General features: G+C 38.1%; 5 protein-coding genes across 11 annotated transcripts; 2 read left to right on the forward strand and 3 right to left on the reverse strand.

Moving 5' to 3' along the window:
- Positions 1 to 19724: 19724 nt before the first annotated feature.
- On the reverse strand, positions 19725 to 25417 carry LOC131944424 (uncharacterized). The gene is made up of 4 exons (XM_059305026.1): positions 25043 to 25417; positions 20911 to 21012; positions 20633 to 20692; positions 19725 to 19971 (listed from the first exon to the last, which is right to left on the reverse strand). Exons 1-4 carry the CDS (start codon positions 25361 to 25363, stop codon positions 19858 to 19860), a joined length of 597 nt encoding a protein of 198 aa, XP_059161009.1. The 5' UTR covers positions 25364 to 25417; the 3' UTR covers positions 19725 to 19857.
- Positions 25418 to 31475: 6058 nt separating this feature from the next.
- Positions 31476 to 39455, reverse strand: LOC131944411 (alpha-ketoglutarate-dependent dioxygenase alkB homolog 7, mitochondrial). 3 transcript variants are annotated; one of them, XM_059304999.1, is made up of 5 exons: positions 39401 to 39455; positions 36540 to 36938; positions 33369 to 33542; positions 32534 to 32658; positions 31476 to 32442 (listed from the first exon to the last, which is right to left on the reverse strand). In XM_059304999.1, the coding sequence occupies exons 2-5, from the start codon at positions 36918 to 36920 to the stop codon at positions 32247 to 32249; spliced, it is 876 nt and encodes a 291-aa protein (XP_059160982.1). In that variant the 5' UTR covers positions 36921 to 36938; positions 39401 to 39455; the 3' UTR covers positions 31476 to 32246. The 3 variants fall into 3 exon arrangements, with proteins under 3 accessions (XP_059160982.1, XP_059160981.1, XP_059160984.1); XM_059304998.1 differs by having other exon boundaries at positions 39303 to 39401; XM_059305001.1 differs by having other exon boundaries at positions 31481 to 32376; positions 39303 to 39401.
- Positions 39456 to 39614: 159 nt separating this feature from the next.
- Positions 39615 to 57702, forward strand: LOC131944417 (cilia- and flagella-associated protein 57). The gene is made up of 23 exons (XM_059305013.1): positions 39615 to 39711; positions 40346 to 40529; positions 40763 to 41079; positions 41344 to 41585; positions 41916 to 42072; positions 42624 to 42779; positions 43923 to 44062; positions 44148 to 44313; positions 47100 to 47209; positions 47415 to 47631; positions 48238 to 48411; positions 48730 to 48891; positions 48994 to 49149; positions 50646 to 50739; positions 51793 to 51983; positions 52362 to 52535; positions 53046 to 53204; positions 53473 to 53616; positions 54546 to 54662; positions 55140 to 55271; positions 56088 to 56231; positions 56771 to 56977; positions 57084 to 57702. The coding sequence occupies exons 2-23, from the start codon at positions 40373 to 40375 to the stop codon at positions 57186 to 57188; spliced, it is 3621 nt and encodes a 1206-aa protein (XP_059160996.1). The 5' UTR covers positions 39615 to 39711; positions 40346 to 40372; the 3' UTR covers positions 57189 to 57702.
- A 94-nt stretch (positions 57703 to 57796) lies between these two features.
- LOC131944418 (very-long-chain enoyl-CoA reductase) lies at positions 57797 to 75137 on the reverse strand. 3 transcript variants are annotated; one of them, XM_059305015.1, is made up of 12 exons: positions 75054 to 75137; positions 73270 to 73320; positions 70211 to 70262; positions 69736 to 69780; positions 68626 to 68729; positions 67717 to 67829; positions 67281 to 67386; positions 66500 to 66572; positions 64095 to 64138; positions 61700 to 61757; positions 59917 to 60051; positions 57797 to 58246 (listed from the first exon to the last, which is right to left on the reverse strand). In XM_059305015.1, the coding sequence occupies exons 1-12, from the start codon at positions 75057 to 75059 to the stop codon at positions 58119 to 58121; spliced, it is 915 nt and encodes a 304-aa protein (XP_059160998.1). In that variant the 5' UTR covers positions 75060 to 75137; the 3' UTR covers positions 57797 to 58118. The 3 variants fall into 3 exon arrangements, with proteins under 3 accessions (XP_059160998.1, XP_059160997.1, XP_059160999.1); XM_059305014.1 differs by lacking the exon at positions 75054 to 75137 and adding an exon at positions 73836 to 73889; XM_059305016.1 differs by lacking the exon at positions 75054 to 75137 and adding an exon at positions 73468 to 73599.
- Positions 75138 to 78681: 3544 nt separating this feature from the next.
- On the forward strand, positions 78682 to 121175 carry LOC131944419 (coiled-coil domain-containing protein 17). 3 transcript variants are annotated; one of them, XM_059305018.1, is made up of 13 exons: positions 78687 to 78741; positions 79274 to 79492; positions 80337 to 80599; positions 106130 to 106250; positions 106362 to 106509; positions 108079 to 108290; positions 108768 to 108893; positions 110951 to 111144; positions 111759 to 111799; positions 118157 to 118360; positions 118492 to 118714; positions 119058 to 119168; positions 121056 to 121175. In XM_059305018.1, exons 3-13 carry the CDS (start codon positions 80411 to 80413, stop codon positions 121158 to 121160), a joined length of 1674 nt encoding a protein of 557 aa, XP_059161001.1. In that variant the 5' UTR covers positions 78687 to 78741; positions 79274 to 79492; positions 80337 to 80410; the 3' UTR covers positions 121161 to 121175. The 3 variants fall into 3 exon arrangements, with proteins under 3 accessions (XP_059161002.1, XP_059161001.1, XP_059161000.1); XM_059305019.1 differs by lacking the exon at positions 79274 to 79492 and having other exon boundaries at positions 78682 to 78741; XM_059305017.1 differs by lacking the exons at positions 78687 to 78741; positions 79274 to 79492; positions 80337 to 80599 and adding exons at positions 104148 to 104913; positions 105154 to 105213.
- Positions 121176 to 140790: the final 19615 nt, after the last annotated feature.

The raw sequence follows: 140790 nt of genomic DNA on the forward strand, positions 1-140790 counted from the left end.
AATGAAATTTGTCACTTGATAGTTAACGTAAAATAATGAATAATTCTTTTGTACAAATTTATTTCAAACTGATCGAAAAACTAAATAAAACATTAATTTACGTATTAAATAACCGCTTATTTATAAAACACTTTTGTCAACAATTATATTTATTTTGGGCTTGTAGTCCAAATTAAAATATTTTTTTTAATCTAAAATTTATGAAATAAGTAGGCCTACAGCTAAATTGTATGCAATTAATTACATGATTATTGCTTTCATCGTTTGTTTGTTGTTTTAATGCAGAGGTTATCTTGCTTGAATATTTTGAGTCACTTTTGTTAGGAAAAGACATTTAGTTTAATTTTTTTTTAAAGTACCGCATAACACACAGTCGAAGTTTTATAATCTCAATTTTCTTTTTCTAACGGTCTTATACGCACAAAAAATACTTGGAAGATAATGCAAGAAGATGTATCTAAATTCGACACTATGTTAAATAGTTCATATTGTCAGTTATGTTTACTTTAAACAATATTGTTAATAATTATTATTATTACTATTGACAAGATTAACATTACAATTATTATAACATTATTTTTAAATACTAAGAGATAGAAAATCTTATAAGCCTTGAATCTATATATATATAATTCTCTTCTGGGAGCCGTTAGAAAATAAAATACTTAAAAAAAACTTTTTAAAAAACCACGTTTTTCTTGTGGACTAAAAAGTAGAAAATAACTATTTACATACATTTGATGACAAAAAACGTGGCAACGTTCACCATCAAATTTCCCGACCCATCTGCCCGACCCACGTTTTTTGTCATCAAATGTATGTAAATAGTTATTTTCTACTTTTTAGTCCACAAGAAAAACGTGGTTTTTTAAAAAGTTTTTTTTAAGTATTTTATTTTCTCCTTTTTAGTCCGTTGCTACACATTGTGACCTACTTAGGTCGAGTCAGGTTCTATTTTTATTTTGACATTGTATAATTCCTTATATGGAGTGATTGTGCAACAACCGGAAAATTTCCACTGACTTATTAAGGGGTCTAAGACATAGAAATTTTCCATTAAGATCTGATTGAATGATTCTGGTCAGATGACTACCCCATAGCTCAATGGCTAGGATCTCGGCGCGCCACGGCGGCGGCCGAGGTTCGAATACTCGGTGAGAAACTGAGTAGAGTCTATGGTGCCTAGTGGTCTAGTGGCTTAGAAACTCGGCTGGCTGCCGAGTAGTGTGGCATAGTGGTTAGGAACACCACTAGTGGCCTAGTGGTTAGAACCACGTAAAGTGTCACACCATAGGAAACACAACCAGCACGATAACAGTAGCTCAAGTGGCCTTGAGTGATCTGTGAGTCTCCATTTGAGACTTGTCGCAGGCAGTCTACAGGGCGATTTTACCTTGATCAGACCAGGCCGTCCATATTGTCCGGCTATAGACTCTGACCATTTGAACGTGAGAGAAATTAAGTCCTGTGTGTGCCTTGCTTTCTTAAGTTGATTTAGGCTTCTAGTATAATATTACTCGTCGCTGAGTTATTCCAGAAGCTATAGCAGTGTTGTGTGGCCTGTAGTTATTTAGACAGTGTAGAAATCTGTGATAGTGTTTTTCCTACATTTTGTAAGTTGTGTTTTGATATTTTATACATTAAATATTTTAACTAGTTCAACCTTGTGTTTTGCCACAACTGTGTTCGCTGATTAAAGTTGTATGTAGATTGGATGAGTGTTAATTACAATAGTATCACTAGTTTACCCTAGACATAGAATTCGAGCCCTAGTGTGCCGTTGTGTTAGTGTTCATCCACTTAGGCCGTAAGGCATTTGCATATGATCCCGAAAAAAGAATCCGGGGACGTTCACCGTCTATTTGGCTGATAGATAGGGGACGTTACAAAGTGGGGGCTCGCCGAGATTTAATCTGTCGTTCCAGTTGTTGGTCATATCAGTTAAATACTAAGGTTAGTTGGATTTAGTTGTTTTTATATCCAGTAGCGCAGTGTTCTTACAACGCGCGCGCAAGCATAGAGTTATCTAGGTCAACAGCCAGACGTGTCACGATAGGAGGTCAAGTACACGGCCCAACGCTCCGTGTTAATTTAGAGACTCTAGGCTTGTTTTGATTTTGAAAGTTAGCGTCATGGAATCTTTTTTGGCTAATCCCACGGTTGAAGATGTAGAGAAGTTGAGTAGAAAAGTTTTGGTTAGTGTTGTTAAGGAATTGAAATTGGATTATTCTGTTACGCAGAAGTCAGAGGTGTTGAGAGATAAAATTGTTGTTCATTTCATTAATGAAGGTGTATTTGATGAAAGTTTGTTGGCGGATGTATTACTCCGCGAGGAGAAATCTCTAGAAGAGAGAGAGCTTTTATTAAAAGAAAAGGAGTTAGAGGCTAAAATTGCTTTAGATAAGAGGAGGTTGGAATTAGAGTTTGGTCAAGTTAGTGATGTCACTTCTCCGGTAGATCCAAAAAAGTTGTCGGTAGGGCAAGTGATTGCCAAATTTGGGAAATTAGTTCCTAAATTTGATGAAACAGATTTGGTCGTTTTCTTTAACTCATTTGAGAGTTTAGCGAAGACATGTGAATGGCCCGAAACTTCCATTACTGCTTTATTGAGTTCGGTCCTTACTGGGAAAGCTGCAAAAACATACCAGGCACTCTCTCACGACGTTCAAAATAACTATAGTTTGGTCAAGACTGCCATTTTGAAGGCCTACGCACTGACGCCCGAGGCCTATCGGACAAAATTCCGAACACTCCGCAAGTCACCCACTCAATCATATGTGGAATTTCTCTTTGAAAAGGAGAAAATATTCTCAAGGTGGCTACACTCTGAGGAAGTTTCTGAGTTTGAGAAACTCAGGTCACTTATCCTAAGGGAAGAATTCCTATCGTCCCTGCCTGAAGAGATACGACTACACATACTGGATAACAAGATAACTGACATCCAGAAGGCTGCTGAGTCGGCTGACACATATATGTTGGTGCATAAGAAACCACCAGTGTCAGGAAACCGCCTCAACCCTGTGCTTCCCCTTTTTGGCAGCAATCCTCCTGTTGGCCAACACGTGAAGGCATTACAGTCCAGAGAGAAACCAAGATCAACTCTCAATCGTCGAGCAGTATGCCAGTTCTGCAAAAGGCCTGGTCATCTTGTCAAGGACTGTTACAAACGTCGTCAATATAACAGAGAGGTGGTGCGTACTTCTGCGCACTATGCTCTACCCCCTCAAGCAGCCAGTTCAACTATGAACTCTAGAATTCTAAAGGACTCTAACCCTAAGTGTCCGCAAGAAGGTAGTCAAGTCTCCACACATTATGTGCAGTCACATTTTGACTGTTCTCGCCACCATCCAGTTTCTTCCGAGTCTACCGATCTCGAGGGATCGAGAAAAGTTGACTTTTCATCTTTTATTGCCGAAGCCATCATTAGCAAACCAGGTGATCCGTTGTCTCAGCGGAATATCACCGTCCTAAGAGACACAGGAGCGTCACAATCACTCCTTTTGAAAAGTTCAATGGACATTACACCTGAGACGAACACCGGAAGGATTTCCATTATCCAGGGAGTGGGGACAAAATCTACTGTAGTCCCTCTACACAAGTTTGCCCTGAAACATCATCTCGTCGAAGGTGAGGTCATTTTAGGTGTGATAGATAGTATTCCTGTCCCAGGAGTACACCTACTTCTAGGGAATGACCTTGCGGGAAGCAAAGTATACCCCTGTACGGTTTCAGACCCTTTGTCAACAGTTCCAGATAATGATAATGAACTGTATCCTGCATGCGCGGTGACAAGAAGCCAAACCAAACAATTGGCTGACATAACGTCTGAACCACACCTACCATCATCGTCAAGAAATTCGACTCCCAAATTGGAGTCTATGCTTCCAGAAAACACAAGTCTGGGCTTACCCCTGAGGATATCTCAGGAAGACATCATTAAAGCTCAACAAGTCGACGCAGAACTCAAAGCAACGGTCGAAAAATCTCTATCATCTGACGATGGAGAATATTTCTCCGAGAACGGCCTCTTCTTTCGTCGCGCTATACCAGTGATTGCCTCACCAGCCGAACCATGGTTGGGTAGAAACCAGCTGTGGGTCCCTCCACCTTATCGGCATGAAATACTTAAGCTGGCACATGACCATCCAATGTCAGCGCACCCAGGAGTCACTAAAACGACGGCGAAGATCAAAGAACTGTTCTTTTGGCCCAGAATGAGAAAAGATGTGTCGCGTTACTGCAGAAGTTGCTCGAACTGTCAGTTGGCCGGAAAGCCAAACCAGACAATTCCTAGGGCCCCTTTGAGTCCGATTCATGTATTAGAAGAACCCTTTTCAAAAATCGTCATGGACTGTGTAGGTCCCTTGCCTAAAACCAAGGCGGGCAACGAGTACCTACTTACCTTTATGTGTTCAAGTACCCGTTTTCCCGAGGCGATTCCCTTACGGAACATTAAGGCAAAGACTGTAGTCAGAGCCATGACCCGGTTCTTCACTACCTTTGGATTACCTAGAATCGTGCAAACAGATCAAGGCAGCAACTTCACCAGTCACCATTTTCAGGAAGCACTAGCCAAGCTAGGCGTTACCCACATCACCAGCTCAGCCTACCACCCTCAGTCTCAAGGCGTACTTGAGAGGTTCCACCAAACCCTCAAAACCATGCTAAGAACGTTCGCTAACAGTAACACCCAATGGGATGAGACGGTTCCTTGGATTATTTTCGCCGCGAGGGACTGTGTCCAGGACTCTTTAGGCTACTCGCCTTTTCAACTTGTGTTTGGACATTCTGTCCGAGGTCCCCTGAAGCTGATCCACGAACAGTGGACAGGTACCAGCGATCATCCTGTGGAAAACTTTGACGATTTTCACGTTCGACTGAAAGCCGTGTGCGAAATGGCTCACAAGAACTTAAGAAAGGCCCAAGTGAGAATGAAAGGACTGTATGATAAGAGTTCTTGTAAACGAACATTCAATCCAGGCGACAAAGTTCTTGTGCTAGTGCCTAATCTGAACAATGCGTTATCCTTGAGATATTGTGGACCCTTTACTGTGCATTCAAAATTAAGTGATTTGAACTATGTTGTCAATACGCCCGACAGAAGAAAGAAACAGACAGTGTATCATGTTAACTCACTGAAAAAGTATTATGATAATTGTAACAATTTTCATTCCACAGCTAAAATTACTTTACCTGTATGTTCAAATGTTTCTGATGATGTGATACATGATAAATTGAAACCCCCAAAATTGGTAAATTCTTCCTTTTTAGATAATTTGAATGTCCACCTTATGCATTTGTCCACAGAGGAAAGCCATAGATTGTCTCAGTTATTTGAGACATTTCCCTCTATTTTTGGGGATGTCCCCAAAGAAGCGAAGGTTCCACCTCATGATGTAGACGTAGGTGACGCAAAACCCATTAAACAACACCCCTATAGAGTTAATCCGGAAAAAGCTGCTTTGATAAAAGATGAAATTGACTATATGCTCAAGAATGATATCATTGAGCCCAGTTTCAGCAACTGGAGTTCCCCATGTCTCCTAGTCCCGAAAGACGGTGGATCTTTCAGGTTTGTGACCGACTTTAGGAAGGTGAATGCGCTCACCAAAGCTGATTCCTATCCATTACCTCGGATAGAGGACGTTATTGATAAAGTTGGTCAGGCTAAGATAATTTCCAAAATTGATTTACTTTCAGGATACTGGCAAATCCCCTTATCTGACCGTGCAAAAGAAATATCTGCTTTTGTAACCCCTAATGGTTTTTATAGATACAAACGTATGCCCTTTGGTATGCGAAATGCTGGTCAAACTTTCCAGAGAGTCATTAACTCTGTCATTGCTGACATAGACCAATGTGAGGCCTACATAGATGATATAGTTGTATTTTCTAATACTTTTGAAGAACATATTGTTCAGTTGACTAACCTTTTTAGAAAATTGTCTGAAGTGAATTTTACTGTAAACTTACATAAAAGTGATTTCTGTAAAGCTTCAATTACCTATTTGGGTTACCAAGTGGGAACGAACCAAGTTCGGCCCATTGAAGCTAAAGTAGATGCTATTGTAAGGTTACCGCCTCCCAAAAATTGTAAAGAAATCAAAAGGTTCCTTGGGATGGCTGGTTACTATAGACGGTTCTGTCAAAACTTTTCAGCTATTGCTGAACCTCTTACTGCATTATTGAAAAAGGGTGTTGAGTTTAAATGGTCAAATAAATGTCAAGAAGCTTTTTTAACCATTAAGTCATTCCTATCTAATGCTCCTGTTATGGCTGCGCCAGATTTCAGCAAGCCCTTTAAACTTGCCATTGATGCTAGCAACTTAGCCATTGGCTCAGTCCTATTTCAAGAAGACAACATGGGAATTGACCATCCCATTGCCTTTTTTTCCAGGAAGTTAAATGAAAACCAAAAGAATTATTCTACTATTGAAAAAGAGGCTTTAGCTTTGGTTTTGTCATTACAACATTTTGAAGTCTATGTCTCTTCTTCAACCAATCCAGTCAGAGTGTTTTCTGACCATGATCCCCTGAAATTTACCTCTAAGTTAGGACAGACAAATCAAAGAATATTGAGGTGGTGCTTATATTTCCAAAATTTTAATCTGGAAATTTCACACATTAAGGGTAGTGATAATGTTGTGGCTGATTGTTTGTCAAGGATGTAAAATCTTATTGCACACATTAATCATGTGACATGTTTTGTGGTTCATTAAGACCACACACAAGTGTTGTGTTTTAACATGGAAATGGGTGGTATGATTTTTGATTTTTTACAAAATTCCAATTCTATTGAATATTTTGTTTATTTCCAGGTGAACCTTAATTAAAGGTGGTTTTTGATTCTATGTAATCTTTTATAATAATATGTCTCTTATAACTCAATTGATATTGTAGCTAGTCATTGAAATAAAGGTCTTACCCTGGCGGGTTTACCACTTTTAATATCCTCATGGAAAAATTGTAATACCCTTTTTTGAGGGATTTTGATGTATAATTACTTTTTGAAGGGTTACTTCCCTTTTACCAATTGTAAAAGTTGGAGTTACTTCCCTTTTATGTTCAGGGATATTTTCATCTGGTATTATGATTTTGATTGCCTACATTTGTAAAACATTTTTTTTATTTCATTGCCAGATTGGTTCCTTATGTATGTTTTTGTGGAACCTATCTGTCACTTCCAAAAAGGGAGGGGATGTGACCTACTTAGGTCGAGTCAGGTTCTATTTTTATTTTGACATTGTATAATTCCTTATATGGAGTGATTGTGCAACAACCGGAAAATTTCCACTGACTTATTAAGGGGTCTAAGACATAGAAATTTTCCATTAAGATCTGATTGAATGATTCTGGTCAGATGACTACCCCATAGCTCAATGGCTAGGATCTCGGCGCGCCACGGCGGCGGCCGAGGTTCGAATACTCGGTGAGAAACTGAGTAGAGTCTATGGTGCCTAGTGGTCTAGTGGCTTAGAAACTCGGCTGGCTGCCGAGTAGTGTGGCATAGTGGTTAGGAACACCACTAGTGGCCTAGTGGTTAGAACCACGTAAAGTGTCACACCATAGGAAACACAACCAGCACGATAACAGTAGCTCAAGTGGCCTTGAGTGATCTGTGAGTCTCCATTTGAGACTTGTCGCAGGCAGTCTACAGGGCGATTTTACCTTGATCAGACCAGGCCGTCCATATTGTCCGGCTATAGACTCTGACCATTTGAACGTGAGAGAAATTAAGTCCTGTGTGTGCCTTGCTTTCTTAAGTTGATTTAGGCTTCTAGTATAATATTACTCGTCGCTGAGTTATTCCAGAAGCTATAGCAGTGTTGTGTGGCCTGTAGTTATTTAGACAGTGTAGAAATCTGTGATAGTGTTTTTCCTACATTTTGTAAGTTGTGTTTTGATATTTTATACATTAAATATTTTAACTAGTTCAACCTTGTGTTTTGCCACAACTGTGTTCGCTGATTAAAGTTGTATGTAGATTGGATGAGTGTTAATTACAATAGTATCACTAGTTTACCCTAGACATAGAATTCGAGCCCTAGTGTGCCGTTGTGTTAGTGTTCATCCACTTAGGCCGTAAGGCATTTGCATATGATCCCGAAAAAAGAATCCGGGGACGTTCACCGTCTATTTGGCTGATAGATAGGGGACGTTACAACATGAAAAACGTGGTTTTTAAAAAAGTTTTTTATATAGTTTATTTTCTACTTTATCTAATGACTTGATTAAGTATGAATTGACTAAATGTTTATAAATACACGGACTAAAAAAATCTTGAGCAACCAGGATTCGAACCTGGGTTGTCGCGGCCACAACGCGAAGTACTAACCACTATACGATCACGGCCAGCGCGCTCACATCGATTGGAGCCGAAGTAACTGTGTCAATAAGCCTCCAGTCTTGTCGGTATCTTTAGAAATCATGTCCTCAATTCTATGGTCCTTTGGGCGTAATTAAATTAAGCTAATTACGGTCTCTAATTGCTAGTTTTTATGATTGCATCTGAAATTGTTAGGCGAAAGTAGCCTGCATGCCAAATTTCAGAACTATAGAACAATCAGAAGTGGGCTAATTTTCGATGTCAATTTTAACAACAAACACACAAACGCGAAGCGGAGTTAATAATAAATAAAATACTTAAAAAAAACTTTTTAAAAAACCACGTTTTTCTTGTGGACTAAAAAGTAGAAAATAAAATTTTCTTTTGTGCTTCCTCGAGCTGTGCAGGTTCTTGTGATGACTGACAAAAAACGTGGGTACGTTCACCATCAAATTTCCCGACCCATCTGCCCGACCCACGTTTTTTGTCAGTCATCACAAGAACCTGCACAGCTCGAGGAAGCACAAAAGAAAATTTTATTTTCTACTTTTTAGTCCACAAGAAAAACGTGGTTTTTTAAAAAGTTTTTTTTAAGTATTTTATTTTCTCCTTTTTAGTCCGTTGCTACACATGAAAAACGTGGTTTTTAAAAAAGTGTTTATAAATACACGGACTAAAAACTTGAGCGACCAGGATTCGAACCTGGGTTGTCGCGGCCACAACGCGAAGTACTAACCACTATACGATCACGGCCAGCGCGCTCACATCGATTGGGGCCGAAGTAACTGGGTCAATAGGCCTCCAGTCTTGTCGGTATCTTTAGAAATCATGTCCTCAATTTTATGGTCCTTGGGGCGTAATTAAATTAAGCTAATTACGGTCACTAATTGCTAGTTTTTATGATTGCATCTGAAATTGTTAGGCGAAAGTAGCATGCATGCCAAATTTCAGGTCTATAGAGCAATCAGAAGTGGGCTAATTTTCGATGTCAATTTTAACAACAAACATCCAAACAAACAAACAAACGCGAAGCTGAGTTAAGAAAAACGTGTTAAATACTTAAAAAAAAACTTTTTAAAAAACCACGTTTTTCTTGTGGACTAAAAAGTAGAAAATAACTATTTACATACATTTGATGACAAAAAACGTGGGTACGTTCACCATCAAACTTCCCGACCCATCTGCCCGACCCACGTTTTTTGTCATCAAATGTATGTAAATAGTTATTTTCTACTTTTTAGTCCACAAGAAAAACGTGGTTTTTTAAAAAGTTTTTTTTTAAGTATTTTATTTTCTCCTTTTTAGTCCGTTGCTACACATGAAAAACGTGGTTTTTAAAAAAGTGTTTATAAATACACGGACTAAAAAAATCTTGAGCGACCAGGATTCGAACCTGGGTTGTCGCGGCCACAACGCGAAGTACTAACCACTATACGATCACTACCACCCCCACCCCACCCCCACATTGTCTGGTGAGCTGTGGTCACACTAAATGTTTACAAAGCTAAATGTTTACAAATCGTAGAGCCGTAGAGCTGGGTTTCTATTAGGGGCAGATAATTTAGTTCGATTTTAAACTTACAGGAGGTAACTAAGAAATAACTAAGAGGAGGCTGCTTTCACGGGGGGGGGGGGGTGTAGGGTCGGGGTTAGGGTAAAGGGGGGGGGGGGTTAGTGTTTTAAAGCAAATATTTTCAGTGGCAGCATTGGTACTGTCGAATTCACAAATTATGAATTACTGAAAAGTAGAAAATAAAACAACTAAATAGCGGCGTATGATACGCTGCGGGTCGGCTCGTTGTAATAATTTCATGTTTGTTTCCCTTAGTTAGACCATAACTTTTACATATGCGGGATAACCCATACAGACTTGAAGGGATAAAACAATAAAAACATGATTATCTCTCTTAGACTAATGTCATAGAAATATTTATTTAATCCAGGGGTCTCCAAACTACGGCCCGCGGGCCGGCTGCGGCCCGCGAAGTCCTCTCATCCGGCCCGCGGAGATCTTTTTGTCCAAGGAAAAATCGTTTGTTGATGATGGCTGAGGAACTTTGCCCATAAAAATCAAAGACACGTCTGGAAGAAACTGGCCCCCGAACTGAAATTTGATAGTTAATGCGGCCCTCGGACTGAAAAGTTTGGAGACCCCTGATTTAATCTATAGAATTTTTTTTAAATAGATTTTCACGTAGAATGATTGTAGTTATTAATAGTTTTAATCGAATTACAAAAAAAAGATAAGTATACTCATAATTTATGCGCATAATTAATATAGACTAGTAAGTTATTTGGTTATCAAAATATAATCTATAATTATAAAAATCAAAGAATGTTTGTCTGCCCTTAATGCGTTACTACAAATTTCGCAGGATCGCCATAAAACTTTGAGAATACTTCTGGGGACGCTTCTGCGGAAAATAATTTGAACTTCAAACGGGCGGCGCCCTGCAGGGTTCGATTTGACACCCCGGGCTTTCCCGTGGGCGCTGTGGCGCCTACGTTTTTTTAAACAGTGCGATACACTATGGCACCAAATCGAATCAGGCGAGCCAGCTGACGCCACGGCGGTCGGATGACCTGCAAGACCACGGGCTCCTCGTAAACACTATGGCGCCTACATTCGTTTTGAGGAGCACCATACAATAGGGACACAGTGGCACGCAACATTCGATGATTAAATCAAACCAGGGGCCTTACACGGCGCCCCTGTGTAATGGATGGCTCCCAGAGCGCCCCACGACTTCTCGGACACCTGGGCGGTCGCCAAAGTGTGTTCTAACTCAGTATTACGGAGAATGATTAACAGGCACTCAAACTGAAAAAGTACTACTCTTTTATTTACTATTTGTTTTCAAACAGCACTTTCTAGAATGGTATAGTTTTCTTACATTTGAATGGATGGTAGGTCTATAATACAGGTTTGTACAGAAATGGTTTGTATGTATTGCAACATTACTATATTTTAATTAAAGCTTCTTCTACATTTTGTGATTTACTTCTTAAATATGATGACTGATATCAGTGTGGATCTTTGGGTATGTTGAAAATTATAATTTTAGCCAAGATATAGCCAGGATATAACACAGATTAAGTCGATGTATCGCCGAGTTGAAGACAAGGAATAGACAATATTGTGCTAGGATATATCACAGATTAAGTCGATGTATCGCCGAGTTGAAGACAAGGAATAGACAATATTGTGCCAGGATATATCCAAGATATAACCGAATTATAACCAATATTTGCCCAAGATTACCATCTAATATATAAAGTTCAATTCTGTTCGTGGCTTGCGGACGGATCCGTGGTAACAAAGAAATAGTTTTAAAAAACTCTACTTGATCGCCAAAGTGTAATATATCTAAAGTGCTCATTATCTAAATTAATGATTTTAGAAATTAATATTGAAGGTTTTCTAAAACAAGTCATTTTCCAAACTTATAGTGTTAATTAAACAAAAGTAAAAAAATATAACACCCTTCACAAAAATTCTAATTGTCTAAAAATTACTTACTTCCTTTAGTCCTTTAGCACTAATTACTTCCCTTGATAAATTGCAAAAACAATCACTTCCCTTTACAAAACATTACATGGGGGGGGGGGGGGGGATTCTTTTTGTTACTTTGTTTTCGTGTTGGGAAAAAAATTACATAATTAGCATGAATTGTTAAAGCGTAATGTGGTAGGTAAAACACGGATATTTTAAATACTGCCTTTTATGTATTTTATAACTAAGCAGCGTCCTCAAATATCAAAAAAGGGCTATAAAACTGGTTACTGGCTTGTCTAGTAGCCTTGATTCTTTTATTTCAACTAATATACTTCCATTAAATAAAAAGATTATATATACTAAAGCAATTTTTTTATATAAGATATTCCACGAAACAGCCCCCTCTTACTTATCAGATCTATTTTCTTTTAACATTAAATTAAATTGTCTTAATTTACCGTTCCCATATACAACTTTTTTTCCAAAAACATAGCTTCGCCTACTCTGGTTCTGAAAATATATTCAAATCTAAACTAAAACAACAATTATTTAATGACCTCTATAATTGAATCATTTAAACATTTCTCATTCATCTATTGTATTCTTATTTTATCTCATCTTGTATTATAACTATGTAATACACATGTGCAGTGAGGGTTGTGCTGTGTGAGGTAGCTGGGTGTGTGGGTTGTGTGAGGTAGCTGGGTGTGTGGGTTGTGTTGTGTGAGGTAGCTGGGTGTGTGGGTTGTGTTGTGTGAGGTAGCTGGGTGTGTGGGTGGGTTGTGTGAGGTTGCTGTGTGTGTGTGTTGTGTGAGGTAGCTGGGTGTGTGGGTTGTGTGAGGTAGCTGGGTGTGTGGGTTGTGTGAGGTAGCTGGGTGTGTGGGTTGTGTTGTGTGAGGTAGCTGGGTGTGTGGGTGGGTTGTGTGAGGTAGCTGGGTGTGTGGGTTGTGTGAGGTAGCTGGGTGTGTGGGTTGTGTTGTGTGAGGTAGCTGGGTGTGTGGGTGGGTTGTGTGAGGTAGCTGGGTGTGTGGGTTGTGTGAGGTAGCTGGGTGTGTGGGTTGTGTGAGGTAGCTGGGTGTGTGGGTTGTGTGAGGTAGCTGGGTGTGTGGGTTGTGCTGTGTGAGGTAGCTGGGTGTGTGGGTTGTGTGAGGTAGCTGGGTGTGTGGGTTGTGTGAGGTAGCTGGGTGTGTGGGTTGTGTTGTGTGAGGTAGCTGGGTGTGTGGGTGGGTTGTGTGAGGTAGCTGGGTGTGTGGGTTGTGTGAGGTAGCGGAGTGTGTGGGTTGTGAGGTTGCTGTGTGTGGAGTGTGTTGTGTGAGGTAGCTGGGTGGGTGGGTTGTGTGAGGTTGCTGGGTGTGTGGGTTGTGTGAAGTACCTGGGTGTGTGGGTTGTGTGAGGTAGCTGGGTGTGTGGGTTGTGTGAGGTAGCTGGGTGTGTGGGTTGTGTGAGGTAGCTGGGTGTGTGGGTTGTGTGAGGTAGCTGGGTGTGTGGGTTGTGTGAGGTAGCTGGGTGTGTGGGTTGTGTGAGGTAGCTGGGTGTGTGGGTTGTGTTGTGTGAGGTAGCTGGGTGTGTGGGTTGTGTTGTGTGAGGTAGCTGGGTGTGTGGGTTGTGTGAGGTAGCTGGGTGTGTGGGTTGTGTTGTGTGAGGTAGCTGGGTGTGTGGGTTGTGTTGTGTGAGGTAGCTGGGTGTGTGGGTGGGTTGTGTGAGGTTGCTGTGTGTGTGTGTTGTGTGAGGTAGCTGGGTGTGTGGGTTGTGTGAGGTAGCTGGGTGTGTGGGTTGTGTTGTGTGAGGTAGCTGGGTGTGTGGGTTGTGTGAGGTAGCTGGGTGTGTGGGTTGTGTTGTGTGAGGTAGCTGGGTGTGTGGGTTGTGTGAGGTAGCTGGGTGTGTGGGTTGTGTGAGGTAGCTGGGTGTGTGGGTTGTGTGAGGTAGCTGGGTGTGTGGGTTGTGTTGTGTGAGGTAGCTGGGTGTGTGGGTTGTGTTGTGTGAGGTAGCTGGGTGTGTGGGTTGTGTTGTGTGAGGTAGCTGGGTGTGTGGGTGGGTTGTGTGAGGTAGCTGGGTGTGTGGGTTGTGTGAGGTAGCGGAGTGTGTGGGTTGTGAGGTTGCTGTGTGTGGAGTGTGTTGTGTGAGGTAGCTGGGTGGGTGGGTGGGTTGTGTGAGGTAGCTGGGTGTGTGGGTTGTGTGAGGTTGCTGGGTGTGTGGGTTGTGTGAAGTACCTGGGTGTGTGGGTTGTGTGAGGTAGCTGGGTGTGTGGGTTGTGTGAGGTAGCTGGGTGTGTGGGTTGTGTGAGGTAGCTGGGTGTGTGGGTTGTGTGAGGTAGCTGGGTGTGTGGGTTGTGTGAGGTAGCTGGGTGTGTGGGTTGTGTGAGGTAGCTGGGTGTGTGGGTTGTGTTGTGTGAGGTAGCTGGGTGTGTGGGTTGTGTGAGGTTGCTGTGTGTGTGGGTTGTGTGAGGTAGCTGGGTGTGTGGGCTGTGTGAGGTTGCTGTGTGTGTGGGTTGTGCTGTGTGAGGTAGCTGGGTGTGTGGGTTGTGTGAGGTCGCTGTGTGTGTGGGTTGTGTGAGGTAGCTGGGTGTGTGGGCTGTGTGAGGTTGCTGTGTGTGTGGGTTGTGTGAGGTAGCTGGGTGTGTGGGTTGTGTGAGGTAGCTGGGTGTGTGGGTTGTGTGAGGTAGCTGGGTGTGTGGGTTGTGTGAGGTAGCTGGGTGTGTGGGTTGTGTGAGGTAGCTGGGTGTGTGGGTTGTGTGAGGTAGCTGGGTGTGTGGGTTGTGTGAGGTAGCTGGGTGTGTGGGTTGTGTGAGGTAGCTGGGTGTGTGGGTTGTGTGAGGTAGCTGGGTGTGTGGGTTGTGTGAGGTAGCTGGGTGTGTGGGTTGTGTGAGGTAGCTGGGTGTGGGTTGTGTGAGGTAGCTGGGTGTGTGGGTTGTGTGAGGTAGCTGGGTGTGTGGGTTGTGTGAGGTAGCTGGGTGTGTGGGTTGTGTGAGGTAGCTGGGTGTGTGGGTTGTGTTGTGTGAGGTAGCTGGGTGTGTGGGTTGTGTGAGGTAGCTGGGTGTGTGGGTTGTGTTGTGTGAGGTAGCTGGGTGTGTGGGTTGTGTTGTGTGAGGTAGCTGGGTGTGTGGGTGGGTTGTGTGAGGTAGCTGGGTGTGTGGGTGGGTTGTGTGAGGTAGCTGGGTGTGTGGGTTGTGTGAGGTAGCGGAGTGTGTGGGTTGTGAGGTTGCTGTGTGTGGAGTGTGTTGTGTGAGGTGGCTGGGTGTGTGGGTTGTGTGAGGTAGCTGGGTGGGTGGGTGGGTTGTGTGAGGTAGCTGGGTGTGTGGGTTGTGTGAGGTTGCTGGGTGTGTGGGTTGTGTGAGGTAGCTGGGTGTGTGGGTTGTGTGAGGTAGCTGGGTGTGTGGGTTGTGTGAGGTAGCTGGGTGTGTGGGTTGTGTGAGGTAGCTGGGTGTGTGGGTTGTGTGAGGTAGCTGGGTGTGTGGGTTGTGTGAGGTAGCTGGGTGTGTGGGTTGTGTGAGGTAGCTGGGTGTGTGGGTTGTGTTGTGTGAGGTAGCTGGGTGTGTGGGTTGTGTGAGGTTGCTGTGTGTGTGGGTTGTGTGAGGTAGCTGGGTGTGTGGGCTGTGTGAGGTTGCTGTGTGTGTGGGTTGTGCTGTGTGAGGTAGCTGGGTGTGTGGGTTGTGTGAGGTTGCTGTGTGTGTGGGTTGTGTGAGGTAGCTGGGTGTGTGGGTTGTGTGAGGTAGCTGGGTGTGTGGGCTGTGTGAGGTTGCTGTGTGTGTGGGTTGTGTGAGGTAGCTGGGTGTGTGGGTTGTGTGAGGTAGCTGGGTGTGTGGGTTGTGTGAGGTAGCTGGGTGTGTGGGCTGTGTGAGGTTGCTGTGTGTGTGGGTTGTGTGAGGTAGCTGGGTGTGTGGGTTGTGTGAGGTAGCTGGGTGTGTGGGTTGTGTGAGGTAGCTGGGTGTGTGGGCTGTGTGAGGTTGCTGTGTGTGTGGGTTGTGTGAGGTAGCTGGGTGTGTGGGTTGTGTGAGGTAGCTGGGTGTGTGGGTTGTGTGAGGTAGCTGGGTGTGTGGGTTGTGTGAGGTAGCTGGGTGTGTGGGTTGTGTGAGGTAGCTGGGTGTGTGAGGTAGCTGGGTGTGTGGGTTGTGTGAGGTAGCTGGGTGTGTGGGTTGTGTTGTGTGAGGTAGCTGGGTGTGTGGGTGGGTTGTGTGAGGTAGCTGGGTGTGTGGGTTGTGTGAGGTAGCGGAGTGTGTGGGTTGTGTGAGGTAGCTGGGTGTGTGGGTTGTGTGAGGTAGCTGGGTGTGTGGGTTGTGTGAAGTACCTGGGTGTGTGGGTTGTGTGAGGTAGCTGGGTGTGTGGGTTGTGTGAGGTAGCTGGGTGTGTGGGCTGTGTGAGGTAGCTGGGTGTGTGGGTTGTGAGGTTGCTGTGTGTGGAGTGTGTTGTGTGAGGTAGCTGGGTGGGTGGGTGGGTTGTGTGAGGTAGCTGGGTGGGTGGGTGGGTTGTGTGAGGTAGCTGGGTGGGTGGGTGGGTTGTGTGAGGTAGCTGGGTGTGTGGGTTGTGCTGTGTGAGGTAGCTGGGTGTGTGGGTTGTGTGAGGTAGCTGGGTGTGTGGGTTGTGTGAGGTAGCTGGGTGTGTGGGTTGTGTGAGGTAGCTGGGTGTGTGGGTTGTGTGAGGTAGCTGGGTGTGTGGGTTGTGTGAGGTAGCTGGGTGTGTGGGTTGTGTGAGGTAGCTGGGTGTGTGGGTTGTGTGAGGTAGCTGGGTGTGTGGGTTGTGTGAGGTAGCTGGGTGTGTGGGTTGTGTGAGGTAGCTGGGTGTGGGTTGTGTGAGGTAGCTGGGTGTGTGGGTTGTGTGAGGTAGCTGGGTGTGTGGGTTGTGTGAGGTAGCTGGGTGTGTGGGTTGTGTTGTGTGAGGTAGCTGGGTGTGTGGGTTGTGTGAGGTAGCTGGGTGTGTGGGTTGTGTGAGGTAGCTGGGTGTGTGGGTTGTGCTGTGTGAGGTGGCTGTGTGTGGAGTGTGGGTTGTGTGAGGTTGCTGTGTGTGGAGTGTGTTGTGTGAGGTAGCTGGGTGTGTGGGTTGTGTGAGGTAGCTGGGTGTGTGGGTTGTGCTGTGTGAGGTGGCTGTGTGTGGAGTGTGGGTTGTGTGAGGTAGCTGGTAGCACCATTTTTTCCTATCCTTCAAAAAGTACATTTCAGGGTTTCATACCATGGTGAAGTACGGGCATGGAATTTATTATATACAAATATTTATGTCTCTTCTTATGAAATGTGTACTTCTTCAACTGTTGCATTTGAAAAGTATTTCTAATAAAAACAATATGGGACTTGTATAGCAAGGCCTTAAAAGTGTTCAAGGACTCTCATATCATTGTATAGACAGTCTTGTGTATGTGGTGTATCAGCATCGTGCATTACAGGCCTTCATCTTACAGAATCACCAATCAATGTATGATGGCCAGAAGATTCTCACCATTTGATGGCCAAAAGATTCTCACCATTTGATGGCCAAAAGATTCTCACCATTTGATGGCCAAAAGATTCTCACCATTTGATGGCCAAAAGATTCTCACCATTTGATGGCCAAAAGATTCTCACCATTTGATGGCCAAAAGATTCTCACCATTTGATGGCCAAAAGATTCTCACCATTTGATGGCCAAAAGATTCTCACCATTTGATGGCCAAAAGATTCTCACCATTTGATGGCCAAAAGATTCTCACCATTTGATGGCCAAAAGATTCTCACCATTTGATGGCCAGAAGATTCTCACCATTTGATGGCCAAAAGATTCTCACCATTTGATGGCCAGAAGATTCTCACCATTTGATGGCCAAAAGATTCTCACCATTTGATGGCCCAAAGATTCTCACCATTTGATGGCCAAAAGATTCTCACCATTTGATGGCCAAAAGATTCTCACCATTTGATGGCCAGAAGATTCTCACCATTTGATGGCCAAAAGATTCTCACCATTTGATGGCCAAAAGATTCTCACCATTTGATGGCCCAAAGATTCTCACCATTTGATGGCCAAAAGATTCTCACCATTTGATGGCCAAAAGATTCTCACCATTTGATGGCCAAAAGATTCTCACCATTTGATGGCCAGAAGATTCTCACCATTTGATGGCCAAAAGATTCTCACCATTTGATGGCCCAAAGATTCTCACCATTTGATGGCCAAAAGATTCTCACCATTTGATGGCCAAAAGATTCTCACCATTTGATGGCCAGAAGATTCTCACCATTTGATGGCCAAAAGATTCTCACCATTTGATGGCCAAAAGATTCTCACCATTTGATGGCCCAAAGATTCTCACCATTTGATGGCCAAAAGATTCTCACCATTTGATGGCCCAAAGATTCTCACCATTTGATGGCCAAAAGATTCTCACCATTTGATGGCCAAAAGATTCTCACCATTTGATGGCCAAAAGATTCTCACCATTTGATGGCCAAAAGATTCTCACCATTTGATGGCCAGAAGATTCTCACCATTTGATGGCCAAAAGATTCTCACCATTTGATGGCCCAAAGATTCTCACCATTTGATGGCCAAAAGATTCTCACCATTTGATGGCCAAAAGATTCTCACCATTTGATGGCCAAAAGATTCTCACCATTTGATGGCCAGAAGATTCTCACCATTTGATGGCCAAAAGATTCTCACCATTTGATGGCCAAAAGATTCTCACCATTTGATGGCCAAAAGATTCTCACCATTTGATGGCCAGAAGATTCTCACCATTTGATGGCCCAAAGATTCTCACCATTTGATGGCCAAAAGATTCTCACCATTTGATGGCCAGAAGATTCTCACCATTTGATGGCCAAAAGATTCTCACCATTTGATGGCCAAAAGATTCTCACCATTTGATGGCCAAAAGATTCTCACCATTTGATGGCCCAAAGATTCTCACCATTTGATGGCCAAAAGATTCTCACCATTTGATGGCCAAAAGATTCTCACCATTTGATGGCCAAAAGATTCTCACCATTTGATGGCCAGAAGATTCTCACCATTTGATGGCCAAAAGATTCTCACCATTTGATGGCCAAAAGATTCTCACCATTTGATGGCCAGAAGATTCTCACCATTTGATGGCCAAAAGATTCTCACCATTTGATGGCCCAAAGATTCTCACCATTTGATGGCCAAAAGATTCTCACCATTTGATGGCCAGAAGATTCTCACCATTTGATGGCCAGAAGATTCTCACCATTTGATGGCCAAAAGATTCTCACCATTTGATGGCCAAAAGATTCTCACCATTTGACGGCCAAAAGATTCTCACCATTTGATGGCCAAAAGATTCTCACCATTTGATGGCCAGAAGATTCTCACCATTTGATGGCCAAAAGATTCTCACCATTTGATGGCCCAAAGATTCTCACCATTTGATGGCCAAAAGATTCTCACCATTTGATGGCCAAAAGATTCTCACCATTTGATGGCCAAAAGATTCTCACCATTTGATGGCCAAAAGATTCTCACCATTTGATGGCCCAAAGATTCTCACCATTTGATGGCCAAAAGATTCTCACCATTTGATGGCCAAAAGATTCTCACCATTTGATGGCCAGAAGATTCTCACCATTTGATGGCCAAAAGATTCTCACCATTTGATGGCCAAAAGATTCTCACCATTTGATGGCCAAAAGATTCTGTACACATCTTTTATTACCGATATACGGTTAACACAAAACATTTCTCACAAATACTCTCTATACAAAACATGTCACAACACAATAAATACTCTCTATACAAAACATGTCACAACACAAATACTCTCTATACAAAACATGTCACAACACAAATACTCTCTATACAAAACATGTCACAACACAAATACTCTCTATACAAAACATGTCACAACACAAATACTCTCTAAACAAAACATGTCACAACACAAATACTCTCTAAACAAAATCTTTCAACACAACTGTGGGACTTTCAAAGATTGTTTTATCAAAAGACAAATACAGCAAGACTTAAGTTACTCAAGGACAAGACTGAATTGGGTCAAATCTAAAATGTATTTGTCTGTGAGCACAGCAGAAGAAATCTAACTACAACATCTAATGACATGGGCGTGCTGAACTGGAGGTGTGCCCATACAATAACACTTTCCTGCTTTTAAAGCCTTGGTCAAAGAAATCCGTCTTGTCTTTATCAGGGACATTCTGGGCTTCCTGCAAACATACGGTCAAGCTAATCAATATTTTGACATGGTCAAGCTAATCAATATTTTGACATGGTCAAGCTAATCAATATTTTGACATGGTCAAGCTAATCAATATTTTGACATGGTCAAGCTAATCAATATTTTGACACGGTCAAGCTAATCAATATTTTGACATGGTCAAGCTAATCAATATTTTGACACGGTCAAGCTAATCAATATTTTGACACGGTCAAGCTAATCAATATTTTGACATGGTCAAGCTAATCAATATTTTGATTGTTAAAATATAATAATAGAAAAGGTTGTTATTATAACATTTTTTATTTTAAAATGTGTTAACTTTAAAAACGTTAGAATAGAAACCATATAGCTAAGACAAATTGTGCACACAATGTACACCCCCTGGCACAGAAAACTTTATGTAGGAAACTTTAATGAGTTCTCTACAAATTAAACTAAAGATCCAATTGAGTCCAATTGTAAGTGACATTGCACTGTCACCTAGTCCTGATCAATGTGCCAAGTTTCAAAGAAATCTGTCTGACAGGAGTGTTGGAAATTTTGGCAGCCAGTTTCAACCACTGACAACAGAACACGAAGAACAAATAAAGTGAGGCTTGTAAACAGCAATTAAGATTCCCATTTAGAAATTAATTGTTGCCACTTACAGCGCACAAAAGTGTAGGTTTGGCTTGATAGATATAAACTCCTCCATTTCTCGTCCAGTCCTAAAGGAAAAATATTTTCACCAAATTAATTGAGAGCATTTTTAATCAGATATTCAATTTTTTTTTCTTGTTCATTTCAACTGGATTATGTGTAACTAGTTTAAAACTGTACATCTGATCTTGCCATAATTTGAATGTACTACTCAAACAAAGAATGGAACCTATTAAAGAATGTATAACAAGATGTTTTAAAATATAAAAACAAAAGGTTGACTTACCATGCGATGATATTTCAAATGGTACCAGACAAAGTAGGAGGCACCAAAGAGCATCAGTAACTTGGGGACGGTAGTCCTCACTGCACTGGCAGTCTCAGTGCCCTAGAACAACAATCTTAAACTTATAAAGGTGACATTTTAGGAAATAGTTAGGCTATACATGAAAAGCTATAATATGAGCTTCAGCTGGAGAAAATTGCAATGTTAGGTCAGTTTGACAAACTTATTATTAACAATAAAATCAAAAGCTGATAAACCAAACAGGCTTCCTACTCTACCAATTTTCACAAGCAAGGTGGTCATTGATAACAATGGTTTGGTCATTGATAACAATGGTTTGTTCATTGATAACAATGGTTTGGTCATTGATAACAATGGTTTGTTCATTGATAACAATGGTTTGGTCATTGATAACAATGGTTTGTTCATTGATAACAATGGTTTGGTCAATTGATAACAATGGTTTGGTCAATTGATTACAATGCTTTGGTCAATATAACAATGGTTTGGTCATTGATAACAATGGTTTGGTCATTGATAACAATGGTTTGGTCATTGATAACAATGGTTTGGTCAATTGATAACAATGGTTTGGTCATTGATAACAATGGTTTGGTCAATTAATAACAATGGTTTGGTCATTGATAACAATGGTTTGGCTAACATTACAGGATCAGATATCATCCTACTTGACCCCTAAACATTCTTTTTAAAAGGGCAAAAAAACTTTTTTTATATAAATAAGATATCTGTAGATAAAAACAAAATTAAAAAATAATAGTTGCTGCAGTGGCAAAAGTTTTAACATTAGTCAAAAATGAGCCTAGTATATATAAAAATGTACATCATTTTTATTTATTTTTGTGAAAAAAATGTTTATTAATTTTTTTTTTACAAATACAGAGATATGGTAAAAAGGTGAACCAATGCATATTGAGAAGGTAGATATTCCTAGGAGAAATGTAATTTGGCACCTCGATAGATGGCTAATTGGCATGGAAAAACTGTTGGTCACTCTAAGCCCGCAAGGACTAAAAGGTGACCGCAAGGGAAATTCTCCTAGTATGAGCTATATATCTAATATACATTTTGCTCAACGACCCCCTAAGCCGCTCCGCGAGGTTGTGGACCAACCCCTGAAGGTAACAGAAAAACTTTCTGCCAGTCGGTTAAACCCAAGAAGGCCATTAGGTGAAAAAAGTAAACAAAAACTTCGACATTCGGGCTATGTAAAATGGAGGTAACTTTAAAAAGTAATTTTTTTCAATCAATTTTATACTATTTTTTTTAAAAAGACGAAATTTAGCATTAGTTTGAGTAAGAATTGCATTATACATTAAAGTATATATCCAAAAAAAATTTGTAGAAATGAACTTTGAAAATTAATGTAATATAATATTTGATTTAGACTATCAATGGAGCCTCGGTAGTTTTAATAACCTTGTGAGCAATAAATTTGCAACTATTTTACCAGCATGTGTTTTTTTAAAAACAAAATTATTTTCAAACTTAAGTACTCCACATAACACCTAATTAATTTACCATTCAAATTCTCAAAAGTTCTTTTGAAAACCTAAGCAAAGCTAGGCAGTATGCCTAGTCTATATATAAAAAAAGCAATGTGTTTGTCTGTCTGTATGTTTGTTTTTTATGCATTACTACATCTGCAGAATTGACCACACTAAAAAAAGTAAAAGCTAAGGTTTTACCCTCAACCAATCATCCAATTATTGTCTGCTAAATCTGTTCTCTAGGTCAAACGCAATCTAAAAATAGACACCAGGACTGGCCAATTTTTTCACCTTAGCAATTCAATGCTGACATCAAGTTGGTTATTTTAACACCAAAGGTAGGCACAGGTTTAAAAAAAATATATAGTATAGAATCTAGACTAGATTTAGTCCTAGTAAAGAAACAGTACAGCATTAGGTCAGATAATAGATCCAGCCAGATCAAACTGTTCTTTAGTCAAATAAGTGTTTTTACCTATATCTGGCATGCGTGGCACTAGATTTCTCTTATATTATTAGAAGCCCATGTGAACTTACAAAAAACAAAAATGACCAGAAATAGGCCTGATTTTGCTTGGATGGGGGGGGGGGGGGGAGAAAGAAGCGACATCACTGACGATCTCAAATCCAGATTATGACGTATGCTGAACTCACTGTGACCCAGCCGACCGTGGTGGGATTTAATGCCCACTGGCAAGATAACGTAAGCAAGCAACCATGAGAGCGACAATGTTTGGAAACTATTGAAACTTTAATGGATAAAAAAAAGATTCTAAAATAAAAATGTGACATTAGCAATATGAAAAAAATAAAATATTGTAAGACACTGATTTTCATGATTTGAACTCATAACGCAAGGGCTATCATTATGAAATTTAGCTGCAGCACTGTTGACTCAACCATGCCCAATGTGTTAGAGTTGAGTGTTAGCAAATTAAATATTAAGCATTTTCGATCAGTCGACAGTTAATCCCAAAGGAAATAAAAACTGCTTCATTTTCTTACAGCAGGACAAAATATATATTTTAGATATTTCTCGTTAAATCTAAAAATTTTAATTTAAACATGACCACTAAATAATAGACATCCATATTTAATCCATTAGGCAGTAATTTTGAAGTTTTTAGTTAGTTTTATACTAAATTACTTAATTTAATATTTATTGTCACTCACTGCCATGGTACGACACACCTTTCCATTACAAGCATGTTATATTACTCTTACATCTGAGGCCACGGCAAACCATGAATCTGTTTGACTTTTTAATTGGCTATACACCAGAGTTCCTCACTAGTGATGAACCAAATAGCGGTCACATGGTTTTGAAAAAAAAAAAATTTGTTGTAATATGAACGCCAGTCTAATAAAAAAACAACTCACAATATTTGATTTCTTTTTTCATAGACTGATAAAACTAATAATGCTTTATGTTCTCACTCATATTTGTACCTACACCGTTGATATTTTAAAAGTTCTATTAATTTTACTGAAACCAACTTTTGAATTTAGCCTCCATTCTCCAAACCAAATTTTAAAATGCTTTTCTGGCATATATAGTAGATTTTCTTACTAAATCTAAAATTTACCCAAATTTCAATTTAAACATGACCACTGAATGATAGACATCCATATTTAATCCATTAGGCACTAATTTTGAAGTTTTTAGTTCATTTTAAAATAAATTACTTAATTTAATATTTATTGTCACTCACTGCCATGCACAACACACCTCTCCATGACAACACTTCTTACATTTGAAGCTAAAAAAACCACAAATCCAGTTAGACTTTTTAAGTGGCCATGCACCCAGAGTTCCTCACTAGTGATCATCAAATAGAGGTCACGTGGTTTTAAAAAAATAAATAAATTTGGTTGTCATTCAAAAGCCATGTTTTATAAAAAAAAAGTGGTTAGCAATATTTGATTTCTTTTTACATAGACTGATAAACCTAATAGTTCTACAGACTTCAATTCATTTTTGATAATTAAAAAGTTCTAGTATTTTTAATGAAACCAACTTTTAAATTTAGCCTTCATTCTCCAACGCAAATTTTGAAATGCTTCTCTGGCATATAGATCTAGATCTATAGCCCTGCCACCTATAGTGTGTTGTTATAACATGAAAACCCCACCATTTTGCTCCAGGTAAACATTTTTAAAAGTAATTGAGTAATTGGTAGAAGGTCACTGGAACTTGGCTAAAAAATCGTCGGAAGTCATGTGTCCTATCCAGACGCCATATTGTTGTTAGATACCGACCACGCCTCTAAGTCAGCGAGTAATACTAATATATATATAGAATTATATAGCCCTGCTACCTATGGTTTGTTTTTATAACGCAAAAACCACGCTATTTTGCTTGTGGTAAACATTTTAAACAGTAATTCTAAGAAGGTCACTGGAACTAAGACGAAAAATCGTCGGAAGTCATGCATCCCGTGTGTACGCCATATTGTTGTTAGCAACCGGCCATGGGTTAGCGAGAAATACTATTCTACTGAATTAGAAACTACTAGTACTAGTAACTACTACTACTACTCATTACTACTCGGTACGCTCACCCAACGTTCAACAGTTAGATTCTCTACATCGTTTTAAGAGTAGGCCTACTAAATACTTACAAAAATTGCTTTAACTAGTTTATAAAAAATCAAGTCTGCAGGCTTTTTGTACAGCTTTCTAAATATGTTGCAGGGTTGTAGTTCAGGTACTTGTCTTGCATCGTGATGCAGAACTTGATCATTTACCCACTGTTTACGAAGTGCTCTTAACTCAGGTGTCAAACCCTCTCCGCTTAATCGATTTCTTTCCAATGGTACTGGTTCTATCTCCATTGGAGGATATGCTGACTTCTTAAACCAATCCATCCGCTCTAGTCGTTTAGCTCTTTGAAAGGGTTTTTCCATCACAGGGTCAATTTCTACATGTTTTGAGTCTGCCATTTTCTAATACAACACTAAGGTGACCTAAATCAAGGGAAGCTACTCCAGAATTTTAAGTTTTGTTTTATACTTACTTCGAAACGGAAGAAACGAAACATAAGCTAACTCATAAACTTGTTTTAAAGAATAACTAGGCGAACCGAGATCTAGATCTAGATAGTACTAGACTAGACGACCCAGTATTTATTTCGAAACGGTCTGTCTGCTGCACTGAACAACACAAACCACTGCCACAATCCCATTAATTATGCTCACCTTGTATAGTCTTTTAACACCAAGTGGTATTTTTGAAACTTCTATTTTTTTTTTTTTTTTTTTTTAAATCTATACCGACACTGGCGATAAGTCACTCAACGACAGTCTCGTTGAGAATAGTGTAGGATCGGCTGGTTTGTGCCATCATCAGTAAAAAAAAATGTAATGAGCACAAACATTTATTTACTTTCGAACTGGCAGATCTGTCAACCGTATTAATTCTAACAAAAATTGCTAATATTAAAATATTATGGAATTTAGATCTAACAGACATTTTTAAAAAATCAATCTAGGTATATATATATATATATATATATATATATATATATATATATATATATATATATATATATATATATATATATATATATATATATTTATTTATTTATTTATATATATTTATATATATATACTAGCTGCATCCCGTGCTCCGCACACGGTAAATCTTTTTTAAATGTACCAGCTTTGGAACAGAACAAAACAAACAAAAACATAAACAAAACACAACCACAAACACAACCACAACACAACACAACCACAACACAACCACAACACAACCACAACACAACCACAACAACAACACAACCACAACAACAACACAACCACAACACAACCACAACACAACCACAACACAACCACAACAACAACACAACCACAACAACAACACAACCACAACACAACCACAACACAACCACAACACAACCACAACACAACCACAACCACAACACAACCACTACCACAACATTAGAATCACCACCAAACAACACGCTTTTTTAGGCGTCCGCGCCCAAAGAGAGCCTTTCCGGCATTAAAAATTGAAGTCACATAAATAGATCCTACTCCATAACTTACAATAAAACAATGCGATGCAAATAAATGTACGGCAAGTGGTGTTTACTTTTATGGTTCTAAGAAAACACATTGGCATTGTAATTAGAATCACCACCAAAAAACACGCTTTTCCCAGGCGCCCGCGCCCAGAGAGAGCCTTTCCAGCATTCTCTAAACTATAATTCTAAAATTTCACCATCTGTTAACACCGAAAAACAAAAAAAAACAAGTTAATAAAAAGTCTAGTGACAATTTAAGCGCAATTTCCTTATGTTATCCATAACAATTTTAAATCGAGATAAATCATATATTCAGCAAATAAATAATGCAACACAAGTAGTTTTAATAATTCAAAACAAAATAGAAATCAGTACGGAAATTGCGCTAAAAAGAGACAACTATATTAACCTATATCAACGGAGGCCTACACGATGCTCAGTTTAAAAAGTAGTAAATATCATCCTAGGCCTACACGATGCTCAGTTTAAATGTTCTTAATTAATTTTTTGTGACCGAACGAAAGGATATTTTTGAAAACTTTCTTCTGCAATATTGGTCTAAATTATGGCAGGAATCGATTGGTAAATTGTTCAAGTCGCTAAGTGGTCTGGTTGCCGAGATATGGAGCAAAAACTGCATTTGTTCGAGGTTTTTTGGCTTTTCCGGGAAATCCAGGAAGGAATTCCTGGAATTTTTTTGGCCCACAATCATCCTCGGAACTTGCTTAACATATTTGCTTATGGAACTAGTCCTCAATATTGCTTCGTTGAGGAGGAGATACAACTTAAAGGCTGCGGACACACATTCATACATCCAGAAATGACGAGTTAATAATCGCAATTGTCCGTATGGAAATTGCGCTAAAAAATAGTGATTTGAGAGATCATAGACTAATTAGAAAATAATATAAATAATCTTAACATTTTTCTATTTAACTTATGAACCTTAACATATAATAATCAATGTGGAAGTAATAAAAAAAATTAACTCAAATTATTGAGAGTGAGTTGAATATTAAAAACACGTTTTCCCCGGCGTCTGCGCACAGAGAGAGCCTTTCCATTATTCTCAAAAAGTCTAATTTCAACATCTGTTTTCATAACACCGAAAAACAAAAGCAAAGAAATAAAGATTTTTTTTATTACTACCGCATTGATTAATATATGTTAAGGTTCATAATTGTAGGTAAACCTGTGCCCCGAAAAATATTATTCAAGAAATATAGCCTTTGTTTACATTGTTTACATTTAAATAACCCAGTTTTAGAAAACAAGGTCACACGTCTAAGAATATAGAATTGGTAACGCATTTATGAAACCCTCTTAACATATATTACGTCATACTTTCTTCTGAGACTGCGGCAACGCGCGGGTGAGCACGCTAGTCAAATATATAAAGCTTAATAGTGGATGACATGCAGATAGTAAAAATATTGGACTTGACCGCAAGTGTGTAATATTCTTAAAGTGTTCATGTCATTCATGTGTGTACTGAAATCTTATTTTATTATTACAAAAACTCAATATTGATAGTTTTAAAAATACATTTTCATTTTAAAACTTATCATTTTGATTGACGTCATGTGCAAAGAACAAAATTTAGTTAAATATATTTCCATTTATTTACAAATATTCCAATTTTGTTTTTGCAAAATATACAAATTACGTCTCTGTGTACCATTAAGACTTATGCAACAACAATGTTTTTGTTTTGTTTGCGTTACGTTTGCGTTTTGGTTAGCGTTTGTGTTACATCTGGTTTGTGTTTTCGTTGTGGTTAGGGTTAAATTTAGTTAGGTTTATGATTATGTGTTATTGTCTCAAATGTCCATATTTGCATACAGACATTTAATTGGAAAAGTTATATATTTTCTAAATCCGGGAAATGCCGGGTAGGACTATATACTTTTTAACAAACACACAAGTCCCGGTCCTTTACGGATAGGTTTTTCACAGAGGCCAGTGCAGAACCTGACCCGGGACGGCCAGTGTTTCTTCCAGACTTTTTTCTCCGGGGGGGGGGGTGGGGCGGTAGACTTTCCTCGGGAGGGGGGGGGGGCGGACACTGTTAAAAGTATATATTTCCTATATAAATTATATAAATTTCATTTTGTTCGGGGGGGGGGGCGGTAGACTTTTTTCGGGGATGCCTGGAAGAAACTCTGGGGACGGCTAGTATATCATTTAAGTATATCATTGGGATTTTCCACTATGTACCATCTGTAAGGAAGATGTTTTTTACAAATTATATCTGCATAAGTTTCGGAGCCACGTCTTTAAATTTCAACACGCTGTCAACTCTCCCAGGCTGCCAGATACACAACTAAAGAAAATATTTCCATTTATTTAATTTAGTCTCCGTAAGAAAGTAAAATCATGCCAATTATTATTTTGAATTAAATTATATCCTAATTTAACATCTTCCATTGCTAAGAAACAGATTTATATAAGTTTATTGGTAGTCTAACGGGTTGATCTAAAACTGTGAAGAGTATCCTATTGAAAATAGTTAAGTGTTTGAACCTAATAAAAACAACAGACTTACCGCTAAAGCTATAGCCTACTGAAACTTTAGCTTTAAAATAATGTTTAACTTTTGAATGGGCAACATGGTCTTCTAATAGAAGATCTATGGAAGCCGCATTTTTTGTGAAAATAAGTAAAATTTAAAATATAGTATTTTTTTCTAATTTATTAAAAAAAAAGTATTTTTAAAAATCCACCCACTGTCATCCGTGTGGGATCATAAAAGTGTACTGCTGCAAGGGGTGATGGCTTTCTTTCTATGATTGCTGGTTGAAGTGATAGATGAAACTACCATGCAACTTGTAAGGGGTGATAGCTTTCTATGATTGCTGGTACAAGTGATAGATCAAACTACCATGCAAGTTGTAAGGGGTGATGGCTTTCTTTCTATGATTGCTGGTTGAAGTGATAGATGAAACTACCAAGTAAGTTGTAAGGGGTGATGGCTTTCTTTCTATGATTGCTGGTACAAGTGATAGATCAAACTACCATGCAAGTTGTCAAGTATGTGGAGTGAAAAAGTGACCAGAAAGATGCGCAACGAAAAAAAAGCGCAAACAGTAATTTGCGAACACAAACAGAAAAATGCGCAACCAGAAAAATGCGAACACAGAAATTTGCGCTAACAAAAAAATTGTTCACATAGAAAAATGCGCGAATAAGAAAATTATGAACACAGAAAATGACACACAAGTTTTTCATCAGTTATGAGTGTGACAATGTGTGTATATGTGTGTTTATTCTTGCATGTTTAAGTTGGTCTTTGTATTTGTTTGTATACTGACGTATATATTTTATTCTCATTCCTTTATATTTTAACCATTAATGTCCCATTCATTCTACCAAAACTCCACCCATGACGGCCCAATGTAAGGAGCATAACTCTGTATGATCAAGTGAATAGTTTCACAAAATATTTGTTTTTGTCTAAATGAAATAGAAAATTAAGATAAAAAGTACTGCTTAATGTTGGGAATAAACCTGGCTTTCCAACAGTATTAAATAGAATATATTATATTCGGTACAAGTACAGAATAAAAATAAAAAATGTCGGAGAAAATTCAAAACAGGTCATTTTCGGTAGTCAACTTTATTTATTTTTGTCTAAACAACTATGCATCGAATTTAACAGTTAAATATCAATTTGGTTATGTTTAAGATATATAATTCATAAAATACATGCCTAGATACGTCTAGAGACATTATTTTATTTTATTTTTAATATTAAATCTACTAAAAATAGGACAGATGAGTCTAAAATTTCGAGATAGAAAGAAACTATTATTTTTTATCTTTGAAAAGCGCCATTGAAATTAGAAGACCGGAAAAGGATGCTGAAACTATCTGACTTCCTGTTTAGTTAAAAATTAGGATTTGTAAGCCAAATTTTAATGAAACAAATTAAATTTTTCTATGCGTATTGTAAGCGGGCGGCAGCGGGCGTTACGGGACATTAACGGTGTCGGGCGGCAGCGGGCGTTACGGGACATTAATGGTTTTAAAAAATGCTACTGTTCATTCTAAAATGCATAGAAACATAAATTGCTAATGTTTTCCGATCATTCATACATAGATGTTGACCGAAGGTGTTTCGGCCATAGATAATTGGCCCACACGTTGTCTGACAACAGCGAAGGGTTGTCCACTGGCAATTTGTAAACCAGGGCTGTGTAAACACAGATGATAGGACCAAACGTGGTTTGTACGACTAAGCCTACACCGACCGTCGACCAAACGAAGAGCCGACTGACCGACCCTGCCACCCGCCTGTCTATATGTCTTTCCGTGCGTCCGTCAGTCCACCCATTTCTCTACAGTTATAAAAAAAACGGGGGGGGGGAGAGCTGGGGGGCTAAGAAAATAAAGAGTCCACCCTGCTTATTTTTCGACATGTTCAAATGGAGGTAGTCCTATTTTTGCACATCTCTCTTTTAGTTGACCTGAAAACTGGTATTCCAATGACAATAGAATTCGCATGATATCTAAATGTATAGACGGACGGACGGATAGGTAGCCAAGGTGTGTGGATGGGTCATTCGGTCCATTGGTAGGTGTTAATGTAGGTATATTTGTAAGTGTATGTGCAGGCTTAGTTAAGCAAATCACCACTGGTCAAATAACCTGTGATCAACACCCGCGGTGAACAAACTGCCTGTGGTCAACCCTTGCCTGTGGTCAAACAACATGTGGGCTCATCACCTTTTGTCAAACAGTATCTATAATCAGAAAATCTGAGGAATTTGTTATTCTATTTATTTTAGAAAATTATGCCGCATTTATTATTAAATAAAAATATAGAGACGTTGAAATGAAATAGGCACGTACATACTAAAACATGCACACACACAACACACGCACATTCCCATAATTTTCATTGGTGAGCGATCTGTGTGTAGTTTCCTGTGTGCGTACATTTTTATTTTGGTGTTTGCTGTGTGCGCACATTCCGCTTTGCACATTTTTCTGTTGTGCATATTTTTGTGCGCTTTTTTTCCATTATGCATGTTTCTGTGAACCAAGTGAAAACCACGGTCTTTTACATGACATTTTTATCTCACAGCTTGCAGTATACTTTTAGTTTGTTGTCATAGAAACCTAATCAAACATCAGCCAACATGTATTTTTTGGACATTTTAAAAAGTTTTTATTTTAATTTGAAGTTACAATATCCATATTTAAACCCCAACGTACTTTTTCTTGGTTTTATTTTTAAACTTAAATTTGTATTATGATGAGTTGATTGCGATCTATATAACAGAAGGGTGAGGATTAGCTTTGTACTTGTATACTATCTTTTGACTTACTAAACTTTCTCATGATTTTATTTTACATCTTTACATTATCTTAATGCAAAAAAAAAAAAAAACTAGAAAATTAAAAAAATATAAATAGTTATAATAATAAGCTTTGAATCAAATACACTATACATCAAATAAGAATTGTTATTCTTTTTCATAATTTTCAACAGTAACAAATCACATTTTTAAGTTAGCACTATAATTATAGACATCAAAGATTTGACAAACTATACAACGTCAGAATTAGTCAAGGCCATAAGGATGGCACCATAGAAATATATAGATCTATGCCAAAACCAAATTAGAACAGTTCAATGACTGCTTGTTTTGGTACTAATTTTCTTTTGGTGATCAATGAAGGTGGGGTCAAAACAGGTGGGGTCAACACAGCATTGTTTCTATCTGTGTAGCCAAATTTCTTTAAGACCAGCTGCATATTAATCCTTCTGGAATGTTTATGACTGTAGATAGAAATTATTCAACTGCATCTGGTTCATTCCTACAAATGATGGAAATCCGCCGGTCTCGTGGGACTATCTGGTGTTTGAAAACAGACTCCTCACTTTTCAGGACTTCATGAGTGAACTCATACCTTGCCCTACCCCTGAAATACAAAACAGACTCCTCACTTTTCAGGACTTCATGAGTCAACTCATACCTTGCCCTACCCCTGAAATTCAAATGGATTCATGCCGTAACACAAAGATTGCATTAGTTCACAGATTCATACAATTGCAGATATAAAATCCTAAATAAAATACCTCATGACATATAAGCAGCGACGAGGTAGGTACACATCGCCATATTTAGAGCTGTCTTTCTCCAGAGCCAGCCGCATGACACAAGATGAAAGTAGGCAGAGGCCAGCGATGGTATCACCGCAGAACTGGGCAGTAAATTAATGCCAACACAAGTTAAGAAACAACATGACTGTAGGCCGACATTTATGTGATAAATATGTTGTCAAAACACTAATCTAGTTCAATTTTTGTTGACTAAACCTAACAGGTCTTTTAGCAAATTGCAAAATGAGTGAACCTGACAAAAGAAATAATTCTGCATCTAATAACTTTACTTTTTGAGTAGGTGTAAAGACAAAATGTAACAATATAAGGGACCTACTCTAACAGCATCCACATGTGGTTTAATAAAGCCTTCTTTAGAAATATCTAAGATGGGACCTAACAGCATCCACATGTGGTTTAATAAAGCCTTCTTTAGAAATATCTAAGATGGGACTTACTCTAATAGCATCCACATGTGGTTTAATAAAGCCTTCTTTAGAAATATCTAAGATGGGACCTAACAGCATCCACATGTGGTTTAATAAAGCCTTCTTTAGAAATATCTAAGATGGGACCTAACAGCATCCACATGTGGTTTAATAAAGCCTTCTTTAGAAATATCTAAGATGGGACCTAACAGCATCCACATGTGGTTTAATAAAGCCTTCTTTAGAAATATCTAAGATGGGACCTAAAAGCATCCACATGTGGTTTAATAAAGCCTTCTTTAGAAATATCTAAGATGGGACCTAACAGCATCCACATGTGGTTTAATAAAGCCTTCTTTAGAAATATCTAAGATGGGACTTACTCTAATAGCATCCACATGTGGTTTAATAAAGCCTTCTTTAGAAATATCTAAGATGTGTACATGAGGGAGAGGGACATCGTCCTTGCTGAAAACTTGTTGACGAAAGCGCTCAATGATTTTTGTATTTTTCTCACTCCACGTCAACTTTTCTGTCTCTCTGTAGCCATGGATAGCCTAAAATAAAATGAGTCAGTGAGTTATACAAATATTTTAAATATCTAGGCTGGTGACAGGACAAATGATCTCAGGACAAATGATCTCAGACAAAAGATCTCAGGACAAATGATCACAGACAAAAGATCTCAGACAAAAGATCTCAGACAAAAGATCTCAGGACAAATGATCTCAGACAATTGATCTCAGGACAAAAGATCTCAGACAAAAGATCTCAGGACAAATGATCTCAGACAAAAGATCTCAGACAAAAGATTTCAGGACAAATGATCTCAAGGACAAATGATCTCAGGACAAAAGATCTCAGACAAAAGATCTCAGACAAAAGATCTCAGACAAAAGATCTCAGGACAAAAGATCTCAGACAAAAGATCTCAGACAAAAGATCTCAGGACAAAAGATCTCAGACAAAAGCTCTCAGGACAAAAGATCTCAGGACAAATGATCTCAGACAAAAGATCTCAGGACAAATGATCACAGACAAAAGATCTCAGACAAAAGATCTCAGACAAAAGATCTCAGGACAAATGATCTCAGACAATTGATCTCAGGACAAAAGATCTCAGACAAAAGATCTCAGGACAAATGATCTCAGACAAAAGATCTCAGACAAAAGATTTCAGGACAAATGATCTCAAGGACAAATGATCTCAGGACAAAAGATCTCAGACAAAAGATCTCAGACAAAAGATCTCAGACAAAAGATCTCAGGACAAAAGATCTCAGACAAAAGATCTCAGACAAAAGATCTCAGGACAAAAGATCTCAGACAAAAGCTCTCAGGACAAAAGATCTCAGGACAAATGATCTCAGACAAAAGATCTCAGGACAAATGATCTCAGACAAAAGATCTCAGACAAAAGATCTCAGACAAAAGATCTCAGGACAAATGATTTCAGACAAAATATCTCAGACAAAATATCCCACAGCAAAATTTAATAGTGTATTTGATGATTTTAGTTGATCTGAACATTTTTTATTAACTGTCATATGGTATTGTTTACTATATTAAATATTGTTTATAGGCCTATTTAACAATTGTAAGAAATGTTTGCCGCATACATTTGCCATATTGCACTAAACATTTTAAAATTAGCATTAGTAATAAAGTATGGGAAGATAAAGGAATTTTGCGATAGACAGGGTAGGTTTGAGTTTGCCAAACATGAGACAATCCTACCATGTCAGGTGGACGAAACTAGATCAAAGGGAATAAAATAACAATAGACACACCTTCGATTCAAGGTGGCCGCCCGCTTTGACGGCTGAGACATGCCTTAAGGGAAAGACATCCGCCCTCCATGGACATTACAACTAGTATCTAAATTCAATAGTTATGCGTCGGTCACACCTTAGTGATTAGGTGACAAATGCTTATTTAAACAACAGGGGTCATGGCGGAGCTAAGTTTGTCATAGTGTGTCTGCAAACAAAGCAGTATTAGTGGTCATAGCGGAGCTAAGTTTGTCATAGTGTGTCTGCAAACAAAGCAGTATTAGTGGTCATGGCGGAGCTAAGTTTGTCATAGTGCGTCTGCAAACAAAGCAGTATTTTGGGTCATGGCGGAGCTAAGTTTGTCATAGTGTGTCTGCAAACAAAGCAGTATTTGTGGTCATGGCGGAGCTAAGTTTGTCATAGTGTGTCTGCAAACAAAGCAGTATTTTGGGTCATGGCGGAGCTAAGTTTGTCATAGTGTGTCTGCAAACAAAGCAGTATTAGTGGTCATGGCGGAGCTAAGTTTGTCATAGTGCGTCTGCAAACAAAGCAGTATTTTGGGTCATGGCGGAGCTAAGTTTGTCATAGTGCGTCTGCAAACAAAGCAGTATTTGTGGTCATGGCGGAGCTAAGTTTGTCAAAGTGTCTGCAAACAAAGCAGTATTTTGGGTCATGGCGGAGCTAAGTTTGTCAAAGTGTCTGCAAACAAAGCAGTATTTGTGGCGGAGCTAAGTTTGTCAAAGTGTCTGCAAACAAAGCAGTATTTGTGGCGTAGCTAAGTTTGTCAAAGTGTCTGCAAACAAAGCAGTATTTGTGGCGGAGCTAAGTTTGTCAAAGTGTCTGCAAACAAAGCAGTAATTGTGGTAATTACTCAGCTATGGCCTCTTGTGTGACACCAAAGAAAAGTTTTAAGAAATTGTTTCTGGTCAATTTCTGTGTTTAAAAGCCAGAAGTGGAGCAGCAGGCAAAGAGGTTTGGAAATGTGAAGTTAGAACATGTCGAGCAAGAGTTCACACAATACATGATCACATAGTATTGGAGACGTGTGATCATAACGATGTACCTGCTGGCATAGAAACTTAAGCGTTATGTTTGTGTTGATGATGCAATAAAAACAATAGCTTTACATGAAGACCCATTCACATTTTTGTAAATATTTCGCGTATTTTGAACAATAATGTTGTATAGCTACCGTTACATTATTTACTTTATACATTATCATTTATTATACCTTTCATGAGTAAGATTGTTTTAATTTTTTACTTTTTCAAATCAAATACTACTACAAAGATTAAGTTTAATAAATCTTTTGATGCTTTGTTATGTTTAATAACAAATTCATTTTATTCACAATTATTAATAATAATAATATTATGCGTAAAAAAGTAAACAAAACCTTATTGACAGTCAATTTTTTAAAAAGTTCAAATCAACTTAAATCTTCGTACATACTATTAAAATTTTACTGTGAGATATTTTGTCTGAGATATTTTGTCTGAGATCATTTGTCCATGGTATCATTTGTCCTGATATATTTTGTCCTGGTATCTTTTGTCCGTGAGATCATTTGTCCTTGAGATCATTTGTCCTGAGATCATTTCTCCGTGAGATATTTTGTCTGAGATATTTTGTCTGAGATCATTTGTCCTGAGATCATTTGTCATGGAACCATCTAGGCTATATTTGGATAACTATAATTCATGCCAAAAATATCTTTGTAATCCCATTAGAGTGCCTCAAGGCAAACAGCAGACTATTTAATGAAGCATTGATTATTCTTACATCGTCCCAGTGATCAGTGAGGTACCTCTGTCTCTTCAAACTTCTCTCCACTTCATCTAGCAAAGAAGTTTCTTCTTCTTCTGACAGAAAGTCGTTGTGCACTTTCATATCACGAACTAGTATGTTCATAATACTAGGGTCTCTAGCATCCAAGTAACTCGGGCTTTGTACGGAGGAGCTTTCATGAGTCGAGGAACACCGCACTGTTGGAGGGGAGATAAGGCATTCTTTTTTTCTGCTCTTTAGCTGGATAAAGGTGGATGTAGATTGACTCAAACTTTTTACTGCCGCAGTGGGGGGATTGAGGAAATAATGGCCAAGTAAAGTTCTTTGAGTGGACCGTTGAAAAATAAACAAACATGCTTGATATATATTTTCCATCTGTCTTTATAGTTTCACCTTAGAAAGAAAAATAATAATGCATTTATTGCAAATGAAGTATTTACAAAAAATCATTTTACTGAAATAATTAATGAATGAAAATGGTAAGTGCAATTGAGAATGATGGGGTTTTTTTTGTGGCAAGTGTAAATGTGGTTTAACTAGTTCAAAAGAGTCGAGTACACTTAGTACTGGAAATCTAGTAGTACTATCATCACATTTATTAAGTACTAGATAATAACAAGCTTTTAAAAGCACTGAAAAAAAGAAAATAAAACAAACTTGCTTTCTTTTTTCAAAAAAAGCACTGGTCGCTAAAATATTTGAGAGATCTGACGAGTGAACAAAGCTTATAGTTTTATTCAAGAAAGCAAGTTTGTTTTATTTTCTTATTTTCAGAGCTTTTAAAAGGTTGATATAAAGTTTTTATATATATTTTATTTTCAACTTAGCGATTAATTAATAAAATGATGCAACATGTGTACCCTCATTATAAATAGAGGGCCTATAATTAATATGTATGCTAATAGAGGAGAAACTTTAGCCTACTATTAAAAATTACTGTTATTCCCCCCCCCCCCCCCCCCAATATAATGGTTATATTTTTGGAGGCAACCGAGCTGACAAGATTCTTTCCATCATATTGTTGACATGGATTATTAAAAGGTTTTTTGATTTTGCAATCAAAACGACCATAAAAATAATAAAAAATACAAACTTAAGCCTAAAAATAATCCCGAAATTTAATATTTTTAGAATAAATGTTATAAAAGTTGCAAATCTAGAGAACTTGAAAATAAATTTTTGAGTTAAAGGCTATAGGCCCTATTTGTATTTATTTTCATCAAGCCTAAGATATAACCCGATGTTTCACTGTCGTAAGACAAACATTTTTTTTTTACATTGATTGGGTGTACAGGAACTCTGTGATCAATTTCTGACAACCCCACATCATAGTTCCACTAACCGGAAGTAGAGCTTATTGTACTTTTAATTTTTCAAAGCCAATATAACTTGGGAACTGTTTAAGACAGATGAATGAAATTTCGCATAGAAGTAAAAGATCTAATTCTCTACCTTCTCTCAAATTTTGAGTAATTTCTGTTGACCGGAAGTAGTAATTTACTCTATTTCCGATTTCTTAAAAAAAGCATATGAATGTATTAAGTACCAATAATAGTTCGCACTATTATACACATATTGTTTGACATTCACTTGGTGAGCAATTCTTTTTTTCAACAAGATTCTATTTAAAAAGTTTCATTAATTAAAAATGAATTAAAATCATGTCTATATCCCTAGTTGCCATCCCCTAAAGTGTTATATAAGAATATTCGAGAAAGTCTAGGGGAGATCTCTCCCACTTTATTTTGTTTACAATAAAATTTATGCTAGCCTATCGAATAGCAGGATGCCATTATTTATGTTGCGGCAACATTGTTGCCATTACATGTGAAAACCAAATTGTTTTTGCTTTTTTTCATTTTTATTTAGTTACATAAAATATTAAAAACATCAAATCTATAGTAAAGTCCGAAAAAATCAGACAGGATTTTCTAAATCAAAGCCCCCCCCCCAAAAAACTTTTTACCGCCCTTCCCCCCCGAACGAAATGAAATTTATATAATTTATATAGAAAATATATACTTTTAACAGTGTCCGCCCCCCCCCCCCCGAAAATTTCGAGTGCCCCCCCCCCCCAGAGAAAAAAGTCTGGAAGAAACACTGCTCTGCACGCAACTGAATGTTAATTTTGTTATACCAAGACAAGTAGGCCTACATATACGACATCTACAACAAGAAAGTAAGGACTAGCGTTCATCAGGTCACTAACTGTCTACTACAGGCATCCCGTCTGCTCACTAATAGGACGTCTTATTCAGCATCACTTTATGTGTTTCCCAAATTTACATCCTATGTCAGGTCGGGGGCTGATTCTCGTACAACTATCTCCAGTCAGCTCAGGTCAAATGCGAGGCAACCGTACCCTACAAAAAGGGGAGGTGTGACACTGTTTTTGTATCGAATTACGGCCTTTCCCAGTTCAGATGGGTGATAACTCACAAACATCAACCGTGGCCTCAGTTATATAACAATCAACAACGTCGGCATTCGACCATTTAGTTTTTCCCAATTGAATTCAGCAACAATTAATTTAAATTTACAAACTAATTCAGATAACAATGACAGTGCTGAAGCGCGGGGCCCCTTCAAGCGCGGGGCCTAGGCCGGCCTAGGGCGACCGCCCCGTTTGCCACCCCCCCTAACTTAGGCCCGGGCCTAACGCCGGCTCTGCCAAAACTATAATAATAAACTAATTTAATATAGTTGTAACTAAGTAATAGATCTAGATGATGTGTAGGTTTAAATCAATAAATCCACCTTAGCCAACCATATTCAACTTTCGCTATTATTTCACTTCACTTTGCCTAGGTCAAGATATAGATCTAGATTCTAGACTAGATTCTACTTTCACTTACGGGCGTAAGTTACGGGTCAGGGTCAAAGGACAAAGGAAAAAAAAACATCCGGCAAAAGAAATCAGCTTAAAAAAAATATCTAGATCACAATTTAACACAATTCTTAGTATAACATTTATTTTCATTTTTACTAATAATCGTATCCTCGTCCATGTATTTATTTATAGTTTATAGGCCTAAACATTTCACGTCAATTAACTGCAGAATATTTAAGGGAGACAACTGGTCGTTCATAGCAACCTGTGTCAACTTTTTTTAATGCAGTTAGTTGATACTTATTTCTCACTTCAACTATCGGAAACATTTAAATGGTAATTGCTGTTGTGTTGGCTCTATTTTACTTGTAATATCTCTGGCAAAAAATATTCTTGCTCTTCCGATATAAATTTAATTTAAAATCTAATACAAGCCTATTAACTATTACCGACACTTAGACTAGACTCTAGACACTTACTTTAATAGAATTAGAATTAGGCCTAATTAGTAACAAATAATATAGATTTAATAATAAATTATTATAAATAATAGTTCAATACTTCAATAGTCAACACACAATTCTACAAATTAAATTAAACAGGCATACTTATTACTTAACTTATTTATTACTTATAGTAGGCCTATATAGTTACTTAAAACTTATACTTATAGTTCATAAGTGACATAAGGCCGTCAACCAGAAGTGGTACTTATTCGACCTTTGGTTTAAAAAAGCCTGTAGGCCTAAGCTGAGTTCCATTTAAGTTAGGTGGACCAAAAATGTTTGTTTTATTTTCTTGCTTTCAGTGCTTTTAAAAGCTTATTGTTATTAAGGCTTTTATATATTATATTAGTGTTACTACTACTGTCACACTTTTAAAATTTCTTTTGTATGCATTGGAAGCCACTTTTTAAATGATTTTAAATTGTTCTGTGTGTTAATAAAAGAATGTATTTGTGTGTGTTTAGCTACTGTTGGAGTAAAACCAAGGAAAAATGTCCATTGCTATTGCACAAGCCAGATACATATTTGGCCTCAAGTCTGGGGTGTCAGGCAACATCTGCTATCATGATGAGCAGACTATTGTCTACCCAGCTGGCTCCAACTGCATTCTTTACAACACTGATCAAAAGACACAAAAGTTCATTCCAGGTAAAGACATATTTTCTTTGATTATAATTATATCCTATTTCAAGCTATGTTAGCTGCACTAAGTGTTCATGCTATTTTTGATGATGATTTAACCTCCCTGCCTCCTCCCCCCCCCCCCCCCACCACCCATCATCACACATTGTCACAAAGAGCCAGACAACCATGCTGATGACTGGATTAAGTAGCTGACAATTGGATTGGTTCAAACAAATGTTCTCTCCTTTTCTTTCTAGGCACAGACAAGAGTGAAGAAATGACTGCCTTATGTGTCAGTCCTAATCGCAGATATGTGGCTATAGCTGAGAGAGGGGAAAAACCAATGATTACAATTTATGATCTTCATTCACTGCGTAAGAAAAAAGTTTTGAGCTCTAACGAGGTGCAGTCCAGTGAATTTGTGAGCCTGGCATTCTCTCCTGACTCTAAGTACCTGGTGGGCCAAAGTGGCAAGCCTGACTGGACCCTTGTCTACTGGACTTGGGAGAAGTCCAAGATCATGGCATCAATCAAAACTTCAAACCCACAAAATCCTAATTCTGAAGTCTATCAGGTAGGGAAGAAAAAGTCCTTTTGGTTTTGACCTCAAATATTGGTTATTCTTGTTTAAGTTTTTAAAACATTGATATCTGTGAATATTTTTTGGAATGTAATACTAATTTATTTTAAATGTGAAAATAGATCCACAAAGCTACTGTATATTTTCCTCATTTTCACGTGTAATATTTTGCCATCATCAAATGTAAATATCTCCCCATTTTCATATGTAAATGTTTTCTGAAATATTTCCCCATGGTCACATGTTTTGTTAATACAGGTCAGCTTCAATCCACAAGACAACACACAGTTGTGTGTGGTGGGCAATACAGTGTTTAAATATCTGCGCTACAGTGAGGGAAATTTAAAACCTTTCAATTTTCAAAAGACTGAGCCCCAAAACTACTTGTGCCACGCATGGGTGTCTGAGGATAGAATCGTTGTGGGCACAGACTCAGGCAAGCTGCTGCTCTTTGAAGCTGGAGAGCTCAAGAAAGAATATAACCTTGCCAACATTGAGGCGTAAGAAAATAAGAAAGAATAACATTCATTACTAACATCATAAATAATAACATTCATCGCTAACATCTTACTGTAGCTAAAGTTTATCAGACATTTTATACTTACTTGTATTCACTTATTACATGTGTACATGGTGTACCCACACGATTTGTCCAACATTATTTGTCCAACATTATTTGTCCAACATTATTTGTCCAACATGATTTGTCCAACATGATTTGCCCAACATTATTTGTCCAACATGATTTGTCCAACATGATTAGTCCAACATGATTTGTCCAACATGATTAGTCCAACATGATTTGTCCAACATTATTTAATTTTGTGTAGATCTGTCGATGAAAGCACATCCACCATTGAAGCTGCACAGATCGGGGCCATTGTATCATTCTCCAAAGGCTTTGCGTGTGCTTTTGGTCAAGGAACTGTTTATTTATTTGAAAAATCTGAGGACAAAGACTTCTTCAAGAAAACCAGAGAAATAATGGTTTGTTGTCTTCAAGTTTATGCTGTTCATCTCAAACCAAATTTTTGTAGACAGTGACATTTTTGCAGTTTAATCCTAGAACCAAAGCCTTGAAAGCCTCATAGTAGATTCAACTAGACAACCAATCATGTACCAACCACACAGCCACACATGTACCAACCACACAGCCACACATCACATGTACCAACCACACAGCCACACATCACATGTACCAACCACACAGCCACATGTACCAACCACACAGCCACACATGTACCAACCACACAGCCACATGTACCAACCACACATCACATGTACCAACCACACAGCCACACATGTACCAACCACACAGCCACACATGTACCAACCACACATCACATGTACCAACCACACAGCCACACATGTACCAACCACACAGCCACACATGTACCAACCACACAGCCACACATGTACCAACCACACATCACATGTACCAACCACACAGCCACATGTACCAACCACACAGCCACATATACCAACCACACAACCACATGTACCAACCATGGCGCTAAGTTTTGAATGTACCATTCCAGATTCCCCCAGATCTGTGCAACAGTCAGGACCCGTCCATATCCCAGCAACAAATGTTTCGCTGCCTGACAGTCAGTCCATCAGAGGAGACTTTGATTGGCAGCACGGACCAGTGTCAGTTGTATTACCTGACTTTGTCTAGTGCTGACCTGACTAAAGTAAGCCTTGAACTGACTAAAGTAAGCTGTGACCTAACTAAAGTAAGCCATGACCTGACTCTGTCTAGTGCTGACTTGACTAAAGTAAGCCATGACCTGACTCTTTCTAGTACTGACCTGACTAAAGTAAGCCATGACCTGACTCTGTCTAGTGCTGACTTGACTAAAGTAAGCCATGACCTGACTCTGTCTAGTGCTGACTTGACTAAAGTAAGCCATGACCTGACTCTGTCTAGTGCTGACCTGACTAAAGTAAGCCATGACCTGACTCTGTCTAGTGCTGACCTGACTAAAGTAAGCCATGACCTGACTCTGTCTAGTGCTGACTTGACTAAAGTAAGCTGTGACCTAACTAAAGTAAGCCATGACCTGACTCTGTCTAGTGCTGACCTGACTCAAGTAAGCCATGACCTGACTTTGTCTAGTGCTGACCTGACTAAAGTAAGCTGTGACCTAACTAAAGTAAGCCATGACCTGACTAAAGTAAGCCATGACCTGACTCTGTCTAGTGCTGACCTGACTAAAGTAAGCTGTGACCTAACTAAAGTAAGCCATGACCTGACTCTGTCTAGTGCTGACCTGACTAAAGTAAGCTGTGACCTAACTAAAGTAAGCCATGACCTGACTCTGTCTAGTGCTGACCTGACTAAAGTAAGCTGTGACCTAACTAAAGTAAGCCATGACCTGACTAAAGTAAGCCATGACCTGACTCTGTCTAGTGCTGACCTAACTAAAGTAAGCTGTGACCTGACTAAAGTAAGCCATGACCTAACTAAAGTAAGCCTTGAACTGACTAAAGTAAGCCTTGAACTGACTAAAGTAAGCCTTGAACTGACTAAAGTAAGCCATGAACTGACTAAAGTAAGCCTTGAACTGACTAAAGTAAGCCTTGAACTGACTAAAGTAAGCCATGAACTGACTAAAGTAAGCCATGAAATGACTAAAGTAAGCCTTGAACTGACTAAAGTAAGCCTTGAACTGACTAAAGTAAGCCTTGAACTGACTAAAGTAAGCCATGAACTGACTAAAGTAAGCCATGAAATGACTAAAGTAAGCCATGAACTGACTAAAGTAAGCCTTGAACTGACTAAAGTAAGCCATGAAATGACTAAAGTAAGCCTTGAACTGTTCAAACTCTCTCAGGGCGACCAAGCCAATTTTGAAGTCTTGTCTCAAGTGTTCCACAACGCACCCGTCACAGGTTTGGATGTCTGCATAAGAAAACCTTTGATCGCAACATGCTCTATGGACAGATCCGTCAAGATATGGAACTATGAAACCTGGTATGGCAGCATTAGAGTCAAAAACATTTTTTATGTTAACATCTGTTTTGGCAAATGGTTTTTGATTTTTTGCTTTTCCCTGAAGCAATCTGGAGTTGTACAAGGTATTTGCTGAGGAAGCTTACAGCATTGCCCTCCACCCCTCAGGCCTGTACATTCTGGTTGGGTTTAGTGACAAACTCCGGCTGATGAACCTGCTCATTGATGACATCAGAACCTTTAAAGAGTTTACTGTTCGAGGCTGCAGGGAGGTAATAATCAAATGCAGTATGTGTGTGCTGGAGTGTGTGTGTGTGTGCTGTAGTGTGTGTGTGCTGTAGTGTGTGTGTGCTGTAGTGTGTGTGTGTGTGTGCTGCAGTGTGTGTGTGCTGTAGTGTGTGTGTGCTGTAGTGTGTGTGTGCTGTAGTGTGTGTAGTGTGTGCTGCAGTGTGTGTGTGTTGTAGTGTGTGTGTGCTGTAGTGTGTGTGTGCTGTAGTGTGTGTGTGCTGCAGTGTGTGTGTGCTGTAGTGTGTGTGTGCTGTAGTGTGTGTGTGCTGTAGTGTGTGTGTGCTGTAGTGTGTGTGTGCTGCAGTGTGTGTGTGTTGGAGTGGGTGTGTGCTGTAGTGTGTGTGTGCTGTAGTGTGTGTGTGCTGCAGTGTGTGTGTGCTGTAGTGTGTGTGTGCTGCAGTGTGTGTGTGCTGTAGTGTGTGTGTGTGTGCTGTAGTGTGTGTGTGTGTGTGTGTGTGTGTGTGTGCTGCAGTGTGTGTGTGCTGCAGTGTGTGTGTGTGTGCTGCAGTGTGTGTGTGCTGCAGTGTGTGTGTGTGTGCTGCAGTGTGTGTGTGTGTGCTGTAGTGTGTGTGTGTGTGTGTGTGCTGTAGTGTGTGTGTGCTGTAGTGTGTGTGTGCTGTAGTGTGTGTGTGCTGTAGTGTGTGTGTGCTGCAGTGTGTGTGTGTGTGCTGCAGTGTGTGTGTGTGTGCTGCAGTGTGTGTGTGTGTGCTGTAGTGTGTGTGTGTGTGCTGTAGTGTGTGTGTGTGTGTGTGCTGTAGTGTGTGTGTGTGTGTGCTGTAGTGTGTGTGTGCTGTAGTGTGTGTGTGCTGTAGTGTGTGTGTGCTGTAGTGTGTGTGTGCTGCAGTGTGTGTGTGCTGCAGTGTGTGTGTGTGCTGTAGTGTGCTGTAGTGTGTGTGTGCTGTAGTGTGTGTGTGCTGTAGTGTGTGTGTGCTGTAGTGTGTGTGTGTTGTAGTGTGTGTGTGCTGTAGTGTGTGTGCTGTAGTGTGTGTGTGCTGCAGTGTGTGTGTGCTGTAGTGTGTGTGTGTTGCAGTGTGTGTGTGCTGTAGTGTGTGTGTGTGTGTGCTGCAGTGTGTGTGTGTGTGTGTGCTGCAGTGTGTGTGTGTGTGTGCTGTAGTGTGTGTGTGTTGTAGTGTGTGTGTGCTGTAGTGTGTGTGTGTTGTAGTGTGTGTGTGCTGTAGTGAGTGTGCTGTAGTGTGTGTGTGCTGCAGTGTGTGTGTGTGTGCTGTAGTGTGTGTGTGTTGCAGTGTGTGTGTGCTGTAGTGTGTGTGTGTGTGTGCTGCAGTGCGTGTGTGTGTGCTGTAGTGTGTGTGTGCTGCAGTGTGTGTGTGTGTGTGCTGCAGTGTGTGTGCTGTAGTGTGTGTGTGCTGTAGTGTGTGTGTGTGTGCTGTAGTGTGTGTGTGTTGTAGTGTGTGTGTGCTGCAGTGTGTGTGTGCTGTAGTGTGTGTGTGCTGTAGTGTGTGTGTGCTGCAGTGTGTGTGCTGTAGTGTGTGTGTGCTGTAGTGTGTGTGTGCTGTAGTGTGTGTGTGCTGTAGTGTGTGTGTGTTGTAGTGTGTGTGTGCTGTAGTGTGTGTGTGCTGTAGTGTGTGTGTGCTGTAGTGTGTGTGTGCTGCAGTGTGTGTGTGCTGTAGTGTGTGTGTGTGCTGCAGTGTGTGTGTGTGCTGTAGTGTGTGTGTGTTGTAGTGTGTGTGTGCTGTAGTGTGTGTGTGTGTTGTAGTGTGTGTGTGCTGTAGTGTGTGTGTGCTGTAGTGTGTGTGTGCTGCAGTGTGTGTGTGTGTGCTGTAGTGTGTGTGTGTGTTGCAGTGTGTGTGTGCTGTAGTGTGTGTGTGTGTGTGCTGCAGTGTGTGTGTGTGCTGCAGTGTGTGTGTGCTGCAGTGTGTGTGTGCTGTAGTGTGTGTGTGTGTGCTTCAGTGTGTGTGCTGTAGTGTGTGTGTGCTGTAGTGTGTGTGTGTGCTGTAGTGTGTGTGTGCTGTAGTGTGTGTGTGTTGTAGTGTGTGTGTGCTGTAGTGTGTGTGTGCTGTAGTGTGTGTGTGCTGTAGTGTGTGTGTGCTGCAGTGTGTGTGTGCTGTAGTGTGTGTGTGTGTGCTGCAGTGTGTGTGTGTGCTGTAGTGTGTGTGTGTTGTAGTGTGTGTGTGTTGTAGTGTGTGTGTGCTGTAGTGTGTGTGTGCTGTAGTGTGTGTGTGCTGCAGTGTGTGTGTGTGCTGTAGTGTGTGTGTGTTGCAGTGTGTGTGTGCTGTAGTGTGTGTGTGTGTGTGCTGCAGTGTGTGTGTGCTGTAGTGTGTGTGTGCTGCAGTGTGTGTGTGCTGCAGTGTGTGTGCTGCAGTGTGTGTGTGTGTGCTGCAGTGTGTGTGCTGTAGTGTGTGTGTGTGTGTGTGCTGCAGTGTGTGTGTGCTGTAGTGTGTGTGTGTTGAAGTGGGTGTGTGCTGGTGTGTGTGTGTGCTGGAGTGTGTGTGTGCTGGAGTGTGTGTGTGTGCTGGAGTGTGTGTGTGCTGCAGTGTGTGTGTGTGTGCTGCAGTGTGTGTGTGTGCTGTAGTGTGTGTGTTGTAGTGTATGTGTGCTGCACTGTGTGTGTGTGTGCTGTAGTGTGTGTGTGCTGTCCAACATATACATAAGTAAATGCTTCTAAAAGTCCTGAAGTAGACAGGACACATGAGCCTGTACTTGGGGTGTCTAAGTTGTTTGATTGGCTGCATTTTTTTTTGAGTGTGTTTAACTCATGCTATCATTAGCCATTAGATCATATTATTCACTCTTTTATTCTTGTCTTGACCAGTGTGCATTCAGCAATGGCGGCCATTTGTTTGCCTCTGTGATGGGTAATGTCATTCAGCTGTACTCCACCACCAGCTTTGAGAATGTCTCAAACTTAAAGGGTCACAATGGGTAGGTCAAAGGTCACAGTGGCAGGTCAGATCTGGTACTTACTTGCTGAACACTCTACTTGAGAAACTTTTTTATTGCAACAAAATTTTATTGCTACACAATTTTATTTGATATACAATTTTGTTGATACAAAATGTTCTAGATAAACTTTGATTGATGAACTCTGACCTTGCTTTGACTGATGACCTCTGACCCTGCTCCACAGCAAAGTGAAAGCTGTGGTCTGGAGTGTGGACGACAGCAAGCTCATCTCCTGTGGTATGGATGGGGCTGTGTACGAGTGGGACGCCTTCACAGGGAAGAGGACCAGCGAGAGCGTCATGAAGTCCTGCAGCTACACCAGCGTCACCGTCACACCAGACGGGAAAGCCACTTTTGCTGTTGGCTCAGATAAAACTTTGAAAGAGATTGCCGATTCACACGTAATTTCTTTTGAGCAGTGAAAAGATATTGAAATATAAATTCCAATTTATCTTTGTATATGTTACCAAGAAAGTGAAAAATGCAGACATTCCATAGAATGCACAAAAATATCTTACAATGCCCAGATATAGAAATAATATTCTTTTGCATATTCATTAAAGATTTTAGAAAAATTGAAATTTTAAATTTTTCAAAATATTTTCATAAATGACACAAATAATTATGCATTTGATTGATTAAAATATAAATTAAACTTATAAGTAATGGTCTAAATCTAATAAGATAATAAGATTGTTTAAACTATTTTTTTTTTTATACGATAAGACTTAAAATTAATTTTCTTTTTATTTTTAAAGAGTTGTAATATTTTGGTTTATGTACTATGCATGCAGATTTGAGGGGGGGGGTGTATTTAGATCTAAATAGGTTAAATTAGCAGTCGATGGGTAACAGCATACTTTAGTTATTTAGATTTGCCTAGATATTTAGCATTATTTCTAAAAGCATAAAAATACAAAGCCAGACAGTAATCTAGTATATGTTTTTCAAACCTTTTAGGCCTGATTATCTGCCTTGATTAGAGAGAGCCTCTACTTATCTTTCAGATCTTGCGAGAAGTGCCGGCCGCTGAGATGACACTGAGTGCTGTGGTCATGTCTCACTCAGGCCGCATGCTCTTCGCAGGTACCGTGAAAGGTGGATTATGGTCAATGAAATTTCCATTGGCTGTCCCAGGTGACTGGACGGAGCATCAAGGTCATGGGGCTGCCATAGTCAAGGTCAGTCATGACAAGTTTCAACTCTCACAAGGTAAAATCAGTCATGACAAGATTCAACTCTCACAAGGTAAAATCAGTCATGACAAGATTCAACTCTCACAAGGTAAAATCAGTCATGACAAGATTCAACTCTCACAAGGTAAAATCAGTCATGACAAGATTCAACTCTCACAAGGTAAAATCAGTCATGACAAGATTCAACTCTCACAAGGTAAAATCAGTCATGACAAGATTCAACTCTCAGCAGAGATATGCTCATCTTTTCAAATGTTTTGTTTTTATTTTGTTACCTTAATTTAAAAAGTAAAAAAATTTCAGATGAAAATCACTTTTGATGACCAATATTTGGTGAGTGTGGCGGAGGATGGGACAATAATTTTGTGGAAGATCCAAGATAAAGAAGGCCGGGGCTTAAAGAGAGACAAGGAAGTTGGCTGGGCAGAAGAGATTTTGATTACCAAAAGTGACTTGGAAGAAAAAGTAAATGGTTTATTCAAATAAAATGAGTGAAATAGTTTGAAAGAAAAATGGAGGACTCAAAAACTGTTGTCATGTTTACTACTAGCCTACTATTTCTAACAGAACTCAACTGTGTCTGACTTAAACTCTCGGGTTGAAGAGCTCAAGATGGAAAATGAATACCAGCTTCGTCTCAAAGACATGACTTACAATGAAAAAATGAAAGAGTTGACTGAAAAATTTATCCAAGAAATGGAGTCTCTAAAGACCAAAAATCAGGTGATCTTTGAAATCATTTTTGTTCTTATTTCCTCAATTTAAATCATTTGAAAACAGTGAATAGATTTTGAATAGCTTTAGTTATTAGTTAACAAACAAAAGTTGTAGAAGATATTTGGTGATCTGGTCACAACGCTATTTGTCTAACACATCTACTAATGACACCTGGACACTGGTCAGCTCCTGGACACTGGTCAGCTCCTGGCCATGACTAAAAACCTTATTACCCCACCTCCCTCCCCAAGTGATTTCAGGTGTTTATTTTGTTCTGGGTTTTTCTCCAGACTGGTTTTGTGCTATTTTTTGACGACATTTTTTTTCCATGGGGTTTTATCTCATCCACTCTTCTACAACTAGGTGACTTGTGTGTGACTTGTGTGTGACTTGTGTGTGACTTGTGTGTGACTTGTGTGTGACTTGTGTGTGACTTGTGTGGGACTTGTGTGGGACTTGTGTGTGACTTGTGTGGGACTTGTGTGTGACTTGTGACTTGTGTGTGACTTGTGTGTGACTTGTGTGTGACTTGTGTGTGACTTGTGTGTGACTTGTGTGTGACTTGTGTGGGACTTGTGTGTGACTTGTGACTTGTGTGTGACTTGTGTGTGACTTGTGTGTGACTTGTGTGTGACTTGTGTGTGACTTGTGTGTGACTTGTGTGTGACTTGTGTGGGACTTGTGTGGGACTTGTGTGTGACTTGTGACTTGTGTGTGACTTGTGTGTGACTTGTGTGTGACTTGTGACTTGTGTGTGACTTGTGTGTGACTTGTGTGGGACTTGTGTGTGACTTGTGTATGACTTGTGACTTGTGTGTGACTTGTGTGTGACTTGTGTGTGACTTGTGACTTGTGTGTGACTTGTGTGTGACTTGTGTGTGACTTGTGTGTGACTTGTGTGGGACTTGTGTGGGACTTGTGTGTGACTTGTGTGTGACTTGTGTGTGACTTGTGTGTGACTTGTGTGTGACTTGTGTGTGACTTGTGTGTGACTTGTGTGTGACTTGTGACTTGTGTGTGACTTGTGTGTGACTTGTGTGTGACTTGTGTGGGACTTGTGTGTGACTTGTGTGTGACTTGTGACTTGTGTGTGACTTGTGTGTGACTTGTGTGTGACTTGTGTGTGACTTGTGTGTGACTTGTGTGTGACTTGTGTGTGACTTGTGTGTGACTTGTGACTTGTGTGTGACTTGTGTGTGACTTGTGTGTGACTTGTGACTTGTGTGTGACTTGTGTGTGACTTGTGTGTGACTTGTGTGGGACTTGTGTGGGACTTGTGACTTGTGTGTGACTTGTGTGTGACTTGTGTGTGACTTGTGTGTGACTTGTGTGTGACTTGTGTGTGACTTGTGTGTGACTTGTGTGTGACTTGTGTGTGACTTGCAATGTCAATTATCTGACTTTTTAAGTCAGCCAATCTGCTTATAAGGTTATCTTTGTGACTTATAGAAGGATTTCCTGTTTAAATGAGAAACTTATTGGTGATGGTTTACAAATTACAGGTCCTGAAAACAGATAAAGACAAAGAAGAAGCAAATCACGAGGAAGAAATGGCAGAACTGATGGACAAGCATGCTAAGGAACTGCAGGATTTAGGTCAAACATAGCTGACATTTCTTTTTTAATTCATTCTATCTTAAGGACTGGGGAATGGCTGAGTGCTAACCTAATTGTCTTGAGTTTGTTCAGTTTTCTGAGTTGATCCAGCTGTTATGGGTACCTGACACTATATGGGAAAGTAAAAGCAGCTGGGCATGATGTGGGCCATATAGTACATGGGCATAATGTAGGCCATATAATACCTGGGCATAATGTGGGCCATATAATACCTGGGCATGATGTGGGCCATATAATACCTGGGCATGATGTGGGCCATATAATACCTGGGCATGATGTGGGCCATATAATACCTGGGCATGATGTGGGCCATATAATACCTGGGCATGATGTGGGCCATATAATACCTGGGCATGATGTGGGCCATATAATACCTGGGCATGATGTGGGCCATATAATACCTGGGCATAATGTGGGCCATATAATACCTGGGCATGATGTGGGCCATATAGTACCTGGGTATGATGTGGGCCATATAATACCTGGGCATGATGCTGGCCATATAATACCTGGGCATGATGCTGGCCATATAATACCTGGGCATGATGCTGGCCATATAATACCTGGGCATGATGTGGGCCATATAATACCTGGGCATGATGTGGGCCATATAATACCTGGGCATGATGTGGGCCATATAATACCTGGGCATGATGTGGGCCATATAATACCTGGGCATGATGTGGGCCATATAATACCTGGGCATGATGTGGGCCATATAATACCTGGGCATGATGTGGGCCATATAATACCTGGGCATGATGTGGGCCATATAATACCTGGGCATGATGTGGGCCATATAATACCTGGGCATGATGTGGGCCATATAATACCTGGGCATGATGTGGGCCATATAATACCTGGGCATGATGTGGGCCATATAATACCTGGGCATGATGTGGGCCATATAATACCTGGGCATGATGTGGGCCATATAATACCTGGGCATGATGTAGGCCATATAATACCTGGGTATGATTTTAAAATCTAATTAAAGAATAAAGTGTAAAATGTGTGCTACCTATTGAACAGAATCTGCCAACAACCAGAAGCTGATGCTGGAGTACGAGAAGTTCCAAGAGCAGCAGGCCAAGATGATGAAGATGCAGGAGGATTATGAGAGACAGCTGCAGGAGATGGAGGAGAGCAAAGAAAAAGCTTTGGAAGAGCTGACAGAATATTACGAAACAAAGTTACAAGACATGACCACTAAGCTGGAACAGGTTGGTCTGCTGCCAGCTGATCAGTTGATTCAAAAAATTTGAGTCAAAGGGAGCTAATTGAATTCCTCCAAGTTAAATATTCCCCAAGGGAGCTAATCTACTTCCAAGAGTCAAATATTTCCCAAGGGAGCTAATCTAATTCATTAAGTCAAATATTTCCCAAGAGATCTAATCTAATTCATTAAGTCAAATATTTCCCAAGGGAGCTAATCTAATTTCTTGATTCAAATGTGCCCTCAGCCATCAACTTGTTTATTAAACTTTTTAAATGGTTTCTTTGTTGATAAGATTGTTTAATGAAATAGTTTCTTTATTGATAAGATTGTTTAATTAATTAGCCTTTTAGTTGAAGGATAACTGAAAGATGATTTTGTTCAGTTAAATGATGAAGGGAGACAACAAAACAGAGAATATGAAGAAACAAAGAAACAAATAGAGGAAGATGGGGACAGGGAGATTCTAGATATCAAACATCAGTATGAAAGGAGGCTCAGAGATGAAAAGGAAGCAAACATGAGGCTCAAGGGAGAAACTGGCATCATGAAGAAGAAGGTAGGAGTGATATAATTATGTTCTTTGTCACATAACTGGGGTCAAATAGGTGGGGTCATGGTCATTTAATTAGGGTCAAACAGGTGGTCATATAATTACGGTCAAATTAGTAGGGCCATTGCTAAATAATTAAGATCAGATGTATTGGGTCATTGCCTAATTACTATGGTCAAATAAGTCAAATAGTGGTAGTGGTCAAATTATGAAGGTCAAACAGGTGGGGTCATGGGCAGATAATGAAGGTCAGGTATATAGATTCACAGTCAAATAACTGAGGTCAAATGGGTAGGGGCATGGTGAAATAATTGAGATACAGTATTGACACTATTAAGGGGGTTAATTAAGATACAGTATTGACACAATTTTTAGGGGGGTTGGCGTCACTAAGCCAGTAAAGCGCATGATTGCTAAACTGAAAAGTCTCGAGTTTTAAACCCCAGGCAGATGAGGCTCAATATTGATTTCTCTCAAATCAATATTCTCTGGTTAGTTTATTTTTGTCATGTATAGTTCACCAGCTTACAGAAAGAAATTGATGATCATAAAGATGAGATTAAAAAGCTTCAAGCAGAGACCTTAAAACTAAGCAACGTTATTCGCAGTCTGGAGAAAGATATCCAAGGACTAAAGAAAGAAATTCAGGAGCGAGATGACACTATTCAGGACAAGGTGACAACCTTTAGTAGATTAAATAGAACAACAGTCCATTCTAAACAGTTATACAATCGCACTATTTATAGATGACAATTTAAAATAGTAGTGAAACTAAAATCAAATATTAAATAATTTTTTTTTAAATATTTATTGTAAAACCTAAATGAGCAATACAATATAAATGTAGCCTAAATGTTTGAAATTAATTCTTTTTAATAAGCTCTTAATGACAAATCGTTGGACAGCAGTTTTGTTTAAACTTTTAACTTATCCAATCAACCAGGAAAAAAGAATTTATGACCTAAAAAAAAAGAACCAGGAGCTAGAGAAATTTAAATTTGTTTTGGACTACAAAATCAAGGAGCTCAAAAAGCAGATTGAGCCCAGAGAGATGGACATAAAAAATATGAAGGAGCAGATTCAGGAGGTAAGCAATACAAATTGTCTAGTTTTAAAAATTGAAGAGTTACATTAAAAAACGTAAAAAAAACAAAAAAACAATTAAATATTACACACTAATACAGCCTGACCTATCTATATTTATGAAATCTGACTTGTCTGTCTTTATACATTCTAACCTGTCTGTCTTTATACATTCTATCCTGTCTGTCTAAAGTCTATAAAGTCTAACCTGTCCATCTTAAGACCACTGGGATCAAAGGTGTATTTACACCCTTTCTGATTCCTTACCATAAAAATCTTTTTATTCCCTATTCATACCCTCCCAATTTCCTATTCATTCCCTACTAAAAAAATAATTCATTGTCCACCATAAAAAACCTAATTTATTTCCCAGTCTAAAAATCCCAGTATAAAAAATGTTCCCTACCAAGAGCTCAAATCATTGCTACATTATATTTACCAGAGCACAGTTTCTACACACGAAATGGGGCCTAACCCCTGCTCCCCCCAGTGGCGGAACCAGAAAAAAAGGGCCACCCGGCAAAAAAAAATTCTGCCCCCCCACCAAATATATATATATATATATATATATATATATATATATATATATATATATATATATATATATATATATATATATATATATATATATACATACATACATACAAAACAACCATCAAGTCAAAAATGCAAGAAAATTAATTATTTTAACTATAAAAATTGATTATGGTCGGCTGTGGGCCCCTAAATGCCTCCCCCCCACCCAGCATTGCGGGGTCTGGGGGCTCTATAGTTCCGCCCCTGCCTCCCCCCCCCCCCCCTGTTTAAACACATAAAATGCGGCCTAATCATGCCCCTCCCCCCCCCCCCCCCCGTTTCTACACACTACATTGTGACTTATTCCTCTCTCCCCCACCCCACCTCTACCCACAACGCTGTGAATTATCTCACCAGATGGAGAGCGAGCTAGAGAGGTTTCACAAGCAAAACACTCAGCTTGAACTCAATATTACTGAACTGCGTCAAAAACTCAAAGCTACAGACAAGGAGATGCACCAAGAGAGGCAAAAGGTTTTTTTAGAAATTCATTCAACCTCAGTAGAAATTGTCTTTCTCAATCCCACAGAAAATATTCTCTGTTGTTATTTGTCTGATTCAACCTCAGTAGAAATTGTCTTTCTCAATCCCACAGAAAATATTCTCTGTTGTTATTTGTCTGATTCAACCTCAGTAGAAATTGTCTTTCTCAATCCCACAGAAAATATTCTCTGTTGTTATTTGTCTGATTAAACCTCAGTACAAATTGTCTTTCTCAATCCCACAGAAAATATTCTGTTGTTATTTGTCTGATTCAACCTCAGTAGAAATTGTCTTTCTCAATCCCACAGAAAATATTCTCTGTTGTTATTTGTCTGATTCAACCTCAGTAGAAATTGTCTTTCTCAATCCCACAGAAAATATTCTCTGTTGTTATTTGTCTGATTAAACCTCAGTAGAACAGACTTTCTTAAGCCCACAAAATGTTTGTTTTGTTATTCACTCCATTAGGTTCGGGATGTTGAGGCCATTGTACGGCGATTCAAAACTGATCTCCATAACTGCGTTGGTTACATTCAAGATCCAAAAATGTTGAAAGAAAGCATCAAGGCACTTTATCAGAAACATGTTCAAGAAGATATTGTAAGTTTGAGATTCTGTATATTTGGTGAGATTCTGTATATTTGTTGAGATTCTGTATATTTGTTGAGATTCTGTATATTTGGTGAGATTCTGTATATTTGGTGAGATTCTGTATATTTGGTGAGATTCTGTATATTTGGTGAGATTGTGAGATTCTGTATATTTGGTGAGATTCTGTATATTTGGTGAGATTCTGTATATTTGGTGAGATTCTGTATATTTGAGCTGCTGGTGAGATTCTGTATATTTGGTGAGATTCTGTATATTTGGTGAGATTCTGTATATTTGGTGAGATTCTGTATAGTTGGTGAGATTCTGTACATTTGGTGAGATTCTGTATATTTGGTGAGATTCTGTATATTTGGTGAGATTCTGTATATTTGGTGAGATTCTGTACATTTGAGCTGTTCATTTACCTCAATCAGTTTTTAACATGGCAAATAAAAAGCTGAAAACATGATGAATTTTTTTGTTTCAGAAAGTAAGTGTAAAGGTTTGAAGACAAATGTAGATTTGACTTGTTCTCTGGCAGTGTTAACTTTTCTGTTTGACTTTCATGTTTTTAAAGTTCTTTATTTTAGAAAAATTTTGTCTAGTTTATACCTTAATTGACTTTGAAACTAAATAGCCAATGTTTCAATTTTACAAATAATCTTTAACAAGCCAGTACTTAGCTGTTCTGCATTATGAAATTATCTTTCAAATAAGTAATAAGTTAAAAATATTCAGTGATATGTTGAAGTTTAACCCTGAGTATTGACTATTCATTTCACCTGATTTACGCCTCTAATTAATTGTTTGACATTTCTTGAATAGACCGAGTCTGCTAGTGTTGATGCTGATATTCAGAAAGAATTTAGTCGTCAAAAAGAACATTTAGAAAGATCAGTGGCAAGTTTACGGAAAAAGTTGGAGAAAGATTCGGAAATACACAAAGCTGATAACGTTCGTATTATGCAGGTACAGATGGTTTTGTTATCAAGTTTTAAAAACAGGTTTAGATATAAGTGTCAAGTTTTAATTATTGGGTTAGTTTTGAAGTTAAGTTTTAAACATGGGTTTTGTTATGAAATGGTGGTTTAGAATTGTATGTTGTGGCATTAGGATTATTGACATTGTAGAAACATATGTAACAATAAGTAGTGTGGTCTGGGATGTGACAATTGTAATGTGGACTGGGATGTGATGTGTGACAATTGTAATGTGGACTGTGATATGTGACAATTGTAGTGTGGTCTGGGATGTGTGACAATTGTAGTGTGGTCTGGGATGTGACAATTGTAGTGTGGTCTGGGATGTGTGACAATTGTAGTGTGGTCTGTGATGTGACAATTGTAGTGTGGTCTGGGATGTGTGACAATTGTAGTGTGGTCTGGGATGTGTGACAATTGTAGTGTGGTCTGTGATGTGACAATTGTACTGTGGACTGGGAAATGTGCATGGTGGAGATTCACACAACATGATGGTGAGACAATTAATTTGATGGCATCTTTTGACAGGAAAATGTAACGCTGATTAAAGAAATAAATGACCTACGTAAAGAGTTAAGAATTTGTAGAGTCCTGATTCATGACATGGAAGCCGCTATGGGTTTGGATCTAAGATCCAAAAAATCTGGGCCAACTATCCCACTCCCACCCAAACCACATGGACCGCTGGTGGAGAAAGAACTGGAGGAACATAAGAAAGTCATAGAGATGCAGCAGGTAGGGAAGACTTGCTTGTTTGGTCACATACTGAATCAACCAATTAGTGCTTATCTTGTCATTCTTGAGTCAATGCACCAATTAAGATTTTCATTGCTCCACCCAGCTTGAACTCAAGAGACTCCGGGATGAAATTTATGATTTGGAAATCAACTCTTCAAGGCCAATGTCTAAACAAAGACTACCACCAGTTCCTGCTGTGGGCCAGTGAAAAACACAACGAAGTGCTTGCCTCAAGTTTTTACATGTTGAAAAAGCCAATTAGAACCATTCATTTGTTTTATCATTTTTATACTACTTTTTTTTGTAAACAATCGCAAAATACAATAGAGGTAGTAGTCCCTAAGATACTGCAATCCTCAAAATGTTGAAATGACAGCCATGGAAAATATTGCTCAAGCACATTTTTAGATACAAAACAATTGTCATATAGTTACATTTGAATTGTTGAAGAAAGGTGGTAGTCTGAAAATATTTAGCAATGCCAGCACTTTTACAAAATCAGTCATCAACAAAATTAAGCAAAGACTTGGCAAATACATTTTCCTTAAAAAAATTATCAAAAAATGTTGGGCAACTGTCATCTTCTTTCCCCCCCCCCCCCCCATAAATTTGTCCTATCGAGAATGTATACCATATATTGAGTGATAAATCACAAGTTGCCTCATTGTTAGCTACTAAATAAAATAAATTTTAGTTTTTAAACTTGGTTAACTTTGATGAATTATGCCCCAGTTTGAACACAAGTGATTCTTGTCAAATCTATTCTGGGTGACCAGTAAAAGCTATCTAAAAATCCAACAAACAACAATTGTGTAATCAAATATACAAATGATTTTTATTAATAAAAAGTAATACAAAATAAAATCTAATTGAAGCAAATCTGTTGATGAAAATGTTTGAGTGTGTTACCAGCATGTCCACTTATGGCTAGCCACAACACGTACTGCAAGTGTTACTGGCATGTCCACTTATGGCTAGCCACAACACCTACTGCAAGTGTTACCAGCTATTTTATTTAGTTAAAAAACAAATGATGCCTTCAAACAATGCTAAACAGTTCTTGAAACATTACAAATGAAGAATGAATTGATCTCATTCATCCACTGTCTTCCAAGTAATCCTAGCATGCACACAACTTCTACAAGAGGAATGGGATGATGGCACTGCGTAGACGTGGGTACTCTTTAAATTCTCTCAAGTAGTTTCTATGTTTCCCCTTGGCCCATACTGCCATTTGATAAAACCCTGCTAAACAAAACAGTCCAGCTGAAAAGGAAATTTGAAGCAGTTTTTGTAGTAAACAAATGCAACAAAAATTTGATACCTAAGAAAGCAGCTTTTGTAGCAAACGATTCAAAAATAAACTTTACTACCCATTTCATGAGACTAAGTGTGACTCAGTTTAAGAACACAGGGTAACCAGTTTCATCAGATGCTGGGTTAGGGTTCAAACAAATCTTACCTGGGTTAGGGTTCAAACAAATCTTACCTGGGTTAGGGTTCAAACTAATCTTACCTGGGTTAGCATTCAAACAAATCTTACCTGGGTTAGGGTTCAAACAAATCTTACCTGGGTTAGGGTTCAAACAAATCTTACCTGGGTTAGGGTTCAAACAAATCTTACCTGGGTTAGGGTTCAAACAAATCTTACCTGGGTTAGGGTTCAAACAAATCTTACCTGGGATAGGGTTCAAACAAATCTTACCTGGGTTAGGGTTCAAACAAATCTTACCTGGGTTAGGGTTCAAACAAATCTTACCTGGGTTAGGGTTCAAACAAATCTTACCTGGGTTAGGGTTCAAACAAATCTTACCTGGGTTAGGGTTCAAACAAATCTTACCTAACAGACATTGCATCAGATGCTGGGTTAGGGTTCAAACAAATCTTACCTGGGTTAGGGTTCAAACAAATCTTACATAACAGACATTGCATCAGATGCTGGGTTAGGGTTCAAACAAATCTTACCTGGGTTAGGGTTCAAACAAATCTTACCTGGGATAGGGTTCAAACAAATCTTACCAGGCAGACATTGTATCAGATGCTGGGTTGGGGTTCAAACAAATCTTACCTGGGTTTCGGTTCAAACAAATCTTACCTAACAGACATTGCATCAGATGCTGGGTTAGGGTTCAAACAAATCTTACCTGGGTTAGGGTTCAAACAAATCTTACATAACAGACATTGCATCAGATGCTGGGTTAGGGTTCAAACAAATCTTACATGGGTTAGGGTTCAAACAAAGCTTACCTGGGATAGGGTTCAAACAAATCTTACATGGGTTAGGGTTCAAACAAATCTTACCTGGGTTAGGGTTCAAACAAATCTTACCAGGCAGACATTGTATCAGATGCTGAGTTGGGGTTCAAACAAATCTTACATGGGTTTGGGTTCAAACAAATCTTACCTAACAGACATTGCATCAGATGCTGGGTTAGGGTTCAAACAAATCTTACATGGGTTTGGGTTCAAACAAAGCTTACCTGGCAGACATTGCATCAGATGCTGGGTTAGGGTTCAAACAAATCTTACATGGGTTTGGGTTCAAACAAATCTTACCAGGCAGACATTGTATCAGATGCTGGGTTAGGGTTCAAACAAAGCTTACCTGGGTTAGGGTTCAAACAAAGCTTACCAGGCAGACATTGCATCAGATGCTGGGTTAGGGTTCAAACAAATCTTACATGGGTTTGGGTTCAAACAAATCTTACCAGGCAGACATTGCATCAGATGCTGGGTTAGGGTTCAAACAAATCTTACATGGGTTAGGGTTCAAACAAATCTTACCAGGCAGACATTGTATCAGATGCTGGGTTAGGGTTCAAACAAATCTTACATGGGTTAGGGTTCAAACAAAGCTTACCAGGCAGACATTGCATCAGATGCTGGGTTAGGGTTCAAACAAATCTTACATGGGTTCGGGTTCAAACAAATCTTACCAGGCAGACATTGAGTCATGACAGTAAAACCCAGCCAGGCCATCACCTCATACGTATAATTAGGACAGGAAACCAACTTGAACAGCCAAGTGAATGGATTTAAGCCTGGGTAGGGGATTTTTCTTTCCTTTGATCCTGCAATAAAAAATGTTGTATTGTTGTAGGGTAGTTGTGCATGATGGTTATTTGACTAATGTTGATATCAGCAACAATGTTTGTGCATGATGGTTATTTGACTAATGTTGATATCAGCAACAATGTTTGTGCAGTGATGGTTGTTTGAGTAACTAGCCATGGGTACCCGTTTCAAATGAATTATAGACCTAAATATTTACTATCTCATATACAAAGTATAGAGGAAGCACTGTAATCGAGCAAAAAAAAAAAAAAAAAACAACTCCCTGAGTCCGCATGTCTGTGTGTGTGTATGTGTCTGTGAACATGATAATTTGAGTACCGTTACAGCTAGGTTGATGAAATTTCAAATATATATATTATATCAAATTAGTAGTTCTGTATCAACTTTTCAGCGATTTCAGGTAACCAGAAGTGGAACTTATTCTACTTTCAATTTTTCAAAACCGTATAACTTGAGTACTGTTCCAGATAGATAAATGAAATTTCACATGTAAGTAAAAGATCTAATCCTCTGCCTTCTCTGAAATTTTGTCTAATTTCCGTTGACAGGAAGTAGTAATTTACCCTATTTCCGATTTCTCAAAAAAAAAAAGCATGCGAATTTATAATGTACTAATAATATTCTACATTATTATACACATATTATTTGGCGTTCACTTGGTGCGTAATTCTTTTTTCTAGGAGATTCTATTCTATTTTTAAAAGTTTAAGTAATTAAAAATGGATTAAAAGTCATGTCTATATCCCTAGTTGGCATCCCTCGTACTGTTATATGAAAATATTCGAGAAAATTTATGGGAGATCACTCCCGGTTTATTTTACTGTTATACTTATTAGGAAAAAATAATTTATGAAATAGTTATTGGCCAAAACGCTATACGCTTTACTGTATGTTAAACGATAAAAGTGACAAAGGAAAGATATAAATAAATAGCTAAAAATCTGACAAATTTAAAATAAAATAGGCTACAAATACCTATTGGAAAATTAAAACTAAAATATATATACTATTAGTCAACACAACACCATATTAAAGGCACACACTGATTAAGAGACTTAAATGATTCCGTTAAAAACCCGTCTGTTCAATGGTCATTAATTTTTTTTAAAAAGTAATTTGTATTAGTTTTACTGAGAAAATTGTATACATTTCATGTATAAGTATATTTATAGAATCTAGATCTAAATCAAATTAGAATGAAATAGTTCATTTCTTCATATTCTAAAATTGCTCTTCCCATAGTTGAAATGTGGCATGTGACGTCATTGTTTATTGCATTCCTGTCACAACCATAAACACTTTTCCGATTGCATAATTAAAAATAAGTTTGTACGTTAGAATATTGCTTTATTTTTATTTTCTTTTTTAAAATAAAATTTAGTTTATACATTTAAAACATCCAACATATTTTCAACAAAATTCTGTATCTTAAGTTCTCCATATATCATTGAAGATACTGTTCTTTTTCGCTAGGGACATGCGGACAAAGAGAGAGAAGGAGAGACGTGCACACATGGGCTTTTATATATTAGGATGTTGTAGAAACATGCTGATAAACAACTGGGTTGGTTGTTGTACAGTTCAAAAGTACTTGGAGTTGACTAGACAATTGACCACTAACTTGACCAACCACTAACAACATACCTGCTGGCCTTAGGTTTCTGAGTGCTACATGAATGGAGAAATTTCCAAGTTCAGCCAACTGAGGAAAGAATAAATTGTAGACCATTTTTAAAATATCAAATTTAAAATGTATACAACATTAAACAACTCAGGTTATCATTTTTTAAACTTTCAGTAACATATTTTTGTCCATGACTTTTCACATTTTTTGTTTTCAAAAATAAATGGGACCAAATGAATGAAATTTGATTTTTTTTTTTTAAAATTCGCATAATTTAAGAAATAATCATGCTTGTATAAAGATATTTTACTGATTATAAAAATATTTTCTACAAATGATGCTTGCAATCTCAAAGGCAAAATATGTTGTAAAAATCCTAGCCAACATTCCCCACGCTACCCAGGGGTCAGAGGAAGTGCACAGAGCAAACCAATTACCCCCACCCATTGTAAGTAACTTACTAGTAATAAAAACACTAGTTCAGGAAATAAAACCACTCAGCCAAGAAACTAAAGTTTTAAGCCACTTGGCCAGGAAACAAAAGTTTTAAGCCACTTGGCCAGGAAACAAAAGTTTTAAGCCACTTGGCCAGGAAACAAAAGTTTTAAGCCACTTGGCCAGGAAACAAAAGTTTTAAGCCACTTGGCCAGGAAACCTACAGATTTAAACCACTGGGCAAGGAAACAAAAGTTAACACAAATATTCCTTTGATCTTCAAAGTAAACAAGCCTGTCATATTAACCTTTATTTTTTCACTGACTTCAGTTTTAGGGCTAGGGCTTTAACAAAGACTTGGTTGGATATTTCATTTTTTTAAGCAGCACTAAATAGATACATGCTAGCTGTCCCGGCCAGGCCCTGCATTGGCATCTGTGAAAAACCTATCTGTAAAGGAATATGACTTGTGTGTTTACTAAGCAGCATATATTGGCATTTCCGGGGTTTAGGAAATATATTACTTTTCATATTAACCCTAACCACAACCAAAAAATAAACGCAAACACAAATGAAAACACAAATCCAAACATTAACACAAAACAAACCTAAACCCAACAACAAATGCAAACCCAAAAACAAACACAAACACATAAGCAAACGAAAAAAAAAAAAAAAAATTAAACACAAAAGCAAACAGTAATGCAAACACAAACATAATTAGAAACGCAAACAAAAACACAAAACAAACCTAAGCGCAAACAATAACGCAGAACAAACTTTAATTCAAGCATAAAAGCATAGTGCTCGGAGTATAGCCCGGGGCGCTAGAGGAGCTACCAGATTCAACTTAGTAAATGACTATAATACCGAATCTTAGCCATAGTCTATCGCACTGTTTGAAACAAACATAGTTGCCATGGGGCTCATGTGAAGGCATGGGGCGCAAAATTTAAACCTTGTCGGGGCAGACATCCCTGATTCAATTTAGTGAATGACTAAAATACCCCCAGCTTGCCACAAACCAAAATATAGAAGTAAACATAGAGGACATTTAGGAGCAGCTTTGTAACTGTTATTGATTAATAATAATTAGTAAACAATACGTTCAGTGTATAAAATGAAGGCAGTATTTAAAATATCCGTGTTTTGCCTACCACATTGAACTTCATCAATCCATGCTAATTATATCTTTTTTTCCCAACACTAAAACAAACTAATAAATAGAATTTTTAAAATATACAATCCATATTAGTTTTCTTTTCATCATTTATTTAGATAATAAACCCTTTAAGCCCATAATTATTTTCATGTTTTACCAGAAATTTTTTTTTTTCATTACCCCTGCGGCTAAACGACCCATGTCTTTTCACCTGTTTTAAACCCCACACATTATTGATAAAAATTAATCGTAATTGAATGCCCTACACACTGATATAAATTTTAAGTAATTATTTATTTACTGAAGAAAGATAATTACTTAGTTTTAAAGAAGAAACAATAAAGAAAATTAATGATAAGAATTACTTTTCATGATTTCTTATTCATAGAAAATGAAAGTACGTCCATTTTTCTACAAATATCATGGATCGGATTAGTCTTAGTATAAATACTTCAACATTGGTTAATTTTATAATGCGGCGACCTAATCTTGGATTCTAAGAAAAACAACTAATTAAATAGAGAAAATTTTATCAGACGCTGGGAGCGTTATAACGGTATGGCAGGCCGGCCTGTTGATGGCTGGGAGCATCATTACGGTCTTAAAAGAGTTAAGAATATTACACAATGACTATCAAGTCGAGTTTTTTACTATATGCATGTCTTTTAAGGGTCCGCCACCTACACAGCCACAGAGTCTATTTCAACATTATATATTAGATATAAAGTAATATCTTAAAATAAGTTACTCCCAAAAATTATAATAAATCACCAAAGTAATTTCCAATAAAAAAATAACACAACAATGAAGTAACTTACAATAAAACAGCCTAATCCCAGCTTGATTTGCAGCTCACCATAACCTTGAAAATTTACAAAATCTTATTATGCAAGACGGGCTACACTTTGGCATATATGAAAAAAATGCATCAAAAACATTTTAATAACAAGCTTTTAGGCATTAATGCATTAAATAAACCTGGAGTGATCTCCCCTAAACTTTCTTGAATATTCTTAGATGATACAACAGGGGATTTTTAATCCAATTTAAATACTTAAGCTTTTTAAAATAGAATAAAATCTCGTAGAAAAAGAATTTCACACCAAGTGAACGCCAAATAAAATAAAATGTGCATAGTAGTGCGAAAGATTATTAGTACTTTATAAATTTACTTGCGTTTTTGAGAAATCGGAAATAGCAAAAATTACTACTTCCGGTCAATAGAAATTACTCAAAATTTGATAGGAGACAGAATTAGATCTTTTACTTACGTGTGAAATTTCATTTATCTCTCTGAAATAGTACTCAAGTTATACGGTTTTGAAAAATTCAAAGTAGAAAAAGTTCCACTTCCGGTTATCGGAAATCTCCCAAAAGTTGATACGGATCTACGATTGTTATAATACTTATATATGAAATTTCATCAACCTAGCTGTAACGGTACTCAAGTATCGTGTTTACAGACACACACACACAAGATTGCAAAACTATGTTTTTCCGGCTCAGGGAGGTGTAAAACGTCGAGATGTGCAAAAATCTCGATTTTTTTTTTCCCATGATTACAAGACTTTCTCTATACTTCGTATATACGAGAAAGTAAAAAGGGGAAAATTAAAGATCTTTAAATATGAACTTTTGAAATTTTTAATACAAATAACAATTATTGCGCGCAAAATGAACATGAAAAATGTGCATATAATAGCATGATAAATAGTATTTTGAATAGGAAATTTTAATAAATTCATAGAAAATTAATTAGGCATCCAATAAAGTCAAATTTGATGTCAGATTGCATTGTCATCAGGTGTGACCCACATGCTAAGTTTGAAATGAATCGTTCAGTTAGCAGTGATCAAAATTTCGCTAGGCAGTTTTGATCTATGACGGAAAACAGTGACAGGCAGAGGAAGCTATTTAATAAAAGCTTGTAAAAATAATTAGCACCTAATTTTTAAAATTCACATGACCACATTATTCATCAATTCACATGACCACAGTAGCACATTATTCATCAATTCACATGACCAAAGTAGCATATTATTCATCAATTCACATGACCACAGTAGCACATTATTCATCAATTCACATGACCACAGTAGCACATTATTCATCAATTCACATGACCAAAGTAGCATATTATTCATCAATTCACATGACCACAGTAGCACATTATTCATCAATTCACATGACCACAGTAGCACATTATTCATTAATTCACATGACCACAGTAGCACATTATTCATCAATTCACATGACCACAGTAGCACATTATTCATCAATTCACATGACCAAAGTAGCATATTATTCATCAATTCACATGACCACAGTAGCACATTATTCATCAATTCACATGACCACAGTAGCACATTATTCATCAATTCACATGACCAAAGTAGCATATTATTCATCAATTCACATGACCACAGTAGCACATTATTCATCAATTCACATGACCACAGTAGCACATTATTCATTAATTCACATGACCACAGTAGCACATTATTCATCAATTCACATGACCACAGTAGCACATTATTCATCAATTCACATGACCACAGTAGCACATTATTCATTAATTCACATGACCACAGTAGCACATTATTCATCAATTCACATGACCACAGTAGCACATTATTCATCAATTCACATGACCACAGTAGCACATTTCTCATCAATTCACATGACCACAGTAGCACATTATTCATTAATTCACATGACCACAGTAGCACATTATTCATCAATTCACATGACCACAGTAGCACATTATTCATCAATTCACATGACCACAGTAGCACATTATTCATCAATTCACATGACCACAGTAGCACATTATTCATCAATTCACATGACCACAGTAGCACATTATTCATCAATTCACATGACCAAAGTAGCATATTATTCATCAATTCACATGACCACAGTAGCATATTATTCATCAATTCACATGACCACAGTAGCACATTATTCATCAATTCACATGACCACAGTAGCACATTTCTCATCAATTCACATGACCACAGTAGCACATTTCTCATCAATTCACATGACCACAGTAGCACATTATTCATTAATTCACATGACCACAGTAGCACATTATTCATCAATTCACATGACCACAGTAGCACATTATTCATCAATTCACATGACCACAGTAGCACATTATTCATCAATTCACATGACCACAGTAGCACATTTCTCAACCATTCCCCAGCATGTGACTCACCTGGAGGTGTGTACAAAGGATGATTCACAAAGTAAGCAACAAATGCAGCAAAGCCCCAATAGTAAATGGAGTTCTGTAGGATAAAAAAATGGTATGACTGTAAACATTAACACACAAAATAAAGCGGGAGTGATCTCCCCTAACTTTTGCAACTATTTTTAAATAAAACTACAGGGGATGGCAACTCAAGATGTAGACATGATTTTAACATTTTTTAACTTTTTAAAAATAGAGTAGAGTCTCATTGAAAAAATAATTGCGCACCAAGTGAACAGCAATCAATGTGTGTATAATAGTGCAGAATATTAGTACTTTATAAATTCATATGCGTTTTTTGAGATATGGGAGTACTACTTCTGGTCAACAGAAATTACTTAAAAGAAGGCAGAGAATTAGAATTTTACTTGAAATTTAGTTTATTTATCTGAAACTGTACTCAAGTTAAAGGCTTTTGAAAACACTAAAAGTAGAATAAGCTCCACCTATGGTCATAAAAACTCGCTGAAAAGTTGATACAGAACAACACATTTGATATAATACTTATATATGAAATATCACCAACCTTGCTGTAACGGTACTCAAATTATCGTGTTCACAGACATACACTGACAAAATTGTAAAACTAAGTTTTTCCGACTCAAGGAGGTGTAAAATATAAAGATTTATGAAAATCCCAATTTCGATTTTTTGCATGATTGCAATACTTCCTTTATACCTCGTATACGAGAAAGTAAAAAGATGAGAACATTTTTTTAAAATCTGGAACCCTGATGAGACAAACCTTAAAAATATTAAATATAGGCATGGTGGAATGTGAAAATCTGTGCACAAATAAGGTCTCCAGCAAACGTTTAGCATAATGGAATGTCCAGCATCCTGCTGCAATGCTGAAAATTTAAATGTCATTATAGTGAGAAGTGTAGTTTCACATATCTGTATGCAATTACATACTTCTAATTAAATTTATGTATTCTTAACAAACAACTTATCCTAAGGTAATTTATTTAATCCACTACTAGTTAATCTAGTTAAAACAACCCAATTCTAATTAATTTAGTTAAGTAAATCAACTTTTAATTAATATAATTGTAAAAAAGAAACAAACTTCTGATTAAAGTATTGATTAAAAAAAACAGACAATGGTAGCAAAAACATGTGTAACAATGACTACATGACCAATTATCCTAAGCATAAAATAAAGAGTGAAAACATATTACTTGACAACTTGACTGTATGTTTTGGTAGCTTCCCCAGCACCATATATGATAGCTGGTCTAGAATAGAATATGAGGTAGATGACAAGTGGCCCAGCATATTCTGTTAGAAACACCTGGAAGAAAAAGCATGTTCTAAAATACAACAGCAAAATCAATTTTAGCAATGCTGAATTAAGAATATTTGATTTGAGTGCATAGACTATCAACTTATTTTCTACTACTGTGACATACTCCCCTCACTACCAATGCCACTTGATGTGACCGCCATTACCTATTGTGTTTCTATCGCATTATTATGCTTCTAAGCTATTTAAGCTTAACTTAATATAGTACAAGAGTTCACGAGATTTTCCCCCCAAACAAAAAAATCCAAGAAGTATCTAGCATTTTTAAAAATTATTTTATATTAAGTTTACTAAGTTGAGTTTCGTACAAAAGTTTACACTCGTTGTAGCGTAAATGGTCGCTTCTGCATTATGGTACTTTTCAATTAGTTTTAAAGAACCAGATTGTTAAAAAGATTCTTTATTATGTTAGATATTTAAGCTATTAAAATTAGCAAACAGAATCTGTTGTAAAATAGTAATATTTTAAATATTAGAGATGATACTGAGACTCTCCGTGGCAGCCTCAGACCACATGGTTGCATCACAAAATTCACACTAAACAATAAATACTAATAGAAAAACATGTTAAATTACAAAATTTTCTTTGAGATAACACATTGCTTTATCTTAAATAATTAAACAAAGAAAATTTGTTGGGGGTCACCTCCCTTAGCTCAGGGACTGGGGAAGGGTTTTGAGATAGGCTTTAGTAGCAAATGAGTTAAAATATTCAGTTGAAAGAAAATAAAAATACTAATGTCAAATGATTGTTTTATAGAAGTAAACTAGAAAGTAAACTAACTGTTGTCCAGCCCACTTGTGGTCCCAAATCTTTAAAATACAGCTTGCCATTGGTGCTAATGTTTAGACTTTCTAGCGTGTCCCCATCTTTCAGCATTTTCCCACCTGAAACACAAAGATGTATGACTACACTGTGGACTAGTCACTGACAGCAAGACATAGATGTATGAATACACTAGTCAGTGACATCAAGACATAGATGTATGAATACACTGTGGACAAGTCACTGACAGCAAGACATAGATGTATGAATACACTGTGGACAAGTCACTGACAGCAAGACATAGATGTATGAATACACTAGTCAGTGACAGCAAGACATAGATGTATGACTACACTGTGGACTAGTCACTGACAGCAAGACATAGATGTATGAATGGACTAGTCACTGACAGCAAGACATAGATGTATGACTTTACTAGTCACTGACAGCAAGACATAGATGTATGACTACACTGTGGACTAGTCACTGACAGCAAGACACAGATGTATGACTACACTGTGGACTAGTCACTGACAGCAAGACATAGATGTATGAATACACTGTGGACTAGTCACTGACAGCAAGACATAGATGTATGAATACACTGTGGGCTAGTCAGTGACAGCAAGACATAAATGTATGAATGGACTAGTCAGTGACAGCAAGACATAGATGTATGAATGGACTAGTCAGTGACAGCAAGACATAGATGTATGACTTTACTAGTCAGTGACAGCAAGACATAGATGTATGAATGGACTAGTCAGTGACAGCAACACATAGATGTGTGACTTTACTAGTCAGTGACAGCAAGACATAGATGTATGAATGGACTAGTCAGTGACAGCAAGACATAGATGTATGAATGGACTAGTCAGTGACAGCAACACATAGATGTGTGACTTTACTAGTCAGTGACAGCAAGACATAGATGTATGAATGGACTAGTCAGTGACAGCAAGACATAGATGTATGAATGGACTAGTCAGTGACACTCAGCAACACATAGATGTATGAATGGACTAGTCAGTGACACTCAGCAACACATAGATGTATGAATGGACTAGTCAGTGACAGCAACACATAGATGTATGAATGATAGGGCAGGCAAACAGCAGGCATACTTACGAGGATCCAACTTGTATGCTTGTCTGTCAGCATAATATTTGGGATCTGAAAGCAGCAGAAAAATAGTTCAGGTACAAGACAATATGATTGGGCAGATAGCCTTTATACCTCTTTGTCTTGAGTTGATGTGATCAGACTTTGTTTAATAAATGGGTAGGTGGTTATTTATAATATAGGGTGTGTGTGGGTGTGCTGGTTGTTTGTAGGGGTTATTTGAAAAAATGGGAGAGTGGTCTTTCAATCCAAAATGTGAGATAAACAGTTGGGTAGTTGTTAATCTTGTATGGAAAACAAGAGTTGAGTATTTGTTAATCTTGTATGGAAATCAAGAGTTGGGTAGTTGTTAATCTTGTACGGATCTTTGAGGTGGGTAAAAAAGCTCCAATTTGTGTGTGAGTCACCCCTAGGCAGAGATGGGCTTACAAAACAACTTTAAAGTAAATGACTTGGTTGATGTAAAAATAGAAATACTCACTGCATTTGGAATATTCCCGCTTGATGTCAGATATTGTGCTCTTTGGAGACAGCTGTGAACAAACCGTTTTAAGTTAAGCAACTGGCAAGTGTGACGGCCACTGCCACAGACAGGTGTGACACCAACTGCCACAGACAGGTGTGACACCGACTGCCAGTCAGGTGTGACACAGACTGCCAGTCAGGTGTGACACCAACTGCCACAGACAGGTGTGACACCAACTGGCAGTCAGGTGTGACACCAACTGGCAGTCAGGTGTGACACCAACTGCCAGTCAGGTGTGACACCAACTGGCAGTCAGGTGTGACACCAACTGCCAGTCAGGTGTGACACCAACTGCCAGTCAGGTGTGACACCAACTGGCAGTCAGGTTTGACACCAACTGCCAGTCAGGTGTGACACCAACTGGCAGTCAGGTGTGACACAGACTGCCACAGACAGGTGTGACACCGACTGCCAGTCAGGTGTGACACCAACTGGCAAGTGTGACGGCCACTGCCACAGACAGGTGTGACACCAACTGGCAGTCAGGTTTGACACCAACTGCCAGTCAGGTGTGACACCAACTGGCAGTCTGGTGTGACACCAACTGGCAGTCAGGTGTGACACCAACTGGCAGTCAGGTGTGACACCAACTGGCAGTCAGGTGTGACCCAACTGGCAGTCAGGTGTGACACAGACTGCCAGTCAGGTGTGACCCAACTGCCACAGACAGGTGTAACGGCCACTGGCAAGTGTGACGGCCACTGGCACAGTCAGGTGTGACACCAACTGGCAGTCAGGTGTGACACCAACTGGCAGTCAGGTGTGACCCAACTGGCAGTCAGGTGTGACACAGACTGCCAGTCAGGTGTGACCCAACTGCCACAGACAGGTGTAACGGCCACTGGCAAGTGTGACGGCCACTGGCACAGTCAGGTGTGACACAGACTGCCAGTCAGGTGTGACACCAACTGGCAGTCAGGTGTGACACCAACTGCCAGTCAGGTGTCACACCAACTGCCACAGACAGGTGTGACACCAACTGCCAGTCAGGTGTGACACAGACTGCCAGTCAGGTGTGACACCAACTGGCAGTCAGGTGTGACACCAACTGCCAGTCAGGTGTGACACCAACTGCCACAGACAGGTGTGACACAGACTGCCAGTCAGGTGTGACCCAACTGCCACAGACAGGTGTGACACAGACTGCCAGTCAGGTGTGACCCAACTGCCACAGACAGGTGTGACACAGACTGCCAGTCAGGTTTGACACCAACTGCCAGACAGGTGTGACACCAACTGGCAGTCAGGTGTGACACCAACTGCCAGTCAGGTGTGACACCGACTGCCACAGACAGGTGTGACACAGACTGCCAGTCAGGTGTGACACAGACTGCCACAGACAGGTGTGACACAGACTGCCAGTCAGGTGTGACACCAACTGCCACAGACAGGTGTGACACCAACTGCCACAGACAGGTGTGACACCGACTGCCAGTCAGGTGTGACCCAACTGCCACAGACAGGTGTGACACCAACTGCCACAGACAGGTGTGACACCAACTGCCACAGACAGGTGTGACACCGACTGCCAGTCAGGTGTGACCCAACTGCCACAGACAGGTGTGACACCAACTGCCACAGACAGGTGTGACACCAACTGCCACAGACAGGTGTGACACCGACTGCCAGTCAGGTGTGACCCAACTGCCACAGACAGGTGTGACACCAACTGCCACAGACAGGTGTGACACCAACTGCCACAGACAGGTGTGACACAGACTGCCAGTCAGGTGTGACACCGACTAACACAGACAGGTGTGACACCAACTGCCAGTCAGGTGTGACACCAACTGCCACAGACAGGTGTGACACAGACTGCCAGTCAGGTGTGACACCAACTGCCACAGACAGGTGTGACACAGACTGCCAGTCAGGTGTGACACCAACTGCCACAGTCAGGTGTGACACAGACTGCCAGTCAGGTGTGACACAGACTGCCACAGACAGGTGTGACACAGACTGCCACAGTCAGGTGTGACACAGACTGCCAGTCAGGTGTGACACCAACTGCCACAGTCAGGTGTGACACCAACTGCCAGTCAGGTGTGACACAGACTGCCAGTCAGGTGTGACACAGACTGCCACAGACAGGTGTGACACAGACTGCCACAGACAGGTGTGACACAGACTGCCAGTCAGGTGTGACACAGACTGCCACAGACAGGTGTGACACAGACTGCCACAGACAGGTGTGACACCAACTGCCACAGACAGGTGTGACACCAACTGCCACAGACAGGTGTGACACAGACTGCCAGTCAGGTGTGACACCGACTGCCAGTCAGGTGTGACACAGACTGCCACAGACAGGTGTGACACAGACTGCCACAGACAGGTGTGACACAGACTGCCACAGACAGGTGTGACACAGACTGTCAGTCAGGTGTGACACAGACTGCCACAGACAGGTGTGACACAGACTGCCACAGACAGGTGTGACACCGACTGCCAGTCAGGTGTGACACAGACTGCCACAGACAGGTGTGACACAGACTGCCACAGACAGGTGTGACACCAACTAATACTTCATTTACGCTAAATTGAAACAGTAGAGGAAATGTTTAACAGTTTGACTGTTAATTAACTGATCAGTGTGTTAAGAGGTAAATGGTCAAAGAACTGGGAAGGCACACTCCTTTAAGTACTGTGACACCATCCTATCTGAGGTAGCTAAACAAAAAATACTCACAGGCATTGTCCAAAAGACCTCAGCAATTAACAAGCTAAGGAACCTTTGGTGTGACAGAAAGACTTATATTGACACTAAAGTCCTTATGCAGTCACTGGTCATGTCTATCTTCTTACATGGGTGCAAAGCATTGATACTCAATGCAGATGTCCAAAGACAAATCAAGTTCTTAGAAATGAGATCTGTTTTTTATGGGGACATATTAAATGTACATTTAATGATGCCTATGAACCCCAAATAGATATACTACATATAAGGCCCGTCTGTCACAAAATAAGCCTTAAAATTAAATTTCTGTTTAATGCCAAAGCCAAAAAGAACTTACTCCTCCAATAGTAGCTAAGGAATTTCCAGACTTGATGTGAACAACATTGACCTGGGGAAGAGTCAGATATTGAAATTAACTTGAAATTAGTTACATGCATGCCTAATTCTAATAGTAACAATTTAAACTTACACAGCTTACGCTAAGCCTTCAGTAAGGCTAATTTTAATAAGTTTTATGGTGAGAAAAAGGTAAAACCTTTGTTAAGCGTCGGAATGGTATAGCAGTAAAAACAGTAAAACAATGGCAAAGTCAGTCACACAGTTCCGGAATCCACAGGAAGTACTGTAAACCATACTTTATTTGGTGCCAACTTTTATTTATTATATAGAACGTTTAAAATTTGGATAGATTGATTGCATGTTATTGTTAAATACTGCTTTACTAATAATTTTGTATAGCTAATTATTTTTAAGTTGTTTCTGCTAAAGATTTCTGCTACTTAACATTGTTCTAGTTCTAGTAATTTTTACAATTTTCGTAATCATTTTAACTATACCTAGCCTAGCACTGCAGCTAGCTAGATCTAGATCTATATTCTAGTAAATCTCGCACTACAATCTTACCAAAAAAAAGGCTGCTAAAGTAAATAAGCTTAATTGCATCTGATGAAAACATCACTAGTAGTAGTCACTAGTCTTTATTTATTAGGCCTACTAAAAAGTTTTAATACAATTGTTTAAAAACAAGTACTTACATGAAACAAGGAAACATTTTTGTATTTTTCAAAACATAAATCCTCAAAATGTTAAATAATTATTAAAATTTAAGGAGTCACCTGTTTTTCACATTACTAAACTATAAATATTACGAAGTGACTACTCGGAAGAAGATTTTTCTTCCCAATGTCTCCACTTAGTCTTAGTCGGCAAAAGATAGCTCTGGGCATGCGCAGTGACCTATGGCTAGTATTGGCTAGGGTTAGGGCTAGAATTAGGGTAAGGATTAGGGCTAGGGTTAGGATTAGGGTTGGTGTTAGGGTTCTGCGGTTGTAAAAACACGCATGCGCAGTACCATAGAAAACATCGCCGCAATGGCAAGTCGTAGTTTCTCTCCATTGTGCATTCGTATCTTATTCGGCTAGCATCGGCCTTAATATTATTGATATTAGATCTAGACTACTCTACTAAGTTACTAGATTTCTAGATCTAGATCTAGATTCTAACTCTCTTCTCTAGATCTAGAGATTCTAGAGTCCTCCTTGCTTCTAGCTAGATTCTCTAGAATCTAGAATCTCTAGCGTAGCCTGAGTGAGTAGCTAGTAGATCTAGATGTACTAATCTTTATCTAGCTTAGAGTAATACTAATAGTACTAGTGTAACTAGAGTAACTAGAGTCTGAGACTCTAGTAGATCTAGATTCTAGAATCTAGATCTAGTCATCTAGTGTCTAGATCTAGTAGCTAGCCAGCTAGCTACTAGATTCTAGATGTAGAATTGTAGATCTAGATCTAGTTATAAACTATAGGCCTAATATAGATCTACTTAATAGTATTATAAATTTTTTAAATTATTAGTATAGTTAGTAGTAGATCTAGTCTAGATCTAGATCTAGAATCTAGTAGCTAGCAGCTTGACTTTTCGCTTTACGTTTTTAACTTTTTTAGCATTACCATTAGGTTAGGGCACCGTTAGGGTTGGGGATAGGGTTAACATTGATATTAGCTGCCGCAGACGTGTGTATTTTAGTTACCTAACACACTTTTTAAGAAGATTCTATTATCGGATACTGGGAATTTAAAAAATCCCCCTCGATTTAAGAAACTACAAACAAGTCAAACCTACCTCCATTTTGAAGCTTCTGAAGCCGGCCTTCTGCCACTTACGTAGCTATACAGCACTATCTATACTTATAATCCTGAGGATCCGATACTTGTGAAATGTTATTTTTGTAGCAACTACAAATGGACATAATTATGATGTGAAATATTGAGCCATTTGATAGGTATACATATGTTTAAGCTATATTTTTTTAAAAATATAAATTGATATACCTTTATACAACAGAGAATAATATCAATAATTTTAATAATTTTCTATTCATTTTCATGGAATAGTAAGTATCGATACCTTAGTATCACTCCCATCTAAGCAACGAATATTATGTTATATGAATATATTTAGAACTATTAATATATTCATGAGTTATTTTAATCAAACAGCTAGCAGGCTTAGCTTACTACATACATACATATTAAGAAATTTACATCTGTTGCAAATCCAACTCGTATTTTTGTTTTGGTGTTACAAAAGTTTTCGATGTTTAAAACTGTATTTTTGAAAATGATTAAAATCATTCGAGGTTCAAGGTTCAACAAATGGGCATAATTTAAATTATTTTAAATGTAGGTAGTCATACTACTACTACAAATACGTAAATCTAGATTAAGACACTTTTAGACATCTAGTAGACTTCTAGATCTAGATCTAGTAATAAACTTACGTATTCAGATATGTTATCTTTCTTTTTTTTTTTAAATCTAATTAAATCTAGATCTAGGGATCGTCCATAAATGACGTTACTTTCCAGTGTGACGATGGAGTTGGGGCGGGGGGCGGTAGATAGCGTGTTTTTTTTTTTTTTTTTTTCATTTTGAAAAATAATATTAGAAACTGAAAAGTAATTGAAATTGTTTCGCGTTTAAAAAATCGTGTTTAAAAAAAGCAAAAACTTTAATTTTGGTTGGCTGAAGTGTGTTGCTACAAGGATTGGGTGGCTTTAAAAAGTTAGAGCATAAATTATGAATGACCGCTCAAGGCAGTAATATTAATAGATGCAAGTGAAACGAAAACGATTAGTCTAATAAGAACCTACTAAACTTAAAAAAAGTAAAGTACCGTTTCGAACTCGACGATCCATGGGGCAGGCAAAATGTTTCAGTGACCCCCCCCCCCCCCCGCAAAAGAAGTTTCGGGCCACACGGTGGCGTAGCGAGGTTGGGTGTCACCCGGTGCGGCACTTAATAGTGTCACTCCCCAGAGGCGTAGCGACCCTTCCCGGGGACAAACTTTCAATTTTCCAGATGCACCCCCCTCAAACTTTCGATTTGCACCCCCCCCCCCCTCAAACTTTCGATTTGCACACCCCCTCCCCTCAAACTTTCGATTTGCACCCCCCCCCTTCAAATTTTTCTCTATATATTTTGCAATTTTTTTGCCTTGGTGTCACCCCCCTAAATGGTGTCACCTGGTGCGGTCCGCACCCCCAGCACCCCCCTCGCTACGCCTCTGGGGCCGCATACACACAAATATATAATATATAATTCAATTTGAAAAATCATTGTATTTGTAGTCAATTATTCAATTTGGTGTAACCCCATCCTACTACAGACGTGGATTGACGTGAAAGTTATTACAATTCTCAACAAAACCTATTCCTATGACACATTTTGCAACGTTTAGTTGGTGTCATCCCCCTACCCCTACTATGCACAGATAGTACTAACGATGTTGATCTATAGTCAGTTATAAATACAGCTGGATGTATAATTGTTTTCTCTATCGTTAGCAGGTTTATGTCATAGTGTCACCACCCCCCCCCCCTCCCCCAACCCTTTTCGGGATTTGTCAATTTTGCTCTTAATTTAAAAGACTTTTGAACTCTTATTAATCATTTATTTGACTAGAATGATCATTTTATTCTAAAAATATTTTGCTATTTTTGCCTTGGTGTCACCCCCCCCCCCTAAATGGCGTCACCGGTGCGATCCGCACCCCCGCCCCACAACCTCTCGCAATGCCTCTGATTTAACCTAATTCAATGCAAAGCATATCAATCGTGAGACACCAAATCACACACAAATTTCGGGCTTGATTTAATATTGTTTTGAAAATGTCATTATCTTATTTCTAAGTTAATATCAAGTACGTCAACAGTATTTAAACACGAAGGTTTGATAAGTGTTATGGTTTCCCGTGTTAGTTTTATTCTTATGATATTTTGCATTTATATTAATAATTAATAGCTGTCTTTCTTGTTATAGCTTATTGTAATAATAATTACGATAAAAGAATACTTTTTTGATTTGCTTAGTACAAAAACTATTAAAATGAAATTTTTGGTCACCCCTTTTAGAAGATTTAAAGAGGGAAATAAATCATGGGAGTTGCTTGAAGGTTCTCATTTCTTTCACACTACAGCTCGTGTAGTTTAGTTGTCTGTGCAACGGTGTGTGTTGGTTACTGTAGAACAATCACTGCTGTAGTAGATCAGTTTTTTTGTTTTTTACAAAACTACCTCACCCCACCCCGCATGACGTGGTCTGGCGGGATGGTAGTTCCGCCCATGCAGTAACCTCAACATTGTAAGTGTGGTCAGCACTATGCCCAACCGCCTTTACTATCCCTAACGTGAGTCAGGAACCCATCAGAATTCGGTGGACCCAGCAGAGGCGTAGCGATTCGACCTATTCTGGTGCCCAGGGCGGACTATCAATTTTCTCGCACACCCTCCATTTTCTATACATATTTATTCATGTGTGTGTAAAACCGCCCCCTCCCCCAGTTGGAAAGATTTGTGGCGCTTCTTGTTAGTTACAATCCCGTAAAATTTTCGGTGCCTCTAAATTGATATAGAAAACCGTTAAATCAGTTTAAAAACCTGGCAGTGGCGGGGGGGGGTTGGGGGGGGGTCATAACCCCCCCCCCATAGACCACTCGGTATATATATATATATATAAAGTATGAGGGGGGTGCAAATCGAAAGTATGAGGGGGGGGGTGCAAATCGAAAGTTTGAGGGGGGGGGGGTGCAAATCGAAAGTTTGAGGGGGGGGGGGGTGCAAATCGAAAGTTTGAGGGGGGTGCAAATCGAAAATTTGTCCCCGGGTAAAAATTGGAACCCCCCCCCCCTTGAGACGATCCTGGCTACGCCACTGAAACCTGGTAGTCATTTATTGTCGTAATATTGATTGTGTGTAATCGATACTTCAGCTTAAAACGAGCTTTTAAATTAATGTCTGTACTCCTTTTGGCGCCCCCTTGGGGTCGACGCTCGGGGCGGCCGCCCCATCCGCCCTTCCCAAGCTACACCACTTGGACCCAGACACGTTTTACTGACACGAAACCCGGACTCGAAACTTTCGGTTTATAAGTTGTCAATGCTTTTTAGACTAATTCTGTGGAAGTCTATTGACTTTAATAGCCTAATATATAGGCTATTAAATTGTCTTTTGTATTGTTAGTCACTTGAAATAAAATGCAACCCCTTAAAAAGCCACAAACTACACGAATTCAAGCTAAAATTAATGTTATTATTACAATATTTTTTATTATTATGTAAGGAAGTTGATATCGTGGTTAATAAAAGGAAAATTAAAATGTAAGAGCTAGAATTAAAACACCGGAAGTATGTAAAAATAAAATATACTTTAATATGACTTAACACCGTAATCTTTATTTTGTAAACGTTGCTATGTCCATTGACCAATCAAAGAAAGAATTTCATTGTGATCTCTTAATCATGGCTTCCCATGGTAGGTTTACTAATTTTTTTTACTAGATCCAGATACACTCAGAAGTAGTTCTAGATTTAGTAATATTTAACACAAACTACTTGTTTTCAAATATACTCAGAAGTAGTTCTAGATTTAGTAATATTTAACACAAACTCCTTTTTTTTTTTCAAATATATTATTACTTATGTGTCGAAAAGCTTAGAAATAAAAAGTAGGCCTAAAGTTTAGTAAAGGCAAAGACATTAACATTAAAATTAAACCTACAAAATAATAGGACCTAGATCTAGGCCTAACATTTTAATTTTTATTTATTAATTGATCTGAAATCTAGGCCTAATCATTCTAATGAAATGTTATAAATGTTACTAATAATAAGTTAATAGGCCCTACTAACAAACAACTAATTTTACTAAAAGTAGATCTATTAGTAATACTAAAAATAATGTAAAATGTAACCAAATTACTAATCTAATAGTAAATACTAGTAATAGTTGTGAAATTGGCTTGAAAAATGGTCCAAAATCTTGTACCTATATTAAATTTTTCAAAGTGACTACCTGACTACTCGGAAAAAGAGTTTTCGCCCCAGCGTCTCCACCTAGTCAGCAATAGATAGTTCTGCGTCTCCACCTAGTCAGCAATAGATAGTTCTGCATGCGCAGTGACCTTAATAGCTGAGCTAGGGTTAAGGATAGGGTTAGGGCTAGGGTTCTGTGGTTGGTTTGTAAACACACGCATGCACAGTAACATGGAAAACATCACAGCAAAGGCAAGTAGTAGTTTCTCTCCATTGCGCATGTGTATGTTTTTCCAGCTAGAATCGGCCTAATTATGTATGTGTATATATATATATATATATATATATATATATATATATATATATATATATATATATATATATATATATATATATATATATATATATATATATATATATATATATTTATTTATTTATTTATTTATATATAATTTCAAAAACTTTAAAATTCCTTTAAAAAATATGTCAAGCTAAAATTGTAGTTTCATTTTTTCAAAAATGAAAAATTAAAGCTGTTTAGTAGTGTTTAGATCTTTGGAACTATCCTATTGCACTCATTTTTATATTTTGGTAATAGGGATAAGCAGTTGAAAATAATTTTAAATTTATGTTTAGGCCTATATTTTATCAATTTAAGTATTTTTAAAAAAAAATTCCTGTTCCTATCATTGGGTCAACCAGGGTAGCCAGGAAATTTTTATTTGACTACAGATTTTTAATTTACAAATGACCAATGTTTAAATAGCAAATCTTACTCTCAAATACTGCTGTCTTAAAGTTAATTTCTGGCTGTATTGATTTATATGGTTGCTTATAAAAACAACTTTTTGTTTAATATTTGTGGTATTCTAACTACCATTTTACTCACTTTCACCCAAAATGTCACCTGGTAAATTAAGTTAATGCTGGAATAGTTTAGTTAAAATCATTTGAAATATATTTTTAACTGTATGTTTTTTTTTAAATAATTAAATTTAATAGGTGTGCTTTTGAAAGTATTTATTAGACCTTACAATATGATTATTTATCAATAACATTCTGATATTTTTATGTAGTGTTGTCTTTTTGTTTCTAGTTTCTATCTTGAATAAGTTGCACTGTGCTACTACGTAGAAGTTTGTTGATCCCCGAGACATTGAAAGATTAAGTATGGATGAGGCACTTGCTATGCACTGGAGATGTTACGATTGTAACATGACATTCTCCAACCCCAGTCTTCTGCAGAAACACAGGTCAAGGTTCTGTGTGGGTGGAGGCCTGGGGGATCCTGATCAACTCATGCTGCGCAGGGGATTTAGATCTGAGTTGCCACCAGATGGAGGGGATGTACCAGATGATGTAAGCATTTTATACTAGCCTTGTATTCAGTTAACATCATCTCCACTGCTTCTTGCATGATTTTCTTCTATTTTCAAGTTTAAAGCTTATGCTGATCATTTAGAAAACAATTTGGTTTATAAAGTTAAAACCAGCAATTTTAACTTTTTAAATTGCACAATCACTTGACATATATGATGCTGGACTTTAGAATAATTAGTTATGTTTTCATTAGCCTTAGTTATTACAATTTGCAAATAGAATATTAATTTAGTTCCAATAAAAATAATTATAAGAAAGTAAAACGCTTGTAAACAATTCTCTAGCCTCTTCTGGGCTGACCTTTTGAGTTTTACATCTGTTTGCCTAACATATACGTTTTTGAAAAAATCACAACACCATTGTAAACACCACCTTGTTGTATGACAAATATATTTTGACATCTGTCCTACTGAATGAAAATCCCTCAAATGGCTTAGTCTGTGAGACAGACAGACAGTGGCTGGTGAGACAGATAGACAGTGGCTGGTGAGACAGACCGTGGCTGGTGAGACAGATAGTGGCTGGTGAGACAGATAGTGGATGGTGAGACAGACAGACAGTGGCTGGTTAGACAGACAGTGGCTGGTGAGACAGACAGTGGCTGGTGAGACAGACAGTGGCTGGTGAGACAGAAAGTGGCTGGTGAGACAGACAGTGGCTGGTGAGACAGACAGACAGTGGCTGGTTAGACAGATAGTGGCTGGTGAGACAGACAGACAGTGGCTGGTGAGACAGACAGTGGCTGGTTAGACAGACAGTGGCTGGTGAGACAGACAGTGGCTGGTGAGACAGACAGTGGCTGGTGAGACAGACAGTGGCTGGTGAGACAGACAGTGGCTGGTGAGACAGACAGACAGTGGCTGGTTAGACAGATAGTGGCTGGTGAGACAGATAGTGGCTGGTGAGAACGATAGACAGTGGCTGGTGAGACAGACAGTGGCTGGTGAGACAGATAGTGGCTGGTGAGACAGACAGACAGTGGCTGGTGAGACAGACAGTGGCTGGTTAGACAGACAGTGGCTGGTGAGACAGACAGTGGCTGGTGAGACAGAGAGTGGCTGGTTAGACAGATAGTGGCTGGTGAGACAGATAGTGGCTGGTGAGACAGATAGACAGTGGCTGGTGAGACAGACAGTGGCTGGTGAGACAGATAGTGGCTGGTGAGACAGATAGTGGCTGGTGAAACAGACAGACAGTGGCTGGTGAGACAGACAGTGGCTGGTTAGACAGACAGTGGCTGGTGAGACAGACAGTGGCTGGTGAGACAGACAGTGGCTGGTGAGACAGACAGTGGCTGGTGAGACAGACAGTGGCTGGTTAGACAGATAGTGGCTGGTGAGACAGATAGTGGCTGGTGAGACAGATAGACAGTGGCTGGGGAGACAGACAGTGGCTGGTGAGACAGATAGTGGCTGGTGAGACAGATAGTGGCTGGTGAGACAGACAGACAGTGGCTGGTGAGACAGACAGTGGCTGGTTAGACAGACAGTGGCTGGTGAGACAGACAGTGGCTGGTGAGACAGACAGTGGCTGGTGAGACAGACAGTGGCTGGTGAGACAGACAGACAGTGGCTGGTGAGACAGACAGACAGTGGCTGGTGAGACAGACAGTGGCTGGTGAGACAGACAGACAGTGGCTGGTGAGACAGACAGTGGCTGGTGAGACAGATAGTGGCTGGTGAGACAGACAGTGGCTGGTGAGACAGACAGACAGTGGCTGGTGAGACAGACAGACAGTGGCTGGTGAGACAGACAGTGGCTGGTGAGACAGACAGTGGCTGGTGAGACAGACAGTGGCTGGTGAGACAGACAGACAGTGGCTGGTGAGACAGACAGTGGCTGGTGAGACAGACAGTGGCTTGTGAGACAGACAGACAGTGGCTGGTGAGACAGACAGACAGTGGCTGGTGAGACAGATAGTGGCTGGTGAGACAGACAGTGGCTGGTGAGACAGAAAGTGGCTGGTGAGACAGATAGTGGCTGGTGAGACAGACAGACAGTGGCTGGTGAGACAGAAAGTGGCTGGTGAGACAGAAAGTGGCTGGTGAGACAGAAAGTGGCTGGTGAGACAGACAGACAGTGGCTGGTGAGACAGATAGTGGCTGGTGAGACAGAAAGTGGCTGGTGAGACAGACAGTGGCTGGTGAGACAGACAGTGGCTGGTGAGACAGACAGACAGACAGTGGCTGGTGAGACAGATAGTGGCTGGTGAGACAGACAGTGGCTGGTTAGACAGACAGTGGCTGGTGAGACAGACAGTGGCTGGTGAGACAGACAGTGGCTGGTGAGACAGACAGACAGTGGCTGGTGAGACAGACAGACAGTGGCTGGTGAGACAGAAAGTGGCTGGCGAGACAGACAGACAGTGGCTGGTGAGACAGACAGACAGTGGCTGGTGAGACAGACAGACAGTGGCTGGTGAGACAGACAGACTGGCTGGTGAGACAGACAGACAGTGGCTGGTGAGACAGACAGTGGCTGGTGAGACAGACAGACAGTGGATGGTGAGACAGACAGTGGCTGGTGAGACAGAAAGTGGCTGGTGAGACAGAAAGTGGCTGGTGAGACAGAAAGTGGCTGGTGAGACAGAAAGTGGCTGGTGAGACAGATAGTGGCTGGTGAGACAGACAGACAGTGGCTGGTGAGACAGATAGTGGCTGGTGAGACAGACAGTGGCTGGTGAGACAGACAGACATTGGCTGGTGAGACAGACATACAGTGGCTGGTGAGACATACAGTGGCTGGTGAGACAGACAGTGGCTGGTGAGACAGACAGACAGTGGATGGTGAGACAGACAGTGGCTGGTGAGACAGACAGACAGTGGATGGTGAGACAGATAGTGGCTGGTGAGACAGACAGACAGTGGATGGTGAGACAGACAGTGGCTGGTGAGACAGACAGACAGTGGATGGTGAGACAGATAGTGGCTGGTGAGACAGACAGACAGTGGATGGTGAGACAGACAGTGGCTGGTGAGACAGACAGACAGTGGCTGGTGAGACAGACAGTGGCTGGTGAGACAGACAGACAGTGGCTGGTGAGACAGACAGTGGCTGGTGAGACAGATAGTGGCTGGTGAGACAGACAGTGGATGGTGAGACAGACAGTGGCTGGTGAGACAGACAGACAGTGGCTGGTGAGACAGACAGACAGTGGCTGGTGAGACAGACAGACAGTGGCTGGTGAGACAGCCAGTGGCTGGTGAGACAGACAGACAGTGGCTGGTGAGACAGACAGTGGCTGGTGAGACAGATAGACAGTGGCTGGTGAGACAGATTGACAGTGGCTGGTGAGACAGATATTAGATGTTGAGGGGATCCGGACAAAAGGCCGACAGCTGAAAGGCCGACAAGACAAAAGGCCGACAAGTTTTATAAAACAACAAACTACAATTACAGACATGTGTTAATTTTCACTAAAACCTGATAGACATACTTAATAAAAAACTTATATTGCAACACAGAAAAAATTAGGTTCTAGTATGATAAATTGTCTACTTCTGTTTTCAAGTTCAGCAATGACATTTGCTATCCTGTCCTCTTGATACCCCACCACACCATAGTATGATAAATTGTCTACTTCTGTTTTCAAGTTCAGCAATGACATTTGCTATCCTGTCCTCTTGATACCCCACCACACCATAGTATGATAAATTGTCTACTTCTGTTTTCAAGTTCAGCAATGACATTTGCTATCCTGTCCTCTTGATACCCCACCACACCATAGTATGATAAATTGTCTACTTCTGTTTTCAAGTTCAGCAATGACATTTGCTATCCTGTCCTCTTGATACCCCACCACACCATAGTATGATAAATTGTCTACTTCTGTTTTCAAGTTCAGCAATGACATTTGCTATCCTGTCCTCTTGATACCCCACCACACCATAGTATGATAAATTGTCTACTTCTGTTTTCAAGTTCAGCAATGACATTTGCTATCCTGTCCTCTTTATACCCCACCACACCATAGTATGATAAATTGTCTACTTCTGTTTTCAAGTTCAGCAATGACATTTGCTATCCTGTCCTCTTGATACCCCACCACACCATAGTATGATAAATTGTCTACTTCTGTTTTCAAGTTCAGCAATGACATTTGCTATCCTGTCCTCTTTATACCCCACCACACCATAGTATGATAAATTGTCTACTTCTGTTTTCAAGTTCAGCAATGACATTTGCTATCCTGTCCTCTTTATACCCCACCACACCATAGTATGATAAATTGTCTACTTCTGTTTTCAAGTTCAGCAATGACATTTGCTATCCTGTCCTCTTGATACCCCACCACACCATAGTATGATAAATTGTCTACTTCTGTTTTCAAGTTCAGCAATGACATTTGCTATCCTGTCCTCTTGATACCCCACCACACCATAGTATGATAAATTGTCTACTTCTGTTTTCAAGTTCAGCAATGACATTTGCTATCCTGTCCTCTTTATACCCCACCACACCATAGTATGATAAATTGTCTACTTCTGTTTTCAAGTTCAGCAATGACATTTGCTATCCTGTCCTCTTGATACCCCACCACACCATAGTATGATAAATTGTCTACTTCTGTTTTCAAGTTCAGCAATGACATTTGCTATCCTGTCCTCTTTATACCCCACCACACCATAGTATGATAAATTGTCTACTTCTGTTTTCAAGTTCAGCAATGACATTTGCTATCCTGTCCTCTTGATACCCCACCACACTATAGTATGATAAATTGTCTACTTCTGTTTTCAAGTTCAGCAATGACATTTGCTATCCTGTCCTCTTGATACCCCACCACACCATAGTATGATAAATTGTCTACTTCTGTTTTCAAGTTCAGCAATGACATTTGCTATCCTGTCCTCTTGATACCCCACCACACCATAGTATGATAAATTGTCTACTTCTGTTTTCAAGTTCAGCAATGACATTTGCTATCCTGTCCTCTTGATACCCCACCACACCATAGTATGATAAATTGTCTACTTCTGTTTTCAAGTTCAGCAATGACATTTGCTATCCTGTCCTCTTGATACCCCACCACACCATAGTATGATAAATTGTCTACTTCTGTTTTCAAGTTCAGCAATGACATTTGCTATCCTGTCCTCTTGATACCCCACCACACCATAGTATGATAAATTGTCTACTTCTGTTTTCAAGTTCAGCAATGACATTTGCTATCCTGTCCTCTTGATACCCCACCACACCATAGTATGATAAATTGTCTACTTCTGTTTTCAAGTTCAGCAATGACATTTGCTATCCTGTCCTCTTGATACCCCACCACACCATAGTATGATAAATTGTCTACTTCTGTTTTCAAGTTCAGCAATGACATTTGCTATCCTGTCCTCTTGATACCCCACCACACCATAGTATGATAAATTGTCTACTTCTGTTTTCAAGTTCAGCAATGACATTTGCTATCCTGTCCTCTTGATACCCCACCACACCATAGTATGATAAATTGTCTACTTCTGTTTTCAAGTTCAGCAATGACATTTGCTATCCTGTCCTCTTGATACCCCACCACACCATAGTATGATAAATTGTCTACTTCTGTTTTCAAGTTCAGCAATGACATTTGCTATCCTGTCCTCTTGATACCCCACCACACCATAGTATGATAAATTGTCTACTTCTGTTTTCAAGTTCAGCAATGACATTTGCTATCCTGTCCTCTTTATACCCCACCACACCATAGTATGATAAATTGTCTACTTCTGTTTTCAAGTTCAGCAATGACATTTGCTATCCTGTCCTCTTTATACCCCACCACACCATAGTATGATAAATTGTCTACTTCTGTTTTCAAGTTCAGCAATGACATTTGCTATCCTGTCCTCTTTATACCCCACCACACCATAGTATGATAAATTGTCTACTTCTGTTTTCAAGTTCAGCAATGACATTTGCTATCCTGTCCTCTTGATACCCCACCACACTATAGTATGATAAATTGTCTACTTCTGTTTTCAAGTTCAGCAATGACATTTGCTATCCTGTCCTCTTGATACCCCACCACACCATAGTATGATAAATTGTCTACTTCTGTTTTCAAGTTCAGCAATGACATTTGCTATCCTGTCCTCTTGATACCCCACCACACCATAGTATGATAAATTGTCTACTTCTGTTTTCAAGTTCAGCAATGACATTTGCTATCCTGTCCTCTTGATACCCCACCACACCATAGTATGATAAATTGTCTACTTCTGTTTTCAAGTTCAGCAATGACATTTGCTATCCTGTCCTCTTGATACCCCACCACACCATAGTATGATAAATTGTCTACTTCTGTTTTCAAGTTCAGCAATGACATTTGCTATCCTGTCCTCTTGATACCCCACCACACCATAGTATGATAAATTGTCTACTTCTGTTTTCAAGTTCAGCAATGACATTTGCTATCCTGTCCTCTTGATACCCCACCACACCATAGTAAGATAAATTGTCTACTTCTGTTTTCAAGTTCAGCAATGACATTTGCTATCCTGTCCTCTTGATACCCCACCACACCATAGTATGATAAATTGTCTACTTCTGTTTTCAAGTTCAGCAATGACATTTGCTATCCTGTCCTCTTGATACCCCACCACACCATAGTATGATAAATTGTCTACTTCTGTTTTCAAGTTCAGCAATGACATTTGCTATCCTGTCCTCTTTATACCCCACCACACCATAGTATGATAAATTGTCTACTTCTGTTTTCAAGTTCAGCAATGACATTTGCTATCCTGTCCTCTTGATACCCCACCACACCATAGTATGATAAATTGTCTACTTCTGTTTTCAAGTTCAGCAATGACATTTGCTATCCTGTCCTCTTGATACCCCACCACACTATAGTATGATAAATTGTCTACTTCTGTTTTCAAGTTCAGCAATGACATTTGCTATCCTGTCCTCTTGATACCCCACCACACCATAGTATGATAAATTGTCTACTTCTGTTTTCAAGTTCAGCAATGACATTTGCTATCCTGTCCTCTTGATACCCCACCACACCATAGTATGATAAATTGTCTACTTCTGTTTTCAAGTTCAGCAATGACATTTGCTATCCTGTCCTCTTGATACCCCACCACACCATAGTATGATAAATTGTCTACTTCTGTTTTCAAGTTCAGCAATGACATTTGCTATCCTGTCCTCTTGATACCCCACCACACCATAGTATGATAAATTGTCTACTTCTGTTTTCAAGTTCAGCAATGACATTTGCTATCCTGTCCTCTTGATACCCCACCACACCATAGTATGATAAATTGTCTACTTCTGTTTTCAAGTTCAGCAATGACATTTGCTATCCTGTCCTCTTGATACCCCACCACACCATAGTATGATAAATTGTCTATTTCTGTTTTCAAGTTCAGCAATGACATTTGCTATCCTGTCCTCTTGATACCCCACCACACCATAGTATGATGAATTGTCTACTTCTGTTTTCAAGTTCAGCAATGACATTTGCTATCCTGTCCTCTTGATACCCCACCACACCATAGTATGATAAATTGTCTACTTCTGTTTTCAAGTTCAGCAATGACATTTGCTATCCTGTCCTCTTGATACCCCACCACACCATAGTATGATAAATTGTCTACTTCTGTTTTCAAGTTCAGCAATGACATTTGCTATCCTGTCCTCTTGATACCCCACCACACCATAGTATGATAAATTGTCTACTTCTGTTTTCAAGTTCAGCAATGACATTTGCTATCCTGTCCTCTTTATACCCCACCACACCATAGTATGATAAATTGTCTACTTCTGTTTTCAAGTTCAGCAATGACATTTGCTATCCTGTCCTCTTGATACCCCACCACACCATAGTATGATAAATTGTCTACTTCTGTTTTCAAGTTCAGCAATGACATTTGCTATCCTGTCCTCTTTATACCCCACCACACCATAGTATGATAAATTGTCTACTTCTGTTTTCAAGTTCAGCAATGACATTTGCTATCCTGTCCTCTTGATACCCCACCACACCATAGTATGATAAATTGTCTACTTCTGTTTTCAAGTTCAGCAATGACATTTGCTATCCTGTCCTCTTGATACCCCACCACACCATAGTATGATAAATTGTCTACTTCTGTTTTCAAGTTCAGCAATGACATTTGCTATCCTGTCCTCTTGATACCCCACCACACCATAGTATGATAAATTGTCTACTTCTGTTTTCAAGTTCAGCAATGACATTTGCTATCCTGTCCTCTTTATACCCCACCACACCATAGTATGATAAATTGTCTACTTCTGTTTTCAAGTTCAGCAATGACATTTGCTATCCTGTCCTCTTGATACCCCACGACACCATAGTATGATAAATTGTCTACTTCTGTTTTCAAGTTCAGCAATGACATTTGCTATCCTGTCCTCTTTATACCCCACCACACCATAGTATGATAAATTGTCTACTTCTGTTTTCAAGTTCAGCAATGACATTTGCTATCCTGTCCTCTTTATACCCCACCACACCATAGTATGATAAATTGTCTACTTCTGTTTTCAAGTTCAGCAATGACATTTGCTATCCTGTCCTCTTTATACCCCACCACACCATAGTATGATAAATTGTCTACTTCTGTTTTCAAGTTCAGCAATGACATTTGCTATCCTGTCCTCTTTATACCCCACCACACCATAGTATGATAAATTGTCTACTTCTGTTTTCAAGTTCAGCAATGACATTTGCTATCCTGTCCTCTTGATACCCCACCACACCATAGTATGATAAATTGTCTACTTCTGTTTTCAAGTTCAGCAATGACATTTGCTATCCTGTCCTCTTTATACCCCACCACACCATAGTATGATAAATTGTCTACTTCTGTTTTCAAGTTCAGCAATGACATTTGCTATCCTGTCCTCTTGATACCCCACCAAGCTATATTACACCCATCTCAACTTCCCCTCTTCCCTGTTCTTGGTACACTTGTCTTACAATCACAACTTCCCCTCTTCCCACTTCTTGGTACACTTGTCTTACAATCACAACTTCCCCTCTTCCCACTTCTTGGTACACTTGTCTTACAATCACAACTTCCCCTCTTCCCACTTCTTGGTACACTTGTCTTACAATCACAACTTCCCCTCTTCCCACTTCTTGGTACACTTGTCTTACAATCACAACTTCCCCTCTTCCCACTTCTTGGTACACTTGTATTACAATCATCCATCACAACTTCCCCTCTTCCCACTTCTTGGTACACTTGTCTTACAATCACAACTTCCCCTCTTCCCAGTTCTTGGTACACTTGTCTTACAATCACAACTTCCCCTCTTCCCACTTCTTGGTACACTTGTATTACAATCATCCATCACAACTTCCCCTCTTCCCACTTCTTGGTACACTTGTCTTACAATCACAACTTCCCCTCTTCCCACTTCTTGGTACACTTGTCTTACAATCACAACTTCCCCTCTTCCCACTTCTTGGTACACTTGTATTACAATCATCCATCACAACTTCCCCTCTTCCCACTTCTTGGTACACTTGTATTACAATCACAACTTCCCCTCTTCCCACTTCTTGGTACACTTGTCTTACAATCACAACTTCCCCTCTTCCCACTTCTTGGTACACTTGTATTACAATCATCCATCACAACTTCCCCTCTTCCCACTTCTTGGTACACTTGTCTTACAATCACAACTTCCCCTCTTCCCAGTTCTTGGTACACTTGTCTTACAATCACAACTTCCCCTCTTCCCAGTTCTTGGTACACTTGTCTTACAATCACAACTTCCCCTCTTCCCACTTCTTGGTACACTTGTCTTACAATCACAACTTCCCCTCTTCCCAGTTCTTGGTACACTTGTCTTACAATCACAACTTCCCCTCTTCCCACTTCTTGGTACACTTGTCTTACAATCACAACTTCCCCTCTTCCCACTTCTTGGTACACTTGTATTACAATCATCCATCACAACTTCCCCTCTTCCCACTTCTTGGTACACTTGTATTACAATCACAACTTCCCCTCTTCCCACTTCTTGGTACACTTGTCTTACAATCACAACTTCCCCTCTTCCCACTTCTTGGTACACTTGTATTACAATCATCCATCACAACTTCCCCTCTTCCCACTTCTTGGTACACTTGTCTTACAATCACAACTTCCCCTCTTCCCAGTTCTTGGTACACTTGTCTTACAATCACAACTTCCCCTCTTCCCACTTCTTGGTACACTTGTATTACAATCATCCATCACAACTTCCCCTCTTCCCACTTCTTGGTACACTTGTCTTACAATCACAACTTCCCCTCTTCCCACTTCTTGGTACACTTGTCTTACAATCACAACTTCCCCTCTTCCCACTTCTTGGTACACTTGTATTACAATCATCCATCACAACTTCCCCTCTTCCCACTTCTTGGTACACTTGTATTACAATCACAACTTCCCCTCTTCCCACTTCTTGGTACACTTGTCTTACAATCACAACTTCCCCTCTTCCCACTTCTTGGTACACTTGTATTACAATTATCCATCACAACTTCCCCTCTTCCCACTTCTTGGTACACTTGTCTTACAATCACAACTTCCCCTCTTCCCAGTTCTTGGTACACTTGTCTTACAATCACAACTTCCCCTCTTCCCACTTCTTGGTACACTTGTCTTACAATCACAACTTCCCCTCTTCCCACTTCTTGGTACACTTGTCTTACAATCACAACTTCCCCTCTTCCCACTTCTTGGTACACTTGTCTTACAATCACAACTTCCCCTCTTCCCACTTCTTGGTACACTTGTCTTACAATCACAACTTCCCCTCTTCCCAGTTCTTGGTACACTTGTCTTACAATCACAACTTCCCCTCTTCCCACTTCTTGGTACACTTGTCTTACAATCACAACTTCCCCTCTTCCCACTTCTTGGTACACTTGTCTTACAATCACAACTTCCCCTCTTCCCACTTCTTGGTACACTTGTCTTACAATCACAACTTCCCCTCTTCCCACTTCTTGGTACACTTGTCTTACAATCACAACTTCCCCTCTTCCCTGTTCTTGGTACACTTGTATTACAATCATCCATCACAACTTCCCCTCTTCCCACTTCTTGGTACACTTGTATTACAATCACAACTTCCCCTCTTCCCACTTCTTGGTACACTTGTCTTACAATCACAACTTCCCCTCTTCCCACTTCTTGGTACACTTGTATTACAATCATCCATCACAACTTCCCCTCTTCCCACTTCTTGGTACACTTGTCTTACAATCACAACTTCCCCTCTTCCCAGTTCTTGGTACACTTGTCTTACAATCACAACTTCCCCTCTTCCCACTTCTTGGTACACTTGTCTTACAATCACAACTTCCCCTCTTCCCACTTCTTGGTACACTTGTATTACAATCATCCATCACAACTTCCCCTCTTCCCACTTCTTGGTACACTTGTCTTACAATCACAACTTCCCCTCTTCCCACTTCTTGGTACACTTGTCTTACAATCACAACTTCCCCTCTTCCCACTTCTTGGTACACTTGTCTTACAATCACAACTTCCCCTCTTCCCACTTCTTGGTACACTTGTATTACAATCATCCATCACAACTTCCCCTCTTCCCACTTCTTGGTACACTTGTATTACAATCACAACTTCCCCTCTTCCCACTTCTTGGTACACTTGTCTTACAATCACAACTTCCCCTCTTCCCACTTCTTGGTACACTTGTATTACAATCATCCATCACAACTTCCCCTCTTCCCACTTCTTGGTACACTTGTCTTACAATCACAACTTCCCCTCTTCCCACTTCTTGGTACACTTGTATTACAATCATCCATCACAACTTCCCCTCTTCCCACTTCTTGGTACACTTGTCTTACAATCACAACTTCCCCTCTTCCCAGTTCTTGGTACACTTGTCTTACAATCACAACTTCCCCTCTTCCCACTTCTTGGTACACTTGTCTTACAATCACAACTTCCCCTCTTCCCACTTCTTGGTACACTTGTCTTACAATCACAACTTCCCCTCTTCCCACTTCTTGGTACACTTGTCTTACAATCACAACTTCCCCTCTTCCCACTTCTTGGTACACTTGTCTTACAATCACAACTTCCCCTCTTCCCACTTCTTGGTACACTTGTCTTACAATCACAACTTCCCCTCTTCCCACTTCTTGGTACACTTGTCTTACAATCACAACTTCCCCTCTTCCCACTTCTTGGTACACTTGTCTTACAATCACAACTTCCCCTCTTCCCACTTCTTGGTACACTTGTCTTACAATCACAACTTCCCCTCTTCCCACTTCTTGGTACACTTGTCTTACAATCACAACTTCCCCTCTTCCCTGTTCTTGGTACACTTGTATTACAATCATCCATCACAACTTCCCCTCTTCCCACTTCTTGGTACACTTGTATTACAATCACAACTTCCCCTCTTCCCACTTCTTGGTACACTTGTATTACAATCACAACTTCCCCTCTTCCCACATCTTGGTACACTTGTATTACAATCATCCATCATAACTTCCCCTCTTCCCACTTCTTGGTACACTTGTCTTACAATCACAACTTCCCCTCTTCCCAGTTCTTGGTACACTTGTCTTACAATCACAACTTCCCCTCTTCCCACTTCTTGGTACACTTGTCTTACAATCACAACTTCCCCTCTTCCCACTTCTTGGTACACTTGTATTACAATCATCCATCACAACTTCCCCTCTTCCCACTTCTTGGTACACTTGTATTACAATCACAACTTCCCCTCTTCCCACTTCTTGGTACACTTGTCTTACAATCACAACTTCCCCTCTTCCCACTTCTTGGTACACTTGTATTACAATCATCCATCACAACTTCCCCTCTTCCCACTTCTTGGTACACTTGTCTTACAATCACAACTTCCCCTCTTCCCAGTTCTTGGTACACTTGTCTTACAATCACAACTTCCCCTCTTCCCACTTCTTGGTACACTTGTCTTACAATCACAACTTCCCCTCTTCCCACTTCTTGGTACACTTGTCTTACAATCACAACTTCCCCTCTTCCCACTTCTTGGTACACTTGTCTTACAATCACAACTTCCCCTCTTCCCACTTCTTGGTACACTTGTCTTACAATCACAACTTCCCCTCTTCCCACTTCTTGGTACACTTGTCTTACAATCACAACTTCCCCTCTTCCCACTTCTTGGTACACTTGTCTTACAATCACAACTTCCCCTCTTCCCACTTCTTGGTACACTTGTCTTACAATCACAACTTCCCCTCTTCCCACTTCTTGGTACACTTGTCTTACAATCACAACTTCCCCTCTTCCCACTTCTTGGTACACTTGTCTTACAATCACAACTTCCCCTCTTCCCACTTCTTGGTACACTTGTCTTACAATCACAACTTCCCCTCTTCCCACTTCTTGGTACACTTGTCTTACAATCACAACTTCCCCTCTTCCCACTTCTTGGTACACTTGTCTTACAATCACAACTTCCCCTCTTCCCACTTCTTGGTACACTTGTCTTACAATCACAACTTCCCCTCTTCCCACTTCTTGGTACACTTGTCTTACAATCACAACTTCCCCTCTTCCCACTTCTTGGTACACTTGTCTTACAATCACAACTTCCCCTCTTCCCACTTCTTGGTACACTTGTCTTACAATCACAACTTCCCCTCTTCCCACTTCTTGGTACACTTGTCTTACAATCACAACTTCCCCTCTTCCCACTTCTTGGTACACTTGTCTTACAATCACAACTTCCCCTCTTCCCTGTTCTTGGTACACTTGTATTACAATCACAACTTCCCCTCTTCCCTGTTCTTGGTACACTTGTATTACAATCATCCATCACAACTTCCCCTCTTCCCACTTCTTGGTACACTTGTATTACAATCACAACTTCCCCTCTTCCCACTTCTTGGTACACTTGTATTACAATCATCCATCATAACTTCCCCTCTTCCCACTTCTTGGTACACTTGTCTTACAATCACAACTTCCCCTCTTCCCAGTTCTTGGTACACTTGTCTTACAATCACAACTTCCCCTCTTCCCACTTCTTGGTACACTTGTCTTACAATCACAACTTCCCCTCTTCCCACTTCTTGGTACACTTGTATTACAATCATCCATCACAACTTCCCCTCTTCCCACTTCTTGGTACACTTGTATTACAATCACAACTTCCCCTCTTCCCACTTCTTGGTACACTTGTCTTACAATCACAACTTCCCCTCTTCCCACTTCTTGGTACACTTGTATTACAATCATCCATCACAACTTCCCCTCTTCCCACTTCTTGGTACACTTGTCTTACAATCACAACTTCCCCTCTTCCCAGTTCTTGGTACACTTGTCTTACAATCACAACTTCCCCTCTTCCCACTTCTTGGTACACTTGTCTTACAATCACAACTTCCCCTCTTCCCACTTCTTGGTACACTTGTCTTACAATCACAACTTCCCCTCTTCCCACTTCTTGGTACACTTGTCTTACAATCACAACTTCCCCTCTTCCCACTTCTTGGTACACTTGTCTTACAATCACAACTTCCCCTCTTCCCACTTCTTGGTACACTTGTCTTACAATCACAACTTCCCCTCTTCCCACTTCTTGGTACACTTGTCTTACAATCACAACTTCCCCTCTTCCCACTTCTTGGTACACTTGTCTTACAATCACAACTTCCCCTCTTCCCACTTCTTGGTACACTTGTCTTACAATCACAACTTCCCCTCTTCCCACTTCTTGGTACACTTGTCTTACAATCACAACTTCCCCTCTTCCCACTTCTTGGTACACTTGTCTTACAATCACAACTTCCCCTCTTCCCACTTCTTGGTACACTTGTCTTACAATCACAACTTCCCCTCTTCCCACTTCTTGGTACACTTGTCTTACAATCACAACTTCCCCTCTTCCCACTTCTTGGTACACTTGTCTTACAATCACAACTTCCCCTCTTCCCACTTCTTGGTACACTTGTCTTACAATCACAACTTCCCCTCTTCCCACTTCTTGGTACACTTGTCTTACAATCACAACTTCCCCTCTTCCCACTTCTTGGTACACTTGTCTTACAATCACAACTTCCCCTCTTCCCACTTCTTGGTACACTTGTCTTACAATCACAACTTCCCCTCTTCCCACTTCTTGGTACACTTGTCTTACAATCACAACTTCCCCTCTTCCCTGTTCTTGGTACACTTGTATTACAATCATCCATCACAACTTCCCCTCTTCCCACTTCTTGGTACACTTGTATTACAATCACAACTTCCCCTCTTCCCACTTCTTGGTACACTTGTCTTACAATCACAACTTCCCCTCTTCCCACTTCTTGGTACACTTGTATTACAATCATCCATCACAACTTCCCCTCTTCCCACTTCTTGGTACACTTGTCTTACAATCACAACTTCCCCTCTTCCCAGTTCTTGGTACACTTGTCTTACAATCACAACTTCCCCTCTTCCCACTTCTTGGTACACTTGTCTTACAATCACAACTTCCCCTCTTCCCACTTCTTGGTACACTTGTATTACAATCATCCATCACAACTTCCCCTCTTCCCACTTCTTGGTACACTTGTCTAACAATCACAACTTCCCCTCTTCCCAGTTCTTGGTACACTTGTCTTACAATCACAACTTCCCCTCTTCCCACTTCTTGGTACACTTGTCTTACAATCACAACTTCCCCTCTTCCCACTTCTTGGTACACTTGTATTACAATCATCCATCACAACTTCCCCTCTTCCCACTTCTTGGTACACTTGTATTACAATCACAACTTCCCCTCTTCCCACTTCTTGGTACACTTGTCTTACAATCACAACTTCCCCTCTTCCCACTTCTTGGTACACTTGTATTACAATCATCCATCACAACTTCCCCTCTTCCCACTTCTTGGTACACTTGTCTTACAATCACAACTTCCCCTCTTCCCAGTTCTTGGTACACTTGTATTACAATCATCCATCACAACTTCCCCTCTTCCCACTTCTTGGTACACTTGTCTTACAATCACAACTTCCCCTCTTCCCACTTCTTGGTACACTTGTCTTACAATCACAACTTCCCCTCTTCCCACTTCTTGGTACACTTGTCTTACAATCACAACTTCCCCTCTTCCCACTTCTTGGTACACTTGTATTACAATCACAACTTCCCCTCTTCCCACTTCTTGGTACACTTGTCTTACAATCACAACTTCCCCTCTTCCCACTTCTTGGTACACTTGTCTTACAATCACAACTTCCCCTCTTCCCACTTCTTGGTACACTTGTCTTACAATCACAACTTCCCCTCTTCCCACTTCTTGGTACACTTGTCTTACAATCACAACTTCCCCTCTTCCCACTTCTTGGTACACTTGTCTTACAATCACAACTTCCCCTCTTCCCACTTCTTGGTACACTTGTCTTACAATCACAACTTCCCCTCTTCCCACTTCTTGGTACACTTGTCTTACAATCACAACTTCCCCTCTTCCCTGTTCTTGGTACACTTGTATTACAATCATCCATCACAACTTCCCCTCTTCCCACTTCTTGGTACACTTGTATTACAATCACAACTTCCCCTCTTCCCACTTCTTGGTACACTTGTCTTACAATCACAACTTCCCCTCTTCCCACTTCTTGGTACACTTGTATTACAATCATCCATCATAACTTCCCCTCTTCCCACTTCTTGGTACACTTGTCTTACAATCACAACTTCCCCTCTTCCCAGTTCTTGGTACACTTGTCTTACAATCACAACTTCCCCTCTTCCCACTTCTTGGTACACTTGTCTTACAATCACAACTTCCCCTCTTCCCACTTCTTGGTACACTTGTATTACAATCATCCATCACAACTTCCCCTCTTCCCACTTCTTGGTACACTTGTATTACAATCACAACTTCCCCTCTTCCCACTTCTTGGTACACTTGTCTTACAATCACAACTTCCCCTCTTCCCACTTCTTGGTACACTTGTATTACAATCATCCATCACAACTTCCCCTCTTCCCACTTCTTGGTACACTTGTCTTACAATCACAACTTCCCCTCTTCCCAGTTCTTGGTACACTTGTCTTACAATCACAACTTCCCCTCTTCCCACTTCTTGGTACACTTGTCTTACAATCACAACTTCCCCTCTTCCCACTTCTTGGTACACTTGTCTTACAATCACAACTTCCCCTCTTCCCACTTCTTGGTACACTTGTCTTACAATCACAACTTCCCCTCTTCCCACTTCTTGGTACACTTGTCTTACAATCACAACTTCCCCTCTTCCCACTTCTTGGTACACTTGTCTTACAATCACAACTTCCCCTCTTCCCACTTCTTGGTACACTTGTCTTACAATCACAACTTCCCCTCTTCCCACTTCTTGGTACACTTGTCTTACAATCACAACTTCCCCTCTTCCCACTTCTTGGTACACTTGTCTTACAATCACAACTTCCCCTCTTCCCACTTCTTGGTACACTTGTCTTACAATCACAACTTCCCCTCTTCCCACTTCTTGGTACACTTGTCTTACAATCACAACTTCCCCTCTTCCCACTTCTTGGTACACTTGTCTTACAATCACAACTTCCCCTCTTCCCACTTCTTGGTACACTTGTCTTACAATCACAACTTCCCCTCTTCCCACTTCTTGGTACACTTGTCTTACAATCACAACTTCCCCTCTTCCCACTTCTTGGTACACTTGTCTTACAATCACAACTTCCCCTCTTCCCACTTCTTGGTACACTTGTCTTACAATCACAACTTCCCCTCTTCCCACTTCTTGGTACACTTGTCTTACAATCACAACTTCCCCTCTTCCCACTTCTTGGTACACTTGTCTTACAATCACAACTTCCCCTCTTCCCACTTCTTGGTACACTTGTCTTACAATCACAACTTCCCCTCTTCCCACTTCTTGGTACACTTGTCTTACAATCACAACTTCCCCTCTTCCCACTTCTTGGTACACTTGTATTACAATCACAACTTCCCCTCTTCCCTGTTCTTGGTACACTTGTCTTACAATCACAACTTCCCCTCTTCCCTGTTCTTGGTACACTTGTATTACAATCACAACTTCCCCTCTTCCCTGCTCTTGGTACACTTGTATTACAATCACAACTTCCCCTCTTCCCTGTTCTTGGTACACTTGTATTACAATCACCCATCTCAACTTCCCCTCTTCCCTGTTCTTGGTACACTTGTATTACAATCATCCATCACAACTTCCCCTCTTCCTTGTTCTTGGTACACTTGTATTACAATCATCCATCTCAACTTCCCCTCTTCCCACTTCTTGGTACACTTGTATTACAATCACCCATCTCAACTTCCCCTCTTCCCTGTTCTTGGTACACTTGTATTACAATCATCCATCTCAACTTCCCCTCTTCCTAGTTCTTGGTACACTTGTATTACAATCATCCATCTCAACTTCCCCTCTTCCTAGTTCTTGGTACACTTGTATTACAATCATCCATCTCAACTTCCCCTCTTCCCTGTTCTTGGTACACTTGTCTTACAATCATCCATCTCAACTTCCCCTCTTCCCTGTTCTTGGTACACTTGTCTTACAATCACCCATCTCAACTTCCCCTCTTCCTTGTTCTTGGTACACTTGTATTACAATCACCCATCTCAACTTCCCCTCTTCCCTGTTCTTGGTACACTTGTCTTACAATCATCCATCTCAACTTCCCCTCTTCCTTGTTCTTGGTACACTTGTATTACAATCACCCATCTCAACTTCCCCTCTTCCCTGTTCTTGGTACACTTGCCTTACAATCACCCATCTCAACTTCCCCTCTTCCTTGTTCTTGGTACACTTGTATTACAATCACCCATCTCAACTTCCCCTCTTCCTTGTTCTTGGTACACTTGTATTACAATCACCCATCTCAACTTCCCCTCTTCCTTGTTCTTGGTACACTTGTATTACAATCATCCATCTCAACTTCCCCTCTTCCTTGTTCTTGGTACACTTGTATTACAATCATCCATCTCAACTTCCCCTCTTCCCTGTTCTTGGTACACTTGTATTACAATCAACTATCTCAACTTCCCCTCTTCCCTGTTCTTGGTACACTTGTCTTACAATCACAACTTCTTTTTCTTCTTCGTTCTTAGTTGAGAATATGGTGGAGGATTTAGACAACAAGTCCAACTTCGTGAATAAACCGGACTGTGGTCTCCAGATCAGCAGGTGCCCCATATAATTTTTCCCTGACTGGGGTGAGCAGGGGTTAGTGTCTGACTCGCGCCTGGCTATACAAAGAACATTCCTGGAGGACGTTTTCCGTATTTTCCGGGGCCTTGCCACAAGGGCACATTTCGCCACACCCAACCTTTAGTTTTTTATGCATGTGTTGATTTAGTCTGTTATGGCCTGTTCTAAGTCGAAAGATTATGTATTGTTGTTTTCGTGTCAAATTATAATATCCATCATCTTTATTGTAGTGAGGGTGTGTGTCAGACCACATTTGTGTTTGTTTTTTATTATTCTTTTTATTTCTTTTGGGTGTAGCGAGATTTCCGGTTGTTTTTTCTTTCCCCCAATTTTTGCCAGCTGGTCCGTAATTTCATTACCCTGGATCTGGCAGTGGCCCGGGATCCACTGCAGCACAATTCTGCTGCAGGTATTTATTAGCCTTTCTAGTGCTGTCATAAGTGTTTGAGTATAGGACTCTGGATTTTTTAGGGATTACAGGACAGATTTGGCATCTGTAAGAAATACAATCTGACTATTTGGAGATTCAGGGTGTTCTGACAGGAGCTTTGCTGCATGCTCTAAAGCTTCTTTTTCTGCCCTAAAATTGCCTGTGGCTATTGACTTTCCAGGCTTTCTCCGCTTGGCCATTCAATAAGGACGCCAGCCCCGCCATTTTTTGTGGCATCTTCAGCTGAGCCATCTGTGAATACCCTAATCCAGGTATTGCTGGGGTACTGATCCTTAATGTGCTTATTTTTTATTTTCTTTAGTTCTTCTTGATCATAGTCAGATTTTTTTCTATGGGGTCTATTGAGTCACTAATGGTTAAATGACAGTGGGAGATCCAAGGCGGGGAGAGGTTTTGAGTTTTGATTGCTTCAGGAATGATGTTTTCGATTTCATATTTCTTTTTTAGATTCTTAGCTTCTTTGATGAAACTTGTTCTTTGTAGTACAATCACAACTGAATCAAGCAATCCAATGAATATAGTATCAACTGTGTTTTACGCAATGTATGAAACTGTTCTATAATTTAATATACTTCAAATATTGTTGGTATTTAACATGGAGTCCGGATCGGTCTACTTCATTCGTTTTTTTTTCATTTCTTTGCGAAAATGGTGTTAACGCCACCTATCAGTTTATTCTTTGTACACTCCCGTCCTCTCCAGACGCATGGACCCCATTGTTCACCTTATAAGGATCACAACTAGCATTGTCTCTTGGCGTTCCACCTTATTGCATGTGGGCGATGATGCCGGCGGCTTTAGACTTTGTTCTTTGATGGTTGTCTCTCCACGTTGACATAGAGGGAGCTATGAAAACAGTAGTGACCGTATTTCGCAATATTTAGGCGTTGATCCTTTGTGTTTAAGATACTCTCCAGTCGCTTGGACCAGATGGTTCACCTTATAAGGATAGCAGCTAGCATCGTCTCTTATCTTGAACTTTCCGTCTTATTTCATGACTTATTTTTCGATGGCTATCTAGATAGGAGCTATGTCTAAATAGGAGCTATGTTTTGACACATATTTTGAGATGTTAGTATTTTTATATTTGTCGGCCTGATGGTCTGTCTGCCTTTTGGATGTCGGCCTTATGTCCAGTCGGCCTTTTGGCTGTCGGCCATTTGTCTAGTCAGACAATAAATGGTGAGACAGAATGAGATAGTGGCACTATGACGAAAAGGATGCTATTTGGCATTACTCTATGGTCTACTTTAGGGGTCGTCCACAAATGACCCCTCACTTCTACTCTATGGTCTACTTTAGGGGTCGTCCACAAATGACCCCTCACTTCTACTCTATGGTTTACTTTAGGGGTCGTCCACAAATGACCCCACACACTTCTACTCTATGGTTTACTTTAGGGGTCGTCCACAAATGATCCCACACTTTTACTCTATGGTCTACTTTAGGGGTCGTCCACAAATGACCCCACACTCCTAAGAAGCAAAGGGTTCGTAATTTTGTCACTATGTGTGATGATGTTGGGGGGGGGGGGGGGGGTGTTTGAGATAGTGTGACGTCACACTTTTGCATTCTAAAGTAAGAAATGTAAGGAACTAAATATTAGCCGTTATTTCGTGTTTTAGAAGGCTGTTTTTGTCAGTTGTGATACCCGTTGATTAATGTACTCTGTGTTAACCGAGCTCAGTCAGTATTTGAGAAAGAAAGCGAGTTATAGACTGAGAGATGTGACGCCATGTATAGGGGGGGGGGAGTCTTGCCTTGTGTGACGGTGTGGGGGGAGGTACAAATCGTCAAAAAAGCGTGACACCATTTATGGATGGCACCTTTTATGCAAAGTGGGGAAAAAAATTTTTTTTTTGTAATTTATCTTTTAATTTCGCCAGGGGCGCTGGGGCGGGAGGCACTAACAACCCCCCCCCCACCCCACCCCGTTGAAGGAATGCAAAAATAGCCTAGGTTTATAGGATGGCTGGATCCACATGGCGTAGGTTAATGAGATGTTTGGCAAGAAATGGTCTGTCTATAGGATGGTTGGGCTAGAATTGAATGCATTTGTTGATGAAAGGCCCGCCCTGGGTCCTATCTAAGTATTTGGGATGGTTGGGATAGAATTGAATGCATTTGTTGATGAAAGGCCCGCCCTGGGTCCTATCTAAGTATTTGGGATGGTTGGGATAGAATTGAATGCATTTGTTGATGAAAGGCCCGCCCTGGGTCCTATCTAAGTATTGATCCAATATCTTTTGCCTGTTTACCTCTCGCAGGAGTTGGTCTATAGTTTGCTATGTCTCATTGAATGGTAATCTAAATATAGACACAGCCAATCCTTTCTCAAGGCTTGAGGTCTCTATGAGACAAGCACTTTCAACAGATGACATGCTTGGGATGTGGATAGGCGCATGACAAGCCTGGGATGTGGATATGTCATGACATTACAGGGATATGGATATGTCATGACATTACAGGGATATGGATATGTCATGACATTACAGGGATATGGATTGGCCCATGACGTTCTGTGCACTATCAATTTTCCCTTCTAATCTCGTGTTGACTCCGTCCTACCAGTCCCCCCCCCCCTCCGTCCTACCAGTCCCCTCCGTCCTACCAGTCCCCCCCCCCCCTCCGTCCTACCAGTCCCCTCCGTCCTACCAGTCCCCTCCGTCCTACCAATCCCCCCCTCCGTCCTACCAGTCCCCCCGTCCTACCAGTCCCCTCCGTCCTAGCAGTCCCCTCCGTCCTACCAGTCCCCTCCGTCTTTACCAGTCCCCCCCCTCCGTCCTACCAGTCCCCCCCCCTCCGTCCTACCAGTCCCCTCCGTCCTACCAGTCCCCCCCTTCGTCCTACCAGTCCCCTCCGTCCTACCAGTCCCCCCCCCCTCCGTCCTACCAGTCCCCTCCGTCCTACCAGTCCCCCCCTTCGTCCTACCAGTCCCCTCCGTCCTACCAGTCCCCCCCCCCCCTCCGTCCTACCAGTCCCCTCCGTCCTACCAGTCCCCCCCTCCGTCCTACCAGTCCCCTCCGTCCTACCAGTCCCCTCCGTCCTACCAGTCCCCTCCGTCCTACCAGTCCCCGTCCCCCCGTCCTACCAGCCCCCCCCCCCTCCGTCCTACCAGTCCCCCCCCCGTCCTACCAGTCCCCCCCGTCCTACCAGTCCCCCCTCCGTCCTACCAGTCCCCAAACATTCATGAAGGTGGTGGGACCAACGTTGAATGCCTGCAGGGTATGGTAGAGCGGTGTGTGTTGGGGGGGGGGGGGCGGGGGGGGGCACGAGTAATGAAGAAAGTAATGAAGAGATTAAGTTAAATTAAGTGTAGGAAATGAACGGACGTTATTCTAATAACATAGTCGTCGTATCCGTAAAACGTAGCAGAACACATTGCCACACACACACACACACTCGCGCGCTACATAAAAAGTCATAAATTGACGTTTGTTATCGGTGTATCTAGCGTAGTTCTTCCCCCTGTTTTATGTTGTGTGTATTGTGTATGGTATCAGGTTTTGTAGACATGATCCAGCTTGTTGAATTCGATTTTTTTCATGTAAGGCTCGAACGGATCAAATCTCTCTCACCAACCCCTCCCCTTACCCTCTAGATCGTTTTACTTTCTCCTAGCGAATAAATCATTTGAATGACGGCTTTTGTTACTTTCAATGCCGCTCTCAAGTCCCACCCTAATGCTCGGCGGGTGAACGATATGATTACACACTGAACCTCGCTATTTTTGTCTTGTCAAAGGCAATATAATAAAACTGTCAAATCGATAAGCCACACAGATTTATTTTTTAAACTACTTTCAAGTAGTCACCGTTTTATTTTGAATTGTATTTCCGGTTGTCGTTGGCAACGCTTGTTGGTGACCAGGTTTTTAGCAGCGGGAAATCATTCTGCTCGCAGACGGGAGTCGATCACAACGTTTCATGTCGCCAGTTATCCAGTCTAGTCGAATCTAATCTAGACTCTAGATCTAGAGTATTTGTAACAACTCAGATCGCCACTCTAGTTTTGTTGTATTTAACCGGCGGACAACGTACAATTTTTACTCATGTAACTTGAGACGAGAGATCGACTGAGATGCCAGTTTTTTTACTGTGAGGAAAGTTGAACTTTGACGTTGTTTCAATCAACCCATGCCAGTTTTGTGTTCAGCTGTTGATTTACAATGAGCTGATTCAACTGCTGATGTCATTTTAGAATGGGGGAGGCTGTTGTGCCAATGTTAAGTTGTCATGGTTGATGAAGAAAGGTACAACAGTATCTAGTATCTAGTGATGACAGATGGATGCCAGACAGCAGTAGATGTCAGTCATGACAGCTGGATGAAAGTGGTGACATCAGATGGCCGCCATGGAAACAAAAATGACCCTAGGGTAGGCAGCTGGTGGTGACCCCTCCCTGCTGAAATCTGCACCCCCCTAGTCCCTACCCACAATGCCACTAGATGCCACTGTAGATGAGTTGAGGAGACTGAAGGCTCAGAGAAGTCGACAGAGAGAGATTCGAGACTTGGAAGAGCGCATGCTGCTAGACAACCTTGAGGAAACAGACCGCCAGCTGAAAGGCTCACCACCTCCATTAAATCAGCGCAAGAAGTTGCAGTTGTCTAAAGACAAGGCCATTCGTGACTTGCAAATTGCAGTAAGTACATTTATATCTTTTAAACTGTCACTATTTGAATTAAGTTGATAATATTGTAATCACTATTTTCTGTTATACATTTTAGGCAGAATTGTTTTTAGTGTATTTTCAATAGATATAGATCTACCCATAATTACCTTATGATCGAATTGTTTTTAGTGTATTTTCAATAGATATAGATCTACCCATAATTACCTTATGATCGAATTGTTTTTAGTATATTTACTTTTTATTTTTTAGTATGAAAGGCAAAGAGAACACAACATGTTTGGAGAACCAAAGAAAGATTATCGACGCCAGGTTTGTCAAGATGCTGCCAGAGATTAGACTTGTTACCAGACCCATCTGTGTTGATAATTAGACTTGTTACCAGACCCATCTGTGTTGATAATTAGACTTGTTACCAGACCCATCTGTGTTGATAATTAGACTTGTTACCAGACCCATCTGTGTTGATAATTAGACTTGTTACCAGACCCATCTGTGTTGATAATTAGACTTGTTACCAGACCCATCTGTGTTGATAATTAGACTTGTTACCAGACCCATCTGTGTTGATAATTAGACTTGTTACCAGACCCATCTGTGTTGATAATTAGACTTGTTACCAGACCCATCTGTGTTGATAATTAGACTTGTTACCAGACCCATCTGTGTTGATAATTAGACTTCAGTAACAAGATGGGACATTAATTATAGATGTTACCCATATCATTTGAGTCAAAACCCTTACACTATATAATAAGATTGTGTAAAAAATATTAATATATATATAAGTATTATAAGCAAGGCTTAGTGAAAACAAGCTAACTTTTTCAGAAATAATTATTTCTTTAAACACAACACAACTGTATCCATCATTATCATACCATCACATGTTTTTACTGCCAAGATTTCTGACCAGTTCAATTATTTATTTTAATCTTTATTTTCTGATCTAGTAAAAAATTACTAGGTTTGATGTCTGATATTCTTTTACGATTCTTTGATGGCTTTTCTCTCTTTCAACATCCTGATGTCCCCAACATCCCAATTTTTCTCTCTTTCAACATCCTGATGTCCCCAACATCCCAATTTTTCTCTCTTTCAACATCCTGATGTCCCCAACATCCCAATTTTTCTCTCTTTCAACATCCTGATGTGCCCAACATCCCAATTTGTCTCTCTTTCAACATCCTGATGTCCCCAACATCCCAATTTTTCTCTCTTCCAACAGCCTGATGTGCCCAGATATAATCATCATGCGGATCCCAAGGCCCAGCAGCTTGCGGAAAGCCATGGAAGAAATATGGAACATCTACAGAACAGGAACAGAGACTTGGAGAGACAAAGAGAAGGTGTGTAGAACAGTCTCAGCAGTCAGTTGTGTAGAAAGCAGTCTGAGCAGTTTGCTAGGGTTCTCTTGATAGGTGACATTGTACTTGATAGTTGATATTGTAACTTTTCAGAAATTCGAAGGAGGTTAGATGACTTGGGTCGCAGGCCAATCAAAGACGACGACTCTATGAACGCATTGCTTCAAGAGCTGAAAGACCAAGAGGCCAGGAACCAGAAAATGCTGGAAGAGTTGCGTCGCCTGATGGCCACACAGCACTAGTAAGTCATTCAACACAGCACTGAGTCATTCAACACAGCACTAGTAAGTCATTCAACACAGCACTAAGTCATTCAACACAGCACTAGTAAGTCATTCAACACAGCACTAGTAAGTCATTCAACACAGCACTAGTAAGTCATTCAACACAGCACTAAGTCATTCAACACAGCACTAGTAAGTCATTCAACACAGCACTAAGTCATTCAACACAGCACTAAGTCATTCAACACAGCACTAGTAAGTCATTCAACACAGCACTAAGTCATTCAACACAGCACTAGTAAGTCATTCAACACAGCACTAAGTCATTCAACACAGCACTAGTAAGTCATTCAACACAGCACTAAGTCATTCAACACAGCAGCAGTAAGTTATTTAGAGCAGCACTAGAAATATTTTCAAACTATTTGTCAAATTGAAGTTATTCAAATTTGAAACTTATAATTTAAAAACAAAATGTCAACTGTTAATGTATGAACCCAATAATTTAAAAACAAAATGTCAACTGTTGATGTGTGAACCCAATAATTTAAAAACAAAATGTCAACTGTTGGTGTATGAACCTAATAATTTAAAAACAAAATGTCAACTGTTGGTGTATGACCCCAATAATTTAAAAACAAAATGTCAACTGTTAATGTATGAACCCAATAATTTAAAAACAAAATGTCAACTGTTGATGTATGACCCCAATAATTTAAAAACAAAATGTCAACTGTTGATGTATGAACCCAATAATTTAAAAACAAAATGTCAACTGTTAATGTATGAACCCAATAATTTAAAAACAAAATGTCAACTGTTAATGTATGAACCCAATAATTTAAAAACAAAATGTCAACTGTTGATGTATGACCCCAATAATTTAAAAACAAAATGTCAACTGTTGATGTATGACCCCAATAATTTAAAAACAAAATGTCAACTGTTGGTGTATGACCCCAATAATTTAAAAACAAAATGTCAACTGTTAATGTATGAACCCAATAATTTAAAAACAAAATGTCAACTGTTAATGTATGAACCCAATAATTTAAAAACAAAATGTCAACTGTTGATGTATGACCCCAATAATTTAAAAACAAAATGTCAACTGTTGATGTATGACCCCAATAATTTAAAAACAAAATGTCAACTGTTGGTGTATGACCCCAATAATTTAAAAACAAAATGTCAACTGTTGATGTATGACCCCAATAATTTAAAAACAAAATGTCAACTGTTAATGTATGAACCCAATAATTTAAAAACAAAATGTCAACTGTTAATGTATGAACCCAATAATTTAAATACAAAATGTCAACTGTTGATGTATGACCCCAATAATTTAAAAACAAAATGTCAACTGTTGGTGTATGACCCCAATAATTTAAAAACAAAATGTCAACTGTTGATGTATGACCCCAATAATTTAAAAACAAAATGTCAACTGTTGGTGTATGACCCCAATAATTTAAAAACAAAATGTCAACTGTTGATGTATGACCCCAATAATTTAAAAACAAAATGTCAACTGTTGATGTATGAACCCAATAATTTAAAAACAAAATGTTGATGTATGACCCCAGCCCCGTGGCAGTGGAGGGCAAGAAGCAGCATCAGTACATCTACCCCATCTACTACGGCAACTCTTTGGTGGCTGAAATCATCGCAGTCAGACAAGCATACCTACAAAATGGGGGCAACGACCCAGACATACTGCAGCAGTTGGCCCAGATGCAGGCGGAAGCTCAGGCCATCGATGACTCCCTCAGGAACAGACCAGCGGTCAAGGTTAAAGGTATAGGCAGTGTACAAATGTGTCTTCCATTGTGTCAATGTACAAATGTGTCTTCCATTGTGTCAATGTACAAATGTGTCTTCCATTGTGTCAATGTACAAATGTGTCTTCCATTGTGTCAATGTACAAATGTGTCTTCCATTGTGTCAATGTACAAATGTGTCTTCCATTGTGTCAATGTACAAATGTGTCTTCCATTGTGTCAATGTACAAATGTGTCTTCCAGAACTCAGCCAAATGACCTCAACCAAATGACCTCAACCTACTGACCTCAAGCAACTGACCTCAACCTACTGACCTTAACCAACTGACCTTAACCTACTGACCTTAACCAACTGACCTCAGCCAACTGACCTCAAGCAACTGACCTTAACCAACTGACCTTAACCAACTGACCTCAACCTACTGACCTTAACCTACTGACCTTAACCTACTGACCTTAACCAACTGAACTTAACCTACTGACCTCTATTCCAGACAAGCACCAGCCAGATCACTCCCTGTTTACCCTAGAGCTGGAGAATGAACGGCTCCAGAGACAACTGCTGCTGCTACAGGAGCAGAACTTGCAGGCCAAACACCGGCGCAAGGACGATAGAGAAGGTAGGCATAGAGCCAGGGCAGGGAGGAGAGCGGCCACAAGCATCAGGCCAGTACCAGCCCTGGACACCAGGTACTTGACCCAGAACAGGCACAGGCAAACTGGCACTCTGGTCATCTTAAAAGAAAAACCTGTCACGCTGGTCAATTCATTGAAAGAGAGAATTGATAGCGATGTCCAGAATAAGTTTGGTTATGATCTTGGTACTAGCAGGTTTGTAGCTGAGGTGCCTGACAGGCTGCCAGAAAATGTTGACAGAGAACGGGCTAATGTTGGCCTGAGGACACTACTGCCTGATGGCTCTATGGACAGTGTCCCCCCTGAGCTGGTACAACCTTTGAACTCTGACAGCCAGCACCTTCCCTACTACAGAAATCACCTGGCCTCCAGAAAGCTGAACCAAGTGGAGCAGGGTTTGAGGGACAGCTACAGCCGTACCTCCCAGCCCAGTGGGGAGGGGATGGGCAGGAGGGAGGACCTGCCCACTGCCAGGTCTGAGGAGGATGTGTCATACACTCAAAGATCTCGCCCCGCCCCCCTGCCACGCCCACAGCTGTTGATTAATGATCTTCCTGTCAAATAAAAGTTCCACGTAGTCGAGTGCTGAAATGAGTTTTCCAATCTTTGAATGAAGTTAGCACATGTGTATTGGGTAAATATGAATCCAGCTCCAATGGTAGTAGGTCAAGGTTCTCACTCCTCTGGCACTCTCATCTGCTCAGATCATCTGCATAGCATTAGCTGAAATAGTTAGGATTAGTGACGGTGGATTAGCCTCTGTAGATAGGATTAACCTCTGTAGATAGGATTAGCATGTTCAGGTTCTGCTACCATTTCTTGTTGCAGTTAATCACATTCTGGTTAACGTTAGGGTTATGTAACTAATGGCTTTGTTGAGCCAGGCTGGCCAGTCTAGTGTGGTCAGTTTTTCTGCAACTTACATAATTGTCACATGTCAGTTTTTCTGCAACTTACATAATTGTCGACATTTTTGAGCAAAGTGATCAATCTACTATCTATTCATTTTTTTTTTTAAAGATGGTCATTGAATTGGACATTATAAATTTCTTAAAGAAACAAAGTATTTCCTGTAACTACAAATTTGTTTTTGTGAGATAATTTTTTTGTTCTTGTATGAGACAAAATGTTTGTGCCAATTTGAGATAGAAATAAAGTCAGCTCAAATGTCCATTCCAGTGTTGTCCAGTTTTTTATAGTCTGTAGTAATCACTTTGCTCAAATTTTTTTCTTACTACTGTGTGTGGAATACTTGTGGGTGAATTTATCTAGTTGTATGTGGAATACTTGTGTGTGAATTTATCTAGTTGTGTGTTGAATACTTGTGTGAACTGTTTGTAACAGTGCTAGGAATGCCAACAGATTATGAACTGTTTGTAACAGTCCTAGGAACGCCAACAGATTATGAACTGTTTGTAACAGTCCTAGGAACGCCGGCAGATTATGAACTGTTTGTAACAGTCCTAGGAACGCCAGCAGATTATGACCATATAAAAGGACCTGAACAACAGTCTAGTGGTGCCTTTTTTAGTTCAACAAAAACTTGAGTATCAACAATTTCCTTACACCACAAGGCGTACAGACTAGTATGAAGCTTGAAATCATTAACTGTCACATAAAGAGACCAAGAAATATGCTTGGGTTCTAGCAAGTTCCATGACTTGAAGGTCTCATGTTCAAAGAAAGCCTTAAGGAAAGATTCACAAAATTTTCTTCAACATTGTAAGGAAATGTAGTTTTAAAAGTTCGGTCTAATACACCCTTGAATTAGCGCCATCCAATGTTGGTCTAATTAGTCCCATATAATTAGTTCTTAAAAACATTTGGCATGTTTAAATTCTGCTGGATCAAAAAATAAATACTTGATTCAGCTAGTACTGTAATATTTAAATTACATATGTAATTAGGTAATTTTAAAAAACTTAGGAAATGTCTTTTTGATGTATAAATTTCTTGCCTCAGGCGTGGTATAAAAGAAATTTCTCTGAACATTTTGTCATTGAGGCGTGGTATAAAAGAAATTTCTCTGAACATTTTGTAGATGAACTGGAGAGAGACATCCGCCGCATGCAGCAAGACCACCTGCGTAAAATGTATGAACTTCAGAGGGAAATAGAGAAGCTGCGTCATGAAAGCATCTACCTGAAAATACACGACAAGCCCTCAAAGATCATCGTTCACCAACCACCACCCATTCAAGTCTCAGCACCACCTCCTGTTCAAATACCACAGCCTGTGAGTGCTATAGGACATAACACTAGTGCTATAGGACATAAAACTAGTGCTACAGGACATAAAACTAGTGCTATAGGACATAACACTAGTGCTACAGGACATAAAACTAGTGCTACAGGACATAAAACTAGTGCTACAGGACATAAAACTAATGCTATAGGACATAATTAGTGCTACAGGACATAAACTCAATGTTATTTGAATTATAATATAAACCTACTGTGATCTTAATTATAACATAAGCCCAGCGCTACTTTTGAGTTGTTTCTACTCTATACACCTTAACTTTTGTTTTTTCTACTCTATACACCTTAACTTTTGTTTTTTCTACTCTATACACCCTAACTTTTGTTTTTCTACTCTATACACTGTTTTTTCTTCTCTATACACCCTTTGTCTTTTCTACTCTATACACCCTAACTTTGTCTTTTCTACTCTATACACCCTAACTTTGTTTTTTCTACTCTATACACCCTAACTTTTGTTTTTTCTACTCTATACACCCTTTGTTTTTTCTACTCTATACACCCTAACTTTGTTTTTTCTACTCTATACACCCTAACTTTTGTTTTTTCTACTCTATACACCCTAACTTTTGTTTTTTGACCTTGCAGCAGATCATTGAAGTGGACAGGCTTGCACCATATGATTACAGGTGAGTCATCAAAAAAGCTGGCCACAGCATGGATGTCATTTTATTGCCTTATTAGTTTCAGAAAATTTCCAAAAAATATATTAAAACAGTATACCTAGGTCTATATTCTTTAACAAAAGGAATAAGTTATAAATTTAAGTCATGGTTTAAAAAATAATTAGTTTTTTCGGACTAATGCGAAATCTGCAAGTTCCGCGTGTTGCCGTTTCAGCCCTCGTCAACCATATGCACATACGTGGGCAAAAACACATTATAGACAAGACATGAACACAGACCCGTATTACGAGCTACAACTTTGATCAAGGGCTATAAAGGTAAGAAATTAATTCAATTTCTTCCTTACATGTTTCACTATTTCCTGCTGGAAGTTGTAAAAACTCTAAACATAAAAAATGATGTGCATCAGTAGAAAATGTGGGCAAGTTTTTTTGTTTATCCATGTTTCAGATCTTGGAGTCCAGACTACCCTTGTTTATACATTCTGGTCAATGGAATGGAGCAAAAGCTTCAGTGACGTGACACGGCCTGACTGGTGGAATCTATACTTTACAAAATATTTATGATAGACTAGATGAAAAAACATTCTAAACATTGCTTTCTTTTATAATTACTATCAAGTTTACTTAAATAGATCAATGAATATTTTTTTGCCTTAAATAAATTAATTGTGTCTAAGATGTAATGGGACGGAGTGGTCTAGCGGTAGAGAGCTGGACTACTAACCCGTAAGTCTCGAGTTCGAATCCGGGTTCAAGTCAGTAGACCGTCCCTGAGTCCACCCAACTCTGATGGGTACCTAACTCACTTTAGGGAGAGTAAAGGCGGCTGGGCATAGTGTTGACCACACTATCTCTTCATATGTAGAGGTCACAGAAATAAGTGAGCTCTACTTCACTTGCCCTATAGACCGTCAGGGAAACTTTACTTTATTTTTTTAAGATGTAATGCAAATATTATTTTTCATTCAACATTTTTATTTTGCATTTTAATTAAGCAAAGTTTAAACTTCGCAGTATACTTTACACAGAGGTGTAGCGATGGAGGGGGTGCGGGGGGGGGGGGGGGTGCAGACTGCAGACCACACCGGGTAACACCATTTAGGGGTGTGACATCAAGGCAAAAAATAGCAAAATATATACAGAAAAATGATAATTCCACTAATTAGAGTGCTAAATAGTGTTTTTAAGAGCAAATTTGACGAATCCCGATAAGGGTGGAGGCCATGACGTAAACCTGCTAATGATAGAGAAAACAGGCTACATCAGGCTGTAGAGAAAACAGGCTACATCAGGCTGTAGAGAAAACAGGCTACATCAGGCTGTAGAGAAAACAGGCTACATCAGGCTGTAGAGAAAACAGGCTACATCAGGCTGTAGAGAAAACAGGCTACATCAGGCTGTAGAGAAAACAGGCTACATCAGGCTGTAGAGAAAACAGGCTACATCAGGCTGTAGAGAAAACAGGCTACATCAGGCTGTAGAGAAAACAGGCTACATCAGGCTGTAGAGTAAACAGGCTACATCAGGCTGTAGAGAAAACAGGCTACATCAGGCTGTAGAGAAAACAGGCTACATCAGGCTGTAGAGAAAACAGGCTACATCAGGCTGTAGAGAAAACAGGCTACATCAGGCTGTAGAGAAAACAGGCTACATCAGGCTGTAGAGAAAACAGGCTACATCAGGCTGTAGAGAAAACAGGCTACATCAGGCTGTAGAGTAAACAGGCTACATCAGGCTGTAGAGAAAACAGGCTACATCAGGCTGTAGAGAAAACAGGCTACATCAGGCTGTAGAGAAAACAGGCTACATCAGGCTGTAGAGAAAACAGGCTACATCAGGCTGTAGAGAAAACAGGCTACATCAGGCTGTAGAGAAAACAGGCTACATCAGGCTGTAGAGAAAACAGGCTACATCAGGCTGTAGAGAAAACAGGCTACATCAGGCTGTAGAGTAAACAGGCTACATCAGGCTGTAGAGAAAACAGGCTACATCAGGCTGTAGAGAAAACAGGCTACATCAGGCTGTAGAGAAAACAGGCTACATCAGGCTGTAGAGAAAACAGGCTACATCAGGCTGTAGAGAAAACAGGCTACATCAGGCTGTAGAGAAAACAGGCTACATCAGGCTGTAGAGAAAACAGGCTACATCAGGCTGTAGAGTAAACAGGCTACATCAGGCTGTAGAGAAAACAGGCTACATCAGGCTGTAGAGAAAACAGGCTACATCAGGCTGTAGAGAAAACAGGCTACATCAGGCTGTAGAGAAAACAGGCTACATCAGGCTGTAGAGTAAACAGGCTACATCAGGCTGTAGAGAAAACAGGCTACATCAGGCTGTAGAGAAAACAGGCTACATCAGGCTGTAGAGAAAACAGGCTACATCAGGCTGTAGAGAAAACAGGCTACATCAGGCTGTAGAGAAAACAGGCTACATCAGGCTGTAGAGAAAACAGGCTACATCAGGCTGTAGAGAAAACAGGCTACATCAGGCTGTAGAGAAAACAGGCTACATCAGGCTGTAGAGAAAACAGGCTACATCAGGCTGTAGAGTAAACAGGCTACATCAGGCTGTAGAGAAAACAGGCTACATCAGGCTGTAGAGAAAACAGGCTACATCAGGCTGTAGAGAAAACAGGCTACATCAGGCTGTAGAGAAAACAGGCTACATCAGGCTGTAGAGAAAACAGGCTACATCAGGCTGTAGAGAAAACAGGCTACATCAGGCTGTAGAGAAAACAGGCTACATCAGGCTGTAGAGTAAACAGGCTACATCAGGCTGTAGAGAAAACAGGCTACATCAGGCTGTAGAGAAAACAGGCTACATCAGGCTGTAGAGAAAACAGGCTACATCAGGCTGTAGAGAAAACAGGCTACATCAGGCTGTAGAGTAAACAGGCTACATCAGGCTGTAGAGAAAACAGGCTACATCAGGCTGTAGAGAAAACAGGCTACATCAGGCTGTAGAGAAAACAGGCTACATCAGGCTGTAGAGAAAACAGGCTACATCAGGCTGTAGAGAAAACAGGCTACATCAGGCTGTAGAGAAAACAGGCTACATCAGGCTGTAGAGAAAACAGGCTACATCAGGCTGTAGAGTAAACAGGCTACATCAGGCTGTAGAGAAAACAGGCTACATCAGGCTGTAGAGTAAACAGGCTACATCAGGCTGTAGAGTAAACAGGCTACATCAGGCTGTAGAGAAAACAGGCTACATCAGGCTGTAGAGAAAACAGGCTACATCAGGCTGTAGAGAAAACAGGCTACATCAGGCTGTAGAGAAAACAGGCTACATCAGGCTGTAGAGTAAACAGGCTACATCAGGCTGTATTTCGAACCGACTATAGATAAAAATCGTTAGGATTATCTGAGCACAGTGGGGGGTGACACCTGACTTCGCTACGCCACTGACCATATAGATCATTCAAACTATTTTTTTAAAGATTCGAACTCAATATTAAAGGAATATTCTGATAACACCTCAGTGATTTTTTTTATGATGAGCCTGTTCACAAGATAATTTTTCCAGACATTGAAATACATATTACTAAGCCACGTTAAGATCTATTTTAACTAGCCATAAAAAGAAAAGCTTTCAATGGTGTTGGCCTACAAGGAAAGCTAGGTGTGAACAACTTCATTGGCATGAATCACATCAAGCAGGTGTTGATCAGACAGGTAAATTTAAGTTGGAATAGATTGTGATTTGTCTACACTATTTTAAAGTTGGAATAGATTGTGATTGGTCTACACCATTTTAAAGTTGGAATAGATTGTGATTGGTCTACACCATTTTAAAGTTGGAATAGATTGTGATTGGTCTACACCATTTTAAAGTTGGAATAGATTGTGATTTGTCTACACCATTTTAAAGTTGGAATAGATTGTGATTGGTCTACACCATTTTAAAGTTGGAATAGATTGTGATTGGTCTACACCATTTTAAAGTTGTAATTTCCAAGAATTATTACATTGTTCAAATCCAAGCTAAGGTTAAAAAAATTTCTAGCGTGAAGCCACAGAGAAGGTTGTATCTTAAAGCCAGTATTATTGGAAATGAATATTTTCAACCTTTTTTTTTTGTCAACTCGGGGTACGGAGAATTTTATTTTTATTTATTTTTACTATTGTTTCACATGGTAATGTAATGTCAGTGTTGAAAACCTAAATCAAACCACAACAATTAATGATAAAGATTTCCAGCTTTTTAATAAGTTAATTATTGTTCTAACAGTATAATCCAGGTGGAAAGAATTTTGAAAAAAAAAAATTTAAACACAGAATCTAGATGTACTGCAGAAAGAATAATTAAGTTTTTGTTTGTCAACTTCCAAATCTAAAATAGAAATGTATTATGAATGTAATATTTTCATTGTATTATTAACCTTATAATGTATTATGAATGTAATATTCTCATTGCATTATAGACCTCAAATTTGGTATAAAATAATTTGATCTCCATGACATTTAAAAAAAAGAATTAAAATCTTTTTTTTAAAACATGACCTTTAGGCCTAAATATTTTTTTATACTAAGCAGCCAAATTCAAAGACAAGTCTGACTAGGGTGTCATGTGACTAGCCGGGGGTGTTATGTGATTAGCCTGGGGTGTCATGTGATTAGTCTGGAGTGTCATGTGATTAGCCTGGGGTGTCATGTGACTAGCCTGGGGTGTCATGTGATTAGCCTGGTGTGTCATGTGATTAGTCTGGGGTGTCATGTGATTAGCCTGGGGTGTCATGTGACTAGCCTGGGGTGTCATGTGATTAGCCTGGGGTGTCATGTGACTAGCCTGGGGTGTCATGTGATTAGCCTGGGGTGTCATGTGACTAGACTGTGTTATGTAGCCAATAATAAAACTACCAGATAAAAGTCTTAACTTACTTTTTCTTTTGATGCACACATTAAAAAAATAATATGCTCTACAAAATATTTATTGTATGTAGATCTCATGTCAAGCTATTTATCATGAATAAAGATTCTAAACAAACTAGGCCTGTTTCTTTTGTGTTAATTTGTCAGTTGGTTGAACTAAGATTCTAAAACTTAACTAATTATTTGTCAGTTGATTAACTGAAATACATCAAACTACCATGATACAACTGTGATAGCTATTACCATTAGCTACGCACTAGACTTGTAGTGGTTGCTATCAATCAACTGGACTAAACTAATTTACATGTTAATTGCTCTTGAGAAATAAGGCTATGATTAAATGGGCAATAATTGTTGCTGTGGTATAAAATTTATTTTAATTTATTGTGTTGTGTGACATTCATTACCATGGCAAACATAGGTCAGTATAATTACCAGAAACAAAATTTCATGTTAAACATTTACTGATGTTAAAAACGTTTATTTAGCCAATTAGTTCCATTTATCTATGTGTATGTAAAACAATAAAGCAGGAGTGATCTCCCCTAAACTTTCTTGGATATTTTTATATAACACTATGGGGAATGAAACTTGAGATATTGACACAATTTTTAATCCATTTTTAATTACTTAAACTTTTTAAAAATATAATAGAATCTTGTAGAAAAAAGAATAGCACACCAAGTGAATGGCAAACAATATGTGTATAATAGTGCGGAATACTAGTACTTTATAAATTCATATCTGTTTTTTTTTTGAGAAATCTGAAATAGCGTAAAGTGCAACTTCCAGTCAACGGAAATTACTCTAAATTTGAAAGATGGCAGATAATTAGATTTTTTACTTATATGTGAAATTTCGTTTATCTATGTCAGTATGTGAAACATTACTCAAGTTGTAGGCTTTTAAAAAATCAAAAGTAGAAAAAGTCCCACTTCCGGTTACCGGAAATTGCTGAAAAGTTGATACAGAACTACAAATTTGATGTAATACTTCAATATAAAATTTAGCTGCACGACATTACCCCCCCCCCCCCCATATTTATCCCCCAGAGCAATCCCTCACCTCAAGTTAGAATCCTAACTCTGATTCAACTTCTGAAGAAAAAAACCAAAACCTAAGCATTCACCTCAAAACTTAACACAAACCCAACTCTAACATTGGTTTAAGCCTAACCTTGACCATAACACTAATCCTGACCCTAACCCTAAATATAACCGTAACGTTAACCCTAGCGAAATTTCATCAACCTAGCTGTAAAGGTGCTCAAGTTATCATGTTCACAGACACACACACACACACACACACACAGACATACAGTTTTCCCAACCCAGGGAGGTACATCAAGATTTGTGAAAATCACAATTTCAATTTTTTGCACGATTACAATACTTCCTCTATACTTTGTATACGAGAAAGTAAAAACATTACATTTAGCTACTTATAGACTCCATTAAATTATCACTCACTGAACTATTTCCCTCTAGTGCTGGCTTTGCCATATTCTATGATTTTGTCCTGAACTTGGACCCACGAATAAGTGCCGTGCGTCTGATTGTGGGACTACACAACACACAGGCTAAGCTGGGCGAGCCGACCATCCTGCCCCTGGTCTACACCGAGCCCTCGACCAGGGCCAATTCTTACAGCGCTGTTAATGCTGTCATTGGCGCCAGGCAACCAGTACCCAGGTAAATACAGGTAGATTTAAAGACCAATGATTACACATGGGAAGATGCTACCTTATCCCTTCTTTTTCCTGAATATTATTTGACATAGGCTTACAGTGCTGATGAGAAGAATTTCTGCTGTTGTCTTGCAGGTGTCCACCCCAACCTGACCTTGGCATTGTTGTTGAGCTGCAGGCTGCTGGCTCGGCCCCTGGGTCTGAACACGACCAGTCTAGGCTGATCACACGAGCCTGGACAAAGATTCCGCTATTTGACAGCCAGGACCGTTTGATGACTGGCAGGCACAGAATGCCATTGAGAGCAGTTCCCCTCAAGCCATACATTCCTATGCACGAGCTTAACTCTATTCCTCAGGTAAAAGCCATGAGCTTAACTCTATTCCTCAGGTAAAAGCCATGAGCTTAACTCTATAAAATGTCCAGTGTGCCATTTTGTGTATGTTTTGTGTATGTTTCTGTATATTTCTGTATGCTTAGTGTGTTTCTGTATGTTTTGCATGTTTCTGTATGTTTTGTGTATGTTTATGTATATTTCTGTATTCTTTGTGTATGTTTTGTATGTTTCTGTATGTTTTGTGTATGTTTCTGTTTATTTCTGTATGCTTTGTGTGTTTCTGTATGTTTTGTGTTTGTGTATTTTTGTGTATATTTCTGTATGCTTTATGTATATTTCTGTATGTTTTGTATATGTTCCTCAGTACGGAGAATCTGAGCTCTACTACCGTATAGTGAATATGAGGGATGCCCAGAGCCAGTCAATGGCCACCATAGCAGCTACCAATCAGGACATGTACCAGGTGGCGCCTGTGGTAAGTTGCTGCAACACTTCAGTACACAACTATTTTCATTAGAGCTGCTTCTACATTGACTTCAGTACACAACTATTTTCATTAGAGCTGCTTCTACATTGACTTCAGTACACAACTATTTTCATTATTGTTGCCTTTTCATTTGATCTTATTCAAAAGCTTTATTTAGAAATAGTTGCTAGAACATGCTTTAAATCTAACTGCACTTTTATTTTATTTATTTTAAATGAATAATTTGTTTCATGTAATCTACACTAATCAACTTTTTAAAGTTCTATTGACTTCTGAGTTTACTCTACATACTTTTCCTCAAATCATTTCAGTTCTATGAACACAAGTTTTATTTTAATCAATTTTTTTAAGATTTGAAAAGCTAAAAAATTTCAGCAAAACTTGACTTGTTGAAGGCTGGTGCTAGACCAATTGTTACACTAGTAGTGTTACACTTGTATAGTTCTGGTTCTATCTGTATATGAAGTTGTATAATTGTGTCAAGACCAGTTCAATTGTTACACTAGTAGTGTTACACTTGTATAGTTCTGGTTCTATCTGTATATGAAGTTGTATAATTGTGTCAAGACCAGTTCAATTGTTACACTAGTAGTGTTACACTTGTATAGTTCTGGTTCTATCTGTATATGAAGTTGTATAATTGTGTCAAGACCAGTTCAATTGTTACACTAGTAGTGTTACACTTGTATAGTTCTGGTTCTATCTGTATATGAAGTTGTATAATTGTGTCAAGACCAGTTCAATTGTTACACTAGTAGTGTTACACTTGTATAGTTCTGGTTCTATCTGTATATGAAGTTGTATAATTGTGTCAAGACCAGTTCAATTGTTACACTAGTAGTGTTACACTTGTATAGTTCTGGTTCTATCTGTATATGAAGTTGTATAATTGTGTCAAGACCAGTTCAATTGTTACACTAGTAGTGTTACACTTGTATAGTTCTGGTTCTATCTGTATATGAAGTTGTATAATTGTGTCAAGACCAGTTCAATTGTTAAACTAGTAGTGTTACACTTGTATAGTTCTGGTTCTATCTGTTTATGAAGTTGTATAATTGTGTCAAGACCAGTTCAATTGTTAAACTAGTAGTGTTACACTTGTATAGTTCTGGTTCTATCTGTTTATGAAGTTGTATAATTGTGTCAAGACCAGCGTCATGGAAGCAAAGAGTTGTGCCCCCTCCCTTCAATAGTTGGATTGAGCTTTAGAGAACACATGATTTAAATCTGCTTTTTCAAGTAGCCATGCTTCAATATAAACTCGATCATACTTAAATAGTTTACTTTTCATTTGAAAAGTTTACCATTTAACTGTAAATAATGATGGTAAAAATCATTTAATAAAATAAAAACCTAAAATTGAGATATCGATTGATCCAATCCAATATAAAAAAGTCTGACCCACTAAATTTATTCTAGTGTCATAACCTGCTTGCCCTCAACTCCTCATGGTATATCTCAAATTTGTCATTCAAAATCAAACATCAACATTTGAGAAACATCAACATTTATCTGGCTAACCTCAAGTTGTCATTTATAAAATGCTGACACTAAAATGATATTAAAATGTCATGTTTGAAATGACAGGCAATTATATGAAATGACAAGCAATTATATGAAATGACAGGCAATAATATGAAATGACAGGCAATAATATGAAATGACAGACAATAATATGAAATGACAGGCAATAATATGAAATGACAGGCAGTAATATGAAATGACAGGCAGTAATATGAAATGACAGGCAATAATATGAAATGACAGGCAATAATATGAAATGACAGGCAATAATATGAAATGACAGGCAATAATATGAAATGACAGGCAATAATATGAAATGACAGGCAGTAATAGCCTCGTTCTCTCTTCCAGGGTGGATTAGTGCTTACTCAGGTCACTGTCTCGCCAGTCCCACCCCCTCCCTCTGCCTCCCCGCCCAGTTCTCCAATGGATTACTTTTCTCCCAGAGTCAGGTAGGAAAAGGGAAATTTAAAACTCATAAGAAATCTTACTTTGAAAAGTTCATTAAGGACTAGAATCTATTTAAAATCATAACTTTTATTACACTGCTAGTAAGACTGATAGTAGCTGTTACTAACTGTATTTATAGAAGTAGTCATTAGCTAGAAATCTTCATATGAATTTTCTTTTTAAAGAAGAAACAAATAAAAGTGGATTTTATTTTTCAGGAAGAAAATACGCTTTTGTCAGGAAAATTAATGACAAAAATTATTTTCATCAGTTGTATTCATAGAAAACAATGTCCATTTTCTTTAATAAAATATTTCATCAGATTAGTATTAGAATAAATGTTTTAGTTTTTTATTTTATTTTATCAACCCAACGGAAAAACTACAAGAAGTAAATAAAAACTAAATGGCCGCTCGTGATGTCATGGCCTAGATTTACAATTAAAAACGTGGATTCGGGAAAAAAATAATAGAGAAAATATTATTGCATGCTGGAAGCGTTTTTACGGTCTTGAAGAGTTAAATGAAAATTCATTTTTTTTATGGGATCATCCATAAACAATGTCACACTACTGGGGGAAGGGGGGGTCTGGCATTTTATGACATTGTATATGAATACCCCCATGCTACTTTTATTTTATATTGATGATTACAAATAATAAACTAACCACAGCTTTTATTTATAATTAACTTTTCATCATCTATGTTATATCACATTTATTTCTTAGAATAATACATGTGTTGTATCTTGAGTAAAACCAGGGATTATGACAACTGTAAAATATGAAAAATTCTTCATTAAATTATATTTTGAAACTCTGCTCACCTAGGTAAAAAATTAAATTTTAAAACTCTGGTAACCGAGGTAATAAATTAAATTTTAAAACTCTGGTAACCTAGGTAACACATTTTAAAACTCTGGTAACCTAGGTAACAAATTTTAAAACTTTGGTAACCTAGGTAACAAATTAAATTTTAAAACTCTGGTAACCTAGGTAACAAATTTTAAAACTCTGGTAACCGAGGTAACAAATTTTAAAACTTTGGTAACCTAGGTAACAAATTTAATTTTAAAACTCTGGTAACCTAGGTAACAAATTAAATTTTAAAACTCTGGTAACCTAGGTAACATAAAACATTTTGGAACGCGGTCACCAGTAGGGTTGCCAGATACCTTTTCCGAAAATACTGGACACCTTTCCATCCTTCCCTTCTCAGGTATGCCGCAAAGCAGAAGAAGGGGGGTAACAGAGTATTATTCATATACTTGTCCAGTATTTATATTTATTTTATCCTGGACAGTCTGCTCAAATACTGGACTGTCCAGTTCAAAACTGGACACCTGGCAACCCTAGTCACCAGTCAAAGCAGGTTTACCTTTGACATGTGTATAAACAAAAAACTGATGGAAACACAGACAGAATTTTAAGACTGGAATAGAATGAAATCTATTAGCTACATTAATAATTATGTTCATTATATTTAACAAGAATGCCTATTAACATTATGCTAACAGTATTTTTAACAAGTGTGCTATTCATGCTCACACCTTGAAGGCTCCATGAAATAGCTACAACTTTTCTGCCCCAGTCAGCAAAGGGTTAAGTCGATGTTAAAATTATATTGTTGGGTGGGTTCAGAAACACCTGAAGTCTGCTCTTTAAAGTTTTAATCTTAAAAGTTTGGTTTTTAAAAGTTTGATTTTCAGAAGGTTTTGGTAAAGTATAAGTCTACCTTTTCCAGTTTTGGTAAAGTATAAGTCTACCTTTTCCAGTTTTGGTAAAGTATAAGTCTAACTTTTCCAGTTTTGGTAAAGTATAAGTCTAATTTTTCGAGTTTTGGTAAAATATAAGTCTACCTTTTCCAGTTTTGGTAAAGTATAAGTCTAACTTTTCCAGTTTTGGTAAAGTATAAGTCTAACTTTTCCAGTTTTGGTAAAGTATAAGTCTAACTTTTCCAGTTTTGGTAAAGTATAAGTCTAACTTTTCCAGTTTTGGTAAAGTATAAGTCTAACTTTTCCAGTTTTGGTAAAGTATAAGTCTAACTTTTCCAGTTTTGGTAAAATATAAGTCTACCTTTTCCAGTTTTGGTAAAGTATAAGTCTAACTTTTCCAGTTTTGGTAAAATATAAGTCTACCTTTTCCAGTTTTGGTAAAGTATAAGTCTAACTTTTCCAGTTTTGGTAAAGTATAAGTCTAACTTTTCCAGTTTTGGTAAAGTATAAGTCTAACTTTTCCAGTTTTGGTAAAGTATAAGTCTAACTTTTCCAGTTTTGGTAAAATATAAGTCTACCTTTTCCAGTTTTGGTAAAGTATAAGTCTAACTTTTCCAGTTTTGGTAAAGTATAAGTCTACCTTTTCCAGTTTTGCAGTTGGTTGATGGAAGCTCTCACGACATTCAAATTTTATTTTCCATTCTGAAAACCTGTTACTTGATACCACATACTGCTCCAGAATATCACCCCCCCCCCGCTATCAATTAACCCCTTATGATTTTCCCCAATTATACCTTACCCTGGTTTAATGACCCTTATTTTCTTACATACACATACTTTAAAATACATATTATATACCTATCCAGATCCCTATCCCTTTCCCAATATCTAGACTTATCCATATCCCTATTTCTAACCCTATCCCTAACCCTATGCATATCCCTGTTGTCAACAGCAGTTAGTATTAAAAGTTAGTAATATCCCATGTTAAGTGTAGTTAGTATTAAAAGTTAGTAATATCCCATGTCAACAGCAGTTAGTATTAAAAGTTAGTAATATCCCATGTCAACAGTCAACCTATCTATACAAATATCTATCTGAACTCTACCTATCTATACAAATATCTATCTGAACTCTACCTATCTATACAAATATCTATCTGAACTCTACCTATCTATACAAATATCTATCTGAACTCTACCTATCTATACAAATCTATCTGAACTCTACCTATCTATACAAATATCTATCTGAACTCTACATATCTATACAAATATCTATCTGAACTCTACCTATCTATACAAATATCTATCTGAACGCTACCTATCTATACAAATATCTATCTGAACTCTACCTATCTATACAAATCTATCTGAACTCTACCTATCTATACAAATATCTATCTGAACTCTACCTATCTATACAAATATCTATCTGAACTCTACCTATCTATACAAATATCTATCTGAACTCTACCTATCTATACAAATATCTATCTGAACTCTACCTATCTATACAAATATCTATCTGAACTCTACCTATCTATACAAATCTATCTGAACTCTACCTATCTATACAAATCTATCTGAACTCTACCTATCTATACAAATATCTATCTGAACTCTACCTATCTATACAAATATCTATCTGAACTCTACCTATCTATACAAATCTATCTGAACTCTACCTATCTATACAAATATCTATCTGAACTCTACCTATCTATACAAATATCTATCTGAACTCTACCTATCTATACAAATATCTATCTGAACTCTACCTATCTATACAAATATCTATCTGAACTCTACCTATCTATACAAATATCTATCTGAACTCTACCTATCTATACAAATATCTATCTGAACTCTACCTATCTATACAAATATCTATCTGAACTCTACCTATCTATACAAATCTATCTGAACTCTACCTATCTATACAAATCTATCTGAACTCTACCTATCTATACAAATATCTATCTGAACTCTACCTATCTATACAAATATCTATCTGAACTCTACCTATCTATACAAATCTATCTGAACTCTACCTATCTATACAAATATCTATCTGAACTCTACCTATCTATACAAATATCTATCTGAACTCTACCTATCTATACAAATATCTATCTGAACTCTACCTATCTATACAAATATCTATCTGAACTCTACCTATCTATACAAATATCTATCTGAACTCTACCTATCTATACAAATATCTATCTGAACTCTACCTATCTATACAAATATCAATCTGAACTCTACCTATTTATACAAATCTATCTGAACTCTACCTATCTATACAAATATCTATCTGAACGCTACCCATCTATACAAATATCTATCTGAACTCTACCTATCTATACAAATATCTATCTGAACTCTACCTATCTATACAAATATCTATCTGAACTCTACCTATCTATACAAATATCAATCTGAACTCTACCTATTTATACAAATCTATCTGAACTCTACCTATCTATACAAATATCTATCTGAACTCTACCTATCTATACAAATATCTATCTGAACTCTACCTATCTATACAAATATCTATCTGAACTCTACCTATCTATACAAATATCTATCTGAACTCTACCTATCTATACAAATATCTATCTGAACTCTACCTATCTATACAAATATCTATCTGAACTCTACCTATCTATACAAATATCTATCTGAACTCTACCTATCTATACAAATATCTATCTGAACTCTACCTATCTATACAAATATCTATCTGAACGCAACCTATCTATACAAATATCTATCTGAACTCTACCTATCTATACAAATATCTATCTGAACTCTACCTATCTATACAAATATCTATCTGAACTCTACCTATCTATACAAATATCTATCTGAACGCAACCTATCTATACAAATATCTATCTGAACTCTACCTATCTATACAAATCTATCTGAACTCTACCTATCTATACAAATATCTATCTGAACTCTACCTATCTATACAAATATCTATCTGAACTCTACCTATCTATACAAATATCTATCTGAACTCTACCTATCTATACAAATATCTATCTGAACGCTACCTATCTATACAAATATCTATCTGAACTCTACCTATCTATACAAATCTATCTGAACTCTACCTATCTATACAAATATCTATCTGAACTCTACCTATCTATACAAATATCTATCTGAACTCTACCTATCTATACAAATCTATCTGAACTCTACCTATCTATACAAATATCTATCTGAACTCTACATATCTATACAAATATCTATCTGAACTCTACCTATCTATACAAATATCTATCTGAACGCTACCCATCTATACAAATATCTATCTGAACTCTACCTATCTATACAAATATCTATCTGAACTCTACCTATCTATACAAATATCTATCTGAACTCTACCTATCTATACAAATATCAATCTGAACTCTACCTATTTATACAAATCTATCTGAACTCTACCTATCTATACAAATATCTATCTGAACTCTACCTATCTATACAAATATCTATCTGAACTCTACCTATCTATACAAATATCTATCTGAACTCTACCTATCTATACAAATATCTATCTGAACTCTACCTATCTATACAAATATCTATCTGAACTCTACCTATCTATACAAATATCTATCTGAACTCTACCTATCTATACAAATATCTATCTGAACTCTACCTATCTATACAAATATCTATCTGAACTCTACCTATCTATACAAATATCTATCTGAACGCAACCTATCTATACAAATATCTATCTGAACTCTACCTATCTATACAAATATCTATCTGAACTCTACCTATCTATACAAATATCTATCTGAACTCTACCTATCTATACAAATATCTATCTGAACTCTACCTATCTATACAAATATCTATCTGAACTCTACCTATCTATACAAATATCTATCTGAACTCTACCTATCTATACAAATATCTATCTGAACTCTACCTATCTATACAAATATCTATCTGAACGCAACCTATCTATACAAATATCTATCTGAACTCTACCTATCTATACAAATCTATCTGAACTCTACCTATCTATACAAATATCTATCTGAACTCTACCTATCTATACAAATATCTATCTGAACTCTACCTATCTATACAAATATCTATCTGAACTCTACCTATCTATACAAATATCTATCTGAACGCTACCTATCTATACAAATATCTATCTGAACTCTACCTATCTATACAAATCTATCTGAACTCTACCTATCTATACAAATATCTATCTGAACTCTACCTATCTATACAAATATCTATCTGAACTCTACCTATCTATACAAATCTATCTGAACTCTACCTATCTATACAAATATCTATCTGAACTCTACATATCTATACAAATATCTATCTGAACTCTACCTATCTATACAAATATCTATCTGAACGCTACCCATCTATACAAATATCTATCTGAACTCTACCTATCTATACAAATATCTATCTGAACTCTACCTATCTATACAAATATCTATCTGAACTCTACCTATCTATACAAATATCAATCTGAACTCTACCTATTTATACAAATCTATCTGAACTCTACCTATCTATACAAATATCTATCTGAACTCTACCTATCTATACAAATATCTATCTGAACTCTACCTATCTATACAAATATCTATCTGAACTCTACCTATCTATACAAATATCTATCTGAACTCTACCTATCTATACAAATATCTATCTGAACTCTACCTATCTATACAAATATCTATCTGAACTCTACCTATCTATACAAATATCTATCTGAACTCTACCTATCTATACAAATATCTATCTGAACTCTACCTATCTATACAAATATCTATCTGAACGCAACCTATCTATACAAATATCTATCTGAACTCTACCTATCTATACAAATCTATCTGAACTCTACCTATCTATACAAATATCTATCTGAACTCTACCTATCTATACAAATATCTATCTGAACTCTACCTATCTATACAAATATCTATCTGAACGCTACCTATCTATACAAATATCTATCTGAACTCTACCTATCTATACAAATCTATCTGAACTCTACCTATCTATACAAATATCTATCTGAACTCTACCTATCTATACAAATATCTATCTGAACTCTACCTATCTATACAAATCTATCTGAACTCTACCTATCTATACAAATATCTATCTGAACTCTACATATCTATACAAATATCTATCTGAACTCTACCTATCTATACAAATATCTATCTGAACGCTACCTATCTATACAAATATCTATCTGAACTCTACCTATCTATACAAATATCTATCTGAACTCTACCTATCTATACAAATATCTATCTGAACTCTACCTATCTATACAAATCTATCTGAACTCTACCTATCTATACAAATCTATCTGAACTCTACCTATCTATACAAATATCTATCTGAACTCTACCTATCTATACAAATATCTATCTGAACTCTACCTATCTATACAAATCTATCTGAACTCTACCTATCTATACAAATATCTATCTGAACTCTACCTATCTATACAAATATCTATCTGAACTCTACCTATCTATACAAATATCTATCTGAACTCTACCTATCTATACAAATATCTATCTGAACTCTACCTATCTATACAAATATCTATCTGAACTCTACCTATCTATACAAATATCTATCTGAACTCTACCTATCTATACAAATATCAATCTGAACTCTACCTATTTATACAAATCTATCTGAACTCTACCTATCTATACAAATATCTATCTGAACTCTACCTATCTATACAAATATCTATCTGAACTCTACCTATCTATACAAATATCTATCTGAACTCTACCTATCTATACAAATATCTATCTGAACTCTACCTATCTATACAAATATCTATCTGAACTCTACCTATCTATACAAATATCTATCTGAACTCTACCTATCTATACAAATATCTATCTGAACTCTACCTATCTATACAAATATCTATCTGAACTCTACCTATCTATACAAATATCTATCTGAACGCAACCTATCTATACAAATATCTATCTGAACTCTACCTATCTATACAAATCTATCTGAACTCTACCTATCTATACAAATATCTATCTGAACTCTACCTATCTATACAAATATCTATCTGAACTCTACCTATCTATACAAATATCTATCTGAACTCTACCTATCTATACAAATATCTATCTGAACTCTACCTATCTATACAAATATCTATCTGAACTCTACCTATCTATACAAATATCTATCTGAACTCTACCTATCTATACAAATATCTATCTGAACTCTACCTATCTATACAAATATCTATCTGAACGCAACCTATCTATACAAATATCTATCTGAACTCTACCTATCTATACAAATATCTATCTGAACTCTACCTATCTATACAAATATCTATCTGAACTCTACCTATCTATACAAATATCTATCTGAACTCTACCTATCTATACAAATATCTATCTGAACTCTACCTATCTATACAAATATCTATCTGAACTCTACCTATCTATACAAATATCTATCTGAACTCTACCTATCTATACAAATATCTATCTGAACGCAACCTATCTATACAAATATCTATCTGAACTCTACCTATCTATACAAATCTATCTGAACTCTACCTATCTATACAAATATCTATCTGAACTCTACCTATCTATACAAATATCTATCTGAACGCTACCTATCTATACAAATATCTATCTGAACTCTACCTATCTATACAAATCTATCTGAACTCTACCTATCTATACAAATATCTATCTGAACTCTACCTATCTATACAAATATCTATCTGAACTCTACCTATCTATACAAATCTATCTGAACTCTACCTATCTATACAAATATCTATCTGAACTCTACATATCTATACAAATATCTATCTGAACTCTACCTATCTATACAAATATCTATCTGAACGCTACCTATCTATACAAATATCTATCTGAACTCTACCTATCTATACAAATCTATCTGAACTCTACCTATCTATACAAATATCTATCTGAACTCTACCTATCTATACAAATATCTATCTGAACTCTACCTATCTATACAAATATCTATCTGAACTCTACCTATCTATACAAATATCTATCTGAACTCTACCTATCTATACAAATATCTATCTGAACTCTACCTATCTATACAAATCTATCTGAACTCTACCTATCTATACAAATCTATCTGAACTCTACCTATCTATACAAATATCTATCTGAACTCTACCTATCTATACAAATATCTATCTGAACTCTACCTATCTATACAAATCTATCTGAACTCTACCTATCTATACAAATATCTATCTGAACTCTACCTATCTATACAAATATCTATCTGAACTCTACCTATCTATACAAATATCTATCTGAACTCTACCTATCTATACAAATATCTATCTGAACTCTACCTATCTATACAAATATCTATCTGAACTCTACCTATCTATACAAATATCTATCTGAACTCTACCTATCTATACAAATATCAATCTGAACTCTACCTATTTATACAAATCTATCTGAACTCTACCTATCTATACAAATATCTATCTGAACTCTACCTATCTATACAAATATCTATCTGAACTCTACCTATCTATACAAATATCTATCTGAACTCTACCTATCTATACAAATATCTATCTGAACTCTACCTATCTATACAAATATCTATCTGAACTCTACCTATCTATACAAATATCTATCTGAACTCTACCTATCTATACAAATATCTATCTGAACTCTACCTATCTATACAAATATCTATCTGAACTCTACCTATCTATACAAATATCTATCTGAACGCAACCTATCTATACAAATATCTATCTGAACTCTACCTATCTATACAAATCTATCTGAACTCTACCTATCTATACAAATATCTATCTGAACTCTACCTATCTATACAAATATCTATCTGAACTCTACCTATCTATACAAATATCTATCTGAACTCTACCTATCTATACAAATATCTATCTGAACGCTACCTATCTATACAAATATCTATCTGAACTCTACCTATCTATACAAATCTATCTGAACTCTACCTATCTATACAAATATCTATCTGAACTCTACCTATCTATACAAATATCTATCTGAACTCTACCTATCTATACAAATCTATCTGAACTCTACCTATCTATACAAATATCTATCTGAACTCTACATATCTATACAAATATCTATCTGAACTCTACCTATCTATACAAATATCTATCTGAACGCTACCTATCTATACAAATATCTATCTGAACTCTACCTATCTATACAAATCTATCTGAACTCTACCTATCTATACAAATATCTATCTGAACTCTACCTATCTATACAAATATCTATCTGAACTCTACCTATCTATACAAATATCTATCTGAACTCTACCTATCTATACAAATATCTATCTGAACTCTACCTATCTATACAAATATCTATCTGAACTCTACCTATCTATACAAATCTATCTGAACTCTACCTATCTATACAAATCTATCTGAACTCTACCTATCTATACAAATATCTATCTGAACTCTACCTATCTATACAAATATCTATCTGAACTCTACCTATCTATACAAATCTATCTGAACTCTACCTATCTATACAAATATCTATCTGAACTCTACCTATCTATACAAATATCTATCTGAACTCTACCTATCTATACAAATATCTATCTGAACTCTACCTATCTATACAAATATCTATCTGAACTCTACCTATCTATACAAATATCTATCTGAACTCTACCTATCTATACAAATATCTATCTGAACTCTACCTATCTATACAAATATCAATCTGAACTCTACCTATTTATACAAATCTATCTGAACTCTACCTATCTATACAAATATCTATCTGAACTCTACCTATCTATACAAATATCTATCTGAACTCTACCTATCTATACAAATATCTATCTGAACTCTACCTATCTATACAAATATCTATCTGAACTCTACCTATCTATACAAATATCTATCTGAACTCTACCTATCTATACAAATATCTATCTGAACTCTACCTATCTATACAAATATCTATCTGAACTCTACCTATCTATACAAATATCTATCTGAACTCTACCTATCTATACAAATATCTATCTGAACGCAACCTATCTATACAAATATCTATCTGAACTCTACCTATCTATACAAATCTATCTGAACTCTACCTATCTATACAAATATCTATCTGAACTCTACCTATCTATACAAATATCTATCTGAACTCTACCTATCTATACAAATATCTATCTGAACTCTACCTATCTATACAAATATCTATCTGAACTCTACCTATCTATACAAATCTATCTGAACTCTACCTATCTATACAAATATCTATCTGAACTCTACCTATCTATACAAATATCTATCTGAACTCTACCTATCTATACAAATATCTATCTGAACTCTACCTATCTATACAAATATCTATCTGAACGCTACCTATCTATACAAATATCTATCTGAACTCTACCTATCTATACAAATCTATCTGAACTCTACCTATCTATACAAATATCTATCTGAACTCTACCTATCTATACAAATATCTATCTGAACTCTACCTATCTATACAAATCTATCTGAACTCTACCTATCTATACAAATATCTATCTGAACTCTACATATCTATACAAATATCTATCTGAACTCTACCTATCTATACAAATATCTATCTGAACGCTACCCATCTATACAAATATCTATCTGAACTCTACCTATCTATACAAATATCTATCTGAACTCTACCTATCTATACAAATATCTATCTGAACTCTACCTATCTATACAAATATCAATCTGAACTCTACCTATTTATACAAATCTATCTGAACTCTACCTATCTATACAAATATCTATCTGAACTCTACCTATCTATACAAATATCTATCTGAACTCTACCTATCTATACAAATATCTATCTGAACTCTACCTATCTATACAAATATCTATCTGAACTCTACCTATCTATACAAATATCTATCTGAACTCTACCTATCTATACAAATATCTATCTGAACTCTACCTATCTATACAAATATCTATCTGAACTCTACCTATCTATACAAATATCTATCTGAACTCTACCTATCTATACAAATATCTATCTGAACGCAACCTATCTATACAAATATCTATCTGAACTCTACCTATCTATACAAATATCTATCTGAACTCTACCTATCTATACAAATATCTATCTGAACTCTACCTATCTATACAAATATCTATCTGAACTCTACCTATCTATACAAATATCTATCTGAACTCTACCTATCTATACAAATATCTATCTGAACTCTACCTATCTATACAAATATCTATCTGAACTCTACCTATCTATACAAATATCTATCTGAACGCAACCTATCTATACAAATATCTATCTGAACTCTACCTATCTATACAAATCTATCTGAACTCTACCTATCTATACAAATATCTATCTGAACTCTACCTATCTATACAAATATCTATCTGAACTCTACCTATCTATACAAATATCTATCTGAACTCTACCTATCTATACAAATATCTATCTGAACGCTACCTATCTATACAAATATCTATCTGAACTCTACCTATCTATACAAATCTATCTGAACTCTACCTATCTATACAAATATCTATCTGAACTCTACCTATCTATACAAATATCTATCTGAACTCTACCTATCTATACAAATCTATCTGAACTCTACCTATCTATACAAATATCTATCTGAACTCTACATATCTATACAAATATCTATCTGAACTCTACCTATCTATACAAATATCTATCTGAACGCTACCCATCTATACAAATATCTATCTGAACTCTACCTATCTATACAAATATCTATCTGAACTCTACCTATCTATACAAATATCTATCTGAACTCTACCTATCTATACAAATATCAATCTGAACTCTACCTATTTATACAAATCTATCTGAACTCTACCTATCTATACAAATATCTATCTGAACTCTACCTATCTATACAAATATCTATCTGAACTCTACCTATCTATACAAATATCTATCTGAACTCTACCTATCTATACAAATATCTATCTGAACTCTACCTATCTATACAAATATCTATCTGAACTCTACCTATCTATACAAATATCTATCTGAACTCTACCTATCTATACAAATATCTATCTGAACTCTACCTATCTATACAAATATCTATCTGAACTCTACCTATCTATACAAATATCTATCTGAACGCAACCTATCTATACAAATATCTATCTGAACTCTACCTATCTATACAAATCTATCTGAACTCTACCTATCTATACAAATATCTATCTGAACTCTACCTATCTATACAAATATCTATCTGAACTCTACCTATCTATACAAATATCTATCTGAACGCTACCTATCTATACAAATATCTATCTGAACTCTACCTATCTATACAAATCTATCTGAACTCTACCTATCTATACAAATATCTATCTGAACTCTACCTATCTATACAAATATCTATCTGAACTCTACCTATCTATACAAATCTATCTGAACTCTACCTATCTATACAAATATCTATCTGAACTCTACATATCTATACAAATATCTATCTGAACTCTACCTATCTATACAAATATCTATCTGAACGCTACCTATCTATACAAATATCTATCTGAACTCTACCTATCTATACAAATATCTATCTGAACTCTACCTATCTATACAAATATCTATCTGAACTCTACCTATCTATACAAATCTATCTGAACTCTACCTATCTATACAAATCTATCTGAACTCTACCTATCTATACAAATATCTATCTGAACTCTACCTATCTATACAAATATCTATCTGAACTCTACCTATCTATACAAATCTATCTGAACTCTACCTATCTATACAAATATCTATCTGAACTCTACCTATCTATACAAATATCTATCTGAACTCTACCTATCTATACAAATATCTATCTGAACTCTACCTATCTATACAAATATCTATCTGAACTCTACCTATCTATACAAATATCTATCTGAACTCTACCTATCTATACAAATATCTATCTGAACTCTACCTATCTATACAAATATCAATCTGAACTCTACCTATTTATACAAATCTATCTGAACTCTACCTATCTATACAAATATCTATCTGAACTCTACCTATCTATACAAATATCTATCTGAACTCTACCTATCTATACAAATATCTATCTGAACTCTACCTATCTATACAAATATCTATCTGAACTCTACCTATCTATACAAATATCTATCTGAACTCTACCTATCTATACAAATATCTATCTGAACTCTACCTATCTATACAAATATCTATCTGAACTCTACCTATCTATACAAATATCTATCTGAACTCTACCTATCTATACAAATATCTATCTGAACGCAACCTATCTATACAAATATCTATCTGAACTCTACCTATCTATACAAATCTATCTGAACTCTACCTATCTATACAAATATCTATCTGAACTCTACCTATCTATACAAATATCTATCTGAACTCTACCTATCTATACAAATATCTATCTGAACTCTACCTATCTATACAAATATCTATCTGAACTCTACCTATCTATACAAATATCTATCTGAACTCTACCTATCTATACAAATATCTATCTGAACTCTACCTATCTATACAAATATCTATCTGAACTCTACCTATCTATACAAATATCTATCTGAACGCAACCTATCTATACAAATATCTATCTGAACTCTACCTATCTATACAAATATCTATCTGAACTCTACCTATCTATACAAATATCTATCTGAACTCTACCTATCTATACAAATATCTATCTGAACTCTACCTATCTATACAAATATCTATCTGAACTCTACCTATCTATACAAATATCTATCTGAACTCTACCTATCTATACAAATATCTATCTGAACTCTACCTATCTATACAAATATCTATCTGAACGCAACCTATCTATACAAATATCTATCTGAACTCTACCTATCTATACAAATCTATCTGAACTCTACCTATCTATACAAATATCTATCTGAACTCTACCTATCTATACAAATATCTATCTGAACGCTACCTATCTATACAAATATCTATCTGAACTCTACCTATCTATACAAATCTATCTGAACTCTACCTATCTATACAAATATCTATCTGAACTCTACCTATCTATACAAATATCTATCTGAACTCTACCTATCTATACAAATCTATCTGAACTCTACCTATCTATACAAATATCTATCTGAACTCTACATATCTATACAAATATCTATCTGAACTCTACCTATCTATACAAATATCTATCTGAACGCTACCTATCTATACAAATATCTATCTGAACTCTACCTATCTATACAAATCTATCTGAACTCTACCTATCTATACAAATATCTATCTGAACTCTACCTATCTATACAAATATCTATCTGAACTCTACCTATCTATACAAATATCTATCTGAACTCTACCTATCTATACAAATATCTATCTGAACTCTACCTATCTATACAAATATCTATCTGAACTCTACCTATCTATACAAATCTATCTGAACTCTACCTATCTATACAAATCTATCTGAACTCTACCTATCTATACAAATATCTATCTGAACTCTACCTATCTATACAAATATCTATCTGAACTCTACCTATCTATACAAATCTATCTGAACTCTACCTATCTATACAAATATCTATCTGAACTCTACCTATCTATACAAATATCTATCTGAACTCTACCTATCTATACAAATATCTATCTGAACTCTACCTATCTATACAAATATCTATCTGAACTCTACCTATCTATACAAATATCTATCTGAACTCTACCTATCTATACAAATATCTATCTGAACTCTACCTATCTATACAAATATCAATCTGAACTCTACCTATTTATACAAATCTATCTGAACTCTACCTATCTATACAAATATCTATCTGAACTCTACCTATCTATACAAATATCTATCTGAACTCTACCTATCTATACAAATATCTATCTGAACTCTACCTATCTATACAAATATCTATCTGAACTCTACCTATCTATACAAATATCTATCTGAACTCTACCTATCTATACAAATATCTATCTGAACTCTACCTATCTATACAAATATCTATCTGAACTCTACCTATCTATACAAATATCTATCTGAACTCTACCTATCTATACAAATATCTATCTGAACGCAACCTATCTATACAAATATCTATCTGAACTCTACCTATCTATACAAATATCTATCTGAACTCTACCTATCTATACAAATATCTATCTGAACTCTACCTATCTATACAAATATCTATCTGAACTCTACCTATCTATACAAATATCTATCTGAACGCTACCTATCTATACAAATATCTATCTGAACTCTACCTATCTATACAAATCTATCTGAACTCTACCTATCTATACAAATATCTATCTGAACTCTACCTATCTATACAAATATCTATCTGAACTCTACCTATCTATACAAATCTATCTGAACTCTACCTATCTATACAAATATCTATCTGAACTCTACATATCTATACAAATATCTATCTGAACTCTACCTATCTATACAAATATCTATCTGAACGCTACCCATCTATACAAATATCTATCTGAACTCTACCTATCTATACAAATATCTATCTGAACTCTACCTATCTATACAAATATCTATCTGAACTCTACCTATCTATACAAATATCAATCTGAACTCTACCTATTTATACAAATCTATCTGAACTCTACCTATCTATACAAATATCTATCTGAACTCTACCTATCTATACAAATATCTATCTGAACTCTACCTATCTATACAAATATCTATCTGAACTCTACCTATCTATACAAATATCTATCTGAACTCTACCTATCTATACAAATATCTATCTGAACTCTACCTATCTATACAAATATCTATCTGAACTCTACCTATCTATACAAATATCTATCTGAACTCTACCTATCTATACAAATATCTATCTGAACTCTACCTATCTATACAAATATCTATCTGAACGCAACCTATCTATACAAATATCTATCTGAACTCTACCTATCTATACAAATATCTATCTGAACTCTACCTATCTATACAAATATCTATCTGAACTCTACCTATCTATACAAATATCTATCTGAACTCTACCTATCTATACAAATATCTATCTGAACTCTACCTATCTATACAAATATCTATCTGAACTCTACCTATCTATACAAATATCTATCTGAACTCTACCTATCTATACAAATATCTATCTGAACGCAACCTATCTATACAAATATCTATCTGAACTCTACCTATCTATACAAATCTATCTGAACTCTACCTATCTATACAAATATCTATCTGAACTCTACCTATCTATACAAATATCTATCTGAACTCTACCTATCTATACAAATATCTATCTGAACGCTACCTATCTATACAAATATCTATCTGAACTCTACCTATCTATACAAATCTATCTGAACTCTACCTATCTATACAAATATCTATCTGAACTCTACCTATCTATACAAATATCTATCTGAACTCTACCTATCTATACAAATCTATCTGAACTCTACCTATCTATACAAATATCTATCTGAACTCTACATATCTATACAAATATCTATCTGAACTCTACCTATCTATACAAATATCTATCTGAACGCTACCCATCTATACAAATATCTATCTGAACTCTACCTATCTATACAAATATCTATCTGAACTCTACCTATCTATACAAATATCTATCTGAACTCTACCTATCTATACAAATATCAATCTGAACTCTACCTATTTATACAAATCTATCTGAACTCTACCTATCTATACAAATATCTATCTGAACTCTACCTATCTATACAAATATCTATCTGAACTCTACCTATCTATACAAATATCTATCTGAACTCTACCTATCTATACAAATATCTATCTGAACTCTACCTATCTATACAAATATCTATCTGAACTCTACCTATCTATACAAATATCTATCTGAACTCTACCTATCTATACAAATATCTATCTGAACTCTACCTATCTATACAAATATCTATCTGAACTCTACCTATCTATACAAATATCTATCTGAACGCAACCTATCTATACAAATATCTATCTGAACTCTACCTATCTATACAAATCTATCTGAACTCTACCTATCTATACAAATATCTATCTGAACTCTACCTATCTATACAAATATCTATCTGAACTCTACCTATCTATACAAATATCTATCTGAACGCTACCTATCTATACAAATATCTATCTGAACTCTACCTATCTATACAAATCTATCTGAACTCTACCTATCTATACAAATATCTATCTGAACTCTACCTATCTATACAAATATCTATCTGAACTCTACCTATCTATACAAATCTATCTGAACTCTACCTATCTATACAAATATCTATCTGAACTCTACATATCTATACAAATATCTATCTGAACTCTACCTATCTATACAAATATCTATCTGAACGCTACCTATCTATACAAATATCTATCTGAACTCTACCTATCTATACAAATATCTATCTGAACTCTACCTATCTATACAAATATCTATCTGAACTCTACCTATCTATACAAATATCTATCTGAACTCTACCTATCTATACAAATATCTATCTGAACGCTACCTATCTATACAAATATCTATCTGAACTCTACCTATCTATACAAATCTATCTGAACTCTACCTATCTATACAAATATCTATCTGAACTCTACCTATCTATACAAATATCTATCTGAACTCTACCTATCTATACAAATCTATCTGAACTCTACCTATCTATACAAATATCTATCTGAACTCTACATATCTATACAAATATCTATCTGAACTCTACCTATCTATACAAATATCTATCTGAACGCTACCCATCTATACAAATATCTATCTGAACTCTACCTATCTATACAAATATCTATCTGAACTCTACCTATCTATACAAATATCTATCTGAACTCTACCTATCTATACAAATATCAATCTGAACTCTACCTATTTATACAAATCTATCTGAACTCTACCTATCTATACAAATATCTATCTGAACTCTACCTATCTATACAAATATCTATCTGAACTCTACCTATCTATACAAATATCTATCTGAACTCTACCTATCTATACAAATATCTATCTGAACTCTACCTATCTATACAAATATCTATCTGAACTCTACCTATCTATACAAATATCTATCTGAACTCTACCTATCTATACAAATATCTATCTGAACTCTACCTATCTATACAAATATCTATCTGAACTCTACCTATCTATACAAATATCTATCTGAACGCAACCTATCTATACAAATATCTATCTGAACTCTACCTATCTATACAAATCTATCTGAACTCTACCTATCTATACAAATATCTATCTGAACTCTACCTATCTATACAAATATCTATCTGAACTCTACCTATCTATACAAATATCTATCTGAACGCTACCTATCTATACAAATATCTATCTGAACTCTACCTATCTATACAAATCTATCTGAACTCTACCTATCTATACAAATATCTATCTGAACTCTACCTATCTATACAAATATCTATCTGAACTCTACCTATCTATACAAATCTATCTGAACTCTACCTATCTATACAAATATCTATCTGAACTCTACATATCTATACAAATATCTATCTGAACTCTACCTATCTATACAAATATCTATCTGAACGCTACCTATCTATACAAATATCTATCTGAACTCTACCTATCTATACAAATATCTATCTGAACTCTACCTATCTATACAAATATCTATCTGAACTCTACCTATCTATACAAATCTATCTGAACTCTACCTATCTATACAAATCTATCTGAACTC

This window comes from Physella acuta, unplaced genomic scaffold, assembly GCF_028476545.2.
Source record: "Physella acuta isolate Inbredline_101_S28 unplaced genomic scaffold, ASM2847654v3 ptg000491l, whole genome shotgun sequence".
In the NCBI taxonomy this organism is placed as follows: Eukaryota; Metazoa; Mollusca; class Gastropoda; family Physidae; genus Physella; species Physella acuta.

Excerpts from the sequence above, each read along its gene's own strand:
- LOC131944419 (XM_059305017.1), top strand. The coding sequence starts at position 104,707 with ATGCCACTAGATGCCACTGTAGATGAGTTGAGGAGACTGAAGGCTCAG. Across the intron at positions 104,914-105,153 it reads TTCGTGACTTGCAAATTGCA|TATGAAAGGCAAAGAGAACA; the intron begins GTAAGTACATTT and ends TTTATTTTTTAG. Across the intron at positions 108,894-110,950 it reads GCGCAAGGACGATAGAGAAG|ATGAACTGGAGAGAGACATC; the intron begins GTAGGCATAGAG and ends AACATTTTGTAG.
- LOC131944424 (XM_059305026.1), bottom strand. The coding sequence starts at position 25,363 with ATGGCAGACTCAAAACATGTAGAAATTGACCCTGTGATGGAAAAACCC. Across the intron at positions 21,013-25,042 it reads AACTAGTTAAAGCAATTTTT|GGCACTGAGACTGCCAGTGC; the intron begins GTAAGTATTTAG and ends TTGTTGTTCTAG. Across the intron at positions 20,693-20,910 it reads ATTTGAAATATCATCGCATG|GACTGGACGAGAAATGGAGG; the intron begins GTAAGTCAACCT and ends TTTTTCCTTTAG.
- LOC131944411 (XM_059304999.1), bottom strand. The coding sequence starts at position 36,920 with ATGGAAAATATATATCAAGCATGTTTGTTTATTTTTCAACGGTCCACT. Across the intron at positions 33,543-36,539 it reads TCACTGATCACTGGGACGAT|GCTATCCATGGCTACAGAGA; the intron begins GTAAGAATAATC and ends ATTTTATTTTAG. Across the intron at positions 32,659-33,368 it reads CACATGTGGATGCTATTAGA|TTCTGCGGTGATACCATCGC; the intron begins GTAAGTCCCATC and ends TTTACTGCCCAG.
- LOC131944418 (XM_059305014.1), bottom strand. The coding sequence starts at position 73,874 with ATGCAATTAAGCTTATTTACTTTAGCAGCCTTTTTTTTG. Across the intron at positions 67,387-67,716 it reads ACATACAGTCAAGTTGTCAA|CATTGCAGCAGGATGCTGGA; the intron begins GTAATATGTTTT and ends TTAAATTTTCAG. Across the intron at positions 64,139-66,499 it reads TCCTTTGTACACACCTCCAG|GTTATGGTGAGCTGCAAATC; the intron begins GTGAGTCACATG and ends TAAATTTTCAAG.
- LOC131944417 (XM_059305013.1), top strand. The coding sequence starts at position 40,373 with ATGTCCATTGCTATTGCACAAGCCAGATACATATTTGGCCTCAAGTCT. Across the intron at positions 44,063-44,147 it reads ATATGGAACTATGAAACCTG|CAATCTGGAGTTGTACAAGG; the intron begins GTATGGCAGCAT and ends TTTTCCCTGAAG. Across the intron at positions 53,617-54,545 it reads TGAAGGAGCAGATTCAGGAG|ATGGAGAGCGAGCTAGAGAG; the intron begins GTAAGCAATACA and ends TTATCTCACCAG.